Source organism: Oratosquilla oratoria, chromosome 37 (assembly GCF_046742065.1).
Source record: "Oratosquilla oratoria isolate Oo_2021 chromosome 37, ASM4674206v1, whole genome shotgun sequence".
Classification (NCBI taxonomy): domain Eukaryota; kingdom Metazoa; phylum Arthropoda; class Malacostraca; order Stomatopoda; family Squillidae; genus Oratosquilla; species Oratosquilla oratoria.
The window spans coordinates 19,485,378-19,629,556 of record NC_134813.1 but is presented as its reverse complement, the minus strand read 5'-3'; the positions used below and the strand labels follow the sequence as shown (position 1 = coordinate 19,629,556).

Sequence of the window (144,179 nt, the reverse complement as noted above, 5' to 3'; positions counted from 1 at the left end):
TGCCAATTCTCTGTGAAAGGAGTTAAGATGGAATGGGCAATAAATGGATTTTTAGATGGGTGTATGTTTTCAATCACCCACCACCCCCTTTATAAGGGGGAAAGGGCCTTTTGGAGTACATAAAAAGGAGAAGAAAAACAGGTGAAGTTGAGTATCTGTCTATATACCAAAGGCTTTTTCCGCCAAGTCAAAAGGAAAGTACCCACTTCCACTCATTTCATTCCCATCCACCACCCCTTCCTCCCTCTCATCTTGGCTCCTCATGTATGACAGTTCATCCCTGTATCCTACCCAGTGCCCTGAGTCAAAAGCAATGCAGCAAGGCTACTTCACTTAATCAGTGACCCCACCTCTATGTCACCTCATGCTGAAAAAAGAGAAGACAGGGAGAAATCCCTTTGGGCAGTATCAAAATATCATTTATACATAACCACTCCCTACCCCCGCCACTTTCTCCATCCCTTGCATCACAGTATCATCTATACACAGCCTTTCTCCACTCACCCCTATCTCCTGCCTTTTCCCTTCCATTCTTAAAGCCTTCTTCACCCCATCCATCCATCTCATCCTTGGTCGTCCTTTTAAGTTCATTCCATCCACCTCTGCCTTCCACTCCTCTTTTACTAATCTTTCTTCACTAATTCTTTCCATGTGTCAAAACAATACCAATACTTTTTCATCAGCCATATATACCGTCTCCTTTTCCATCCCTGTTCTCCTCCTCACCTCTTCATTTCTCACTCTATCCAACCTTGTAACCCCTGCCACAATTCTCAGGCATTTCATATCAAACTATTTGAAATTTTCCTCTCTGCCTCTCTTAAATTCATGCAGTGCCGTTGGCACAATCGCCCCTTCATAAAATCTACTCTTTTATTCCATTCCCAAATGCCTATTTTTCATTACATTTTTCATCCCCCAAGGCATTTACTTGCTTCTTTCAGTCTACAATTTACTTCCACCTCCCCTCTTCCCTTTCTTGCCACATGACCCCAAATACCTAAAGCTATCCAGTTCCTCAAACCTCTCTCCTTTAAGACTTCCAACTTGCTGCCATCCTTTCCCTTTGTACATCTCATCACCTTACTTTTACCCACATTTCCCTTCAACTTCTCCTGTCATATACCCTCACAATCTCCCTTAATCCTTCCTTTAATGAAGTTGAGACATTTTCAAGGTACCTTGAAAATGTCTTGAATAGACGAAAACGTTCTGTCACCTTTCATTTTATCTTCCAAGTGGTTTTATTACACATTTTGTGAATCACGTGTTTTTGTGTACTTTTCCATAAGCACACCTGCGAAACTAGTCAGGAATAAACTCAAGACTAAGACTCCTGTAAGGGTAGTAAGTGCTGGGATAATGAAGCAAAGAAGGTCGTAGAAGACAAGAAACAAACATTCACAGACTGGTTACAAAATAGGATGAACCATATGAGAGGTACAAAGAAAAGAGCATACATACATACATATACAAGGGAGGTAGCCAAAAAGAAAAAGGCATAAAAACCATTCCCACCCATTCCTTCCCTAAACACACTCCACTCCCCTCCTCCCTCCCTCTTATCTTGGCACCTCCTGGATGACAGGTCATCCCTGCATCTTGTTCACTGCCCTGGTTCAGAGGCAATGTCACAAGACACAGCACATCCACAGCAAGACCACTTCATAAAATCGGCAACCCTCCCTCCCCATCCCCTCATGCAGAAAAAGGGAAGATGGGGAGAAATCCCTTCGGGCTGCGTCAAATTTTTCTGACTATTTTGCTTATATGCTTGTCTAGTGACATGTCTTTGCTAATAATTACTCCTAAGTCCTTTTCCGAGCTAACTTTTTTACTTCTTTTATGCCAACCTTATACTGCCATGATGTTCTATTCTTACTTCAATCAGAGGGAACCCCTTCCTGCAAAGAACCCACAGATCCCAGCTCCAAGTATAAATAAGACATCCACAGACCCTTCACATCAGATCACCCAGAAGATGGAACCAGGACATTCCGAAACATTGGCAACAATCGGAGAATTATTAAGATACATCAAATTTGAAGATAGAAAGATTGCGCTGTATCGAAGTTACACAATATAATAATCAACAATGAATCCTCTTTAGCCTTCAACCCCATATGTCTACAAGATAATATACTACCTGGTTACACATATATATATATACAGGTAGTCGTCGACTTACGACCTATGCGACTTACGACTGATCGACTTTACGACCACGAGATGGTGCAATAATATCTATTTAATAGAGTAATAGAATTGCAATGTTATGTATTAAATATCATAGGTCAAAGATGATAGGATTTTATTCAATATGCTTAGGCCTAGGCTACGTTTTCCAAAGAAAATCAGATGAAATTATAAACATAGTTCAAAGATGCTAAGATTATTTCAGTATGGTAAATATACAATATCTATATATTATATAAAGGGTAATATATACGGTATATATATATAGACCGACTTGCGTCCAGATCGACTTACGACCTGTCTGTCGGAACCGAACTCAGTCGTAAGTCGACGACTACCTGTATATGTATATATATATATATATATATATATATATATACATGTATGTGTATATATATATATATATATATATATATATATATTTTTGTCTATATATATATATGTATATGTATTTGTATATATATGTATATATATATATATATATATGTGTATATATGTATATATATATATATATATATATATATATATATATATATATATATATATATATATATATCTATATCTATATATCTATATATATATTGGGCCCATTCTGGAAAGGGAATATCAGCATATTTCTTCAATCTTTTTAAGTTATAACCACATTTTTTTCTTACCTCAATTAAGTGACAATGCCACAACAGAAATTTGAATAATTTGCAAAAAATATTGAACTTGCACTACTATATGTGACAACTTTATATGCTCTTTTAACCATAGTACACAATTTAATAAAACCATGACAGAATAAAATTCTCAGTAAAGAGAACAAGACTTATTGTAAAACTACTTGTCATAAAATTAAAAGAATGATTTGCAAACAATTTACCCTTGGTTCTATCTTCCCTTATTGAGTACAGACCTAGAAGAACACTAAAGTGAAATGTCACTTAAGAAAAAAAATGTAATAATACCTCTTCTTTTTCTTCCTCTCCATAGCCCTTGCATCTTCCTTTTCATCCTTCCGTTGCGACTGTCCTTCACGAACTGAAGCAGTTCCTGGCGTGGTACTGGAAGCAGATTCCTTATGTGTTGTTGCCTGGGCACGAGGCGTCATCAAGAGTTTCCGGAAGTCTGCATTTGTGAGGCGCATGGGTCTGGAAAAATTGTGAAAACAGGAAAACATTAAAATTAAAAGTGAATAAATAAATGAAAATAACCAGTTACACAAAATTCCAGAATCATGCAAACACAGATTAACATGAAACTTACGTTGACCAATAGTTTCTAAGCTAATATAATGTAATATCATTTCATAGAAAAAAATTCAAACAAAATAAGAAGTAAGAGAAATGCGTTTGCATGATATTAGAGGAAAACCACTACTAGGTCTTCTATGAGTATAAAAATTACTAAAATTTTACACAAGTCAATCTCAGCAAGAATTAACAAGGAACCTAGTCCTAAGCACCCAAGTTCTCTGCTCCCTAAGCTGCTGAGGCTTACAACAAGCAGGTGTTTATACAGCTTAAACTGACACAAGAACAAAAGACTTACCTGTCATCTGCGCTGGTTTCCCCTGGAGGAGCCAGGGGATTGGAGAAACTTTCATCCCCTGTAAGGAAGAGAAAATCATTACTCAATCATCATAAACACTACACATACTGTTTATCAAGAAAATACATAAATACTTCCACAAAGTGGCTTAGTTTACATGACAATAAATTTCCTCACATAAACAAATATTTAACTTTTGTTGTTCAATAATCTTAACCTAACAATTCCATAGACAAAATAAATCTAGGTATTATTTTAGTTGGGCACATCTACGTGATATAGCATGGGACTGCTTGGACAGACAGTCTAGTTAACAACAACAACGTGATATAGCATTAGAAAATTAAATATTAATTTTGTAAATTATAATACATGAAAACAGTATGTAATTTTCTTTGCGGATATAAATATAAAAAACACATTGCTATAAGCTAATTTACTAATGAACGAAGCTGCTAAGATACAGTCCAGACGCCATGTTATCATCTGTCCAGTCCAGTGACTATCAATTAGATGATGGTTTTCATGTTGTGAACCGGGTGTTCAACGCCAGGTGACTTTAATAAGTACTATTACAAAAATAATAGGGTTCTGCTGTCATCTGTTAATTGCCCTTGATACAATAATAATCAGGCCGTCAGAATTCGTGACAACAATGACCCATATGATCTTCAGAAATTGAGGTACCAAATTACTAAATAAAGGTTAGGTTACGTGTATTAGTTAAGTTAGGTATGCTAGGTTAGGTTAGAATAAATTAATTTATCATCCTTTCATTTCTTCGACCTTGGTATCTACCAAAACAAACATGGCGTATCATTCAACCACCACAGCTTCATTCATTAGTAAATAGGTTTTAGCACCTTTTTTGTTATTGATTTCTGCCTAGAAAACTGCATATTATGTTGTATTATAATTTACTAAACTAATAATTATTTTTCTATTGCTATATTGCATAGGTGTGCACAACTAAAAATTTACCTAGATCTAATGAAAAAAAAAAGTAAAAATTGAATTTGTTTGATGCTGGAATATCTCTGCATATGAGTTACTTAATCTAAATCTAGAAGACAACGAAATGTTTATTGCGACTAACTGAGAACTATGAAGTTTAATTTTAAATTTCATAGCTTATCATTGGACATTGTCATTGAAACGACAAGCATTTGCACACCAGATGATCAGGAGAGCCAACTTATTTGTGGAAAGATGGATTTTTTCTACTTCGCAATTTCATACTCAAAGTGCTTTATGCAAGGTATCTTGCTATATTTATAATATTGATCGCTATGTTATTTGTATAATCATAAGTTTTACAGCAATGCAGATTGCAGGTGAAAAAGAAAGACGACTGATTATCACTACTTAATCATCTAAATTCCACAAGGTATACTTACATATCTATTAATACACAGCTCTACAGTTAAAAGCTGAAGCGACTTACCAACAGGCATTGTGATTGTACTCGTCCCTTAACACATAAATAAATACAAATGTAATTCACAAGGTCAATGTAAACAAACACACTGAGAGTGCGAGTACGTGGTGTGCTACAAATGGTCCTAGCTCCATTCCTGCCACGGGGGACCATCTAAATTCTGAATTCTGAATTCCTAGGAAAGACCACCCGCTTGTCGGGATCGGTTTTTGTGGGAGGGGAAGAATGTCTGTAAGAAAATGAAAATATTAGTGTATAAAAGAGGGCTATTGCCACCGGGCTGGGACCATAATGACAACTATAGGTGGCCCCTTCCTATATAAATATTTATCAACAATTGATTACTCAATAAAGACACATCAAGTACTATTTGAATATAAGTAGTATAATTTTATTTATTTATAGAAATACTAACATTCTCTAATTTATATTTGAAATTACGACTTGATAAATTGGAACTACTGTTGTTGATGAGGCTCTTGCTCCTATTTATATTTACTTAGTTGTATCTTACGAAAAGGGGAACTATGCTCGTGTTGTCTCATCTCTGTACATCACAGTGTTAAGTTTGCTCTTAAATTTGTGTATAGTTTATTTCGTCCAGTTTGTTCCAGACATGCACCACTCTGTGTGGAAAACTTTTTTTCATGTTTCTTCTATAACTGTCTTTTTTGAGTTTCTTTTCATGTCCCCTTGTAATTTTCCGGGTACGGACAGTTGCTCACCGGACAATTGCTCACCGAACAAGTGACAAATGGGACATTTGCTCACCAAAGGATTATTTTTTACTTTTCTTGAAATTAATAACAAATAGTATATAGGATTTTTATAGTTATATTAAAGTTTATCACCAATAATACACAAACAATATACAAACTTAATAACATAATATACAGGATTTTTTAGTTCTATTGAAGTTTATTACAGCAATAATACAGGATTTTTTTTAGTTATATTGAAGATTATTACAGTAGTAATACACAAACAATATACAAACTTTCATGTTTTAGTTTTTAATTAACTATAAAATTCAATACCAATTTCTTCCATCAATATATAGTGATTAAAGTTTTACAACTGGTGCAGTACTGAAGTGGGTTCGTTGTCCTTTGTGGATTACAAGTCCAGTCTAATGGTGTGGCCAACTGCATTTAGAAAGTCAGGAATACACTGACTTCCTGCAGCTGTAATAAACTTCAATATAACTAAAAAAAAAAATCCTGTATATTATTTGTTATTAAGTTCAAGAAAAGTAAAAAGAAATAATCCTTTGGTGAGCAAATGTCCTATTTGTCACTTGTCCGGTGAGCAACTGTCCTACACCCTAATTTTCTTATACCAATTTAGTAAGTCTTCTCTATCAAAGACTTCCACGCCTTTCATGATTCTTTAGATCATTAGCAAGTACTCTATTTCTCTTTGTTCCAGAGTCGATAATTTCGGTTTTGACAATCCTCACATTACAGTTTTGAAAGCGTTGGGGCTATCTTTGTAGTTGGTCTCTGGATTCTTTCAATTTTCTTTATATTCTTTTTGGTACTGGGTAACCATAATGTCGCAGCATAGTCCAGTCTAGGCCTTATCAGTGTGACTAGTATTTTCTTCACCATTTCTTCGGCCGAGTTGGTAAAAACTACTTTTATTTATCTTATTAAGTTGTAGGATTCTCCGATAATTTTGTTTATCTGTTTATTAGGAGACATGTCATTTGCGATGATTACTCCCATGTCTTTTCAGATCCCACTTTCTTTACTTCCTTTGTACCGATTTTATATTGCCCTGATATTCTTTTTTATTTTTTGTTTCCAAATTCCATTATACTACATTTCTTGATGTTGAACTCCACTTCCCACTTCTGACTCAATTTCCAAACCTTGTTCAGATCTCTCTGTAACGATTCACAATTCTTTTCAGTATTCACTTTCCTCAGTAATTTTGTGTCATCTGCAAAGAAGCTCATGGAACATTATACATCTTCATCCATGTCATTCACATTAATAGCATACATTATTTAGTTAGTTAAGGTTTATTCAACAAAATAACATACAATTTATACAAACATATATACATTTTTTGTTACAACATTACTTGTTGAAGAGGGAGAGCGTGAAGCAAAGCTTATGGGGAATTGCTCTCCCTTTAAGGAAAGAATTATTTTTATTTTATCTATTTATTTGTTACATGTTAGTATGATACATACACATATACACACATATATACATATATACATATATACATATATATATATATATATATATATATATATATATATATATATATATATATATTGCAATGAGATGCGACACGACGCCCGCTAACTCCGACCTCACGTAGGAATCGGGTCACGTGCGAGCATCGCATCTTGTGGGTGTTAGGTGAGAGGTGAGAGTTGCGTAAGTTGAGTAAAATTTCAATATGTTTTGATTCATTTGTTTATTGTAGATTTGGTGCATAACAATGGCAGTTTTGTACTTTATTAAGTCCATGAATTTCAGTAGATTTAGTTTATTTAAATATTTTTTTGGATGTTCTAAACGACCTACATTGCAGATTATACGCAGTGCCTTTTTTGTGAGGTAATTATGCGTTGAATATTAGTTTGATAAGTATTATCCCAAATTTCTGAACTGTAGTTTAGGTATGATAGTAGTAGACTACAGTAAATGGTACGTAGGGTATTTCCATTAAGGATATTTCTCATTTTATGCATTATTCCTAAAGTTTTGGACATCTTATTTATCACGTGATTTATATGATGTTTCCAATTAAGTTGATCGTCTAAATACACGCCTAGGAATTTACTGACGGACGCTTTTTCAATAATTTCGTTGTTTATTTTGATCGGCTTAGTGCTTTCATTATTTTTGTAGAAATCAGGTAGTTAGTTTTTGATACATTTAAGGATAATTTATTGGCTGAAAACCAATTAGATAGCTGACATAATCCTTCATTAATTGTCTTGATCAGTTTGTCGGAATTTATATCGGAGCATAGAATGGTGGTATCGTCGGCGAACAGTATAAATTTCATAAGGTTGGATACATTTGTAATGTCATTAATGTATAGTAAGAATAGTTTGGGTCCTAGAACTGAACCTTGAGATGCTCCGCATGTAACTGGTAGAATATGTGATCTTTCTTCCTCAATGGCTACATATTGTTCCCTGCTTTTTAGATAACTTTTTAACCAGTCATTAACCTTACCTCTTTGCCCAGGGTGTAGGACAGCTGCTCACCGGATAATTGTTCACCGGACAGTTGCTCACCGGAGAAGTGACAACTAGGACATTTGCTCACCAAAGGATTATTTTTTACTTTTCTTGAACTTAAGGGGGTACGCGACACCTGGAGGTCATTTTCTAAAATATTTAGAGTAAAGAGCTGAAACTTCTCAGGTAAATAGGTATACATATTGCCTACATTTTAGGTGAAGCAGAATGATGTATGTTCACATGTACGTATACCAGTAGCGACATTTAAAAGTGCACAGCACCATAATACGTGGACCAATTTGTTTTATATTTTGGCTATGATTAGTCAGTAGGCACACCTAGGGCCGGTCATTGAGTAATTGAACAATTTCCTTTATACTTTTGCATACAGGCATTTCAATTTTAATGTCTGACAAAAATCGTGAAAAATACCATTTTTTTGCTCTTGTTTCCATTATTACTCCAAACTCTTTCATCCTATTCAAAATATTCGAACGATCGGCCCTGGCAGTTACTAAAAGTAATATTCCCTGTAAGTTTCATCTAAATCTGATGTATATTAGATTTTTTATGATTAAGAAAAAGTAGAAAAATATCGAACGGAGATATGGCAACTTGAAATATGAATATATCTGTAACTTGCTTATAGTTTCACCAATTTGACTGATTTTTTCATGGCTTAATTCTTATTATATAATAAGTAAGTACAGTAAAAATTATCAACATATTTTAATTATAAGTACTTTAAATACTGAAAAACTAAAGTATAAGTATGTCACAGTAGTGACGACGCACAGACGACAACATCATATAATTTGCTTTTTTGCACCTTTGCCGGTTTCTTCATATGAAACCTCTCTGCTGGGGGTCTTCAGGGTATCTAAATCATTGGAAAGAGGTTTATTTTCCAGTAGTGGGCGCCTTCTCTTTCCTCATCAGATTCCCCTCGCCAATCTATGTTGGTAGGGCACCCCCTCCAGCATCATATGATGTCCCTTCTTCTTTCTTCTTCCTGTATAGCCTTGATCTTTTTCCTCTTGCTTTCTTCTTTGGATTTAATCTTCCTCTTTGAATTGTTTAGTCTAATGTTGTCCTTTACCTCTGTCACCGTCACAGAGGTGCAGGTGAGGGCGGTGGTGGAGTGAGAGGTGGTGAGATCTTTAGTCGTCTTTGACTGCTTGCCATCTTTAACTGCTGTTTTTGTCATTGTGATGTTCTTTTGTTCTTTTTGCTACCCATGATGACTGTACTAAAGAGTAATATGTACTAGCTAAAGTAATAGATTGCAATGAGAGCTCATGAGACATGCGTACTTCCCTTTTCAGAGCTAGCCGGTAACTAACGCTTAGTTTCGCACAAAGTTGGCGAAATATTCTCCCTCCACCTTCCTCCCTTCCCCTCCACAATCGTATTGGCCGTTGATACACTGGGCGAGTGTAAATTCAATCAAATTTCAACGTTATTTGCTGCGCCTGAAGGTCCTAAGTGGCACGCCTCCCTCTAGTGTGGGTTGCGCCTTTAAATCTGTCCCTTTAAACCTCACCCAGGACCTTTAAATTGCGCGCGGCTGGAAAATTATTTGTCGGGATTTATTTCTAAGTGGTATACGAACATTTTGAACACAGTTTTGAAAAATGCCATATCTTGACCAAATTCACCCCCCCAGGTGTCGCGTACCCCCTTAATAACAAACAATATACATGATTTTTCAGCTATATTGTATTATATATACAACAATAATACAGAAACAATATCCAAACTTTTAGTTTTTAATTAATTATAAAATTCAATACCAATTTCTTCCATCAATATGTAGTAATGATCTTTTACTGGTCCAGTCTAATGGTGTGGCTAACTGTTTGTATGTATCTCTGTCATTTAATAAGTCGAAAATTTTACTTTCATAGTCTGAATTGACTCCTAACCTTAACACTTCTAGTTCATGAACTAGAAGTGTTAGGGTAAGTAGTCAATGAAACCAACTAAAAACAATCTATTAGATTATATTGTAGAGTTTGATAAGTTACAAAGGATTACAAAGGCGGAGCATGCCGACAGGAGACCTTTTGATCCATATCTAGGTCGGATGCGAAAAAAAAATCATATTAATAATAAAATAATAAGTTAAAACTATAATAATGTAAATTAGAAATAAATGCAAAGGTACTGTATAGTTAAATAATAAACAAACAGGTAAATAGTAAATAATAATAAATTGACATAAAACTAATAATAAATTAAAATCAGACAGACAAATGATAACAAAACAAAAACAAATAATATAAGATAAATTATAATCATTACAGCATCTTACTTAGGTTCTTGGCCTCTAACAATTATGATAAAGATTTACTTTATCTGTGCTAGGGGTATGCTGCAGGAAGTCAGTGTCTTCCTGACTTTCTAAATGCAGTTGGCCACACCATTAGACTGGACTTGTAAACCACAAAGGACAATAAACCCACTTCAGTACTGCACCAGTTGTAAAACTGTAATCACTATATAATGATGGAAGAAATTGGTATTGAATTTTATAATTAATTAAAAACTAAAATATGAAAGTTTGTATATTGTTTGTGTATTATTGCTGTAATAAATTTCAATATAACAAAAAGATCCTGTATTATTGCTGTAATAAACTTCAATATAACTAAAAAATCCTGTATATTATGTTATTAGGTTTGTATATTGTTTGTATATTATTGCTGTAATAAACTTCAATATAACTAAAATAATCCTTTGGTGAGCAAATGTCCTATTTATCACTTGTTCGGTTAGCAACTGTCCGGTGAGCAACTGTCCGCACCGGCTTTGCCCATAGTATTCGGCTTTTCGAATTAGGATTTCATGATTTACTGTGTCAAATGCCTTTTTTAGATCAATAAATATGCCGGCTGTCTTTTCCTTTTGTTCTATATTGTTAGTTATCTCTTCAATTAATTCCATTACTGCTGTTGACGTTGAAAGATTTCGTTGAAATCCATATTGACTATGGTAAATGACGTAATTCTTTCTTTTTTTAGAAATGACTCAAGGCGAACTGTGAATAACTTCTCAAGAAATTTGGAAAACTGTGGTAATAGTGAAATTGGTCTATAATTATTATAACTTGATTTGTCGGCTGATTTGAATATCGGTATTACTTTTGCTATTTTCATTGCATCTGGAATTATTCCTTGTTCAAATGATTTATTGCATATTGTCAGAAAATTATTTTTGATGATATGCATAATTTGTTTTACGAGGTTCATATTGATTCCTGTGCAATCGAGTGATCTCTTGTTCTGCATTGATTTTACTGTGTTCATAAGTTCGTTTTCTGTGACGGGTTTTATAAACATAGCGTTATTTATTTAGTGTTTCAAAAAGGTCTCATGAGTTTGATGTGTTGTCTTTATTTGTTTCGCGAGGTTAAGTCCTACATGGGAGAAAAATTAATTAAATTAGTTTGCCACTTCTATTTTAGTTTTTCCGTTTTAAATAATCTATATATTAATACGTGTCACGCTTACGTCATCAATCGTGACGTCACATCTCTTCTTCTGATTGGCTGATCTTCAGTTGTTACGTCATGTCTCTTCTTTCTTCTGATTGGGTGGTCCTCAGTCGTGACGTCATGTCTCTTCTGATTGGCTGGTCTTCAGTTGTGACGTCAGTCGTGACGTCACATATCTTCTGATTGGCTGGTCTTCAGTTGTGACGTCATGTCTCTTCTCTCTTCTGATTGGCTGGTCCTCAGTCGTGACGTCATGTCTCTTTTTCTGATTGGCTGGTGTTCAGTTGTGACGTCACGCGCTCCGCGCTGGGACCCCACGATTGGGTTCCTCGGGACCCGGAGGGGACATGTCCCCTTGAATCATTTCTGTCGCCTTAGAATGCAGATTGTCTTGCAATCAATCGAGAAGTTCTGCAACACCTCCCTGGTCACAATCATATTTTAGTACTGACAAAGTGCTTTCTCATGACCCTGGAGATACTGACAGGTATTCCATGGAATTTTTGTTTGCTGAATTAATAGAAATAACAACAATAATAATAACAACAATCTACTCATACGATGCATAAAAACCAGAAAACCCTTGTCTTTTAATTAGGATGGTTTTTTTTTTCGTCTCTTAGAAGTTCTCCAGATTGTGAGAACCACTAGATCCTAAAATATTTCCTAGAGGAAGGCGAAGAATCAGAAAAAGAGAACAAATGGAAGTACGATTGCTGTATAGATACAAAGTTTGTGAGTCTTTAATCAATTTTGTTTGTTGAATTAATAAAAATAATAACATTTCCGTGCGACCGTTACGCTTAAGTACGATGCATGAATCCAAGGTCTAAATATACAGGTCAGACCGTTTACATTCTTCTGCGCAGCTTTTTACGTCATTTGGATGAGTCCATTTTCTCTTTGTGATACACTGAAGAAAACTGTGAAACGCCAAGGAAGACAGGAACTATAGTATTTTATATATTATATATATATATATATATATATATATATATATATATATATATTATATATCATATATATTATATATCATATATATTATATATCATATATATCGTATCATTATATATCATATTATATATCATATCATTATATATTATATATATATATATATATATCATATATATTATATATCATATATATTATATATCATATATATTATATATCATATATATTATATATTCATATATATAGACAGGAACTATAATATTTTATATATATATTTTATATAATATTTGTCAGAATATAACTAATTGCGTGGAGCTGTGCGAGCGAAGGCGACGTCATTTTCGAACGACGGACTAGCTTCAACTGACAGCTATAGGACCCGCTAACCCCACTTTGAACAGCCAGGTGACGTTCACGGGCCCGCTGCGCCAACTCCCTCGAAATTCGGTCGGAAGTGGTTAGACCTTATATTCTTAGATCTTGCATGAATCAGTGTCGACATGACGTCATCAGAACAAGAGAACTAAAGGAAGTACGATTTCTGCATAAATATAACAAAGTTTGTGAGTGTTTAATTAGTTTTGTTTGTTGAATTAATAAAAACAATAACAATAATAATAATGATAAAAACAATAATAATAACAATCTAATTAATAACAACAATCTAATTAATAACAACAATCTAATTAATAACAACAATCTAATTAATAACAACAATCTAATTAATAACAACAATCTAATTAATAACAACAATCTAATTAATAACAACAATCTAATTAATAACAACAATCTAATTAATAACAACAATCTAATTAATAACAACAATCTGATTAATAACAACAATCTGATTAATAACAACAATCTAATTAATAACAACAATCTAATTAATAACAACAATCTAATTAATAACAACAATCTAATTAATAACAACAATCTAATTAATAACAACAATCTAATTAATAACAACAATCTAATTAATAACAACAATCTAATTAATAACAACAATCTAATTAATAACAACAATCTAATTAATAACAACAATCTAATTAATAACAACAATCTAATTAATAACAACAATCTAATTAATAGCAACAATCTAATTAATAACAACAATCTAATTAATAACAACAATCTAATTAATAACAACAATCTAATTAATAACAACAATCTAATTAATAACAACAATCTAATTAATAACAACAATCTAATTAATAACAACAATCTAATTAATAACAACAATCTAATTAATAACAACAATCTAATTAATAACAACAATCTAATTAATAACAACAATCTAATTAATAACAACAATCTAATTAATAACAACAATCTAATTAATAACAACAATCTAATTAATAACAACAATCTAATTAATAACAACAATCTAATTAATAACAACAATCTAATTAATAACAACAATCTAATTAATAACAACAATCTAATTAATAACAACAATCTAATTAATAACAACAATCTAATTAATAACAACAATCTAATTATATGATGCTTAAAAACAAGAAAATCCTTGGCTTTGAAATAAGACGGTTGACTTTGTTTTCGTCTCTTATAAGTTCTACAGATGGTGAAAACCACTGGATGATCACGTGATTTTGTATGACGTCATATCGTCGTCCTGATCCCCGTCCCAGTTTCATTTCCCCGAAGATGTCCCAGCTTGTGTAATAAAGTTTATTCTTAGGTATGTATGTATATATGTTTGTCTATATATGTGTGTGTACATATATCAAACGTCTATAAAAGTTTATTGTGACATGACATAAACGATTAAAAAAAATATTTCCTTTTGAGTTTAGGGTCAGTGAAGACAATTCAATCGTCTATTCAAATTTATCCATAGGTTCTTTGACGATAATTCAAACATCTATACATGCCTCTCCTGCGCATTAGCAAGTATATTTTGGATGGATTCATTTTTATCACGGACAGTACAAACTATATAGTTCGTCGAGTTACAAGACTTAGTAGTTATTTTGACTTAAAATTACTGGTATTTCAACTAAAGCCCAAAACATGGAAGAACGAGTGAGAAAACAGAGAGGCAGCAAGAGAACGCCAGGGAAGAAGACGAGCAGACCGTAATAGAGAACGAATTCAAGCATTGAGGAACAATATGAACAATCAAGAGGGAGAATATCATCTTGAAAATTTGCGGAACAGAGATTTACAGAGAAGAAATTATATGGATGAAGAGGAAAGAAGGCAGGATCTTGAAAATATGAGGAACAGAATAAGACGGCGTAGAAATGATGTAAATGAAGGTAGACATTTGAGGTATTATATTGGTCAAATGAACATAGTTTGCCACCATTGTAAGGTTTTAAGATTTTCAAGTGAACCTCTGAATTGCTGCCACAAGGGGAAAGTGTCTTTTCCTCCATTAAGTGAATATCCAGCCATTCTCAGGCAACTATTTGACGAAGAAAATCATAATGCAATTAACTTTAGAAACAACATAAGGAACTATAATTCAGCATTCGCCCTTGCCTCTTTTGGTGCAAATATTAGGCCTCCACCAGGACGAGGTCCATACTGCTTCAGATTACAAGGACAAATCATTATGCCACAAATTTGCGCCCGAATTGTAAAGATAAAAGAAAATATGGACAACTATATATAATTGAAACAAATGAAGCAAATCGTGCAAGAGTAAATGCCAATCAAAATTCTAATTGTTGGTTATCTGTTTTCCAGCAAATATCCCTTACAAAAACATGAGAACTGTTGATATTCAAGAACAAAAAAGAGCTACAATTGAAAATGTTACTCCTAGAAAGGTAAATATGCACTTTATTGCTGGACCCGATGCAAGAAGGTACAACAATCCAACTAATGACGAGGTTGCAACCATATTTGTCGGTAATGACGGGGCGCCCCCAGCACATCGTGATATTGTGGTTTATCCAATAGGAGAAGCTGAGCACAGAATATATATCATACCTGTCATGCCATTTAGATCCAATGATTTATCCTATACTTTTCCCCAATGGCGAGCCTGGATGGCACATCATTATACCACATATAGAACATCTACAAACAAGGACTCGAAATAAAGTAACAATGCAGGAATTTTACGGATATCGGCTGGCTATTAGAAATTGTTTCAGTGCAATCCACAGAGCGGGAAAATTATTTCAGCAATACATTGTAGACGCCTATGTGAAGGTGGAAGGTTGTCGCTTTAATTACATTGCTAATAATCAAGCACAGTTAAGAGTAGCTATGTACTGCGGACTCATGGATCACCTAAAGAAATAACGAAAATGAAGAACCTGGTGTCCCTGTTGTTTTGCCTTCAACATTCACTGGAAGCCCTCGAAATATGCAACAAGCATACCAAGATGCAATGGCGATTGTATCAAAGTATGGAAAACCTGATCTATTTATTATACTTGTAATCCTTGATGTCAAGAAATAAATGAAAACCAGGGGCCTAATGAAACCGCACAAAACAGGCCAGATTTAATAGCTCGGGTTTACAAATTACACTTGAATGAATTCATGGTTGATATCAAAGAACGGCACGTGTTGGGAGTACCAATTGCACATATACATGTGATCGAATTTAAAAAAAAAAGAGGTCTCCCACACTGCCATATGCTCATCATGTTACGAGAGGAGGACAAAATTAGAACAAAAGAACAAATTGGTAACCTTGTCTCGGCCGAGATTCCGCCAATAGAGGACCCGGAATTACGAGAGGTAGTGCGGACGCTTATGATTCATGGACTTTATGGTGCAACAAATCCCAACTCTATCTGTATGGTAGATGGACAATGTCAGAAGAAATTTCCAAAACAATACCAGGATGAAACTATAACTAATTCTTCAGGATACCCTCTCTATGGAAGAAGAAATAATGGGGAAACTGTCCGAGGTGGAACATAAGAAGTAGACAACAAGTTTGTAGTGCCCAATAATAGATATCTGTTGAGGAAATATTGCGCGCACAAAAATGTTGAAATATACACTTCAGTAAAAAGTGTTAAATATATCTTAAATATATTTATAAGGGGCACGATTGTGCAATGATGGAGGTAAACATTCACAATGCAGCCAACAATGAACAAACTAATGGAAATGAGTACAACAATGCAGTCAACAATGAACAAGCTAATGGAAATGAGTACAATGAAATAAAGCAGTATCTTTCGTGCATGTATGTGTCTCCACCAGAAGCATTTTGGAGACTATCAGAATTCAAAATGCACGGACAGTCCCACACTGTACAGACTTGCGCTGCATTTACCTGATGAACAGCAAATGTACTACAGACCAGGAGAGCAACAACAGGCAGCTGCACGAGTAGAAGGCCGTGACACGCATCTGACTGCCTGGTTTAAGATTAACCAAACTGATGAACATGCTAGAAACTATTTGTATGTTAATATCCCTGAACATTACGTATTTAGCAAGCAGACTACAACATGGACTCGAAGAGTACGTTTTCAAAACATTGTCACAAGAATGTATTCAGCAAGTCCAGGAAATGGTGAGAAGTTTTACTTGAGGATTTTACTTCTGCACGTTCCAGGAGCTACTTCTTTCAGAGATCTGAGAGCTGTTGAAGGTGAAGTTTTTGGAACATTTAAAGAAGCATGTGTTCGATTACGTCTTCTTGATGATGATAACGAACTACAAGCAACATTGACAGAAGCAGCAGCATATCAAATGCCTAGACAACTGCTAAACATGTGTGTGTGCATGTTCAATGAACCAATCGATGCGCTTCAGCTGTGGAATGAAAACAAAAAGTTTATGATTGAAGATCTCTTACTAAGACATGACAATGCCACTGCAGAAAATATGGCTCTTCATTTTGTCAATAATATCTTGAAGGAAAATGGTATGAACTGCATCATGGTTGGTCTTCCTGAACCAGTGGGAGAGCCTTCAAGAAATGAGAATAACGAAGAAAATCTTGTGGTAAACGCTAAATTACTAAATGCTGAACAAAGGGATGTGTTTAATTGCGTTGTTCATGCAGCTGAAGCAATCGTTAGATGAGAAGAGCCCAATAATAGATTGTTTTATTTGGATGCACTTGGAGGTTCCGGGCAGCACTCACGTCAAACATGAGGCAAACCCGTGTGCGTTTCTCGCTGTGTACGTGTTACTGCCAGTCAACAGTTGCCAGATGTCGCTAGCCATTTATAGAATCGTCCTGTTTTCAAAAAAGGATGTGTTTGTTGGATAATCATTTCACTTTGTGTTAAATTAATAATTAACAATTAGACTCTATAGGTAACGTTTATTCTAGTTCTAGTTAGGTATATAATTTCAAATATGATAATGATGCCATAAGATAGCGCTGTGCAGGATTTTGCAAATAGAAGTACGTGTATCTGCAAACATATAGTCACGTGCTGGGAGGTTGGTACGATGCATTGCATGTAGCTAGATAATGTAGGCCCTTGTGGACACTTAGTTGTAAGCCGAGGTATTTGATATATACTATAATAAGGAGCAATGTGCCTCTGTGTATACTTCTTTCTGTGTGTGGTTGTGTACGTAATGTCTGACAAATAAGATACGCCGGAAAAACGATCTTCTAGAAAAAGTGAAGATGAAAATAGTGTGATTCAAAACTTAAACATTAAAAAAGACTAGGTAATAAAATCCTTATATGTCATTTGCAGCAACTCCACTTCACTACGGGACTTAAATCTCGTTGGCAGCATTAGCTGCCAGCCGTACGACGTGTCGTAATAATACTCGCATCATAAAATATAGTCACCGCTTATATCTATCGTTCTCTCTTTCACCCGTGAATTTTGAAAACCACAGAGAATGTGATTAAGAGCAGATTAGGGAGAATGTAAAAACACAGGGGCGACTATAATAAATATAATCAAGACTCCGATATGGTAGCGTCGCGAATCCACTTGCTCCTCATGACGCCTACGTGTGCGGCACCGTATGGTAGGGGTATACTTGATTTTAGATGTTTGATGTATGCAACCCACTTACTTTAGCCTTAGATTTGAGCGTAATTTTAATGTAAATCTTTAATAATAGGAATTCTTGTAATTAACAAATTCATAATTGTAATGATTATTTCCTAATTGTGTACAGGAACATGGCACACAACGGTGCTCTTCTGATGTTTGTAATTGCTGTCTTTTACAACAATTAACTTCGTCTACGGTTGTCAGATGTCCTCCTCAAAAAGGACAGTTCTTGCGAACCTTCCACCAGCACCATTCCAATGTGCGCTGTCACTCATGCTGGAGGAACAGTTTATACGGTTAAGTCAGCTTCACAAGAGGGCATTTGTTACAATGTGGACCTCTCAATCGCCATGTGCAGCTGCCTCTGTGGAAACACAGGAAGCGTTTGCAAACATCAATTAGCAGCGTCGCAGTACAGCGCAGTTCGCCTTCCACAACTATACGCCTGCACTGTTGCTGAAAAAGAATTCTTGTATAATGTGATATACGGCGACAAACCGATGCCGACATCGAATTTTTTAGATGGCTTATTTGCTGATACACCTGTTAATGCAGTATCTCATGGTAATAAAGAACCAGCTGCATGTGACGATGGGCAAGGAGATGTAGCTGTCGTTATCGAGACCTCCGCAGAGACAACAAATGAAAATCAATCAATTGACACCAGCATTGATGAGTTCACAAGCATGATCAATAGAGAATTAAAGAGAACTAAAAGCACCTGCATGCTCAGCTCCTTTGCGGTATTTGAACAGAGGCTGAAAGCCTGCAGAAATCCTGCGCAGGTTACTACTTTCCTTCTGACTGCAGGTTGCACTATTTTTAAGGCATCGGAGGCGGCAAAGAGAAAAATTCCTCGTCAGCCAACGACCATTGCTAGGCGTCAGTTTGGCCAACCAAGAGGCAAAGCTGCCTTACTGAAAGGCAAGATAACAAAAAGGAAAAGGAATTTAGCCTTAAACATATTAAAAATGTACCAAATGCTAAAATACATTGATGTTTCCATATTACTGTTTCATTTCCTATACCTAACTTATTTCAAATCAATCACAAATAAATACTAACTAATAATTAATGAAAACAATTTAGCATGAGGCATTCAAATAAATGTTCTCTAGGTAATTGCCTTTATTTTAGAATACAGTTACATTTTTATTTATTATTTAGGAAGATTATGAAATACTAGTGTAAACGCCCCTGAAAATCACGGGATTCTGATTTCTCTTAACTTCCAAATAATTCCATCATTTATAGCTTGCTATTACAGTAATTTCATTTGCGTGTTATTCGATTTCGATCTCCTTTAACTATTTATTAATAAATCAAAATGCACATTTTTTCGAAATAAATTTATTATTTCGTTGCTTAGGCGATTACTTTTGATATAACATTTTCAATTGTTATATTTTAAACCAAAAGCGCATCCTAGTCACTGTCAAATGACATATAAGGATTTTATTACCTAGTCTTTTTTAATGTTTAAGTTTTGAATCACACTATTTTCATCTTCACTTTTTCTAGAAGATCGTTTTTCCGGCGTATCTTATTTGTCAGACATTACGTACACAACCACACACAGAAAGAAGTATACACAGAGGCACATTGCTCCTTATTATAGTATATATTAAATACCTCGGCTTACAACTAAGTGTCCACAAGGGCCTACATTATCTAGCTACATGCAATGCATCGTACCAACCTCCCAGCACGTGACTATATGTTTGCAAAATCCTGCACAGCGCTATCTTATGGCATCATTATCATATTTGAAATTATATACCTAACTAGAACTAGAATAAACGTTACCTATAGAGTCTAATTGTTAATCATTAATTTAACACAAAGTGAAATGATTATCCAACAAACACATCCTTTTTTGAAAACAGGACGATTCTATAAATGGCTAGCGACATCTGGCAACTGTTGACTGGCAGTAACACGTACACAGCGAGAAACGCACACGGGTTTGCCTCATGTTTGACGTGAGTGCTACCTGGTGAAACCAAAACATACTAAAGTACAGATTCTGTAACATCTGAAAATGAAGCAGAAGCAATGAATTTATAAACTCTCTTTAAACTTGGAATTTATAAACTCTCTTTAAACTTGGAATTTATAAACTCTCTTTAAACTTGGAATTTATAAACTCTCTTTAAACTTGGAATTTATAAACTCTATTACACCTTCCGGCATGCCACCTCATCGCCTAATTTTTAAAGTTGGAGCCATTATTATGCTGCTAAGAAACCTCTCAATAACACAAGGCCTATGCAATGGAACACGCTTGGAGGTACTTCGGCTAAACGAGCATAGTATTGAAGCTGCAATAATAGGTGGATCTCATGCTCAAAAGCGAGTACTCATACCAAGAATCAGACTCAGGCCAAGCGATGCAAACATTCCTTTCATACTTCATAGGACCCAATTTCCAGTTCGTTTGTCCTATTCCATGACTATCAATAAAGCTCAGGGTCAAACATTCGACAAAGTTGGCATCAACTTACGACATCCATGCTTTACTCATGGGCAGCTCTATGCTGCATTTTCAAGAGCAAGGGCGATGGAAAGTGTAAAAGTTAAAGTAACTCATCAAAACCAGTCTAGCTAATCGGGTCTACGACAGAACGTCGAAAGACAGAATGTCGAATGGTCAAAATGTCGACACGACAGATGGTCGAATGCGACATAATGTCGGAATATGCATTTCACTGATTATTCAGTCATGTGTGCCTTTTATATTAGTGGCACTTGACCAATCATGACTAAAAGAGGTTGTTTGAAGATGGATATTGTTTTAAAGAAAATCTAACTCGGCAATAAAGATCGATATTTCTCAAATCACTCGATCCATTATGGCCGCCAGGCATGATTTTCTTCTTTAATTAACATAACAATGAAGATAAAACAACTTAAACAACAGTCACTTATGCCAGTTTTCTTTGTATTGTATTCGAATAAATGTAGTTCAAGAATTGATTTTGAAATTAGAATATATACTTAATGTACAGTCAAACTTTTTTCCTCCTTTTTGAGCAACGAAGACTCTGCCATGTTTTCTTTGTATTCTATTCGAATGAATGTAGTTCAAGAATTGATTTTGAAATTGAAATATTCACTTTATGTATAGTCAAGAAAGTTGATTAGGATTTCAGTATAGTTGTTGAGCGTGAACACAGGTTTGCTTTTTCGGTCATTTTATGTACATAATCACATCGATATCTGAATTTTCGACATTTTGTCGCAGTCGACATTCTGTCGTTTCGACATTCTGTCGTTTCGACGTTCTGTCTTTCGACACCGTAGCTAATCATGCCCAAAGAAGAGGGATAACCTTTACTAGAAATATTGTTTATAGAGATGTGTTGTAAATTTATACCAGTCTAATCATGGCCAAAGCAAAGGAATATTGCTTATAGAGAAGTGTTGTAAATTTATAATATATCTATTTCACTTTATTATTTTTTCACTGAATTAAATAAATGTAAATATTGTATATATATTTTTCTTGTTTTCCTTGTCAGAATTTTAGAACTGTGTTTTTCCTTTCACAGTGATGGTAAGGTTTTACAGAAATCATCCCTTGAGTTCAACATAACTTCACTCCAAAAAATATAATGTTAAGTCGAAGCAAAGCTAGAATAAGAAATAAAGTTGGAGTAGAGGTCGGATATAATACTATAATTGTACAAAAATAAGAAAATAGACATGGTTTTAGAATGCAAAAGTAGATTTAGCTTCAAGGAGCAGTAAAAGCGTCAAAGTGAGAATCAAATTATAGCATAAGCTTATAATCATGTTATATAATCACAAGACCCGTGAAATTTTTCACGGATTCTGCCAGTGTCTATGAATTCGTCGGTGTTATTATTTTTGGGCCTAGTTAAGTTGTTTATTACTTCCCATGTCTTTTTTATATCACCTTTATAATTTTCAAGCAGTGTGTCATAGTATTTTTTTTTCGCAGTTGCGTAAAATTGTTGTAAGTTTGTTTTTGTACGCTTTGTATTTGTTTTCGTCTGCCAAGGACTTGCTTTTAATAGATTTCTTGTAAAGTTAGTTTTTCTTTCGACACGCGTTCTTAAGATCGTTTGTAAACCATGGTTTTGAGTTAACGTTATATGGTTTTATGTCTACTTCTCTCTCTGGGCAGCATTTGTTTACATTACTCATGATAATGCTTACAAATTCGTTATATGATAGATTGGCATTTGCTGACTCGTAAACCTGATCCCCAATTTTCTTCTTTTAAGCATTGATTTAATTTTGCAATACCTTTTTCGTCTATTTTACGTTTTAGTGTAGTTCTGGGTTTTGTTATGCAGTGCACTTCTTTCGGATTGATAGTGAATACGGGTAGATGGTCACTTATGTCACTTAAGATACCACTATGAATCTCAGAGTTTACAATATTGGTGAAAATGTTATCTATCATTGTTTCACTTGTATTTGTTATTCAGGTTGGTTTATTTATCAAAGGATATATACCTAAAGAGAAAATCATATCTGGAAAGTGTCTTGTTTGTTCGTGAATCTTATACTTAAGTAAATCCTTGTTGAAGTCACCACAGAGATATAGGTTTTTATTTCTAAATAGTTATGATTTCTTCAAGCATATTTGTGAACTCATTGATGTTTGTGCCTGGCTTTCTGTAGATACTTGTTATGACGGTATTTTTTTTTTTACTGAAAATCTCAACGGCTACGCAATCAAATAGGTTTTCATGCGAATTAGTATTTTGATTTATTAGTTTGCATGAAATTTCTTTTTATGAAGATAGAGACTCCGCTGCCTTTTTGGATCTGTCTATTAACACTGTAGGGAGTATAGTCTTGTACGAAGTTTACTAGACATCCTGGGTCAATCCATGTTTCGCTTATCACTATAACGTCAAAGCTTTTATTGAGTAACTTGAGATAACAGTCAATTTTCTGATAATTAGCGTTTAGGCTCTTTGCATTAAACAATTATTTTAGCTCGGTATTCGTAAATGAAACACCTCAAAGTGAACTCCAAACTGAAACTTGTGAAAAGTCTAGGGTAAACTTACTCACCACGGTAAATATAACAAAAGATAACATTAAAAGGTGTATAGATAAACTCAAAGTTAATAAAACACCAGGGCCTGACGGTTGGCATCCAAGAATCTTACAGGAAATGAAAAATGAGATTGTTGTTCCATTAGAAATTATTTTCAAGAAATCCATCATATCCGGAGATGTCCCAAGGGAATGGAAGCTAGCTAACGTTACTCCCATATTCAAAAAAGGTGACAAAAAGAAGCCAAATAACTATAGGCCTATAAGTCTGACTTCAATCGTAGGAAAAATAATGGAAACTATCATCAGAGATGCTAACGAACATCATTTAGAAAGTAACCGTTTGATAAATGATAGCCAGCATGGTTTCAGACGGAAACGTTCTTGCGTGACTAACTTACTCGAATTCTACAACACAGTTATCTCGAATTATGACAAAAGAAACAATATAGATTTAATATATCTAGACTTTGCAAAAGCTTTTGATACCGTCCCACACGAAAGACTACTTACTAAATTAGCTTCACACGGAATAAATGGTAGCATATTAGGTTGGACTAGTAATTGGTTGAATGGTCGAAAACAGAGAGTTGTTTTAAATGGACAAACTTCTAGATGGAAAAATGTTACAAGTGGAGTTCCTCAGGGTTCCGTTCTTGGGCCACTTCTATTCATAGTATATATAAATGATATAGACAATGGACTAAAATCTACTGTTTCCAAATTTGCTGATGATACAAAACTGTGCAGAATGGCAAATGATCACTTAAACCAATTAGATATTCAAGAAGATTTAGATAAATTACAGCAATGGTCTGAAAAGTGGCTAATGAAATTTAACACAAGTAAATGCAAGGTAATGCACATAGGTAAAAATAACAATAAGTACGATTACAAGTTATTTGGAAATTCGTTAACAAAAGTGGATAGTGAAAAAGATCTCGGCGTAATTATCAGTAACGACCTCAAATCATCCAAGCAGTGTATTTCAGCCTCTGAGAAAGCAAATAAGATTCTAGGACTGATTGCGCGATCTTTTGATTTCAAAAGTCCATCACTCATTAACAAGCTATATAAATCGTTAGTTCGTCCACATTTGGAATATGCTGTTTCCGTATGGTCACCGAATCTCATTAAAGACATTGACAGACTGGAAAAAGTACAACGGCGAGCCACAAAACTGATTCCAAATATCAAAAATAAATCATACAAAAATCGACTAAAACACATGAATCTGTTTTCCCTAAAAAAGCGTAGACTCAGAGGTGACTTGATACAGGTCTTTAAAATTCTAAAGGGAATTGACAACATCAAAAGTGACCAAATTTTCACATTGAATGAGAATCAGACAAGAAACAATGGTCTCAAACTATCCGGAAATAGATTCAATTTGGAAGTGGGTAGAAACAACTTTGCCAACCGTGTGGTTAATGAATGGAATAAACTTCCTGCACAGGTAGTGCAATGAAGTTCAGTTCGAAGCTTTAAGAATCATTTAGATAAACACCTAAGCAAACGGTGGTGGTGTGTGGACGTCTGAAGAAGTAGCTCCGAGTGTATTTCAAGGTTTTACAGTTACATTTACAGATGTTACTTTTGCACCGTATTTTATAATATAAGAAGAGTTATTGATCATCTTGAATATAAACGTTGTGGTAGATTGATCGACATAATTACACAAATAGACGATTGATGGTAGTCCGTCGATTACGACGATGACAGCTTCTTCTCAGGTTTTCTGGCGGGGAGGTTCGTCAACGCCTGTTATGGGTTCGGAGGTGGCTTATGAGGCCAATTCTCGAACGGCAGACGCGGGGGCAGTGGGGGCAGGGGAAATGTTCATTGCTTGGAGGCTGTGATGACGTGGCCTTGCGCCTCGCTCTTGCCTTCCTGGCGTTTTCCCTGCGTTGGTCCTCAAAAACGGTCTGGGCCTGCAGGGTGATGGAACGCCACTGAGGTCTGTCCAAAGCTTCAGTTTCAAGCTTTTTTGGTGGAATGTTAGTATGGGTGAGGTGTGTCTTCACGCAGTCTTTAAAGCGCTTGCGTGGTCTACCTGTGTTTCTTTTGCCTGAGCTAAGTTCTCCATACCAGAGTTGTTTGGGGAGGCGGTGGTCATCCATTCGAATGACATGTCCCACCCATCGGAGCTGACTTTTGAGGATCATGGCCTCGATGCTGGTCATCTCTGCACGGTCGAGCACCTCCAGGTTTGTGACTCGGTTTTGCCATTTGATATTTAGAATTGATCTTAAGCTGCGCATGTGAAAGCGCTCTAGCTGCTTCAGGTGTCGTCTGTACAGGGTCCATGACTCACAGCCATAAAGAAGGCTGGTAAGGACCACAGCCCTGTAAACTTTCAGTTTGGTAGAAAGTCTGACGTTTCGCTGGTTCAGGACTCGTGTTCTGAGCCGGCCAAGTGCTTGACTGGCTTTGCAGATTCTGGCACTGATTTCTTTGTCCAGGCTACCGTCGTTGCTAATAGTGCTGCCGAGATATTTGAACTCCTTCGCATTTTTCAGTTGAGTTCCCTCGATGGAAATGGAGGGAGGCTGGGAGGTAGAGGTGGGTGCTGGTTGGAAAAGCACCTCTGTCTTTCCAAGGCTGATGGTAAGGCCAAAGAGGCGGGCACCCTCAGCAAACTTATCGACGATTAGCTGTAGGTCAGATTCCTTGTGGGCCATAAGGGCACAGTCATCAGCAAAAAGTGCCTCAAGAATGAGTTTCTCCGTGGTCTTAGTCTTTGCGTTCAGTCGACGAAGATCGAACACAGAACCTTCAGATCTGAATCGCAGATATACCCCAAGGTCCAGGTCCCTGAAAGCATGGTTGAGCACACAGGTGAAGAACAGATTAAAGAGGATCGGGGCCAGGACGCATCCCTGTTTGACGCCATTGCTGATGTTGAAGGGCTCCGACACCTCTCCGCCTGACAGCACCTGCCCGGTCATGTCGTCATGGAATTGTCTAATAAGATTGACGAATTTTTCTGGGCATCCGAGCTTGGACAGAATGACCCAGAGGGCCTCCCTGTTCACTGTGTCGAATGCCTTGGTGAGGTCAAGTCCATGTTTTGTTCGATGCATTTCTCTTGCACTTGGCGCATGACAAAGATCATGTCAGCCGTACTGCGGTTTGGTCGAAATCCGCATTGTGCTTCTGGCAGGTTGTCTTCAGAGACATGGATAACGAGACGGTTGACCATGACTCTTGCCAGAATTTTCCCCGCAATGGGGAGAAGAGAGATACCTCTATAATTTCCACAGTCTGTCTTACTGCCCTTGTTCTTGAAGAGAGAGATGACGGTGGCATTTCTGAGTTCTTTGGGTATCTCTTCATCTTCCCAGATGTTGGTAAGGAGGGAGAAGAAGGATTTCAGGGCAACGGGTCCAACTGACTTAAAGATTTCAGCTGGGATCCCATCCATGCCAGGGGCCTTGCCTGAATTGGTCTGGCTAATGGCCTTCATAACTTCTTCCATCGTTGGTGGAAGGTCGAGGCAGTGGACTGTGGATTTCTGGGTAATAAGGTCGAGGGCATGAGATTCTACTGTTGATGGCCGGTTAAGAAGAGCGCAGAAATGCTCCCTCCATCGCGCGTTGATGCTTCTCTTCTCTTTCAGTAGGGTGGAGCCGTCTGCTGTCAAGAGAGGAGCGGTACACGGCTTCATGGGTCCATAGACCTCCTTTATGGCACTGTAGAACATTTTGGAGTTCTGGGTGTCAGCGTATCCTTGGACCTCCTCTGCCTTGTCCTCCCACCACTTGTCCTGCATCTTTCGGAGCGTTGTCTGGGCCTGTCTCTGGAGATGCTTAAAGCGATCACGCTTGGAGGTGGAGGAAGGGTCGTTTTGCCATTCAATAAAGGCCTTCTGTTTGTTGTCGAGGAGTGACTTTATGGTCTCATCATTCTCATCAAACCAGTCTTGATGGATTCTCTTCCTGGGACCAATGGTGGCCCTGGCTGACTCCGTCACCAGAGACTTGAACTGCTCCCATTGTTGTGTAGGGCAGCCAGTCAAGTGTCCGTGAGCAATTAATCGGTCGTCCAGGTCATCCGCAAATTCATTACGTTGCTGGGGGTTCTTAAGTCGAGCGACGTCGTATGCTGGCTTGATGGTTTTCGGCATTTTACGGTGTGGTGGGATGATGTGCAGTGATAGGATGCATCTGACTAGACGATGGTCTGTCCAGCATTCTGCACCGCGCATTGCTCTCGTGATCTTCACATCGCGGATGTCTCTCTGGCGGCAGATGACGAAGTCAATCAAATGCCACTGCCTAGATCTGGGATGTAACCAGGTCGTCTTATACTTGTCTGCCTGTCTAAACATGGTGTTCGTAATAGCGAGTTGGTTTTCAGCGCACATGCTCAGGAGCATTAGGCCGTTGGAGTTTAACCTTCCTATGCCATGTAGTCCCAGCACACCATTCCAGTTGTTGTAATTCGCTCCAACTCTGGCGTTGAAGTCGCCCAGCAGAAAGAGTTTGTCGCTGGGGGGGACGTCTTTCACTAAGGTGTTGAGCTCTTCATAGAAGGCTTCTTTCGCTTCGTCGCTACTTGTAAGGGTGGGGGCGTAAGCGCTGATAATCGTGGCATATCGGGAACGGTCAAGAGGGAAGCGAATCTTCATCAGCCGTTCGTTAATAGATGTTGGAAGGTCGGGTAACTGTTTGAGGAGTGAGGATTTGATGGCAAGTCCTACTCCATGTATTCTGTCTTCGTCTTTGCTCTTGCCTTTCCAAAAGAAAGTGTAACCACCTTTCCGTTCTGCAACTGATCCCTCCTCAGGAAGTCTGGTTTCACTGAGGGCCGCCATATCGATGCGGTAGCGGGCCAGTTCTCTTGCAACGAGGGCTGTTCTCCTCTCAGGCCTTGAGGAGTTTTCTCTATCCATGAGGGTGCGCACGTTCCATGTGCCAAGTATTAGGTTCTTTCTTCTTTGTTTTCGACCGCTTAAAGGGCAAACTGCCAGTCGCGGTATACTGGCCAGTTTATAAGGACAAGTTTTGGTTGGGACACCTTTTCTAGTCCCTTCCCTCGTATGAGGGTGAGCAGTACTACCCTAAAAAGGCTGCTCAGTCGCCTGGGGGAACACCGAACTCCACTGTTGTCCCGGGGTCAGAAGAAGAGCGACTATTGCCGCCAGGCCGCCTACGTGCAGGGTTCTGACTACAACTTCCAGTGGTCGCCTCCACCTGTTGCTTCGCCCGTTCCCCATCGCCGCAGGGCTTTTGATGAAAGGATTGAGGGGGGGAGGGGGAGGAGAGGGTGCCACCTGAGAGGAAACACCTGTGCGGGAATGGTTTTAAGTGGGAATGTCGTTGCACGGGGGCAGTCCAACTCTCTCGGCCTCGGGAACCAGGGTCCGGTGGTACGGAGGCCGTCACAACCAGGGGCTCCTTTAGCTGCAGTGGATGACCACGACGCCTTCTGTGCCTTGCCGTGCTCTCAACGTTCCACGACGCCTGCAGTCGCCGCCTTAATGACCGTTGGGACAACAAATTGACCTCTTCCGCTCATTCTACCGACGGTGCGGTATCTGTCAATAACAATCATGGCTAACAGTGACAGTAAATTGACAACAAGGAACCGTCATAAGGATAGTAACCGTAGTTCATTACAAAGGATTACAAAGGCGGAGCATGCCGACAGGAGACCTTTTGGTCCATATCTAGGTCGGATGCGAAAAAAATCATAATAATAATAAAATAATAACAATAAAAAAAACTATAATAATGTATGCAACAAACAAAATACATAAATAAATGCATAGGTATAGTTGAAAAACAAACAAACAGGTAAACAGTAAATAATAATAAATTGACACATAACTAATAATAAATGAAAATCAAACAGACAAATGATAACAAAGCAAAAACAAATGATATAAAATAAATTATAATCATTACAGCATCTTGCTTAGGTGTTTATCTAAATGAGTCTTAAAGCTTCGAACTGAACTACATTGCACTACCTGTGCAGGAAGTTTATTCCATTCATTAACTACACGGTTGGCATATTCCAAATGTGGACGAACTAACGATTTGTATAGCTTATTAATGAGTGATGGACTTTTGAAATCAAAAGATCGCGCAATCAGTCCTAGAATCTTATTTGTTTTCTCAGAGGCTGAAATACACTGCTTGGATGATTTGAGGTCGTTACTGATAATTACGCCGAGATCTTTTTCACTATCCACTTTTGTTAACGAATTTCCAAATAACTTGTAATCGTACTTATTGTTGTTTTTACCTATGTGCATTACCTTGCATTTACTCGTGTTAAATTTCATTAGCCACTTTTCAGACCATTGCTGTAATTTATCTTTCCTCCAGCAAAGATGACAACAATGAAAGTAAGTGTGGGATATGTAAGAAAGTGGTGGCAGATAATCACAAGGCAATTTGTTGTGAGGTATGTGAACTTTGGTTTCATATTAAATGTGAAGATGTACCTGAGGGAGTTTACAATTTCATACATAATGAAGAGGCCGGTGAACAGTTTATATGGCACTGTAGCTTTTGTAAACGAGGATGTGTTAAACTAAAGAAACATACTGAGAGAATAGAAAAGCAACAGTTAGATATTTTAAACAAACGAACTGTATTTGAAGAACAAATAAAGGAAATACATGAAGCTGCTAACAATGACAGAAGAGAGCTTACGAACCTTACGGACAGAGTTGGTAATTTGGAGATCAAATCTGTAGAATCTTCTGAACATAGAGATAGTGTAAATGTAAAGCAACAGAATATGGAATCACGGTTAGCCGGTGTTGAAACTAAGTTTTTGAGCTTTGAGAAGTTGCTGCCTGGACCCAATGAAGAAAAGAAATTGGATGGAGGTCAGCATATGACGAATGAAATGCCATGGGAAAGTTTCGAAAACAAGTTTATTATTTAAATGAATGACAGAAAAAAGAGAAAATAACATAGTTATATGTAATGCCACAGAAAGTCATTCAACCGAATTCCAGGAAAGAATATCTCATGATAAAGAAATGTTTAGAACGTTAGTTAAGGCTTGCGGAATTGATAATGAGGTACCAGTAAAAGTGTCTAGACTTGGAAAACAGGTGGATGGTAAGATTAGACCCATGTTGGTCACACTGTCTAGCTATGATATAAAGAAAAATATCTTGAAAAAACATTAAGAAGATTACGGAATCAGAAGATCTGAAACATTTAAGAATTGCTAATGACCTTATAGAGAGAGAGAGATTGAAATGAAACTAGTAAAAGAAGCAAGAAACCTGACCAGCTCAGCAAAAGGGAAGCACAGAGTCAGAGGCCCACCATGGAATCGAAAAATTGTCAAAGTAGAGGAGCCACAAAAATAGTGGAAACATCTTTAAAACAGACACCACAAAACATTGGTGCAAATGCTAAAGGGAAGCTTACTGTAATGTTCAGTAACGTTGATGTTTATAGCATGGATAAAGCTCTGGAATTGAAGTCACAAGTTGAAATGATGGTGGACAAACCTAACGTTATTGGAGTGATAGAAGTTAAACCTAAACACTTTAGGTTTGTAAGAAACCTTGAAGAGTATAAGATCGAGGGATATGAAATGATTGAAAATAATGACACACATGAAAAACAATGCATTATTTAGTAACAAGCAATTTGGTTTCATTAATGGAAGATCTACAGTTCTGCAACTCATTAAAACATTGAACAGATGGACAGAATCTTTGGATGACGGCAATGCAGTTGATGTTATATATTGTGACTCCATGAAAGCTTTTGATAAAGTTGCCCACAGAAGACTTATTGAGAAAATTAGTAGTTACAGAATTGGGAAAAACTATCAAGAATGGATAACGGCATTTCTTTCTAACAGACAACAGAGAGTTATTGTGAATGGTAGCAGGTCAAGCTGGAAAAAGGTGACAAGTGGGGTACCTCAGGGGTCCGTATTGGGGCCTCTGTTATTTGTAATTTTTATCAATGACTTGCCTGAATGTGTCACACACAACAGCGAAATATTCCTATATGCAGACGACACGAAGATATTTCGAGAACTAAAAGATGAGGAGGATTGTGAGAAGTTGCAACAAGATATCAATGATGTGTTCTTATGGTCTGAAAAATGGTTCATGAGATTTCACCCAGATAAATGTAAATATATGAGGGTTGGAAGAACAAGTATCACGGATCAAGGTTACAAAATGGAGAAACATTTGAAGAGGACATCAGTAGAAAAGGATGTGGGTGTCATATTTGATGATAACCTGAATTTTGCTGACCATCTGGCTGAAAAGGTGAACAAGGCTAACATTGTTGGGTTAATAAGAAGAAATTTTGTTACTTTGGACGCTGAGATGTTGAGAGTGTTATTTGTAACACTAGTAAGACCACACATTGAGTATGCTAACCAGATATGGTGCCCTCACCTTGTGAAAGACATTGTAACTCTTGAAAATGTACAAAGGAGAGTTACTAGGCTGGTGCCACAACTAAAAGGTCTGACATATGAAGAACGTCTGAGAAAGCTGAGACTCCCGACTTTGGCTTACAGAAGAGTAAGGGGAGATATGATAGAAGTATTCAAGATCTTAAGCGGAAGATATGATGAAGAATGCAGTGAGGGAGTATTACAACGTCGACAGGAAAACACTACCAGGGGACACTCTATAAAACTGTTCAAGACAAGGTTAAGACTGGATATGAGGAAATACTCTTTCTCGTGTAGAGTGGTTAATAATTGGAATAGCTTGCCGGAGTCGGTGGTCTCGGAATCCTCAGTGCACCAATTTGAAGCTCGGCTGGACAAGTAGGTGAATCAGGAATTGCTATATAACTATAGAGCTCCAATAGTCCAATACACACCACCACCAAACGAGAGTATTATTTACGTAGATCTGGAGTCACAGGCGTAAGCCTCTTCCAGGGGATCATCTGTGAGTATTTGTGAGTATTATAATTTATTTTATATTATTTGTTTTTGTTTTGTTATCATTTGTCTGTTTGATTTTCATTTATCATTAGTTATATGTCAATTTATTATTATTTACTATTTACCTGTTTGTTTATTTAACTATACCTATGCATTTATTTATGTATCTTATTTGTTATTTACATTATTATAGTTTTTATCTATTATTTTATTATCATTATAATTTTTTCGCATCCGACCTAGTTATGGACCAAAAGGTCTCCTGTCGGCATGCTCTTCCTTATAAATCTTTGGGAATTGGGGGGGGGACGATTTACAGGACAGCTAGTAACAACCAATCCAAACTTAGATAGTTGTTTTTTAATTAAAGAAAGTTATCGTGTTGAGATATGCTAATCTGACTATCTGACCAGCTCTACTAAAATTTGTTAGAATTACGGTCCCGTAGAGCCCAAGCCCATAAGCGAAATGAAAACTACGGGTACGGGTTAAACGAACGAATAAGTTAAAACAGGTCTACAAATGTACCTTCCTGTATATTTTGATTAGGTAAATAATGTATATCAAGTAGAAATGTACTATGAAGACAAAATTCGTTTTCAACTAGTTATTTAATTTTTATTATTTATTCATTTATTCTTAATAAGCATCGATTAACCTACTATAAATGTTCACCGGAAGTGGCTTTTCTGTGTACATAGGCTTCTATTTCACGCAAAATGTTCTTAACCCGTTCGTATTTAGTAAGCAATTATTTTTCTTAGGTCTTTTCCTCTCATTATACAGAGAATTTCGAAGGGTAGAACATAGAACTTGAATATATATATATATTTTTTAAATCTTTCGGATATACAGATGCGATCGGTAGAACGTGGGCTCTGCTCTACAGTGTTTTCATTTAAATATATTTATGCTTGGTTAAGATTTACATAGTTTTTACATATCTGTAATTGGTAATATCATGTATAGTACACAATTTTATATAAAAGGAATTATGAATATTAAACAAAAATGTGTGTATGTATTTGAAACACTGGTTACTAGCGAGTTCCAAATATATTTCGCCTGAATGCGGCACTTGGGTTAGGCATGCATAACTTCGGTCGACGTTCGTGTAGCGTCATTGTCCGCGTGGTAGTGTTATTTACAAGTGTTCACTGTAGTTATAGCAAGTCCTTCGGAATCACTCGTTTAAGTTGTCCTGCGGCGGCGCGACTACAGCGTGTTGTGCAAGTTGGATAGAGTCATAGACAAAATAGATCGAATATACTAGTTTTCATTCAAATAGAAAGGTAAGTTGGTCAAAGTTTTAATAAATACTTGAACAATTGATATAAACAAAGGCCTCTAGCGCTTGGCCATCGAGCCAAAAACTCCATAAATCACAAAGGCCTCTAGGTAAATTTTTACCTGTTAAGAGAAGGGACTCCATAGGCCACACCGGTGATGTCAACTCAACATTTGTTATTTTGTAGTTCTCGATGGTTTTTACCCGCAAATCATAGCATCCAGCAAAGAGGTGTGTTTTCAATCTTTTTGAAAACACTGATATTATAATTATCACGCTGCTTGACACTGGTCGGTAGCTTGTTAAATAGTCGAGGGGCACCGTTTTTAAAGGCTCTCTATATCCGATTTCTTTATTAGGACTTTGTTCATAAGCCGACATTATTCAGTGTCGCAGAATAACTTGAGACATTGTCATTGTGCAATAATCTTCTAGGAGCTCATTTAAGTACATTGGTTTACCTTGTTTTTTGGCTTGGAATGCGAGTACACATTTTGTATTCTATTCTAGCATTTATTTATTGGGAGCCAGTGTCATTTGATTAATGTGGGAGTAATTCTTTCTCTACGAGGAATATTTTTTATCAAACGTGCAGCTCTATTCATTATCATTTGCAGTTTCTTCAGCAGGTAGTTTGGCAGGCTGTAATAAACAAAATTGCAGTAGTCTAACCTACTGATAACATGAATCATGATTGTGAATCTGTTTTTTCATTGAATCTATTTCAAAATATTTTCTAACAAAGGATAAGTTTTTCAAATGGTAGTTTGCAACTTTCATTACGTTATTTACTTGCTCACAGAAAGATAAGTTTTTATCAATGATAATCCCCAAGACTTTCACATTGTCTGTGTCAAGAACTTAGGGGACCCCCGCCCAAATTTATTTTTTTCTGAAGGATCTTGCTGATTTTTTCTGTGATATCTAGGTCTGAGGAAACCTTCACAGCTTGAGTTTTATTCAGATCTGACAAGTAGTTTTTTATTTTTTAATAAAAAACATAAAAAATACCATATTTTTGGGCTTTCAAATCCTATCTCCTCTTACAATTTTTATTCGATGTCTTCCATTTTGCAGCAAAAAAGTTTTTTTAATATCTTTGTTTAACGCCGAGGAAAAAAATATTGAAAAATTATTGAAAAAATGCAAAATTTTGACTTTAAAATTTTTCTATCTAACATATGCCAAAAAACTCTTTCATTTTTTGTCATTTATCTAGCTATTAATAGAGACCTCATATGCAAAAATTGGTTGAAAATTGAGGGAGGAGATAGACTGTGTATCAAAAACTTACATTTTTCAGAAACGAGTGTTAAAGGTTTTTTTTTCCTTAGTTTGACTAAATTTTACATTGGACCTCCTAAGACCCATTGAAAACAGGTTCCATTGTATTTTCATGATGATTTTGCATCTTTCAAGTAACTCGGGCACTTTGTACCCTCCTACAGTGTAGGATATTATTCACTCAAAGTGAGGGTCTCATAAGCTGCCACCTCACTCTTTGTCGCAAAGTTTGAGTTCTTGGTCTAGAATGACCCAGCAAGGTAGTCTGATTGCTGGGATTCAGCTCTTTCTTTTCTTGGGTTTCCTTTCTGGTGCTGGAACAGGCTCTTGCTGCATCAGGGACATCACTGTGAGGTTTGACTCTAAACCCAAGGTGTTGCAACAAGGAGGCATCCTTGTAGCCACTTGTTAGCAAACAGTTGTTTGTGTAGAGACAATGTGTCTGATATAGGTGTAGAGGACAGAGGATCAGGTGCTGAGGATGTGGATGTAGATGGCAGGGAGAGAGCTGCTGGAGGGAGTACTAGTGGTGGTGGCAGAGGTGGTGATAACAAAGTTGATGCTGGGGTTCTTTCTTTCTCCCCTTGAGTTGCTAATGTAGACATTCTTATCTTCTGGAAGTGTGCCTTTTGTTTGGATAGCTTAGGCAGCCTCTGTGCAAATAAGTCCTTTCTGGCATCTTCCAATACAAGTAAGGGGTAATTTCTTTAATTTTTGCATTTTCACCAACACTTAACCAAGTTTCAGTTAGCGCTAATATATCAAGGTCATTATCCTTCAATAAGTTATATATTTCAAATGTTTTATTGCCAACTAATTGTACGTTTAACAATCCACATTTAACACTACTATTCAGTCTAACAACAGCCATGATCTGTTAAATTACATATCTTACTTATTTCAGATTGGTAGACAGGGCAGTTAGGGCCATTAACACCGAGATATTTCAGTTTTCTTGTATCTGACTCAGTTAATCCATTTCTTAATGTTAGCTGTACAGTCTTTGGATGCATGATTACCTGTACAATTAAAGCAAATGGGATCATCATTATTATTCTTAGCCTGACATTTATCAATCTTATGGTTGAACCTTTGGCAATAGTAGCAAACCATTAGGCGATACCCATCTCGAACAATAAATTAGTTGTAACAGTGCTTATGAACATCACTTGGAGTTGGAGAACACCCATTCCACAATGTGAAAGTCGCCATCTGATAGTGACTGGACTGGCATGGCGTCCATTCCGTATCCTAGTGGCTTCGTTTGTTAGTAAATTTGCTTGCAGCAAGTTTTTTTTTTTTCGCCAAGAAAATAGCATTATTTTATGCATTATAATTTATAAAATTAATATTTAATTTTCTAATGCCATATCGCGTAGGTGTGCAAAACGAAAATGATACTGGCCTCTATTTTTTGGTGTGTTTTGTGACATTTTTGTAGGTTTAATGGCTATTTCTGGTTACTGGTGATTCTTGCAATGGTCAAAATCTGGTAGGGCAATCAATTGCACAGGGAGCCTTTGATTTAACGGCCTAATTTGAGATTAGAGCACACGTACAGAATATTAACAAGTTGGTTGTAAGGTTTGGCAGAGAAGGCTGGTAGGGAACCAAATGTGAACTTGTGTAACTTAATCCCCGCCATTATATGCATTATTAGGCTGTTAGGACTGGGGGTGGTGGAAGTGGGGAGATTGGACTTAGTTTGCTTTTGATATGCAACCTCTATTCACTGAAAAAAGTTATCTTGATATTTAATCTGGACTGCTGTATATTGGACTTACATGGACGAATTTCTGGAAGAGGCCCTAATGGGCCTGTGGCTCCAGTGCTGCAGCCTCAGCACATTCACTTTGGCTGCATGTGGTGGTTATTTGGGCTCGATAGTTATATCTTAGCTCTTGACTTTCCCAATATTTGTCTAATCTGGATTCAAAATGTGCTATTGAACCAACACTTACAACTGACTCTGGAGATCATTCCAAGCATCAACCACTCATTAGGAAAAAGAGTACTTCCTGGTGTTTAGCCGAGCTCTGGTTTTGAATATTTTTTTGGAGTTCCCGCGAGTGATGGCGTCTTCCCTCATCTTGAACAATCCCTTGGTGCATTCGCTGTCGTATTTCCCACTCAGTGTCTTATACGTTTCGATGAGGTCACCTTGGGATCTCCTATATGCCAGAGTTGGTAAGTCTAGTGTTCTCAATCTTTCTTGATAAGACATACCTTTTAGGCGAGGCACCAGCTTTGTGGCTCTGTGCTGAACATTCTCCACTGCCTCAATATCCTTCACCAGGTGCGGACACCACACCTGGTTAGCATACTCAAGATGTGGTCTCACCAAAGATGTAAAAAGTACCTTAAATGTGTCTGGATCTAGATGTATAAAAGTCCTTCTTATGAGTCCCATAATTTGATTAGCCTTGTTGATTTTTTCAGCTAGCTGGTCTGAGAATGCTAACTTGTTATCAATGACCACTCCAATATCCTTGTGTCAGATCTCAGTATCCTCATACATCCTATATCCTGTTTCCTCGACATTGGTTTTTCCCTATTCTCATGTATTTGCTCTTGTTAGAGTGAAAGCTGAGAAGCCACTTTTGTGTCCAACTCTTGAGCCATTCCAGGTCTTCTTGCAGCTTATCACAATCCTCAGTTCCATTTAGTACTTTATATATCTTGGTGTCATCTGCATAAAGAAATATGTGGCTTTCGTTCTTTACCACGTCAGGTAAGTCATTGATGAATATTACGAAAAGCAGAGGACCCAGCACAGAACCTTGAGGAACTCCGCTGCTTACATTTTTCCAGTCGGACGACTTGACATTTATCATGACCTTCTGCCTCCTGCCAGTAATTACCCTTTATATTGTAGCTGGATACTTTCTCAATCAGTTGTCTATGTGGTACTCTATCGAAGGCCTTCATAAAGTCCAGGTATACCACGTCCATAGCCAGTCCATTATTGAGAGCCTCAGTCCATGAATCATACATTGATAAGTGGAAGTCCTGTTGATCTCCAAGATATAAACCCAAACTGCTTATTACTAAAGAGCTTATTCTCTTTCATGTTGTGTGATTTCTTCCCTCAACAGTGTCTCCATCACCTTACACAAAATGCTGGTTAGACTGACTGACCTGTAGTTACCTGGGTTACCCTTACTCCCATTCTTAAAGATGGCAGTAGTATTAGCAATCTTCCAGTCATTGGGTACCACACCTTCATTCAGTGAGCAAGTATAAAGTATATACAAAGGCTCCAAGTTCTTCCCTCAATTCTTTAATTATCCTCATATGTATACCATCTGGTCCAGGTGACTTGTTTGTGTTCATCCTCTGCAACACCTTAATTTTATCCTTAGTTATACAGATATTATCCAATCTTGGGATTGCTCTTGGTGTAGCGAGTGGAGATTCACCTTCAGGTTCCTCTATAAACACACTAGCAAATTGCTCTGAAAGTGTGTCTGCCTTCTCCTTATTGGTTGTAGCCATTCTAGTTTTCTCAGCATCTTGATACAAGTCCCCAATCCATGATTTCACTTTTTTCTTCGATGCTGCATACTTCCAGAAAACCTTGGGATTCTTTTTAACATTCTTTATTACTTCTTTCTCCTTGGCTTTGACTGCATTTCTGGTCTCTTTTTCTAACTTTATTACTAAGTCGTTTGTATTCTGTCTCGACATCCCTGTAGGAATCTGGGGTGTTACCTTCATTCGTTACCTTTCTAAGTCTCTCCCATAAACGTTGCTTTTTCTTTATTTTTGACCATAACTTTCTGTTTATAGGTATACTTTCATTAGTTCTTTTCCTCATCTTTTCATTTCCAACCTGTCTCATGGGTATACACTCTTCAGTTAATTCGGGCATCTTGGTACAAAATTTTGTCCATTTATCCTCTGTTAGAAGCTTGTCCAAAAAACTGTTGCCAGTCAATATCGAGTTTTCTCTTCATCATGGTATAGTCTGCCTTCTCGTACATAAAAACGGGTTTAATATTACTGTCCTCCAGTTCCTGCACATTGATACACTGCGAGATACAATGGCGGGACACCACGAGCATAGCTCCCCTTCCTACAAAATACAACTAGGTAAATAAATACAGGCATGATCACTTTTTCCCAACGGACTGTCAACTTTGACTTCCTCCACAATTTCTTCGTCATTAGTAAACTTAAGGTCAAGAGTATTACCTATATTTTCTTCTCTAATCTGGGTTACATCATGAATGTGTTGGGTAAGAAAAAAATCTCGCCTTATCAATGAAGAGTGTGTTAGTCAGTTGGGCCGCCCTCTGATGTATAATTACTCCATTTGATGTGTGGAAGATTAAAGTCTCCCAGTAACACCTTGTATTTCACATTCATATCACTGACTTCCTGTATCAGAAGCATTAAATTATTGTTATCCATATCACTGTTTGGGCTTCTATAAATTGAAGTAGTCAATATATTTCCATCAGTACCACATATTTCAATACTTACAAAATTTTGCCTTCAATTCTACCAAGTGGAACTTGATACCCCTCTTTATATACACAATAATTCCTCTCCCTTTCTCAGTAAAGATTCTGTTCAACTAAATCATAACCATCAATGAAGTATTCAACTGTACTTCTGTCATATACAGTGAAAGCCCTTGTATCCGGCACCATTGGGACCATAGGCATACCGGATATTTGAAGGTTTAAGAAAATACACCTATATTCACTCACTTTATTCACTAACCTTATCAATTTACACCAACATCACAGCATCAACAGTCGCCACTGAGCTCGTCATCTGATAAAACAACATTGTTTACATGAATCAGTTGTACACTGGCATTCTGAATGGCCGTGTTCAGTGACTGTGGCTGTGAGTCTGAATTTCGTGTACATCTGCTAATTTCTTAGCCTTACATCCTACTTTCATAAACTCCCTTATGTCCATCTGCCTACAACTCTTGCCTCTTTGTAACAAAAACTCGTTCTGAATACAGTGAAGAGACATAACATCACGGGTGTTCATGTAAGTGCACTGTTCAGCAAACTTTACAAACACTGCTAGACCTTTTGCTGCATCTTTCCATGAAACTTTGGGCTCAGGGTCGTCCTCTTCTTCACTGTCTGCCTCTGTCATTTTCTCCTGCCTTTCCTGAACTACTGCATTGATAAGCTCCTCATCAGACAGTGTGAATGTTACTGCTTCACTTTGTCAACATCCACCCACTCTTGTAGCGCCGCATCAGTTACGTTAAGTTTAGCACACTCGCCCATCTCTTTTAACTCTGTCACCACAGCCTTTTTCCTGGCACATTGAAAACCTTCAAAGTCCTCATCCCCTTCCTCTTCGAACATTATCAGTGGATACAGTTTTTGCCAACATCGCATTAGAGTTTGTTGTTTGACATCCTGCCAAGCAAGGGAAGCCATAAAGATAGCATCTTTTATGTTGAATTGTTTCTGGAAATCAGGGATAGAGCCATCATCATAATTTATAAGTTTACGCATGAAACTTTTTCTATAATTCATTTTAAAGTTCTGGATTATGCCCTGATCCATGGGTTGGATCAGGCTTGTAACATTTGGTGGTAGGTACACAACAAAAATGTTACCCACCACCAGTTCCTCAGCTGGTGGATGTGCCTTGCAGTTATCAAGCAACAACACTTCTTTACTATCCTCTGGGAGTCCTTTCTTTTTCAAATTCTCTTTCACTGAGGGAACGAACACATGTTTAAACCAGTCTAAGAAAATATCTGAGTTCATCCAAGCGCTATGTTGTGCACGATAATCAACAGGCAAGTACGTGACGTTCTTAAAACACCTTGGCTTTCGGTACTTTCCTACCACACACAATTTAATTTTATGCGTTCCTGCCATATTTGCACAAACTAGCACAGTCAGCCGAACCTTGCTATTCTTGAATCCTGTGGCAGGCCCCTCTGCCTGCTTGCAAGTGTTGTTGTGGGAAGACAACGGTAGAAGAGGCCAGTCTCGTCCGCGTTGTAGATCGTGTCTGGCATCAGACCATGCTCGTTTACCAACTTGGCAAACCTATAAGAAAAATAAAGACAAGAATAGAGAATAAGAGTAACAAAAAGAGAAAGAAAAGATAAGAGTTGACAAGAATAAGAAAAGAGAAAAAAAGATAAGAATAGAGAAACACTCTAACATCTAACATCATCTTTTTTTCTAATAAAGGTAGACTATTAGAGAGAGAGAGAGAAAGAGAATGTATTTAGCCATCCTTACCTGTCGATAAACTCCTCAGCTGAAGGTAGATCAGCAGATTTTGCTTCACCAGAGATATCAAGCTGACGAATTCCATGGCGAGTCTTGAATCGGTGTAGCCAACCATCAGAGAACTGGCAGGATTCTGCTATCGACATCTTGCTAGCGAGTTCACGTCCCTTTTCTTGCAGCATGGGGCCTGTTAGAGATGCTCCTTCAGACCGTTTTAGGCAGAACCACTCATACAGCACTTTATCCAAGAGGTCCACACGCTTAAACTGCAGAGTGTGGCGTTGTTCAGCAGCTTTTGGGGTGTCTCTCTCTTTAATAAACTCGTAACTTCTTGGATTGGGCCTTAATGTCGTATATCGTAGAAGAACCTATCCTGTATTCTTCCATGATTATTTTCCTGTTCTCTCCTTTCTCCAGACGTCTGCATATGTCCACTTTCTGCTTAACTGTAAGCACTACACGTTTTCGCTTATCAACTTTGGGCATGATGAAATTTCACAGGCAAGTGGCGAACACGTGAGTAGGAATGTAGCAGCAGTCCAGCAATACAAATACATCCGTGGTGTGAACGAAGTGGCGGTTGGAGACAAAGTGAGCGCCAGCCACCATGCAGTATGGCTCACAGCACACTCCTCTGGCGGCAGCGGGAGCAACTACAAAAAATATGCCGGATATTTGAAGTTGCCGGTAACTAGGGTGTCGGATACAAGGGCTTTCACTGTATATAGTTCTCCATATTCTCTATTTTGTGCTTCAACTCCAATCTCTTATCAATGCTATACATGTCAACATTACTAGATAAAATAATCATATCCTTATTTACATAACTAGTATGTACAGTGTGCCTTGTCCAACTGTTGTCTACTTCTCCCCTTGGGTATTTTGGTCCTCTTGTAGTGTTTGTCCCCCAATTCCTGGTGTTATCCTGTTGTCTCCCTGTCTTCGAGTTCCGTTGTAATCCTGTCTTGTGATTCTTCTGTCGTTGTTGTTGTTCTTGGCACCCTTGATTTCACCACTCTGGGGTTCCATGGTGGTCCCACTAGTACATGTCTTCCCTTTCCTGCTTTTTCCAAGTTTTTTGCCTTCTCCCACAAAGCTTTTTCGTGTTCCTTCTCCTTTCATGTGAAATCATGGGCAATTCTTACATTCTTGAATGCATCTTTACCCGGCAATTTTTTAAAATTACTAAATATTTCCTTTTTCAAGTTATTATCCCTCTGTTTCACTAGCAAGGGTCTAGGTTTGTCACTATTTTCATTAACTTTGCCAAGTCTAAGCACATAGAATTTACCTTCCTCATAGTCTACCTCACACACTTGCATCAAACTCTTCACAAATCCTTTATTATGCTCCATCTCCTTCACAACTTGAAAGGCAGATTCAGATACTCCATATATCACAAAATTATTCTCCCTTTCCCGCATACTGCTTACTTCCTTGAAGAATGATTCATACACAATAGCATTACTGTTAACCTCCATGGGTATGGAGTTTCCATCACTTGTTACTGCTGAATATAAATTTTTTGACCTATCAAGCACATTATCTACCAGTTTTTCCATCATATCAAATTTAGCCTCTAGGGACCCAAGCCTATCTTCAACACTTTTGCTGTCATACACCTTTCTCTAGTATTTCCTTAGAGGCAATTTCCTTTGCCTCAAGCATACCCACTCATTTTTTCCAATGGTTTGTTACTCTCTCTCCCCTCTGACACTTCATCCTTAATACTATTTAACAAAACTTCAAATGCACTCTGTCGCTTCACAACTTCATTTTGTTCATTCTCAAATTTATTCATCCTTTCCTGCAACTTCGCACATCTTCTCTTACAGTGACTACAAAACCAGCTCACCTGTGCTCCAGTGTCTACATCCTGCATATATTCATAAACTTGATATGGAATTTTCTCACATACAATATGGTACCATGATTCACATATTTCACACTGTATTGCTTCATGGTCATCAGTAACCAGCCTTTCATATTTCCCACACAGATCCTCTCCCTGATTGTCGTCTGCTGTTGACTGTATTGTTGTTGCTCCTCCCGTTTTCTCCATCTTGACCAGCTGATCCAACTCAATTCTTGTGTCCCTATTTTTATACCTTTCAGTTGCTCCAAGCAGCTGATTTGGGTAAACCACACTGTTCCTTGGACCTTTGTGTCACTCTATACCACATATGACCACTCTGAAGTATTCAAAACCTTGCCAATACAATCAAAAACAAAGAGGCTATCTCAGCAAATCCACCACACGCCACCCCACATATAGATGTGATGGTGCATTTAATAGAACTTGTTTAATCTTTGGTACCTTGTCCCTTGGTATATAATTTGGGTAAAATTGCATATCCTTTCAATATAATTTATGACCTCCAGAAATATTTTTTCCTGTTGATCTTGATGTTTTCTACTTTTGTTACTGGATGCAGGCCTTTAGGCTTCTATATCCAGATCCTCCTCCATCATTTTTCTGGTGACATTGAGTTTTTTCAAAATTAAATTTAACCTGTCTATCCTAGTGCTTGTCTAGACAACATTTGAAGGAAACCGTTGTAGGAGCCTGTACAACCGGGCTAGGCAGACTGTTCCAGACATCCACAATCCTTTATGTAAAATAGTTCTTTCTCAGCATTTTGTTGGCTCTCCTTTTATAGTTTGTAACAATGTCCCCTGGTTGCTTGTCCCCTAGTCATCAAAAGTGGTATTGCACTTTCTTATTTGCCATGCATCATCTTTTATGTCTCAATCATATCTCCCCTAGCTCTTCTATAAATTAATGATGGAAAATCTTATTTTTTAGTCTTTCCTTGTATGTTGGGTCCTACACTTGTTTGTTTATGCCAAAAACTGTTCATTTCTAATGTAGCTCTTATCTTTTCAAAGAATAAAAATACAAAAGTAATTTCTAACAACTACACACCAGAATTGTTCAGAATTGTTGAAAACGTATGAAATTGACAACAAATATCTGGAGACCATTTAAACTCTTGTTTAACAACCTGTTTATCACTGAAGGTGCTACATAGCAAAAGAACTGCCATTTTTTATAAAAGTGCTATTAATCTAACCTGCAGTTTTTGATAGTGCAATTAACCTAACCCAATCCTCTTTCAACTAAGTGTTCCGAACTGGTGAGGTTCTCCCCCCAGACCCCCTCAGTTGGGGGGTTCCCTACTGTGAGATCTCTGGATCCCCCTTGCATGGGTGTTCCCTACCCAGGACCCATAAATCTAGTGAATTCTTAGCCGTTTCCTACTGGTACCTGTGTATTGCCATCTGGTGGGTGGGTATGGGGTATCATGTAATGAGCTTATCTTCTGATGAAGATTCTGGATTGTCATCTGAGGTATCAACATGGTGTTGTGGATGATCTTACTGTTGATTCCCATGACGTTTGTACAGATTACCATCAGCAACCAGAAATTGATGGTGAATTTCATAATCCTCAAAGGAATGGATGAACAAATACTTTGAAAAATACTATTCAAAGTATTCACTCGCCATATCAGGGTGTTTCATACACTTTTTGATATCCAGCCACAGCTGCTTGATGGTCTGGATATGAGTTGCATTATCTTCTGGGTCAACAAACTGCTGTGGAGGGGCTGGGGTTGGTGATGGAGTGATCCCATAATTTTCTAGGGGCTTGCTCCTCGATCAATAACCTGACAAATTTTCATCTGGCCTTTACAACTTTTACTTTAAATTTCCTTTTTTTTTCTCCTCCTCCTCCTCCTCCTCCTCCTCCTCCTCCTCCTCCTCCTCCTCCTCCTCCTCCTCCTCCTCCTCCTCCTCCTCCTCCTCCTCCTCCTCCTCCTCCTCCTCCTTAGCCATTCAGTTGATGACCTTAAAACTATCTTGGATTATAGAACTGTCAGAAATTACACCTCGGTAGGAGTTGACTAAATGTTAATTGCAATAGATACATGTATACAATTCAACTTACTCCGGCAGCTTCACTGGCCTGCGAGGGTTCTGCATAATTTACTTAATTTTGTGGGCACTTCCTTCTATATAGCGTTGTGTATGTTAAATGTTGGAGACCAAGGGCCAATTCAAACAAGTTTAGATTACAATCTAATAATTAGCAATCAGTCACACCAATAATTGATAATACAATTATATATATTCACACACACCAACAATTTACAGTACTACCTCTCATTAACGGACGTTAATTAGCTGTGTTTGCGGTGTTTTTGCTGTGTTTTTGGTGTTTTTGGTGCTGTTGTTTAGTGCGTGCAATCACTATGCCACCCTAAAACCACTCCAAATCAATGGGTTATTCACATCAACAGACACCGTTAACCCCCTTTTAGTTCGTTAATGAGAGGTAGTACTGTATAATACAATTATATATTCACACACAACTAACCATCAATCTTGCAAAGAGTTTAGACTTCGATGTCGCTTGACTGCTTAGGACAGTGAAATCTCACCAGCGGGGCGACAGCAACTGGCACTTCACAATGTCCATAATATTCAAATGTTCACAGCTATCACAACTGTTACAGAATACACTGTCTTAACTCTGGCAGATACAACTGTTGTGAGAGTCAATGTTCATAAACTTCTTCCAGCCGTGAGTATCCATCATATCCCGAATTAGCATCGATGACTCCTATCACTGGAGGGGGGGGGGAGATTCACTCGCCTGTTGAACGATGAAGCAAAGTGACTGGTCCAGCCTGCAACTCCTCGCCGACTGTACCTCTTCCACTGGTCCAAGCTAACCCAGACGATTCGATGCAGAATGAAGTGGCGTTCTATGGCGGCTAGGCTGTATTTTAGCTCCAGCAGTCCTGACTTCCACCAGCTGTCTGTCGACTCTCCCTAGTAGTGGTTCTCTCTTCCTCCACCCTCTGCACCTCGGAGTTTCGAAGTTTTGGAATCTAACTTTTTGGAGTTTGACGCTTCAGTTTCGAGCTTCAATCCAAAGCCGACAATACTCTTTCAAATCACTCCGTTCTCTCCAACTGTAATAAATTTATTAATCAGCTGTTTATATATATACACAATTCTGCCTAAAATTTTGTGATTTACAAGTGATGTATGACACTTGCCCACACAAAGATGTTGCTCCACACAATGTCTAACCAATTACCTCAATAATAATGCATACAGACACTGTATGTAATTGAATTTAAATCTAATTGCACAACTATAATATCACACAACAATAAGTACAATTATTACACTTGTAAGCATTTCTCGAGTAGTCAGGACATCAGGTCAGCTCCAACATTTGCACTTCCTTTGATGTACTGGATGACAATGTTGAACTGCTGGAGGTACAATGCCCACCTCATGATTCAAGCGTTGGCAATCTTGGAGGTCCTGAGGCTTGAAAGGGGCATATGATCAGTCTCTAAAATAAATTGATCTCTGTAGAGAAAGTAGTAATACTTTTTTGACGCCCTCTACAACTGCAAGCAACTCTTTCTCCACCATACTATAGTTCAACTCCGCTGGCTTCAGCTTCCTACTATGATAACTAACAGGAAAAATATCCCCATCCATTTCTTGTATCAGAATAGCTCCAATGCCTTACAAAGGATTACAAAGGTGGAGCATGCCGACAGGAGACCTTTTGATCCATATCAAGGTCAGATGTGAAAAAAATTATAATAAAATAGTAAATAAAAAACTAATGATGTAAATAACAAATAATATACATAAATAAATGCATAGGTATAGTTAAATAATAAACAGGTAAATAGTAATAATAAATTGACATATAACTACTGTAATAATAAATGAAAATCAAACAGACCAATGATAACAAAACAAAAACAAATAATATAAAATAAATTATAATACTCACAGATGATCCCCTGGAAGAGGCTTACGCCTGTGACTCTAGATCTACGTAAATAATACTCTCTTGGGATGCATTGGTCCGTAGGATGAAAGGCTGGCTGAAGTCCTGTAGTTGAAGTATCGGGTCCTTGCAGATGAGGTTATTAAGCATTGTAAATGCTTCCTCCTGTTCAGGCCTCCATGTCAACTTGTTAGGAGTACAACCGCTCCTCGTTTAACGACCTGCTCGGTTAGCGACAACGCGGAGTAACGATGGGCTTTATGACAGACCAATATTCGTTTAACATAAATCTCCCGAAGTTACGTCGTGTATGATAAGTTGGCTTAGGCAAATTTGTATGATGTTATAAATGAACTTGTACAGTGGATATTAGCTGTGAGGTAAAGTGTTCTGAAGCTTAGGTCTACATTACCATCCTGGAAGCTGCAAAAACTACCTGGGGTACAGTATATACCGGTATTGGTAAATTTTTAGTTTCGACCATGGGCGCAATATAGTAACAGAAAATTAATTATTAATTTTGTAAATTATAATGTATCAACGTAATATGCAATTTTGTGAGCAGAAATAAAAACACAAGGTGCTAAAACAGATTTCATAAAAAACAAAGTTGTGTCGGACGAATGGTACGCAATGTTTGTGATAGATGGAGACGTCGTCAATTGACAGACGACAAGATGGCGTCCTGATCCTATGCTACCGACTTCGTTCATTAGCATATTTGCTTGTAGCAAGGTATTTTTTATTTTCATTTCTGCCCACAAAATTGCATATTACATTGCTACATTTTAATTTACAAAATAATAAATTTTCTATTGCTATATTGCCCCCATGATCGAAACTAAAAAAAAAAATACCCCGGTATTTAATATGGAATGTCAGCATACGCGGATTTGGTCATACACAGTAATTTCAGGAACCTAACCACCGCTTTATTTGAGGGCTTTCTGTACTATCAAAACAGTAAATAAAGCTTTAATGTACTGTATAAAAGAGGGAAAATACTTGAAAATAAAGATACATGTATTGCTGTATACACTTTCGCTTAATGAACAATTTGGTTAACGATGGCGACGCTGGTCCCAATTGTCGTCGTTAAATGAGGAGTGGTTGTATTCTTCTTGAGAAGCTCTGCGAGTGGCAAGGCGAGGACAGCGAAATTTGGAATGAACCCGCTGTAGTAGCCTACAAGTCCTAAGAACAATTGGACTGGCTTCTTTGTGGTCGGCCAGGATGCATTCTTGATTTTTATTATCTTGCTATCCTGGCATCCACATTGTCCTTCACCTAAGGTATGTCCCAGGAACTGTACTTCCTGCTGGAAAAGTTTGCATTTGGATGGCTTGACTGTACTATTCACTGAACCAAGTCTCTTAAGTACCTTCTCGAGGATCTCCAGATGTTCCTCGAAGGTAGAAAAGTGGATGAGTTATTGTCGACAAAGGCTTTTACTCTATGGATGCCATGCAGCACTTGTCGCATGGCACGGTTAAAAGCTGCTGGGTAGTTGGCAAGTCCAAAAGGTAGTACCGTGAACTGGTAGAGTCTGTTGGGTGTTGCAACTGCCGTGACCTGTTTGCTTCTCTCCTCCAGCGGAATCTGGAAGAATCCTTTCGCCAAATCCATCTTGGAAAAGGTCTTGGAGTTGGCGATCTTTGCAAATATTTCCTGCTGGTCACTCATTGGCTCGGCATCCACCTTCGCGGTAAGCAAATAGTAGAGGGGCGATAAATTGTGGCCATTCCTTAGGTTGCTTTGCTGCCATCTGCTTCAGCATCTTCTTGAGTGCCATTGAAGCATTCGCGGAACCCATTGCACATGGGTTGGTAAGGAGTAGGCCTGAGGCCCTTTTACAGCCAGTAGCCTCAGCAACTCTTCCATCATGATGAAATAAACTGGCTTCCCTGGTTGGACAACACTTGCTTAGGAATGTCCACGCAACAAAAAATCTCAAACATGGCTTCAGCGACAGTTATGGTTTCAATATAATGAAGGGGTACTGCTTCAGGCCATCTCGTCACAAAGTCCACACAAGTAAGGTATTTGGCACCGTCGGCTTCCCTTGGGATGATAGGTCCAACGATGTCCACAGCCACTCACTGGAATGGCTCAGAGATCAAGGGCAGTGGTCTGAGTGGTGCAGGCTTCACTCGGCTGCGGTCGGTAGTCTTCTGACATACGTCGCATGATCTCACCATCCTCACTATCTCTCTGCCTATCCCAGGCCAGAAAAATTGAGACTGAACTCTATCCTGAGTTTTTTGTACTCCAATGTGTCCGCCTAGTGCAGCATGATGGTTCAGCTTAAACACTGCCAGGCAGTACTTCTCTGGAATGACAAACTGCAGTTTCAAGTCCCCATTTGGATACACCGTACTGCGATAAAGTTGTCTCCTTTTCTTAAGGAATCTGGTTTCCGTTCCCCAAGAAGTTCTGCAGTGTCCTTCCTGTACCGTCCTCTCCTATATATGGGGGGGACGGAGAGGGGGGGGTTGCGGAGTTAATGAAGCGGCCTTGCTGTGGATGTGCTGTGTCTTGCGACACTGCTGGTGACCCAGGGCAGTGGACAGGGTGCATGGATGACCCGTCATCTAGGTGGTGCTAAGCGGGGAGGGAGGGTGGAGGGGTGTGGAGTGTTTTCAGGGATGGAATGGGTGGGAATGATTTTATGCCTTTTCCTTTTTGGCTACCTCCCTAGTAAGGGGGAAAAAGCCTTAATAAAAAAAAAAAAAAAAAAAAAAAGAAGTAATGCCTTCTTCATACCTTTATAATCCTGCATTAAGGAGTCAAGATGGTGAATGTGAAGAGGCTTCCCATTGAAGCTCATAAACTCAACCTTTTTGATATCTTCACTCAGATTGTATGTGATTGCCACCATCTGGAACCTGTCAATAAAAGGCTCAAATGCTTGATCTACCTCGTACTTTGGGATGTTGAGCCGGTGTGTAGAGAACTGGGTGGGAGCAACAGGGTTGACACCTGGCAAGCTGGTACCATCGGCCCAAGGTTGAGAGAGTTTGAGCTGTATCATCTCCTTCTCATGCAGCCTTTGCTCCTTTTCATGTTCCAACTTGAGTTTCTCGAACTCTTGTTCCTGCGCTCTGTCGTCCCGAAGTTGCTGCTGCTGTTTACGGACATACTCTCGGATCTCCTCTGTATCCCTATACTCCAGGGTTGCAGCCTCACTCGTCAACTCCTGCACAAAATTCTGACAAACCTCACACAAAGAATTTTAGATGGCATCAATTCAGATAGGCCCCACCAAAGAACACTTCTTATAACATCAGACATAAGTAAAGCTTTTGATGCTATCCCCCGCCACAACCTAACAAATAAAATATATAACACAGACATGCACAATAACACCAAAAGATGGCTGGCCAATTATCTGGCAGGTAGGAATGCTTACGTGTCATATAATGGCCAATCATCGCACATCAGAAACATTAAGAACGGAGTACCACAGGGCTCGGTTCTATCCCCCACACTATTTAATCTACCGGTATACATGCATGACTTACTCACGCCAGACACCTCAGAAATACAAATCTCTTCCTACGCAGACGACATAACAATCACATGCACACATCGTAACACAGACAAAGCTGCAGAAATAATCCAGCCATACCTTGACACACTCAACACATGGTTCATCACAAACAGACTCAAAATAGCTCCAACCAAATCTACAGCAACACTTCTCACCAACTGGACAAAAGAACACAAATACATACCTCATCTCTACATCAACAACACTCTAATACCACACACAAACACACCGAAAATTCTTGGTGTAACATAAGATACATCCATGTCTTTCAAACAACACATCACAAACATAAAAAACAAATGCACACCCAGACTTAACGCACTTAAGTCAATCACTGGAACAACATTTGGACAAAACAAAGAAACTAATATAACAATATACAAACAATGCATACGCTCAGTGTTGAATTATGCGAGTCCTGCATGGGCTCCTAATCTCAGTGAGACACACCACAACACCCTTCAAATCATACAAAACAAAGCCCTAAAAACAATTACAGGCTGCACAAATACAACACCTACAGACCATTTACACCATGAAACAAAAGTCCTCAAAGTCAAGGACCACCTCGACATGAGAGGCACACAAACACTTGCTGCAGCCACCACAAACACATTACACCCGCTACACTACATAGCAGAACACCCACACACACCAAGAAACATTAAAACACCCAAAGACCTTTATCACGCACAGATACTCTCCTCTCTTCCTCCACAACCACCAAATACCAGCCTCCGGAAACATATTCATAATCATATCACTCACCGCTCCATTAACACACTGAAAGACAACACACTACTGCATGCCAGACCCCCTGATATCCACCCTTCTGAATCCTCTCTCCCACGAAAGGACAGAGTCCACTTGGCCAGACTGCGGTGCGGCCACCACCCAGCACTTCTAAGCTACCAGAAGAGGCTGGATGACCGCATTGTGAACAGCTGCCCAGGATGTAACACTTCACCCCATACCATACAACACATAATGGAAGACTGCATTATACACAATCATGCACGCAAACAACACAACATACGCTCTATAAAGGATTTGTGGGAAAACCCAGTTTCGGCTATGGCATTCCTTGGGGAGACGGGACTGCTCGGACAGACAGTCTAGGGAACGACAACAACAACAACTCCTGCACAGACATTGCTCTCACACTTCCATAACTAATTTTCAAGGTCACAACAATGAGTTTTACTGCCAGTGTGAATAATGCACAAGAAGGCCCCACGTTGAACGCCATTTTATGTCAGAACTTTACGCCTCGTTAGGAGTTGACTAAATGTTAATTGCAATAGATACATATATACAATTCAACTTACTCTGGCAGCTTCACTGGCCTACGAGGGTTCTGCATAATTTACTTAATTTTGTGTGGGTACTTCCTTCTATATAGCATTGTGTATGTTAACCCTATATGGACCACATATATTTTGGCCGGACAAAAAAAAATCATGCGTTTGTTTCTAGGTTATTATGGACCTGAGGAATGTTATAGATAAGTTTTCCTGGCAATTGCTACAGTCTATGCAATAATACAATACCATGACGAATTAGTCATGTTGGTCACGAGGGAAATGAAATTGGCTAATGATTGTGTTATCTAGATTTATTACATTATTAGAATATAGAAAGCAATTCTGTTGCTCATCTCACCAAAAATGAATATTTTATTGAAAAATTAAACTTAAATACAATTTCTTGTGATAACTTGATATTTTGTTAATGAAAATTAATTGTTTTTAAGCATATAAATAATTGAAATACCTTTATATGTAATATGGGTTATTACAGAAAATAATATACCTGTTCTTAGCAGTGAAAAACTTGCTGAAATTTGCAGAAATATCATCAATAACACCTTTATTCAAAATATTATACTTTAGAAAAAAAACATGAACTCCTCAGTGCGAAATTTGTTGGAAAGGAGGAAAATAATAATTATAATGAAAAAAATACAGTGCATGTATTTGTTTGTCTCACTCCTTACACTAGGAAATGAGAGGGAGGGATTCACACCATCTTAAGTATACATACATACATATACCAAGGCTTTTTCCCCCTTCCAAGGGAGGTAGCCAAAAAAGGGAAAGGCATAAAAACAATCCCACCCATTTCATCCCTAAATACACTCCACACCCCTCCCACCCTTCCTCTCATCTGAGCACCTCCTGGATGACGGGTCATCCCTGCACCCTGCCCACCGCCCTGGGTCAGAAGCAGCGTCGCAAGACACAGTACATCCATAGCAAGGCCGCTTCATTTAATCGGCGACCCCCCCTCTCCGTCCCCCTTTACATATAAGGCGAGGACGGGGAGAAATCCCTTCGGGCTGCGTCAAATTTACTCACACATACTACCCCCCCCCACCCCCCACCCCCCCGCACATTCCTCCTCATGCAGTCACAACATCATCCATATACAACCATTCTTCACTCACCTCTGTCTTCCGTCCTCTCCCTTCCTTCCTCAACAGACATTCCCCTCTTCCCCAAAGCCCCCTTCACCCCATCCATCCACCTCATCCTAGGACGTCCCCTCATGTTCACTCCCTCCACATCTGCCTTCCATACCTCTTTTACTAGTCTTTCTTCACTCATTCTTTCCATGTGTCCAAACCATCCTAATATTCTTTCATCAACCCTATCTCCCAGCTCCTTTTCCATCCCTGTTCTCCTCCTCACCTCATCATTTCTCACCCTATCCAGCCTAGTAACCCCCACCATACTTCTCAGACACCTCATCTCAAACACATTCAAACTCCTTCTCTCTTCTTCTCTTTTGTTCCACGTTTCTGCCCCATACAGTGCTGTTGGCACAATCACTCCTTCATACAGTCTCCTCTTCGCATCCATTCCCAAATGTCTATTCCTCATTACACTCTTTAAACCACCAAGGCATTTACTCGCTTCTCTCAATCTACATTCTACCTCCACCTTCACTCCACCTTTTCCTGCTACACTTGCACCCAAGTATCTAAAACTATCCACTTCCTCCAGTCGCTCTCCCTTAATGTTCACTTCCAGTCTACTGCCACTTTCACCCCTTGTACATCTCATCACCTTACTTTTACCCACATTTATCTTTAGCTTTCTTCTATCACATACTCTCCCAAACTCTGCCACCAGCTTCCTCAATCCCTCCTCTGACCCTGCCACAAGCGCAGTGTCGTCCGCAAACAACAGCTGGCTCACCTCCCACTTTTCTCCATTTTCTTTAACCATCTCCAATCCCTGACTCACTACCCTAGCATTCACCTCTCGCACCACCCCATCCATGTATAAGCTGAACAGCCAGGGCGACATAACGCATCCTTGACGAAGTCCCACCTTTACTTCAAACCACTCACTCTCTCCATTTCTAATCCTAACACATGCTCTACTACTCTCATAAAAACTCTTGACAGCTCCCAAAAGCTTTCCTCCTATCCCATAAATCTGCATAACCTCCCACAGTGCCTTTCTGTCTACCCTATCATAAGCCTTTTCCAGATCCATAAAAGCCCAAAAAACATCCTTCCCCTTTCCTATAGCTTTCTCACATATCTGTCTTACCACAAAGATCTGATCTACACAACCTCTACCCGTCCTAAATCCACACTGTTCCTCACCAATTACTCCTTCTGTTCCTCTCCTAATCCTCTCAATTAAGATCCTCCCATAAGCCTTCCCTACTACACTCAACAGGCTAATCCCTCTGAAATTACTACATTCACACTTGTCCCCTTTTCCCTTGTAAAGGCACCTCTGTAAAATACATATTTTGATTAAAATTTCAGAAATAATGAACAACTAGGTAAATAGACACACACACATTTTTGGACCTCTCTGTATTTCTCATGGGTGGGGATGCCAGCAGGCAAGGCAATTATTGGTTTTAGTCCTCACTTTGTCTTAGTGTAGGTAAAAAATACTCCCTACCTTGATCGAAATCACTGAAACTTGGGGTGTGAATGGAGTCTAACTACTTCCTCTTCCTCCTCTCCATCAGACTCGTCACTCAACCCATTATCTTGTTCAATTGGCATAATTTCTGTATTTTCCCTGCACATTTGCCTGCTTACAGCTCTTGAGTAAAATGAAGATACGTCAAACCCTGCAAACAAAGGCATACATACAAAAAATATTAGTATTAAACAAATGAATACACAGATACTGATAAGAAATATTGTATCCCCTATGTAGATGATGAATCCGTCATGTTGGTCATACGTTTCTTTGTGCGCCATATGACCAACATGACGGATTTGTCATTGACATAAAATGAGCTTGTAGTGTCTTTATTTGATCCAAAAAAGAAACAGTATGATGTTCTCAGATATCTATAACTATTTCCGTTTCAGAAAAAAATTATTTGCAGCATGTAACATACCTGGCAACTCCTCCATGATGAAATAAATAGCACCAGAAATACCGCGTTTCACACCACTGTTGATGTCATCAGCTGATGATGAACTGCCCAAGGGACTCTCGACCAATCAGCTTCAAGTGTTGTTCTCAGAGAGAGGAACCCTAGACGAATTCGTCAGGACAGACACACCGGTTATAACTGCTTTTCTATGCCAGTGAGACTCACCTGAAGCTTGACTGACGATTTCGTCAGGTTGGGATATATAGGGTTAAATGTCAGAGAGCAAGGGCCAATTCAAACAAGTTTAAACTACAATCTAATAGTTAGCAATCAGTCACACCAATAACTAATAATACAATTATATAGTTATGATTCATCACTTATAACTTTTCACTAATCCATAAGATACTAGGGAGAAAATGAAAAATACAAATTTTTCTATTATACCAATCAATTTTCGAGAATTTAAATAGATTTATAATGGCATTGGAACAAGATATATGTATATATTTCCTATGGTGAATTCAATAGTTCAAAACTAATTTTAAAGGGGTATTCCGGCCCTACCAAGACAACTCTGATATGTCTGTCTCCTTCCACTCTCCGGCCAACTCTTCCTTTGTGTCGCCCCTCCATCACAAACGACAACCATGAATGAAACTTGTTCAAAGCTGCCTTCGAATGAAACCAGATAACAATGGGATACGTAAAACAGAGAAAATGTATTCCTTCATAACTCCCCCACCTTTAAATTAAACAATAGTGTTTATACAATTAGGATAGTTCACTCAAATCTACACATTCAAACTGAGTCATTACTGCTTACCCCTTCACTGGGTAGACTACCAGTATCAACATTTGGCGATATATCAATATTATTATTGTCTACATCATACAGGATACCAATTCCAATGTCAGCCCCCTTTTCTGGAGTGTCTTCACTAGCCTTGGACAACCTTGCCTGGTTACAAGTGGCAGTACATACAGGAAAGATATAATCATTATCACCCTCCACACAGTCAATCACATCGGTATCTAATGGGTCAGGTACTACCAAATTCCAGCAACTTCATTTCCCAGGAGAAAGTCTACCCCTTTAACAGGCAGTGTCTCACCAACTGCAACCAGTACCGGTTGAGACAATAAACCAGATTCGAAGTATAGTTTGGCTAGGGGAACAGGAACCACTTACTTTCCATCTACAACATTTAACAGTACATGCTCACCAGTCAGAGCCTGCTCCACACCAGGGACAGCACTCCTTAACACCATACTGCATGTAGCCGCTGTGTCCCGTAACACCTTTACAGGGACCCCAGGTCTATCCTGTACAACTGACATTTTGCCTGGGAATATATAATGTTTACACAGATCATAGTTAGTAACTCTGTTTCCACCTGGGATAACCTCATGGCTTGCTGTAGTAGCCATAATCCGATATTGGTTTAGGACACAGACTCCCTGAATCAAGAGCATTTACTACAGCCAACAGAAATTGTTTTAATAACTTTTATGAAAATCATCCAAGATATCCTAGACCTTTTAGTTTTAGAATAAGAAAAATACTGGAGACTATAAATATCACAAATCAGATCTGCCCAGTTAAATTACCAGTTACCCCATGGAAGTTACCCATAATTGAATTTTGTAGATATTTTAAAGGTTTTAAAAAAGATAAATCAGATGTAGAAATTAAAGGACTGTTTTTAGAACATATTACTGAACATTTGGATTCCACATTTGTTTTCATGGATGGCTCAAAAACAGATGCTGGTGTTGGATATGGAGTTTTTAGCGATAATTTTAGCTGCAGAGGAGCACTACCAATTGCAGCATCAAATATTACAGCAGAGCTATATGGAATTTTAACTGCTTTAGAACTCATTATAACTTTACAGACATCCAACTTCACAATCTTTTGTGATTCAAAATGTGCATTACAGGAAATAGAAATCTTAACAATGAAAACCTCAGTGGGCGTTTCTACTACAATATAGAGGAATCGCTATATCTTTTTGCTGGGTTCCAGCACATGTACATAGGTATATATGGAAATGAAAAAGCTGACCAACTAGCAAAATCAGCAACAACCAGTCTGATCCCTAAATGGTGTGGAATACCATATAGAGACATCCTTCCTAGCATAATGAATATCATCCATAAGTTGTGGAAACAACAGTGGACTGGAGTGGGACTTACCCAAATGAAAGAAATCACCACAAATATACACCCTTGGAAATATGAAATTATGCCAAGGAAATGGGAAGTAATTATGTTGTCTCCACATAGGACATTCAAGGCTGACCCATGGATATCTCATGAGTGGTGAAAATCAATCTTGCTGTGAAGATTGCTTGTATGTTTTTGCACACCACATTTTCATCTAACTTGTTCCAAACATCTATCATCCTGTGGGGAAAGCTGTTCTTTTTCAAGTCTCATCTATAATTGTCTCTCTTGATTTTCTTTCCAGGACTTAATGTATCTCTACCATCCCATTTTATTTGATCCTCTCTATCAATAATTTCCATGCCTTTCATGATTCTATAAATAGTTATTGAATCTCCTCTCTTTGCTCCAATGTCTGTAGTTCAAGTTTTGCCAGCCTCTCCTCGTATGATAGTTCTGAGGGTGTTTGTGCCAATTTCGTAATTGCTCTTTGTATTCTTTCAAGTTTTGTTATACATTTTTTGTACTTGGTGACCACATCGTCGCTGCATGCTCCAATTTTGGTCTTATCAAAGTGACTAGTATTTTCACCATTTCTTCATCCAGGTATCTAAATGCCACTTTGATCTTATTAAATTAGGTTTGTCCAAAAAAATTTTTTTTTACGTTTCTCGGGATATATTATTCATAACAATGACTCCTAGGTCCTCTTTTTCCACTTTTTAATTTCTTCTCTCTCAATGGACATGATCCCACTATTCTTTTTATGCTTCTTCCAAATTCAATTATACTACTATTTTTATTGTTGAATTCAATCTCCCACTTCCCACTCCATTCCCATACTTTGAGATCACTCTGCAGCGACTCGCAATCTTCTTCGGGGCTCACTTTTTTCAACATTTTTGCATTGTCTGCGAAGAAGCTCGTATAACAATTCCTTCATATCATTGATATATATAGCAAACATTATTGGGGCCAAAACTGTTCCTTGTGGAACTCCACTTATCACCTCATCCCAATTGGAATGTTTCTTATCACCACTCTCATTTTCCTTTCATGCAAAAAGTCTTCCATCCACTTAAGTAGTTTGCCCTGTATTCCTCCTGCAGCTTCTAATTTCTTTAGCAATTTATGTGGCACCTTATCAAAAGCTTTTTTCAGGTCTAGAAAGGAACAATCAGACCATCCATCTTTCTTGTATTATATCTATTAGTCTTGAATAGAAACGCATCAAGTTTGACACATGATCCTACTTGTCTAAATCCAAACTGCCTCAAACTTAGTACATTTTTTCCAAATGCTTTACCCATCTAATTTTGATCATTCTTTCACAAATTTTAGCTACTGTACTTGCAAGATAGATCGGTCTATAGTTTGTAGGATCTTCTTTGTTTCCCCCTTTATATATTGGTACTATATTTGCTTTTTCCAATCTTCTGGAGCTTTTCCTTCCTTCAATGTAAGTTTGTTCCTGCATTCACTCAAAATCCAGTTTGCCATTTCATCTGGTCCATGTGATTTTCTAACATAGAGATTACTCAAGTGATTAATTATTTCATTCTTTGTTACTTCTCTTTCATAGGGGGGTTTCCCCTCCCACTCGACATCTCTAAGTTGTATGTTCTCTCTCGTAAACAATGATTTAAAATGCTTGTTCATAATTTCTGCCATTTCTGTTTCCTCAGTGTATTCTATTCCTCCTTGTCGTAGTTTCACTAATTCTTGATTTTCATTTTGTTTACGAATCTATGAAATAGTTTTGGTTGATCTTTACATTTTTCTATGACATCCTTTTCATATTTCCTCTTTTCTTCTTAGTGCACTTGTACATATTCATTTCTATAATCAGTATATATATATATCTATATTTTCATCCATTTTATCCAAGCTTTATCCTTTTAATCTTTTAACTCTCTACATCTTTTGTTGTACCAACATTTTACATATCCTTTTTCTTGTTTTTGTCTTGGAACATACTTTTTCACTCCTTATAAATTTTTGTCAAGATTTAATATTTCTCTTCTGTTGTTTCCTTTTTGTATATCCTTTCCCAGTCTCTTCGAAAAAAAATTCTAGTTTTATCAATTTGTTTTTCCATACATCATTCTTCCCTTTCTATATTGTTCATTTTATCCCTTATTTCTCTTCATTTAGTTCCAGTTCAACTAATATGTGGTCACTTTTACTTAGTGGTGTCATATATTCAATCTTGTCCACTATTTTCAGTTCTGATGTGATTATTAGGTCTAGGCTCAATGGGTCTTCCTTATTTCAATACCTAGTATTCTCTTATATCCATTGTCATTGTATGTTCTTTAATCATATCAAGTAGTACATTTCCCCATAGGTCGTCTCCACCCTTCACTGCCATCTCCTCCCAGCAGATTTCTTTACAATTAAGGGGATCGTCCATTAGAATATCGAACTTTTTTAGTTTGGGGTGAAAGTGGCTGACATATTTTCCTAGTAATTGTCTTGTCTCAGAACATACTACCGAGTTTTCAAGTCAGTTATGCTTATACTTTTTTTATTGAGATTTTTTATTTTTTTTATTTATTTTTTTTCCGAGGGATAATTTTTGAAAATTCTGAAATCGATTCAGAGGATAGACCTTTGACTTGATATTGATTATTTTTTGTCTTTATAATGGGCTAAGATAGGTGAAGAAACGGAGGCAGAATTATGATGTTCTGATCAGTCTGTTATGAGAAAAAAAATCCAAAGTTGATGAAAAAAGAAAACAAAAAAAAATTATATAAAAATCCTACTAGTCCTTCACAGGACATAAATCTGCCTCCATATGTTCTCCCAATTATGCTGAATCCGAAAAGGATTTGCAGTTGAAAATCAGTGAAGGCATTTTGGATATGAATCAAGTTAAATGTGCAAAAATCAAGTTTTTCAGGAATGAGCGTCATATTATATTTGTTCATGGTTACTAGTCCCTTTCATTATTTAGGATGTTATGGTGTTGAAAGGGTATCATAGGCACCACCCTACTCTTTGTTGCCAGCTTTTGATTAATTACAGGCTTATATGATGAATCCAGTTAGTATCCACCAGGGTTATATTGCTCAGGATCCAAGCGTGCACTTTTCCTTTTCTTGACACGATGAATCTTTGGCGACAGACAATCTTTATCTGCCATCCTAAGCTGTTTTATGGCATCACTGGTTGTTTTAGAGGAATTTTTTTTTTTTTTCCGTGATTTTCTGATGGACGATTCATACTGTATGGTATGCAGTCAGGTCCCTGTTGCCATATCGTATGCTATTATTTATCATTCAAAAGCATAGATATTGTGCAAAATACACAGCTTCTTTTGTTAGCAAATATATGTAACAACAGTAGGATGGGGGGGGGGTACTGTATATTTTTATTATATAGTTAAAATCAGGTTACAGCTTCCATACCCAGCCACGTGCTAGCTTAAGAGCAACACTTTTAGATGAAATATTTTAATTTTTTTTTTTTTTTTTTTTTTTTTTTTCGTGATTTTCTGATGGACGATCCCCTTAAAGTCGCCCATTATAACTATTCGTACTCCATCTTCCATTATCTTAGTGTTATCCATGTATCTTCTAACATATTCTTATGTTCTCTCTCTTCCCATGAAGCCATTTTAGGAGGCACATAATTTACCATAACTGCCTGTTCTTGTTCCTGTCCTCTATTTCCAACATAATCATCTCCACTCTATTCTTTACATATGTAACATTCCTCACATTTATATCCTTCTTAGGAACATAACTCCACCTTGATTTACTTCTGTTTCTAATCCAATAATTATATACACCATGTCCTACACTGTTGGGTGGTAATGGACCTTTCAATTTTGTCTCCACAATTCCCATTGTCGTGTTTTTTCCTTCCAGTAATCATTCAGTTCATTCAAGCCTGTTATTAATCCATCTATATTTGTGAAGGACACTTTTAATTTTGTTACCTCCACCCTGTTTTCTGTTTCCTTTCTGTTTTTCTCTTCTGTGAACCATTTCCTCACTTTCATATCCACTACTCTCCAATAGGATTTGTCTCTGATCTGTTCTCGTTTTTTTTCCCTTAGCTTTGATTCTTTTTGTTTTTTCTTCCTCTTTATTCATCTCTTTTTATCCATACCAGTTTGTACTGATCACTTTCTGCTAGTTTCCCTGTTTTTGATAAGACATTCTCTGCTGTCGTTTGTGACCTGAATTTAACCTGGTCTTGTCTATACTGTATTTCCGCAGCCTATATATTTCTTCAATATCTTATCATATTTCCTGTTCACCTTGAAATATTTTTTAATACCTTGTTTTACTTTCTCATCTCTTACTCTTGTAGTCCTTTTTTTGGATTATGCTTCTCTTCCATTCCTAATGTATACATTTCTTATCTACTAAGTCTCTTACTATATTCTCCTCTCTCATCACTTTAACTGTCATTAGTGTGTTCCTTCTGAACTTTTCTCCAACCCTTACTTCTTTTGCTATGGATTCTTTATTCTCTTTATTATTATTCTGTAATTCCTCATTCTCATCCTTTACTTCTTTTAACTGTATTTTTAATTCTTCTATTTATTTAGGTTTTGGTTCTCCTTCTTTAGTTCTTCCACTTTATCAACTGTGTAATTAGGGTGAGTTGGCTGAACCTAACCTCCCATGATTCATTAGTTTTTTCCTCTAGACTTGCTAATCGGGGGAGGTTGTCATCTCCCTCATTGAATCCATAGAAATAATCATCTCCACTTCCTATTGAGTTGCTGTTATCTATATTTCTACTTTTGATCCCTTTGCTGACTTCAACTTCACATGTGTCGTCTGTGCACCTTTTGTTTACCCCCTTCTGACTTCTGGGGCCTGTTCCTTCCCTTCCTCATTTTCTTCCATTTTTTTCAATAATTCCTCCCCTTCTCCCATTTCTTCACCTGCATACTACACCATGAGCTTTCCCCTTCCCTACCAATATGACACAGGTACTCCCTTGTCACTGAAATCCACGGAAATTGTGTTTTTTCTGGAGTTCCAATCTTCGCCATCTTAGATATCAATCTGTATTGAATACACAAATTTTATTTTACCCCAAGATCCGTACTGAATACACACTTTTCATTTATTAAACTAACGATAAGAGAATTATTGATACTTCAAAATTTCGGCCTAGCCTACCTAGGAGTGACAGGCCTATGTAGGCCCAGTATCTATATATTCATAGCTTATGGTACTGTTCCAGTTATCTTTATCATAGTGTTATCATTAAATAGTTTTACTTACTTTTTTTTTTTATATATTAAGTACTTACCACAGGAGATGGCTGTAGTATTATGTCCAGACAATATAATGTAGCCAGTAGGTACGTGGGTATAACACTTGACGGCCAGAAGTCATATTAACAGCAAGGTCTTTGTAAAGAGTTAAATTGAAGAGATAAATGCTCTAACTCCTGTTTTATATATGTGTATATATATACACACGCACGAAATTTTATAGTATTGAAATGAACACCCTGGGCTCCTTCGAACGGCTCCGGACAGTGTCGTTCAAATACAACTTCTAGGATTCGCCAAGCCCAGTAGCAACGACAAAGATGGTATGAGTGAACAAAAACACATGATCTTCCTTGGTCACTTATATTAATACAAGGTATTCATCTATACAATGAAAATATACACATTCACATAAATATAAATAGCACAGTTCGACTTTTCCAGTTTGTATGCAGGTAATGTAACAAATGATTATCAGTAGTGGGCAAAGGGGTGCAAGAATTCACCGGCTTGAGGTGATGTCTTTAACAGTCTAACGACACAGTTTGGTTAAGCTACAAGCTCAATCTGACTGTCCCACTACATTTTGGTTACGACATCGCCTCTTCTCCACCTCCTCCTCCTCGTCTGCCTGCATAACTACCTCTGCTAATCGTAAACCACCTGAACTATGTTGTTTACGAGAAGCACTTTTACGTGTTTGTAACACTGCCCCCTCCTTTCCAAAATGGACGACCTGTCCATCCCTAACTCACTAGTTCACAAAGTCTTCCAGATAACGAGGGGGGTGTCGGGATCTCGTTGGCCTGGCTTCTTGCTCGATGTCCCGAGGGTCTAGAGGCATGTCCAACTCCGCGTCGCTGCTCGCATCATTCGCCACGTCTTCTCCATCCCCGCTGGTATCCGGCAGTAGACCCGGTTGCTCCGAAGAGTCATCCCATGGGGGATAGCTGGGTTCATCTCTTCGTCCCAAGAAAAGTTCCCTCATCCATAGTATTTCCACATCCCATCACAGTGGACCACCTTAGGTCGGCTGTGGGTGTTCCGACGTATTCGAAAGGTGACGTTAGACGCCCATTCCTACACCAGATAGGGACCCTCCCATGGGTTTTGCAGCTTGGGAGAGATACCTTTACGCCGTCGAGGGTTGTGCAACCAGACCTGCATGCCTTCCTTGAACTCTGGTTCCTTCAAGCTACAGTCGTAACGGCGTTTCATCGCTTCTCCAGCAAGTTTCGGGTGTCCTCTTACTTGGTGGTGCACCTCGGTTAGGCGTTCCTGCAGCGCAATAGCATAGTATGTTATAGCAGTGGGCAGCTCCTCGTCTGGTGGTCGTCCCATGGCAAGATTGATGGGGAGATGAAGCTCTTTACCCAGCATCAGGCATGCGGGGGTGTATTGGGTGGCCTCGTGTTCAGTGGCCCGATAAGCCATCAGCAGCGCTGGCAGCTTCTTGTCCCAGCTGGTTTGGCTCTCCTGGCAGCACGTAGCTAACTCCTGCAGCAACGTCCGGTCGAAACGCTCTACCATACCATCACTTTGAGGGCGGAGCGGAGTGGTCCTCATCTTTCTTGATCCTGAATCAACGGTGAGTCGACAGGGCTCACCATCCACTGTGCCCTCCACCTGCACAGCCTGGGGAGCAGATTCTCGGCATCTCAGCGGGAGTGGGGCCTGTAGGATTCTGGCTGGGATCGGGCCCCTATCTCCAGCCTGGTGTCGTTTTCCGCAGAAGCAGTCTTGTTGCCGGTCCTCATCTGCGTGCACTTGTTAGAGTAATGGCCCAGCTGTCCACATCCCTAGCAGCATGGCTCATACACGTACTTCCCTCTCTCTAAGGAATGGGAGCGGGGCTGCTCGGTACACTTCCTCTTCTTGTGGCCCTTCTTACCACACTTCCAACACGTACCAGTTAATTTATGGGAACCATTTCCTATAGTCACCTTCCTTGTGATGCTCCTGGCATGTAACATTGGTGTCCCTGTACCCATGTCACATCTTGCATTACTCGAGCTTGAGCTAACGCCTCATGTAGATCCTTCATGTGGGCCTGCTTCACGTAGATCTGCAGCTGAGGGTTTCCCAGAGTGCCCAGAAACTGGTCTCTCAATAGCATGGTTGTCACATCCTCTGAGGCTCCTGGGTACACCCTCCTGATGTTCCAAGTCCTGGGCCAGCTGTTGCAGAGGTTCCCTATGCGCCCTCATCCTAGTCCGGAAACTAGCACGAAACGCCTCAGCTTGGTGCAGATGACCATACCTGCGTTCCAAAGCAGCAACAATACAGGGGTAGGAGGTGCGTTGTTGAGGATTCAGTTGGCTTAGCACCACGGTGGGGCCTTTCAATGAGGAAACGAGTTGTATAGCTCGTTTGTTCTGACTCCAATCCTGGGCCCCGGCCAGTAGCTCAAACTGAGCCAGGTAGGCGTCCCATTGTACCCATCCATCATACTCCTGTGGTTTTCGCCTATTCCAGGAACAGCATGGCAACAGGGGGCCTGAGATGAGTTTCACAGAAGAGGCATCTAGAGAAGCACAACAGCTTTCCTTCGAAGCACGTCGTCTCCGCCGAGCATTATTGCCCAGTTTGCTGTTGACGTCACCATCTGCGTTTTCTACCGGAGTTCCCATCCTCGAAGCCAGGTTGTCCGGCTTTGTAGACACCTATATTTCGCAGCCGTTCTTCCAACTTTGCCACTTTTTCTTTCATGTCCCGCTTCACCTCGGCCAATTCCTCTTTAACTTCATTTTTCTTATCAGTGCAACTAGCCACCGTGAACTGTTTCACCTTGCCTTTCCAGCCTAACAGCTGATTACGCAACCCCTGCACACAACTGTTCAAGGTTTCTTGTGTTGCCCGTATGTCCTGCATATCCCTTTGTACGCTAGTTTGTACTGCCTGCATATTTTCCTGCAGGGCTTGAAGCACCTCCAAAATGGACCAATTTACATCACCGGGACCTTCCGCCATTTTCGAAACTCACTAAAGGAATAGCACAACTTCCTTTTCCCATGGTCACTCAAACCACCTTTGCGGCAGCTACTAAGGCTTGGTATATCCCACTTCTGACACCAGTGAAACAAACACCCCGGGCTCCTTTGAACGGCTCTGGTCAGTGTTGTTCAAATACAACTTCTAGGATTCGCCAAACCCAGTAGCAACGACAAAGATGGTATGAGTGAACAAAAACACATGATCTTCCTTGGTCACTTATATTAATACAAGGCAAACAAATTGGGTATTCATCTATACAATGAAAATATACACATTCACGTAAATATAAATAGCACAGTTCGACTTTTCCAGTTCGTATGCAGGTAACGTAACAAAATATTATCAATAGTGGGCAAAGGGGTGCAAGAATTCACCGGCTTGAGGCGATGTCTTTAACAGTCTAACGACACAGTTTGGTTAAGCTACAAGCACAATCTGACTGTCCCACTACATTTTGGTTACGAGATCCCCTCTTCTCCACCTCCTCCTCCTCGTCTGCCTGCATAACTACCTCTGCTAATCGTAAACTACCCGAGCTATGTTGTTTACCAAGATCTATATACTGTACACCAGGTCTAACCATTTGAGCCGTTCTGCGCAGCTTCTGACGTCATCTGGATGGTTCCGTTTTCTCTTTGTGAAACACTCAAGAAAACTGTGAAACGCCAAGGAAGACTGGAACTATTACATTTTCCCCCCATTATCTCTCTAGCTCATTGTTATCAGTGTGTGTATTTACCTAGTTGTATTTTACGGGAAGGGGAGCTATGCTCGTGGGGTCCCGTCTTCATATCTCATTTTATCTAAACTATTTTTAAATTCATGTATTGTTTTTGCACACACCACTTTCTCATCTAACTTGTTCCAACTGTCTATTACTCTGTGAGGAAAGCTGTTCTTTTTCAAATCTCTTCTATAGCTGTCTTTTTTTATTTTCTTTCCGTGTCCTCTAGTATTTCTTTCATCCCATTTTATCAGATTCTCTCTATCAGTAATTTGTATGCCTTTCATGATTCTGTAAATAGCTATCAAATCTCCTCTCTCTTCTTTGCTCTAGTGTCTGTAGTTCAAGTTTTTCTAGTCTCTCTTCATATGATAGTTTTGAGTGTTGGTGCCAATTTTGTAATTGCTCTTTGTATTCTTTCAAGTTTTTTTATACATTTTTTTGTACTTGGTGACCATATCGTTGCTGCATATTCCAATCTTGGTCTTATCAGGGTGATTAGGATTTTCTTCACCATTTCTTCATCCAGGTATGTAAATGCAACTTTGATTGTTCTTATTAAATTATAAGTTTCTCCAAAAATCTTATTTATATGTTTCTCAGGTGACATATTATTCATAACAATGACTCCCAGGTCCTTCTCATTTTCTACTTTTTTTTATTCCTTCTCCCAATTTATATGCTCCTGTTATTCTGTTTTTGCTTTTTCCAAACTCCATTATACTACATTTTTTTGTATTGAACTCCATCTCCCACTTCCTACTCCATTCCTGTACTTTATTTAGATCTCTGTAGTGATTCACAATCTTCTTCAGTTTTCACTCTTTTCAGTAGTTTTGCATCATTTGCAAAGAAGCTCATATAGCTTTCAATTCCTTCATCCATATCATTAATATATGTAGCAAAAATCCAAAGTTGATGAAAAAAGAAAAAAAAAAAAAATATGAAAAATCCTACTAGTCCTTGACAGAAGGACATAACTCTGCCTCCAAATGTTCTCCCAATTATGCTGAATTCGAAAAGGATTTGCAGTTGAAAATAAGTGAAGGTGTTTTGGATATGAATCAAGTTAAATGCAAAAATCAAGTTTTTCAGGAATGAGCGTCAGTGTTTTTGTTTATGGTTACTGGTCCCCTTTCATTATTTAGGATGTTATGGTGTTGAAAGGGTATCATAGGCACCACCCTACTCTTTGTTGCCAGCTTTTGATTAATTACAGGTTTATATGATGAATCCAGTTAGTATCCACCAGGGTTATATTGCTCAGGTTCCAAGCGTGCACTTTTCCTTTTCTTGGCGCAATGCATCTTTGGCGACAGACAATCTTTATCTGCCATCCTAAGCTGTTTTATGGCATCACTGGTTGTTGTATAGGATTTTTTTTTTTTTTTCCCTCGTGATGTTTCTGATGGACGATTCATACTGTACGGTATGCAGTCAGGTCCCTGTTGCCATATCGTATGCTATTATTTATCATACAAAAGCATAAATATTGTGCAAAATACACAGCTTCTTTTGTTAGCAAATATATGTAACAACAGAAAATGTAATATGCAGTACGCAGCGCACACGACCCAGCCACAGTAGAGTGGGGGGGGTACTGTATTATATTTTTATTAGATAGTGAAAATCAGGATACAGCTTCCATACTCAGCCACGAGCTAGCTTAAGAGCAACACTTTTAGAGGAAATATTTTCAGATTTTTTTTTTTTTTTTTTTTTTTTTCGTGATTTTCTGATGGACGATCCCCTTAAAGTCGCCCATTATAACTATTCGTACTCCATCTTCCATTATCTTAGTGTTATCCATGTATCTTCTAACATATTCTTATGTTCTCTCTCTTCCCATGAAGCCATTTTAGGAGGCACATAATTTACCATAACTGCCTGTTCTTCTTGTTCCTGTCCTCTATTTCCAACATAATCATCTCCACTCTATTCTTTACATATGTAACATTCCTCACATTTATATCCTTCTTAGTTAGGAACATAACTCCACCTTGATTTACTTCTGTTTCTAATCCAATAATTATATACACCATGTCCTACACTGTTGGGTGGTAATGGACCTTTCAATTTTGTCTCCACAATTCCCATTATGTCGTGTTTTTCCTTCCAGTAATCATTCAGTTCATTCAAGCCTGTTATTAATCCATCTATATTTGTGAAGGACACTTTTAATTTTGTTACCTCCACCCTGTTTTCTGTTTCCTTTCTGTTTTTCTCTTCTATGAACCATTTCCTCACTTTCATATCCACTACTCTCCAATAGGATTTGTCTCTGATCTGTTCTCGTTTTTTTCCCAGAACTGTTCCTTGCAGAACACCGCTTATTACTTCATCCCATTTCGAGTGCTGGTCTCTTATCACTACTCTCATTTTTCTTTCTTGCAAAAAGTCTTCCATCCAATTTAGTAGTTTGCCCTGTATTCCTCCTTCAGTTTCTAATTTCTTAAGCAACTTCTTATGTGGTACCTTGTCAAAAGCTTTCTTTAGGTCTAGAAATGCACAGTCCGCCCATCCATCTCTTTCTTGTATTATATCTATTAGCCTTGAATAGAAACATATTAAATTGGTGACGCATGATCGTCCTTGTCTGAATCCAAATTGCCTTGGATTTAACAGTGTTTTTGTTTTTTTCTAAATATTTTACCCATCTACTTTTGATAATTCTTTCACAAATTTTTGCTATTGTACTTGTTAGAGAGACTGGTCTATAGTTGGTAGGTTCTTCTTTATTTCCTCCTTTATATATAGGTACTATATTTGCTTTTTTCCAATCTTCTAGAACTTTTCCTTCTTTCAAGGAACTATTTAGTATGCTATGTATTTTGTCTGCCAGTTCATTCCTGCATTCTTTCAGTATCCAGTTTGCTATTTCATCTGGTCCATGCAATTTTCTGACAAGATTACTCAAGTGTGTTAATATTTCATTCTTTGTTACTTCTATTTCTTCCATAGGGGGGACTTTCTCTTTCCATTCGTTCTCTTCAGGTTGTATGTTCTCCCTTGTAAACACTGATTTAAAATGTTTGTTCATAATTTCCGCCATTTCCATTTCCTCAGTGTATTCAACTCCCTCTTGTGTTAATTTCTCCAAGTCTTGTTTGTTTTTCAGTTTATTGTTTACAAATCTGTAGAATAGTTTTGGTTGATCTTTACACTTTTCTATGACATCTTTTTCATATTTTCTCTTTTCCTCTCTGCACGTTTGTACATATTCATTTCTATAACAGGTATATATTTTCCATTTTTCAGGTCTTCTGTCTTTTTTCCATCTGGTCCAGGCTTTGTCTCTCTTGTCTTTTAACAACCTACAACTTTTGTTGTACCAGCATTTTACATATTCTTTTCCTTGTTTTTGTCTTGGGACATACTTTTCCACTCCTTTTTTGTAAATTTTTGTCAAAATATTCCATTTCTCTTCTACTGTTGTTTCTTCTTTGTATATTTCTTCCCAGTTTTCCTTTTGAAAGAATTCTCTTATTTTATCAAAGTTTGTTTTTTCATACATCATTCTTCCTTTTCTATATTGTTCATTTCTTTTCATATATTTTTCTTCATTAAGTTCCAGTTCAATCAATATGTGGTCACTTTTACTTATTGGTGTTTTATATTCAATTTTGTCCACTATTCTAGGTTCAGATGTAATTATTAGGTCTAGTCTCGATGGCTCTTCTTCATTTATATACCTAGTGTTCTCCTGTATCCATTGTGTCATTGTATGGTCAGTAACCATCTCAAGTAGAGCGTTTCCCCATGAGCCGTCTCCACCCTTTACTGTCATTTCTTCCCAGCAGATTTCTTTGCAATTAAAGTCGCCCATCATAACTATTCTTCCTCCCTCTTCCATTATCTTATTTAATGCTATCTTTGTGTCCTCTAACATACTTTTATGTTCACTCTCTTCCCATGAGGCTGTTTTCGGAGGCACATAATTGATCACAAACTTTCTGCTCTTCTTATCTCTGTCTTCTACTTCCATCATTATCATCTCTACTGTATTCTTTCCATATGTGACACACTTCACGTTTATATCCTTCTTAGTCAGGAACATAACTCCACCCCCTTGCTTTTTCACTCTGTTTCTAATCCAATAATTATATGCATCATGTCCTACACTGTTGGGTGGTAGTGGACCTTTTAATTTTGTTTCTACAATTCCCATTATGTCTGGTTCTTTTTCCTTCAAATAATCATTCAGCTCATTCAATCCTGTAATTAATCCATCTATATTTGTGTAAGACACTCTTAGTTTTCTGCCACTTCCATTGTGTTCTGTTTCCCTTTTGTTTTTCTCTTGTATGTCGACATTTCTTTAGTTTCATATTCACTACTCTCCAATAGAATCTCTTTTTTTCTGACTCCGTTCTTTTCTCGTTTTTTTTCCTTGGCTTCAAGTCTTTTCTTTTTTTCTTCCTCTCTTTCCTCTTTATTCATTTCCCTTTTTATCCATACCTTTTTATATTGTTCACTTGTTGCTAGTTTCCCTGTTTTGGATAAGATATTCTCTGCCGTCGTTTGTGACTTGAATTTAATCTTAATTGGTCTGGTCTTATCTGTGCTATACTTTCCGAGTCTAAATTTCTCTTCGATTTGCTTCATAATTTCTGGTTCATCTTCCTGAACTGATTCTAGTAATTGGCTTACTTTTTCATTTTCCTCTTTGATTCTTGTGGTTCTATCTGGGTTGTTTTTCTTCCATTCCTAATATAATTATACATTTCTTCTTGTCTGCTAAATCTCTTACTATATTCTCCTTTTGTCTCATCACTTTAATAACCGAGTCTTCAGTATGTTCTTTCAGTTGCTGTTTGACAGTCAGTGAATGCAACTTTATTGTCTTCTTGGGTTGCTTTCCAATTCTTAGCTTCTTTAGTTATGGCCTCTGTTTTCTTTACTATTCCTCTTCAATTCCTCATTCTCCACCTTTACTTCTCTTAACTGTCTTTTTAGGTCTTCTATTTCATCAGTTAAGTTTTTGTGCGCCTTCTCTAGTTTTTCCAATTTTTCAAACCTCTCGGCAATTTTTGTCATCTTGCCAAACCTAACTTCCCAGTTGTCAGATATTTGTTGAAGTTTTTCCTCCAGTTTTGTCAGTCAGGGGAGGTTGGTACCCACCGCCCTTTCATTAAATCCTTTGAAATTATCATCCTCACCTTCCATTGTACTGCTCTTATCTATGTTTCTGATCTTTACATTTTTATTAGACATTTCGTCGTCACTCAGCTGGTCGGGGGGTCGTTTTTTGATGTTTACATTTCGTCTGTCTGCCTGGGCCAAGTCTTCTCCTTCCTCATTTCCTTCCATTTCCCTCAGCAATCCCTCCCCTTCTCCTCTTTCCCTACTTTCCCACTACCCCACGAGCAATTTCCCCCCCACAATAGGTACTTCCTTTGCTTTGGAATCCTCTATTTTTCACTTTTTCTTCAGAACGTCCTCTACGCCGTCCGTTCACTGAAGTGTGTGTGTATTTACCTAGTTGTATTTACCTAGTTGTATTTTACGGGAAGGGGAGCTATGCTCGTGGGGTCCCGTCTTCATATCTCATTTTATCTAAACTATTTTTAAATTCATGTATTGTTTTTGCACACACCACTTTCTCATCTAACTTGTTCCAACTGTCTATTACTCTGTGAGGAAAGCTGTTCTTTTTCAAATCTCTTCTATAGCTGTCTTTTTTTATTTTCTTTCCGTGTCCTCTTGTATTTCTGTCATCCCATTTTATCAGATTCTCTCTATCAGTAATTTCTATGCCTTTCATGATTCTGTAAATAGCTATCAAATCTCCTCTCTCTCTTCTTTGCTCTAGTGTCTGTAGTTTAAGTTTTTGTAGTCTCTCTTCATATGATAGTTTTGAGAGTGTTGGTGCCAGTTTTGTGATTGCTCTTTGTATTCTTTCAAGTTTTTTTATACATTTTTTTGTACTTGGTGACCATATCGTTGCTGCATATTCCAATCTTGGTCTTATCAGGGTGATTAGGATTTTCCTCACCATTTCTTCATCCAGGTATGTAAATGCCACTTTGATTGTTCTTATTAAATTATAAGTTTCTCCAAAAATCTTATTTATATGTTTCTCAGGTGACATATTATTCATAACAATGACTCCCAGGTCCTTCTCATTTTCTACTTTTTTTATTCCTTCCTCTCCCAAATTATATGATCCTGTTATTCTGTTTTTGCTTTTTCCAAATTCCATTATACTACACTTTTTTGTATTGAACTCCATCTCCCACTTCCTACTCCATTCTTGTACTTTATTTAGATCTCTCTGTAGTGATTCACAATCTTCTTCAGTTTTCACTCTTTTCAGTAGTTTTGCATCATCTGCAAAGAAGCTCATATAGCTTTCAATTCCTTCATCCATATCATTAATATATATAGCAAACATTATTGGGGCCAGAACTGTTCCCTGCGGGACACCGCTTATTACTTCATTCCATTTTGAGTGCTGATCTCTTATCACTACTCTCATTTTTCTTTCTTGCAAAAAGTCTTCCATCCAATTTAGCAATTTACCTTGTATTCCTCCTTCATATTCTAATTTCTTAAGCAACTTCTTATGTGGTACTTTGTCAAAAGCTTTTTTTAGGTCTAGAAATGCACAATCAGCCCATCCATCTCTTTCTTGTATTATATCTATTAGCCTTGAATAGAAACATATTAAATTGGTGACGCATGATCGTCCTTGTCTGAATCCAAATTGCCTTGGATTTAGTACGTTGTTTTTTTCCAAGTATTTTACCCATCTACTTTTGATAATTCTTTCACAAATTTTTGCTATTGTACTTGTTAGAGAGACTGGTCTATAGTTGGTAGGTTCTTCTTTATTTCCTCCTTTATATATAGGTACTATATTTGCTTTTTTCCAATCTTCTGGAACTTTTCCTTCTTTTAAGGAACTGCTTATTATGCTATGTATTTTGTCTGCCAGTTCATTCCTGCATTCTTTCAGAATCCAGTTTGCTATTTCATCTGGCCCATGCGATTTTCTGACATCAAAATTACCCAAGTGTGTCAATATTTCATTCTTTGTTACTTCTATTTCTTCCATAGGGGGGACTTTTTCTTTCCACTCAATCTCTTCAGGTTGTATATTTTCCCTTGTAAACACTGATTTAAAATGTTTGTTCATAATTTCTGCCATTTCCATTTCCTCAGTGTATTCAACTCCTCCTTGTCTTAATTTCTCCAAGTCTTGTTTGTTTTTCAGTTTATTGTTTACAAATCTGTAGAATAGTTTTGGTTGATCTTTACACTTTTCTATAACATCTTTTTCATATTTTCTTTTTTCCTCTCTGCGCTTTTGTACATATTCATTTCTATAACCAGTATATATTTTCCATTTTTCAGGTCTTCTGTCTTTTTTCCATCTGGTCCAGGCTTTGTCTCTTTTGTCTTTTAACTCCCTACAACTTTTGTTGTACCAGCATTTTACATATTCTTTTTCTTGTTTTTGTCTTGGGACATACTTTTCCACTCCTTTTTTGTAAATTTTTGTCAAAATATTCCATTTCTCTTCCACTGATGTTTCTTCTTTGTATATTTCTTCCCAGTTTTCTTGTTGGAAGAATTCTCTTATTTTATCAAAGTTTGTTTTTTCATACATCATTCTTCCTTTTCTATATTGTTCATTTCTTTTCATATATTTTTCTTCATTAAGTTCCAGTTCAATCAATATGTGGTCACTTTTACCTATTGGTGTTTTATATTCAATCTTGTCCACTATTCTAGGTTCAGATGTAATTATTAAGTCTAGCCTCGATGGTTCTTCTTCATTTCTATACCTAGTGTTCTCTTGTATCCATTGTGTCATTGAATGGTCAGTAATCATCTCAAGTTGAGCATTTCCCCATGAGTCATCACCACTCTTTACTGTCATTTCTTCCCAGCAGATTTCTTTGCAATTAAAGTCGCCCATCATAACTATTCTTCCTCCGTCTTCCATTATTTTAGTTAATGCTATCTTTGTGTTCTCTAACATACTTTTATATTCACTCTCCTCCCATGAGGCTGTTTTCGGAGGCACATAATTGATCATAAATTTTCTGCTCTTCTTATCTCTGTCTTCCACTTCTATCATAATCATCTCTACTGTATTCTTTCCATATATGACACCTTTCACGTTTATATCCTTCTTAGTCAGGAACATAACTCCACCCCCTTGCTTTTTCTCTCTGTTTCTAATCCAATAATTGTATGCATCATGTCCTACACTGTTGGGTGGTAGTGGGCCTTTTAATTTTGTTTCTACAATTCCCATTATGTCCGGTTCTTTTTCTTTCAAATAATCATTCAGCTCATTCAATCCTGTTATTAATCCATCTATATTTGTGTAAGACACTCTTAGTTTTCTGCCACTTCCATTGTGTTCTCTGTTTCCCTTATGTTTTTCTTTTGTATGTCGAACTTCCTTAGTTTCATGTTCACTACTCTCCAATAGAATCTTTCTTTCTCTGACTCCGTTCTGTTCTCGTTTTTTGCCTTAGCTTCCAGTCTTTTCTGCTTTTCTTCCTCTCTTTCCTCTTTATTCATTTCTCTTTTTATCCATATCTTTTTGTATTGTTCACTTGTTGCTAGTTTCCCTGTTTTGGATAAGATATTCTCTGCCGTTGTTTGTGACTTGAATTTAATCTTAATTGGTCTGGTCTTTTCTGTGCTATACTTTCCGAGTCTAAATTTCTCTTCGATTTGTTTCATAATTTCTGGTTCATCTTCTTGAACTGATTCTAGTAATTGGCTTACTTTTTCATTTTCCTCTTTGATTCTTGTGGTTCTATCTGTGTTGTGTTTCTCTTCCATTCCTAATATAATTATACATTTCTTCTTGTCTGCTAAATCCCTTACTATATTCTCCTTTTGTCTCATCACTTTAATAACTGAGTCTTCAGTATGTTCTTTCAATTGCTGTTTGACTATGTCAGTGAATGAAACCTTATTTCCTTCTTGGGTTTTCTTCCAATTTTTACTTTCTTTAGCTATCGTTTCTCTGTTTTCTTTACTATTCTTCTTCAATTCCTCATTCTCCACCTTTACCTCTCTTAACTGTCTTTTTAGGTCTTCTATTTCATCAGTTAAGTTTTTGTTCGCCTTCTCTAGTTCTTCCAATTTTTCAAACCTCTCGGCAATTTTTGACATCTTGCCAAACCTAACTTCCCAGTTGTCAGATATTTGTTGAAGTTTTTCCTCCAGTTTTGTCAGTCAGGGGAGGTTGGTACCCACCGCCCTTTCATTAAATCCTTTGAAATTATCATCCTCACCTTCCATTGTACTGCTCTTATCTATGTTTCTGATCTTTACATTTTTATTAGACATTTCGTCGTCACTCAGCTGGTCGGGGGGTCGTTTTTTGATGTTTACATTTCGTCTGTCTGCCTGGGCCAAGTCTTCTCCTTCCTCATTTCCTTCCATTTCCCTCAGCAATCCCTCCCCTTCTCCTCTTTCCCTACTTTCCCACTACCCCACGAGCAATTTCCCCCCCACAATAGGTACTTCCTTTGCTTTGGAATCCTCTATTTTTCACTTTTTCTTCAGAACGTCCTCTACGCCGTCCGTTCACTGAAGTGTGTGTGTGTGTGTGTGTATTTATATACTTGTATTTTACAGGAAGGGGACATATCGTTGTGTGTGCTTATGTGTACTTATGTGTACATGTTCACGTGTGTGTATGTGTGCGTATGTATGTGTGTGTGTATTTATATACTGTACTTGTATTTTACAGGAAGGGGAGTTATCGTCGTGTGTACTTATGTGTACACGTTCACATGTGTGTGTGTATTTATATACTTGTATTTTACGGGAAGGGGAGATATCGTCGTATGTGCTTACGTGTATACGTTCACATATGTGTGTGTGTGTGTGTTTATATACTTGTATTTTACGGGAAGGGGAGATATCGTCGTGTGCTTATATGTGTATACGTTCACGTGTGTGTGATTCACCATGCTCTTTTGGATCACGTGTTGGACTCGTGATCGACTGCTATTTCCCTCCTGGAAGCTCAGAGCTCGTATGTCCGATCTATAAACTTACACGCACACACATCCCAAACTCCCCGCCCACGAGAGTTGGAGTAATGATTCGAAGCGCAGCAATACTGAAAAAATTTCGAGCTTAAGCAGGATTCGAACCAGGTATCACCGATAATTACGTCTTCGACGTTAGTCTCTACCAACCGCTCCACCGAGTCTTTTACTCAATTGAACGTGTGTGTGTATTTATATACTTGTATTTTAAGGGAAGGGGAGATATTGTCGTGTGTGCTTATACAGTATGTGTTCACGTGTGTGTGCTTATACAGTGTGTACACTTGTGTGTGCTTATACAGTATGTGTACACTTGTGTGTGTGTATGTGTGTTTATTTGCAGGGAAACGATGAAAATTTTCATATTTGGGCGGGATACGAACTAGGTAATGCTGTTATTGTTGTCCCAGAAATCTGAGTCCCAACCTACCGTACCACCGAGTCGCTTATACTGTATATATGTGCGTGTGTGTATGTATATACTTGTATTTTACGGGAAGGGGAGATATTGCCGTGTGTGCTTGTACAGTATGTATTTACCTAGTTGTATTTTACGGGAAGGGGAGCTATGCTCGTGGTGTCCTGTCTTCATATCTCATTTTATCTAAACTATTTTTAGATTCATGTATTGTTTTTGCACACCACTTTTTCATCTAACTTGTTCCAACTGTCTATTACTCTGTGAGGAAAGCTGTTCTTTTTCAAATCTCTTCTATAGCTGTCTTTTTATTTTCTTTCCATGTCCTCTTGTATTTCTATCATCCCATTTTATCAGATTCTCTCTATCAGTAATTTGTATGCCTTTCATGATTCTGTAAATAGCTATCAAATCTCCTCTCTTCTTTGCTCTAGTGTCTGTAGCTCAAGTTTTTCTAGTCTCTCTTCATATGATAGTTTTGAGAGTGTTGGTGGCAATTTTGTAATTGCTTTTTGTATTTTCAATTTTTTATACATTTTTTTTGTACTTGGTGACCATATCGTTGCTGCATATTCCAATCTTGGTCTTATCAGGGTGATTAGAATTTTCTTCACCATTTCTTCATCCAGGTATGTAAATGCAACTTTGATTGTTCTTATTAAATTATAAGTTTCTCCAAAAATCTTGTATGTTTCTCAGGTGACACATTATTCATAACAATGACTCCCAGGTCCTTCTCATTTTCTACTTTTTTTTTATTCCTTCTCCCAATTTATATGATCCTGTTATTCTGTTTTTGCTTTTTCCAAATTCCATTATACTATACTTTTTTGTATTGAACTCCATCTCCCACTTCCTACTCCATTCCTGTACTTTATTTAGATTACTGTAGTGATTCACAATCTTCTTCCGTTTTCACTCTTTTCAGTAGTTTTGCATCATCTGCAAAGAAGCTCATATAGCTTTCAATTCCTTCGTCCATATCATTAATATATATAGCAAACATTATTGGGGCCAGAACTGTTCCTTGCAGAACACCGCTTATTACTTCATCCCATTTTGAGTGCTGGTCTCTTATCACTACTTTCATTTTTCTTTCTTGCAAAAAGTCTTCCATCCATTTAAGCAGTTTGCCCTGTATTCCTCCTTCAGTTTCTAATTTCTTAAGCAACTTCTTATGTGGTACTTTGTCAAAAGCTTTTTTTAGGTCTAGAAATGCACAATCAGCCCATCCATCTCTTTCTTGTATTATATCTATTAGCCTTGAATAGAAACATATTAAATTGGTGATGCATGATCGTCCTTGTCTGAATCCAAGTTGCCTTGGATTTAGCACGTTTTTTTTTTTTTTTCCCTCTAAATATTTTACCCATCTACTTTTGACAATTCTTTCACATATTTTTGCTATTGTACTTGTTAGAGAGACTGGTCTATCGTTGGTAGGTTCTTTATTTCCTCCTTTATATATAGGTACTATATTTGCTTTTTTCCAATCTTCTAGAACTTTTCCTTCTTTCAAGGAACTGCTTATTATGCTATGTATTTTGTCTGCCAGTTCATTCCTGCATTCTTTCAAAATCCAGTTTGCTATTTCATCTGGTCCATGCAATTTTCTGACATCAAGATTATTCAAGTGTGTCAATATTTCATTCTTTGTTACTTCTATTTCTTTCATAGGGGGGACTTTCTTTCCATTCGATCTCTTCCGGTTGTATGTTCTCCCTTGTAAACACTGATTTAAAATGTTTGTTCATAATTTCCGCCATTTCAATTTCCTCTGTGTATTCAACTCCTCGTCTTAATTTCTCCAAGTCTTGTTTGATTTTCAGTTTGTTGTTTACAAATCTGTAGAATAGATTTGGTTGATCTTTACAATTTTCTATGACATCTTTTTCATATTTTCTCTTTTCCTCTCTGCAAGTTTGTACATACAGACGCTCCTCTACTTACGTTCATTCGTTTTACATTTTTTCGATTTTACGTTTGAACTGACGGTAAAAAAAAAATTGTAATTTTTTATTTTTTTTTATTGAATTTTTTAGTTTACCGCGCTCTCCATAGTTCAAACGATACTTGCACACGACGCTGCGTCCATTGTTTACATTGCGCAGACGACAAACTGAAAATGCCTTGCCTTTCCTCCTCCTCCATCTCAATTTATGTTGCTTGAATTTAATCTATTTGAAATTAATGTTATTATTTTACAATGTTGTGTGTTTAATTAATGATTTAGGGGTGTTTTATAAGATACGGTAATAGAATTTACCAATGTATAGTGCAGTAACTTACGTTCATTTTCAACTTACGTTCGGCCGTTCGGAACGTAACTAAAACGTAAGTTGAGGAGCGTCTGTATTCATTTCTATAACAAGTATATATTTTCCATTTTTCAGGCCTTCTGTCTTTTCTCCATCTGGTCCAAGCTTTGTCTCTTTTTGTCTTTTAACTCCCTACAACTTTTGTTGTACCAGCATTTTACATATTCTTTTTCTTGTTTTTGTCTTGGGACATACTTTTCCACTCCTTTTTTGTAAATTTTTGTCAAAATATTCCATTTCTCTTCCACTGTTGTTTCTTCTTTGTATATTTCTTCCCAGTTTTCTTTTTGAAAGAATTCTCTTATTTTATCAAAGTTTGTTTTTTCATACATCATTCTTCCTTTTCTATATTGTTCATTTCTTTTCATGTATTTTTCTTCATTAAGTTCCAGTTCAATCAATATGTGATCACTTTTACTTATTGGTGTTTTATATTCAATCTTGTCCACTATTATATGTTCAGATGTAATTATTAGGTCTAGTCTCGATGGTTCTTCTTCATTTCTATACCTAGTGTTCTCCTGTATCCACTGTGTCATTGTATGGTCAGTAATCATCTCAAGTAGAGCGTTTCCCCATGAGCCGTCTCCACCCTTTACTGTCATCTCTTCCCAGCAGATTTCTTTGCAATTAAAGTCGCCCATCATAACTATTCTTCCTCCATCTTCCATTATCTTATTTAATGTTATCTTTGTGTCCTCTAACATACTTTTATGTTCACTCTCTTCCCACGAGGCTGTTTTCGGAGGCACATAATTTATCACAAACTTTCTGCTCTTCTTATCTGTCTTCCACTTCGATCATTATCATCTCTACTGTATTCTTTCCATATGTGACACACCTCATGTTTATATCCTTCTTAGTCAGGAACATAACTCCACCCCCTTGCTTTGTCTCTGTTTCTAATCCAATAATTATATGCATCATGTCCTACACTGTTGGGTGGTAGTGGACCTTTTAATTTTGTTTCTACAATTCCCATTATGTCTGGTTCTTTTTCCTTCCAATAATTATTCAGCTCATTCAATCCTGTTATTAATCCATCTATATTTGTGTAAGACACTTAGTTTTCTGCCACTTCCATTGTGTTCTCTGTTTCCCTTTTGTTTTTCTCCTATATGTCGAATTTCCTTAGTTTCATATTCACTACTATCCAATAGAATCTCACTTTTTCTGACTGTTCTGGTCTCGTTTTTTTCCTTAGCTTCAAGTATTTTCTTTTTTTCTTCCTCTCTTTCCTCTTTATTCATTTCCCTTTTTATCCATACCTTTTTATATTGTTCACTTGTTGCTAGTTTCCCTGTTTTGGATAAGATATTCTCTGCCGTCGTTTGTGACTTGAATTTAATCTTAATTGGTCTGGTCTTATCTGTACTATACTTTCCGAGTCTAAACTTCTCTTCAATTTGTTTCATAATTTCCGGTTCATCTTCCTGAACTGATTCTAGTAATCTGCTTACTTTTTCATTTTCCTCCTTGATTCTTGTGGTTCTATCTGGGTTGTTTATCTTCCATTCCTAATATAATTATACATTTCTTTTTATCTGCTAAATCTCTTACTATATTCTCCTTTTGTCTTATCACTTTAATAACCAAGTCTCCGGTTTGTTCTTTCATTTGCTGTTTAATTATGTCAGTGAATGCAACTTTATTGTCTTCTTGGGTTGTCTTCCAACTCTTAGCTTCTTTAGCTATGGCCTCTTTGTTTTCTTTATTATTCCTCTTTAATTCTTCATTCTCCTCTTTTACTTCTTTTAACTGTCTTTTTAGTTCTTCTATTTCCTTAGTTAAGTTTTTGTTTGCCTTCTCTAGTGCTTCTAATCTTTCAACCCTTTCAGCCATTTTTGAAATTCTATCAAACCTACTCTCCCAATGTTCTGTCATTTGTTCAAGTTTTTCTTCGAGTCTTGCCAGTTGGGGGAGGTTGGTATCTGGCCCCCCCCTCATTAAATCCATGGAAATTATTATTCTCACCTTCTATTGTGCTACTCATATCTATGTTTCTAATCTTTACATTTTTGTTAGACCTTTCGTTGTCACTCAGTTGGTCAGGACCCCTTTTGTTTACATGGCGCCTGCCTGCCTGGACCAAGTCCTCTCCTTCCTCATTTCCTTCCATTTCCCTCAGTTATCCTTCCCCTTCTCCTTTTCCTCTCTTTCCCCCTACATCACGAGCAATTTCCCCCCCCCCTGTAAATACAATATGTACTTCCTTTGCGTTGGGATCCACGAAAATTTCACTTTTTCTTCAGAACGTCCTCTACGCCGTCCATTCGGTGTGTGTGTGCGTTTATATACTTGTATTTTACGGGAAGGGGAGATATCGTGTATGCTTATATGTGTACACGTTCACATTTGTGTGTGTGTGTTCGCAGGGAAACGATGAAAATTAACATTTGGCTTACTTCCTCTTTGGTTTGAGCCACAATCCTTATTGTCACAATAAGCCATATTGTCAAGATCTATATATACCGGTATATACAGATCTTCATTGTCAGAATATGACTAATTGCGTGGAGCGGTGCAAGCGGAGGCAGCGACATACCCGAGCGACGCACCAGCTGCAACTGACAGCGATTGGATGCACGAACCCCACTTTGAACAGCCAGGTGACGTTCACTGGCCCGCTGCGCCAACACCCTCGAAATTCGGTCGGAAGCGGTTAGACCTGGTATATATAGATCTTGTTGTTTACGATAAGCACTTTTATGTGTTCGTAACAGTATTTTTTCTATTTGATACAATAAAAATATTGATGTTGGATCCAAAAGTATTACCAAGGAAATATTGAAGGGATGGGTTAGAAATTTTTCCTTTTCCAATAATGTATATCTAAGGATTCATTCAAGAGGAAAGAAATGTTTAAGAAATGAAAAATCCTCAAATTTCTTTCTCATGGTTTTCAAGGGAAAGTTTAAGAATACCAGCATAAGACTATTTTATTACATTTTGGCTTGGCAGCCTTCTATAGGGAATATCTTGCAGACTGTAATAAAATATATATCTGGAATTATGGAATGTCACTGCAGGGCCTGGTGTCACCTCCCCAGTGTAAAAGGTCACTCTTGCATTCATGTAGCTATTCCACGTCATTTGCCACAGTTTTTATGTAACGTCCCACTCTCAATGATGCCATTCTCTTTCGAAGTTAATTCCTCTATAGCAACAACCTCCTTCCACCATAATCCACTTTAGTAATGAATCTAGTAAATTGTAAACTGGTTTCCTTTTATGCTGGTTCTCCACTGTTCTTGTTTTAGATTATTCCCTCAGGTTGGTACTAAACTCAGTGCAGTCAGTATCCCTGAAGCCACAAGTTAATTTGAACAATTCAATAATGCCCCATCTTTAGTTCAATAAATGGTACAAGTTTAGTTACTGTATACTCGCTCCAGAAACTTTGTCTTTAGGATATGTTGACCAGTGCTGAGATGCATAGTTCAGTATTGGCCTTACTAATGCTGTATATAGTTTCAACTTAAGCTCATGGTACATATATGAAAAGTTAATTTTTTTATAATCCTTTACATACTATTGGCTTTGGCTACCAGCACTTCCATATGTGAGGAGGACTTAATTTTTTTAAATGTACATATAAATCTTTCTCGGTTCTGGCCTGCCCTTGTGCAAACAAGTTTTTCAGTCTTAACAAACCCTCAGGTATTTTCATTTCCATTGGTTTTGGTAATGCCAATGTGTGATTGGAAATAAAAATACATCCTAATGGCACATCTTGCAGTGTGCAATAGAATAATAGCAAACAAGGTTGCTCCATCTTAACATTTACTTCTATACCAAACATACACTGCTTATTTCGTCAAACTAATTACCAGATTTCCTCTCCCCCTTGCTATTCTTCCCAGTATTATAAGATCTGGTTCTCCCTAGTCTGTCCTGTTCTCCAGTTCTGCTCTGAGTGCCTGTTGTTTTTCTCAACATGGGTGAAAGATCTGGCTTGATGTGGTAGTCTCTAATTGGTATGTTCAAAATTTTTGGAACCCTTCCAACATGTTTTCTGTAAATCCAATATGACGACCTGAAGAGAACTGTGACCAGATGAACATGTTTTTAGTTGTAAATGGGGCTGGAGCTCATGGGAGCCCATTTCTTTGTCTCGTCAAATTTAGCCATAAATTTATGTTGAAACCCTTTCATGCTGTGCAGTGTGTTTAATTATAGCACCCACCAGTTGATTATTTCCATGCTTCCTTTGCAGTAAAGAATTGGGAATGAACACTTCAAGCTTTGACTGCATATATAACAAAGTGGGTTATTATTAATATCTGAAGAGTAAGCACTTTTGAATAGGAAAATAATGTGGAGTTTTTTTAGATACTTTATTTATTGCATTGTATAAAAGTAGTTTACAGTAAAATTGGTGACTGGAGAAAGTACCAGTCTGTGGAATAGTACAATTTTCTCACACATGGAAAGAGGAAGAGACAAGACAATTGTTGAAATCTAGATTTGTCAGGATTCATTGAAATGCTGTACAACAGCTTTTCATTAAATACAAGTACCAGTGTACAATAGTACTTTCATTAAAGAATGGAGAAATCTGGTAGATTAACAGAATGAAAACCAAACACTAATTATATTACTCGTAAAAACGTAATTATATTAAAGATGACCCAAGAAGGATGCATTCATAATGAACATATGTAGCAATTATTTAAAAATATGATAATTTTAGGTGGTGCAAGCGGTAAATGCAAGGGTAGTGGGTAGTTTGTAGGGGATTGGAGATGGTTAAAGAAAATTGAGATAAGCCAGTTGTTGTTTGCTGACAACACTGCACTTGTAGCAGGACCAGAGGAGGGATTGAGGAAGTTAGTGACAGTATGGGAAGGTGTGCGAAAGAAGGAAGTTCAAGATAAATGAGGGTAAAAGTAAGGTGATGAAATGTACAAGGGGAGAAAGTGGCAGCAGACTGAAAGTGAGTATTAAGGGAGAGACTGGATGAAGTGGATAGTTTTAGATGCTTGGGTGCAAAGGTGGTGGGAAAGGGAGGAGGAGAGGTGTAGGTAGAATGTAGATTGAGAGAAGCGAGAAATGCCTTGGTGTATTAAAAAGTGTAACGAGACATTTGGGAATGGATGCTAAGAGGAGATTGTATGAAGTGATTATGTTGACAGCACTATGATTTTGACTCGCATTGAAGAGGTTAAGCTGCACCAGGGAGAGGTGGGTGGGGGCAGTTAAGGGTTGTTTAGTCTTTACATGATTTTATCTAATGCACCATGGTGGGTTTGAAATAATTGCATTTTGGGAAGACCTGCGAGTTATTTTTATAGGATGTTAACACTGAATACAGAAGGTTGGTGATGGGAAGCAACCCTCCTCATGAAAACTTTTCCATAAGAAATGGGTTAAACCTCTAGGTTAACATCTTCCATATTGGGTTGTACTTAGCCTTGTACATTCTTTGCCATCAGCCCACATTAGTTTTGTGGCACCATTTAGGTACCCTGTACTAGGGTATTAATTGCACAGTAGCATGCAGCTGATGTTTCAGAGCACCCCTGTGGACTAGAGCCACACATTGTTGAAATAAAATCTTTACTGGAGGAATGCTAATTTTGTACCACAACTAGCCCTCTGTTATGCTATTCCCTTGAAATTGCCCTGTACTACTTCCTTGAATGTACTACAGTAAGTCCTCGTTATATGGTACATTTGCATTCCTGAAAACCTTACCGCTAATTGAAATTACCGTATACCAAATGTGGGAAGAGATTGATTGTGGTGGTGGTGCTACGGTACAGTGTAAACAAAACGAGAGCAGATACCGTATCTGTAAATTTTTCTTACCATAAATAGAATCGAGGGTAGTAATTACCAAATACCGCAACTATGAATTTACCGGATAAAGAATTACTGTATAAGGAGGACTCGCTGTATTTCTTTTTGCCATTGTCTCCTGTAGTATGGAGAGGAAAGAATTCTGCCAATGTTTCCCATGCAAATTATAAAAGGCAACAAAGTGGGATGGAATAATGAGACGAGGTATCTTGCTCTATAAAATTATCCCAAGAAAAGTCAAGGCATAAAAGGGTCTGGAAGTTTCCCAAACAGAACCCAAAGATTTGGATTATTAAATGTACATGATTGTAGTACAGATGGAAGTAAACAGGAGGAGGTAGGCAGTATCTTCATGTGAAGAAAGATGGACAAATTAGTATTAAGTGAAACATGTGGGAGGAGTGATTTTGAATTTGGGAGGGTGTCTGGAGTGAGGAGCGGGTGAGGAAGGGGTGTCTCTTGGTAAGTGATGAGATAGGAAAGTACTCGGTGGAGGAGAAGGAAGCAGCTTTAAGGTTAATGTGGATTAAAATATAACTGGGATGGGAAGTGTAGGTTTCTGTGAACTCTTGTGGGCCAGGTAGTGAGAATGTAGAGGAAAGTGAGGCTTTTTGGATAGATTTAATGTAGTATTAGATTTCAATACTAGAGTAGGGGATGAACCAATAGATGGAGTGGTTTGGAAGTTTGAAGTGCCAGGTAAAAATCATTGTGGAGAGTTGGAGATAGACCAGATGATTCTGTTTAAGTAGTAAATCAAACATAAGTACACATGGGAAAGGGAAGTGGAGGATGGTTGTGTGTGGATGATGTATTGACTTGGCCTGAAGGTAATTCTCCCAGTCTTCTATATTTTCTGCATGAGGGAATGGAGAGGAGGGGTTGCTGTGTAAGTGAAGTGGCCCTGCTGTGGATGTACTGTGACCTGCATTGCTTCTGACCTGGGCAGTGGGCAGGAGACAGGGATGACCCTTCACCCACAACAAGCTAAGCAAAGAGGGAAACAAAGGTTGTGGATGGGAGTGGGTGCATACCTTGACTACCTTCCTTAAGAGGGTGAAGAAGCCCTTCATATAGATGGACCATTTTGGTAAGGCGAGGGTTAATGAAGACTTGGCGGACAATTGCCTTGTGATGCCATAGAACTAAGCACTGTGAAACTTCAGAACAGTTTCAAAATACTGAGGTTGCTGCTACACATGTTCACTGTAAGTGCTCCTTTATAACACTGATCAGCATCTTCTGCTGTAAATATAAACAAATCTTATGTTAAACTATGTACATTGGTTTTGGTTAAGCTGTGTGAACTTATCAATGAAGAGGCAGTGGTATTGGTCAAAATCTAGTTGGGATAAGTTAGCATTAATTTAGTAGTGTAGGACTTTGGTTCTCAACCTTATTGGTTGTAGCCACCCTTAGGTTATGACAAAAATATCCCTAATGACAGGTTTTAAAAACTTTGACGTCTTTTGAAATTGTCAAAAGTAACGTTTCTACTGAAAAGTAGAAGCAATGCTCAAGTCTGCATCAGGTTGGACATGAAAGTTGTTGGCATACATCCTGAAAGCTGTATTTACCTAATAATTTGCAGGAAGAGGGCTGCACTAGTAGGACCCTGTCGTGTCTCCAACTGTAGACCTTTGTTTTAGATATCGGTTATCAGCTTTAACTAATTCAAAAATTATTTGCTTTTGTAGGGAAAGTTTTCAGTGTCCTATTGCAAAACAAGATTTTAATTTTGTCCACCTGGGCAGTACCCCTTCATATGCATAACAGTTCAAGAACTGGTGTAGGACATAGCTAAGATCTTTACATTCTTAGGGAAATACACACATTAAACTAGCCCCATGTCAACAAGTCTTAACATTAAAATATAAACGGTGATTAATAGCTGTACATGTGAGATTAAAGAATTGATCCTTTTAGTAACTGATGAGTTAGATTTAATTTCATCAGTACCACATTTGAAATATTAAGGAAAATTATATATATATTTTTTTAAATTGCGCAGCAAAGACAACTTGGTGCATTTACGATAGGTATCCTCAAATTTTTAGCAGATGAGGAAATGAATATATTGATTATTTGTGTAGAATGATTGGCAGGTATGAATGAGAGTTGATGAGATTTGTAATTTGAAGCTCTACTAAAAATTCAATATCATGAAAAATATAAACAATTTAAGGGATGTAGGATGCAAGTGAAGAGGGTTGTAACTGACTAGTAGATGTGTTGTATAAGCATATATGTTGTTACATAATTTGTAGGTTAATGCTTTAAAGACTAATCACGCTAATTAAATTAGTTATTACAGAATTGTTTGAAGTGAGATTGACTTATCTTTTTAACAATGTGCCCAAAATAGTCTATCCTAATGCTGATTCATTATTGTAATTATACAATGGAAATTATATTTTTGTCATTCTAATTGTAGAGTCCATATTTCCTTTTAAGAAACACTGCAGCCATCAGAAAACTGGCAACAGTTACTTGATCAAAATACTGGACAGTCCTGGGACAGTGCCAGCCCAGGGTTGCACTGTTGTGTAGAAAATTAATATGCCAGTAGGTGGGATAATTATTTGAAGTCCTCAAATCTGTGATGTTGGTGGAAACTGACCTAAGAATATTTTGGTTGCAACAGTTTTAAGACTATTCACAAGACTAATGATGGGAGCTTACATATATTGGTCTTGCAAGATGCTAGAATATTGGCATCATTGTTCATCTTCAAATAACATCAACTTGGTCTAGCCAAATATTCCCCTCTCCTTCTCTTCCTTCTATCAGGTCTGAGGAGGCCTGAGGACTATTGCTAACCACTGGAGCTGCAAATTACCAGGCATTGGATCTTGAGGCAACAATTGTTAGGACTCTATCTTATAGTAGTAAAAGAAAAGGGCATATACATGACTAAGTTGCATAATGTCTAGCTCTCATCCAATGGCGTGTAGTCTTGCCTTCAACCTGGTGTCATGCAACACTGAATTTTAGCCGTTATTTTAATTAGCTTGCAAGGGAAGATGGACAGAATTGCACATTCATAAGTTGCCACCTTGAGCAATTCAAAGTAGGATAGCCATGAATCTGCAATTAAATCCAGGAGACCTCCCGGCATACAGAGGTCAGATAAATAATAGTATATTACGAATTTTAGCGTCTGAAGATTGTCCAACCTTCTGAAGTGTTCAGCCCCCTCTTGTACCCTCGCCCACCTGGCCCCACCCAGGGGACCACCATATCTCCAGGGCCTGGGTGAGGGAAGTCCCTGGAATTTACAATTGGTCCGACTGAAGCTGTGACCCGCTGTATGGAAGATTTGCTGGGAGCCTGGAGGCGGTCAGGTCTTGGAATCTGCGTTTCTTTATTTGTAACCTGTTGGGAGATCAAAATGGATTAGTAGTAAAGTGTGCATTTGTAAATTTAGTAATGTATAGGAGCTTAAGATTTTCATCCTACAGGACACTATAAGAAACTAACTCCCACTGCATGATACTATCACACAAAAGATGTAGCCCAAGATGGAACCATACACTAATTTAAGATGAAGTTTTGTAATTGGACTATAAGAAACATCCCAAGAGTAGCTCCTTTACTCTGTACTACAATTAGGTAAATAAATCATACATAACCTATCCCTTGCATCCCACACCATACAGAAACGTATATGCCTGAAACAATGGTGTTGGGAAGATGCATTGACATGGCAGAATACTGTTAAACCAGGTATTCCAGAAAAGGAATTGTAATGGGGTCCCAGTCATGGTCTACAACTATAGCAAAAGATATAGAAATAATGGTGTAGGGAAGAATGGTACTTGAAAGTGATGGTGCACCTGTGAGATGAGCATGAGATAATGATTACACTACTCCCTTTGTGCAAAAAAGTAATTTCAGAGGCCTTGGGGTCCAAAAACTGTGCACTAGACCCACAGGTCTGCATTTTAAGGTAGTGAGGATGTTGACAGGTTTTGAAGAAGTTAGGGAGATGACTGAACACTATCTTGTAGGACCACCTTGTGCAGGTACCTGTCTTTGGACCATTCAAGAGCACACCACCTTTATATCTTGAAAGAATCCTGCCTCAGAGCTTGTGAATTAACTATCACACATGTGATCATTGAAACCAATTCCAGACTTGGGTAAAGTGCAAACTACTATGAATGTCGAGCCTTCCATTATACCCACAGTCCTTGGTATACTAGAATTTGATTCTTTAGTCTATGCCTCAGCATGCTGCTAGAAAGCATGTATGCACCACACTTTCGAAACTTCTACAACCTAACAATGAATTTGAAAAATACATGTGTAATGCCCATCCTTATGGCCAAAGAATAGCAGACTTGTTAAGTCTACGTAGCCGTAAGTTACATACTACCTCTATCAGTTATTGAATGTACATTCAGTATGTATGTGTTAATGCATATTGTAATGTGTATATTACATTTTATTTCATTGGTCTGGTATAAATACCCCATCTGGGGTATTGGCTGCTTGTTATTGTGGCAAAGTAGCATGCAGTTGATACTTTAGGGTCTATATGGGGCACCCCTACAGACCAGAGCCACACATCATTTTGTCTATGATGAGGAAAACTCTGTTCATAGAGAAATGATGACACTTTTATAGTACGACTGTCCCTCCATTATGCTGTCCCCCAACCCCTTGTTGCTGTCCTGTACCATTTCTCTGAGTATTCTTTTTTTGTGGTGGGGGGAAAAGAATACTGCCACCAATTATTCCCACTTGGATCGTAAGAGGCGAGAAGAAAGGGATGTGGATTGGGACTAGGCATCCTTCTCCTTGTAGCCCCACAGGGGACATTCCTAAACAAAAAAGAGAAGGCATAAAAGGGTCTGGGAGTTTTCGGACCAGCAACCTAAGGTTTGGGTCTTTTAATGTGCGTGGATGTGGTACAGATGAGAGTAAAAGGGAAGAGATAGGTAATATGTTTGTGAGAAGAAAGATGGATGTGTTGGCTTTGAGTGAAACTAAGTTGAAAGGGTAGGGTGAGTGTAAGTGGGAGGTTATCAGGAGTGAAGAGAGGGCGAGGGAGGGAAGGGGTGGCTATTCTAGTAAGTGAAGAGATAGGTAAATGGGTAGTGGAGTGGAAGGAGGTTTCCTCAAGGATAATGTGGATGAAGGTGAAACTGGGAAAGGAGATGTGGGTCTTTGTAAGTGCATATGGGCCTGGCAGTGAGAAGAGTGTAGAAGAAAGGGAGGCCTTTTGGACAGATCTAAATGAGTGCATAGAGGATTTAGGAAGAATGTAAATGTAATAGTACTGGGAGACCTTAATGCTAGGGTAGGAAATAGTCCAGTCGATGGAGTGGTTGGGAAATGTGGAGTTCCAGGAAAGAATCGTAGTGGAGAGTTAATGGTGGAAATGTGTCTTAGAGAGTTGATGATAGCAAATACAGTGTTTCGGAAGAAAGTCAAGCATAAGTACACATGGGAGAGGGTGGTGGATGGAAGGGTGGTAGATAGAGCACTAATGGATTATGTAGTGGTAAATAGGATTATGATAGGAAGAGTTAAGGATGTACATGTGCTAAGGGGAGAGGGTGGGGGAATATCAGATCATTTTTTGGTGGAAGGTAAGTTGAGAGTGGAGGATAGATGGAGAAAGAGGAAAGGGACAAAAGGTAGGGAGGTTCTTAGAGTGAACTCTTTGAATGAAAAGGGAAAGGAGGAGTACGAAAAGAAGCTGAAGGAGGAGTGGGAGGGAGTAAAGGATAGAGTGGAGCTGGGTGTGGAGGAGGAATGGGGATGGTTCAAGGAGGGAGTCATAAAGTGTGCAAGGATGGTGTGTGGAACAAGAAGGACAGGGGGAAATAGAAGAAAGGGTAGTGAATGGTGGGATGAGGAAAGAAAGAAGGTTGTAGAAGAAAAGAAGCGAGCTTTCACAGTTTGGTTACAAAATAGGATGAGGGAGTTATTGAGAGGTACAAAGAAAAGAAAAGAGAAGTAAAGCAAAAGGTAAAGGAGGCAAAGAGGAGAGCAGATGTGAAATAGGGTAAGAGTATGACTGAAAATTTTGAAAGTAATAAAAAGATGTTTTGGAAAGAAATTAAGAGGAAGAGGAGGTGAATCAAGTAGAGAAGAAAAGGTAAAAGGTGCAGATGGAGAGATGATAATGGAAGAGAAGGCAGTAAGGGGAAGATGGGCAGAATATTTTAGGGAGTTGCTAAATGTGAAGGAGGATAGGGAGGGAAAGATAGCTGCAGTGGGAAATGCAAAGAAAATGAGTGAGTGAGGAGAATGGAGGAGAAATAAGGAAGGATGAGGTGAAGGCAGTTGTTAAGATGATGAGAGCAGGTAAGGCACCTGGTCTGGATGGATGCCATGCAGAATGTCTGAAAAAGGGAGGTACAGTGATGGTGGACTGGCTGGTGAGGTTATTTAATGTTTGCTGGAGAGAGGGTAGAGTGCCGGAGGACTGGAGGAGTGCCTGTATAGTTCCTCTTTACAAGGGAAAAGGAGACAAGTGTGAATGTAGTAGTTTCAGAGGGATTAGCCTGTTAAGTGTAATTGGGAAGGCTTATGGGAGGATCTTGATTGAGAGGATTATGAGAGGAACAGAAGGAGTAATTGGTGAGGAACAGTGTGGATTTAGGGCAGGTAGAGGTTGTGTAGATCAGATCTTTGTGGTAAGACAGATAATGTGGGAAAGCTATAGGAAAGGGGAAGGATGTTTTTTGGGCCTTTATGGATCTGGAAAAGGCTTATGATAGGGTAGACAGAAAGGCACTGTGGGAGGTTATGCAGATATACGGGAAAGGAGGAAAGCTTTTGGGAGCTGTCAAGAGTTTTTATGAGAGTAGTAGAGCTTGTCAGGATTAGAAATGGAGAGAGTGAGTGGTTCAAGGTAAAGATGGGACTTTGTCAAGGATGCGTTATGTCGCCCTGGCTGTTCAACTTGTACATGGATGGGGTGGTGCAAGAGGTAAATGCAAGGGTAGTGGGTCAGGGATTGGAGATGGTTAAAGAAAATGGAGAAAAGTGGGAGGTGAGCCAGCTGTTGTTTGCAGACGACACTGCACTTGTGGCAGGATCGGAGGAGGGATTGAGGAAGTTGGTGGCAGAGTTTGGGAGAGTATGTGATAGAAGAAAGCTAAAGATAAATGTGGATAAAAGTAAGGTGATGAGATGTACAAGGGGCAAAAGTGGCAGTAGACTGGAAGTGAGCATTAAGGGAGAGCGACTGGAGGAAGTGGATAGTTTTAGATACTTGGGTGCAAATGTGGCAGGAAAAGGTGGAGTGAAGGTGGAGGTAGAATGTAGATTGAGAGAAGCGAGTAAATGTCTTGGTGGATTAAAAAGTGTAATGAGGAATAGGCATTTGGGAATGGATGCTAAGAGGAGACTGTATGAAGGAGTGATTGTGCCAACAGCACTGTATGGGGCAGAAACATGGAACAAAAGAGAAGAAGAGAGGAGTTTGAATGTGTTTGAGATGAGGTGTCTGAGAAAATATGATGGGGGTTACTAGGCTGGATAGTGAGAAATGAGGTGAGGAGGAGAACAGGGGTGGAAAAGGAGCTGGGAGATAGGGTTGATGAAAGAGTATTAGGATGGTTTGGACACATGGAAAGAATAAGTGAAGAAAGACTAGTAAAAGAGGTATGGAAGGCAGATGTGGAGGGAGTGAACATGAAGGGACGTCCTAGGATGAGATGGATGGATGGGGTGAAGGGGGCTTTGGGGAGGAGGGGAATGTCTGTTGAGGAAGGACAGGAGAGGACAGAAGACAGGGGTGAATGGAGAATGGTTGTATATGGATGATGATGTGATTGAATGAGGTGGAATGGACGGGGGGATGGGGGGTGAGGTAGTATGTGTGAGCAAAATTTGACGCAGCCCGAAGGGATTTCTCCCCGTCCTCTCCTTTTATGCATGGGGGGACGGAGAGGGGGGGTCGCCGATTTAATGAAGCGACCTTGCTGTGGATGTGCAGTGTCTTGCGACACTGCTTCTGACCCAGGACAGTGGAGAAGGTGCAGGGACGACCCGTCATCCAGGTGGTGCTCAGATAAGAGGGAGGATGGAGGGGTGTGGAGTGTATTCAGGGATGGAATGGGTGGAAATAATTTTATGCCTTTCCCTTTTTGGCTACCTCCCTTGTAAGGGGGAAAAAGCCTTGGTATATGTATGTATGTGGTATAAATATGTTCATGAGCAATGGAATTTTTCAAGTAGTGGACCAGCCTGCCTCCCATTTCATCTGTTGTAGTGAGCAGTGCGTGTGCTTTTGCACAATCATCATTGAGTGACATACAAGCTGAACTGATGACTGGCAGACTTCCTTCCCTGGAGGATATAGATCCCCTTGAATTGATTAAATTTTCACATTATGGGTTCAAATGACAAATTTCCTGTCCAGATGATGCACATTCACTTTAGCTGTATGCTTAATGTTTCAAGTGCCCAGGAAAAGATGAGTCTGCATATTTTTCATTCTCCCATTGAGGTCCGAGAATGGTATACTGAAACACTGTCGGACTTGTCCTCTCCTTAGCTTCTCCAGTATGTAATTTGGACCTGGTGGTCATATTTCCTTCAGCTGCTGGCTCCTTCCTTTCCTTTTGAGTACACGTAAACTAGCTAGTCTTACCTTCTCTGGAAAACGTAGAGGTGCAGAAGATGGTGATGGGGTTGGGCAGGGGACCTGTGTTCCCACCAGGAGGAATCCCATCCCACTTGAGAACTGTGCCGACTTGAACTCCAGGATGATGGGTGAGTTCTGAGTGAAGGGTACCAATCCTGGCAGGGAAGGTGGGTGAGAATGAAAATTTAAGACCAGTAACCCTTGACTATTGATGTATTCTCAACTGAATAAAGTTGTGCAGTATTGGCAAGGAAAATGTGTAGTCTGAAGTGAGATAAGCTTAAGGATGCTAGTGTTCTTTGAGGAAAAAAAGATTGTTGATTACCAAAATGAATTGTCATTGTGTTAATAGGATTAAGTAGTGGTAGAATAATTTGTCATTGTCATACACTTTTATTCAGGAGGCAGGATATGAGACTGGCTAAATTTTGCAAAAGATAACTAAAGTGAACACTCCTGACCACCCCTTCTTTTTTTCTCTTTATCTCAGATCACTTGCATTTTCTCTCACTCCCTTTTTGTATATATTTTCTAACCCATTCAAAATTGCGAATGCTAACAGAACACCTGGTGTCATTGCAATACCATAAGCTCCTGGTAGAATCTGGCCACAGTAGCGCCGGCTGCCCATGGCTAGGTAGGATTCCTGGCAGTCTTGGGACTTCTGCAGGTCAAACTGACGAAATTCAAATCGGGCACCACAGATGTTTTCGTGGAGTCTGTCAAGAGTGAGGGCTCTTAGGATAGTAGTTTTTCAATTACCCTAATGCCTGCTTGCATTTAGGAAAAAGTAGTGGAGAAAATTGTACTGTATAAGATTGACTTGAGGCACATGACACTACAGGTAGCACAAGATCCTCAGGATGGAAGTAGGGTATTTATGGACTTGGAAGGTGTGATGGGAGATTACAAAAGGTGTCAGTGGCTAAACATGGTGACAGGAGACCCTTCAGTTCATAATGAGGGTGGATGGAAAAAGAGTGGGAGGGTAAGCAAGTAAACCATAAATTTAGGAAATTATTTGCAATTTCACTGCACAGGTAGCCCCTCCCCAAATGAGGAAGCATTCACCAAAAGGCCATATCCCACAGTTAAATTGGTTGACCAACTAAATGTTGCCTCTAGTCTCAATGACAGAAAACCCACATCCCTACAATGGCTGATAATGATTCTTGGGTCCTCCCATAGATCTCTCTGAAAAGAAATGTTAGGTCTATTTATTTATTTATTTTTATTTTATCTTTTCCATCTAATTGTAGTATTTATGAATGGAGCTATATATTCATGGGGTAGTCTTTTATTCTCCATTTATTGTACCTAGTTTTAAATTTGTATAGTTCTAACATTGGCTTGTCTGCTTTTCCAGTTTATGCATCTGTATAGAATATTGTATTTCACATCCTTCAGACATGGTCTTGTTCAATTTCCCATGACATTTTGGTGTACTTCTACCCCAAACAGATCTGTTCACTCCTTTCAGTGACCTGAACATAAGTCTTCTTTCTCTTTTAATGATAGGCCCAGTGTTTCTAATCTCATATTGAGGGCATTGTGAATTATTGCTTGCATTTATATATTTATGGAAAAACATGTGCATAACATATCTACTCTCTTCATTTAACTGTTTATGGATTATGGTTGCTAAACTGTAGGTAACTAGATCTTAGTAGATTATTTAATCATGCTATGGGGTACAAATTCATTAGCCTCACCTGTGGACAGTGTAGGTGCACCTCATGTGTGCATAGGAAGGTCCAGGGTAACCAGGACTTGTGATCTGGAAGACCCGAGATTGATACTCCATGTCACAGGATGTGATTGAAGCGTTCTTGATGTCTAAGACACCTTTTGCATTAAAGTCTGGTGATGTGAACTTGAACTTTGGCGATACCACTGGTGTGAATCCGGACTCAAGTGATCTTCCTGGTGGTGGTGTAGGCTCTTTGATTTTGATGGGCTTAGGTGTTGGTAGGAGCTCTGCAGTGGGTGAAGCAAGTAACTCTGGTGGGGGTGTGGGTGGAAGAGTGAAAGGTGGGGTAGTTGGGGACACTGTAGGATGTGGAGTTGTTGGAGGAAAGGTTGGGTGTGGAGTGATGGGAACATAAGGACAATAATTATAATGGTAGTAGCCACCACCATGGCCTGGTTTCCGGTAAGTGTATGACCTTCGGGTCGTACTAGGTGGTCCGTAACTACTTGGACGAGTATGGCTAGTAGTGCTAGGTGGTCCATAATGACTGGGCTGGGTATTGGTACTAATGCTTCTGGCTGTAGTAGTAGTGTAGTGTGAGTTGTAGCCATGATTAGTACGACTACCCCATTTCCATGCCCAGGGCTTGAGCCACCGGAATCCATTAGGACGATGAGGACGGTTTGCGTGTGGTTTGTGATTGTGGCCATGGTGTGGGTATGATGGGTAGAAGACTCCACAGGGCACCTGGGCCACTTCTATTCTAAAGCCTCGAGCTGATCCAGCTTCGTCAGACCGGAAGATGAGATCCATCTGATTGCCAATAAAGTGGTAGTATCCTGGAGGAGTAAAGGTGGATGAAAATTCACTGAAAATTTAAATTGTGTGGTATGAAATATAATGCTTTCAGTATGACTGTGGTCCTAAGCTGAATGATTTTTTTTAGCATAAGCCAAAACTATATGAGAATGCAGTTTACTCAAAGTTGAGGTAGCCTTTTCCTTGACACCATCAGCTTGATCTTGTTTGTAACAAGCCAGAACAGTTTGTAAATGTGTCGTTGTAGCAAAGGAGTTAATCCCTTGGTAAATGTTTTTAGGACATTTGACTCCAAATACTAGACAAATTTCACTAGGTGAGACTAGCTTTTGAAGTAAAATTGTTTTAGGCAAGATGACCTTCAGATGTGTTGCGGGAACCCTGAACAATATTTTTCAGCTGGGGGGGGGAGGTTCAACTTACGAGCCTCTCCTGGGTACCTCTGTCCACAGAGGCGTTCACAGGTGTCCACTTGCAGGTAATCAAAAGAGCAGTCATTACTGTCCTCCACATCAAAGTCTAATAGCTGAAATGGGAATGCAGTAACATTGTAACAGTTGAAGAGTCAAAACTTGGTTTGGTAGACTTTAGTTGTGCATATTTTATACTTTGAAATTGGTTTGTATGTGTATTTTTCTAGGTTCCTACTGTATGAATTTGAGGAAAGGTAAATTGAACTCAAACCCTGGTATTGGACAAAAGAAAGTGTTGTATTTTTATCGGTGTTGGTGGGCCTCTTCAGCAGGTTAGTACAGAAGTAGAGAATTTATACACAACAAAAATTCGGATCAGGTATAAGAGTGACGCTCAATGTCTGCAGTCAGGTTGTATATCTGATGGTGGTTGAATGGGGTCATCAGACAAGCTTGTTTATTGATGGCAAGGCAGGTAATAACATTTGGGGACCATTGTCCTTTGAAAGCATTGAAATTAGGAAAGTGTTTGAAGACCCCTTTTCTTAAGGTCCTGTGAGATCCAAAGGTAATGGCGCTTTTCACAATGTGCTAGCATCCTTCCACCTTCTCAGGTCATTCTCTCTCTCTCTCTCTCTCACTCTCTCCTCTCTCTCTCTCTCTCACTCTCTCCTCTCTCTCTCTCTCTCTCTCTCTCTCTCTCTCTCTCTCTCTCTTCTCCGTTCTCTCACTCTTTTCTCTCTCTCTCCCCTCTCTCCCACATTTCAGTTACAGGATTATACTTCTCATGGGTTATCTTGTATCACAGTACCTTGAGTCTTAACTGGCAGATCCCACTAGTTGCCTTGTTAAACCTGTAGGTACACTGTACTTGGTTGGGATACTGTGATGGGTACAGAGGGGATGAAATGGTGACTGTTGGTGAGACGTAGACACCCCCACATGTGCCTAATGGAGGCCGGGGTGTTGTGGGATTGGCAGAGGAAACCTGTCCAACCTTGATGCGATAACCACGTCCCTTTCCGTCACCATCCGAGTGGAAGAACATGTCCAAAGTTGAACCGGGGAATGGTAGTGTTCCTGCAAGTGTTATCAAGATGTTGAAACTGTTTACAGATGTGCTGCTTGGAAATTCTTACAATAATTTGCATTGATGGGTGATTGGCAAAGGCAGTGAAAAGTGTATAAATTATTAATTAATTTTGAAAAATAATTGTCCACTATATGACAAACATCTTGGTTTAAAAACTGATGTAAAGTTAAGTTGTTCAAACATGTTTTGTGATGTTTTGAAAATGAAATGTAAAATATCCCATTACTCTCAGAACTTACTTGTGCGTCCACTCTGAGTGCCACAGAATTTTATTCCAGCCACTTGGAGGTAATCCTTGGAACACTGCGGGCTATTTTCCATTTCGAAGTCGGTGAACTCAAGAATGATGCTGGAAGAGGGAAAGAAATACCATTGGAAAAGAGTAAAGTTGAACAGCATCAGCCCCACGTGTATCTATAGTTGTGTAATTGGTAAACTAAAAAACAAACGGGAAATAGTGAAACTATGCCAAAGGAATATGGAATACATAGGAGATACAGAAATGGCTGAAATCATGAGCAAACACTTTGTACATCAGGGTGAAGGGAGAAAAGTGACCCCCCCTCCCAGGGAATAATAGTAACACGGAAAGAAATAATGGTCCATATAATGAACCTTGATGTCAGGAAATTGCACAGCACAGATGGAATAACAAACAGAATATTAAAAGAATGTAAGGAAGAACTAAGACAAAATATATAACATAATAAGTAGCTCACTCAAAGAAGGCAGAAGACTGGAAAAATGCTGAAATCGTACCAATTTATAAAGGAGGAAATGAGGACCCAACAAATTACAGATCAGTTTCCTTTACAAGCACAGCCAAAATTTGTGAAAAAGGTGTAAAAAGTAGATGGATAAAATATCTGGAGGAGAACAATATACTAAATCAGAGACAATTTGGATTTAGACAGGGAAGATCATGTACCACAAATTTTATCTGTTTCTACTCAAGACTACTAGATATCATACAGGAAATGGACAGATGGGCTGATTGTGCTTTCCTAGATTTACAAAAAGCTTTTGATAAAGTCCTTCGTAAAAAAAACTATTAAGAACTGGAAATCATAGGGATACATGGTAACTACTGAAATGGATGGAGGACTCTTTGTATGGAAGAAAAATGAGGGTAGTGCTCAGATGAGTTCTACTTGGGAAGAGGTGATTAGTGGAGTTCCACAAGGATCAGTATTGGCACCAATAATGTATGCTATTTATGTGACATGGACAAGGGTATGGAATGTTACATGAACTTCTTTGCAGGTGATACAAAACTGTTAAAGTGAGTACTGAAACCGACTGTGATTCACTGCAGAGAGATCTGAACAGGGTTTGGGAACACAGTCAGAAGTGGGAAGTGGACTTCAACATTAAGAATAGCAGGCCAATATAGAATTGGTGAAAAGGAAGTAAAAAAAAAAAAAAAGTGGGATCTGAAAAAGACCTGGGAGTAACCATCACAAAGGATATGTCCCCTGACAAAAGTATAAACAAAATTGTCAGCAAAACCTATCACCGAGATCAATAAAAGTTGCTTTTACTCACTTGGATGAAGAAATGGTAAAAAAAAAAGGTAAATAGATTAATAAATAAATAAAATAAAATACTAGTCACACTAAGTCCAAAATTGGAGTACACAGTGACACTATGGTCACCCAGTACTAAAAAGAATACAAGGAAATTTGAAAGAATCCAGAGAGCACTTATGAAAATGGCCATAACATTAAACTGTCATATGAAGACCATGTCAAAACTAGAATTACAGATATTGGAACAAAGAAGAGGTGTGACTTGTTGACCATCTATAGAATTAAGAGAGGTATAGAAGTCCTTGATTGAGAAGACTTACTAAATTGGGATAAGAGAAACATGAGGGCATGAAAGCTCAAAAAGGACAATTATAGAAGAGACTGAAAAAGAATGGCTTTTCCCCACAGAGTGGTGGATGTATAGAACATATTAAACAAAACAATAGTGTGTGCAAAAACAATACAAGAATTTAAGAATGAATTAGATGTAGCGAAATACAGAGATGGGATACCACAAGCATAGCTTCCCTTCCCATAAGATATAACTAGGTAAATACATGTTCAGTATTTACAATTATTAAGGCTGGTGCTTTGCTTAACCCCTTCAGAATATTAACTGTGTACAGACTGTTGAGGCAAACTCCAAATAATTTTCAGCCAAGATAAACAATCTATCTAAACTGGGTATTGACCTTTCAGATAAGTTGTCTTTGTCCCAACTTGATAAATTAGATTGGTGTATGCCACAACATAATTTTTAGTATCTCTATAAAAGGTATAGTTAGTATCACTGTAACAGGGATGAGTAGGAAAAAAAATCTAACCAATAACACCACTGTACATCAATCATTCATTTCCACTGTTATATGTATTCAAAATGAATGCTTAAAGTTTATTCCACTTTGGGATTGAATTCAACCCATTGCCACCTTAATCATTGCACATTATTGTAAGTTCTGCCCAGCTATTTTTTCCCAGCCAAAGTAATCTTGGTAGGGTTAGAAGGGTGGTCCTTTTAGCATGGTGACTCTATGGTGATTGAAATAGTCTGACATCAGCTAAAACAAATTGTGATTTTAGGAACTGGTCTGTTGATGTAGCCTTTATGCCCTTTTATCATGAGGTCTTATTCCCTGCTGAAAGAAATAATTTTACATTAAATTTTACATTAAACTTATCAAAGGTGTCATTGTAGTAACACTTCAGAATGCTCATTACTATTGAATATCTGGTCCAGCCTTCTTGATAGTTGTGTGGCAGTTTGAGGAAGGTGGATACTGGGTAGGGTATCCAGGACTGAAGAGGGTGAAGCCTTTCTGTGATATCTCAGTGTCGCACAAGCCTGGCGAAATAGGTGGCAGCACTGGACCCACAAAACACTCTGTCGTCAGCTGCTCTACATGTAGCTGGAAATGGGTGTTGTAAACATTCATTAATTCTTTATTTTCTTACTATTTCTTTTTCATCTATACCTTGTCAGTTTTGTTGGCCTGGTGGATGCCATGCATGTAGGACTAGATTAAGCTTAATATGTGCCATAGTACAGATCTTTGGGGGGCAGTGTTCACCTAAAGGTATACTAAGAACTATAAATTGAACAGTACTAAATGTTTACTAAAAGTAAAGAATACCATAGTTAACCACTTCAGTATAACTCAAATTTTCATGAAAGTGGCAGTTGCCGAAAAGATTGACAAGTTAAACACCATATAAGGACGGAGACTTTATTTGTACGACGTTTCGCTTATTACAGCTTTTTCAAGTACAAGTTGAGATACAAATGCTTTAGATTAAATAAGGGGAAAGGAGGGAACAAAGAGAGAAAAGAAGGGGGGGAAGGAAGAGGAGGAGGAGGAGGAGAAGGGGTGGGGATTGAACACTGGGAAAGGATGAGAATGCTGGCCCAAACCTCCGAAGGCAAAATGTCCACAAAGGGTGGTTTAAATATTTAAAATTTTGCTGGCCATGGGTATTAGGGGAATTATGTGAGGCGAGATGTTAAACATGCCCCTGTTTTGTTCAATAGTGTTCGTTCCTTGAATGATTGCTGCTTCTAAACACTTCCTGCGGATTTTGTCTGGTTCTCGTATCAGCAGCTCTGCATTCTTCCAGTCCATAAGATGGTTTTCCTTGTTTCTATGTGTCACACATGCATTGGTGGTGACATCATGCCTGATGTTGTAATGGTGTTCACGTATTCGTGTATTCAGGTCGCGTGACGTTTCTCCGATGTGATAAAGTTTACATCGGAGAAACGTCACGCGACCTGAATACATGAATACGTGAACACAGTTACGACATCAGGCATGATGTCACCACCAATGCATGTGTGACACATAGAAACAAGGAAAACCATCTTATAGACTGGAAGAATGCAGAGCTGCTGATACGAGAACCAGACAAAATCCGCAGGAAGTGTTTAGAAGCAGCAATCATTCAAGGAACGAACACTATTGAACAAAACAGGGGCATGTTTAACATCTCGCCTCACATAATTCCCCTAATACCCATGGCCAGCAAATTTTAAATATTTAAACCACCCTTTGTGGACATTTCGCCCACAGACGTTTGGGCCAGCATTCTCATCCTTTCCCAGTGTTCAATCCCACCCCTTCTCCTCCTCCTCTCCTCCTCCTCCTCTTCCTTCCCCCCCCTTCTTCTTTTCTCTCCCCATTCCCTCCTTTCCCCTTATTTAATCTCAAGCATTTGTATCTCAACTTGTACTTGAAAAAGCTGTAATAAGCGAAACGTCGTACAAATAAAGTCTCCGTCCTCATATGGTGTTTAACTCGTCAATAACTCAAATTCTTGCATGCAGCATCAGCTGCCAAGTGTAAATGACATCACATTACTCTCATAAAATATAGTCAATGCTGTATTACTTGTTCTCTTCTATGCTGAGTAATAATAAACACAGAAAACATGGCCAAACCAGTTCACAGAATCCAGGGGTAACTCGTGCACAACTACAAAAAAAAAAGAATTAATAAAGACACTGACGGCGGCATCCTTATGTACCCACTCGCGCCTCATGGTGCCTGCATAGGCATCATCGTATCGAAGTAATTAATGGCTTATAAATGACCATTTAATGGCTTATATCTAAATATTCTTGTCCTTTGAGTGGGAGGGGAGGGATGTTCAGGTCAGGTGTTTCATGATTAATCTTGTTATGATTTGCAATATGTGAAAATGCAGAACTAATACATGTTGCAAAGAAATCAACCTTGTTCCCTATAGTATTTGAATTTTACCCATAGTTAGGTTACTATGTCACACTTTTGTTGCTGGTTCCCATAGAGCATCATTAAGTTAAAATGCCAGAGGAAGAAGAAATAAATTATCCTCATGGGCAATTGCCAGTGGTCTACTGCACATACATTGTTCCTGTCTTGTATGTACCCAATGGTGTGGAGTCTGAAGCTGTAAAATTTCATGTTGGGTATCCTAGTAGTGTGGGAGTGTCATCTGTTGTTGCTTAACCTGTATTTGTACATCCCAAGTTTTATTTGCCTAGTTATAATTGTGATATGTGGAAAGAGCTGCACTTGTGGGGTTCTTGCATCTCAATTTCCAGCGGTCAGATTTGGCTGTAAATTTATTATTGGGCTTTTTCCTATTTTAGGCAGTTCAAGTTGATGTATCTGTTTAGAAAACTGTTCTTTGATGATAACCTTCAGGCATTCATGTCTCTTAGGTTTCTCCATAACTGTGTTACTCTGAACACACTGAAATCTGTTGAAATTACTGTATTCTGTATAGTTAGGATGTGGATTTATGGTTGGAGTGTGGCCAAGGATCCTATTTAGGCCCATATCATACATTGTATGCAATGGTGTGGAACAAGCAGGTTAGATGATATTCTGCAGATTTTATGATCAATGCCAGAAAACTGTGCTGTTGGGGCAGATTCAGGAGAAAATATATAAACTCGTGTTTTCCAAGTGTATTCTGCTAAAAAAAAAAAATAGGTGCAGTGCCCCAAGCAAAATCAGCAAAAAAAGTTTGGTTTGAATGCGATGCTCAGGTATGTTCTCAGAGTACCTAGAGAATTTAGGCTGAGAGGCAGTCAGAATTTAAAAAAAAAGAAAAAGAAAAAAAAAAAAATGACTCGGGTATTTTCTCAGACTGGGTTCATTGCCACCATAGTTTTGAATAAGATATTGGAACCTGTAATGTCACTTCAGTAACATTAGTGTTTGTACAATTAGAACACTTAAACGTCTCCTTTCATGAGTCTACTGTGGGCTGTTTCCCAATAGTATTAGCTTTAATAATATTTTCTTAAAATAGCCTGCCAAAGGAGGAGAAAAAAATTAGAAATGTGTAGTAAGATTTCTGTATGCATAATTTTTGACAATTTGTACAGTAATGAGTAATGTGAATTTTTTATGGCTGTTGGTTACAGACTGATCGAGGCTGAAGATTTTGAAGAGCCCAGTGATTTGAATATTGCACCACTATCTGTAATATCACTTGGAGCTGGAAGTGAGGAGGACATTGGCATGATGCGGGACTACGTGGGAGTAGTACAGGAAGAAGTGCAAATAATGCAAGAGGATGTGAATGCTATGCTGGAAGTTGTGAGAGAGTTTCAGAATGGTGCGAGGATGATACAGCAGGATGTGGCTGCAATGCACATGAATGTGGGCTTGATGCATGAGCATGTGAGTGTAATGCACGAGAATGAAGGTATGATAGATGAGGAAATAAATGTGATGCTAGAGGAAATGAATGAGATGCATGTGAACATGAGCACGAGGCACATGAACATGAGCCAAGTACATGAGAACATGAGCATTATGGATGAGGACATAAGCATAATAAATGAGGGCATCGGTGCAAAGCACGATGCCATGAGTGCTATGCACAATGCCATTAGCACGACATATGAGATCATTGGCACATTGCTGCAGAACAGGAGTGCAATACACAAGGTCCTGAGTGAGACGCACAAGGACATAGGTGCAATGCACGAGGACATGAGTGAGATGCATGAGGACATTTGTACAGTGCATGGCGACATGAGTGCAATGCATGGGGACATGAAAATTATGCACTGGGACATGAGTGCTATCCATGAGGATATGAGTGTGATGAATAATGGCACACTTGAGCATTAGGACATGGACATGAAGCACAAGGTAAGTACAAAGAGAATCTTTCACAGGAACAAGTGTGGTGATTTGTTGGGGTGGGGTGAAGGCCTCATGATCATAACTTTCATTCACAACTTCAGGCTCTCCATTGTAGGAAATGTACAGGAACACAAGTGTGGCAGCAGCCACTGACTACACTCGAAGAGATGCTCCATTTGGGATGGTGAAAGGTGGGATCTTAATTTCTTTCAGAGATGGCTGTCTCTGCCCCCTAAGTGAATAGTTGGTGCCAGTTGCAAGCAATTCCATTTAACACACATACATACACCAAAGGCTTTTTCTCCGTTACACGGGGAGTAGCCAAAAAGAAAAAGGCATAGAAACCACTCCCACCCATTCCATTCCCTACATATTCCACTCCCCTCCACCCTCCTCCCTCCCTCTTTCTTGGCACCACCTGGATGATGGGTCATCCCTGCATCCTGTCCACTGCCCTGACCATTTAACACGAAATAGATCAATCGGTCTGTTTCCCAGGATATTTTCCTGGAGATGCATGGTCCTTAGGAGACTGGCATGGGCCACCAGTTTGGCCTGTAGGTCACTCTTGTAAAACGTAAGCACAGAAAAAGTAGGGTAGAAATAGGTACAAAATATTAAGGTGTTCTATATGTGAAAACGTGTTTATGGAAAAGTTACGAGATAAGGGTAAATGTGCAAAAAACATTCATGTTCCTTAGAGCTTTTTTCGTATAAAATATTTACAGAAAGTTTGAGATTTAAACATCAATTTTAATTGGTTCAGGTGGTCACGTAGGTAGGGCTACTTGGGCACACTGGAAACCATATACAAAATGAAGTTGAGCAAGAATGGTGAACAGAAACTTCAGTTATAAAATTGTAAACCTACCTGAAAGCCTCTGCCTGATACAGATGAATCAGAGTGGAAATACATGTTGAAGAGCTGATCCTTGAAGGGAAACACACCTGGAAATGGTGTGAAGTCAATTGTCAAAGTTTTACTAACTGGAAAGTCACAGCCCAACAACAACTGGCATTGGTCCACAGGTTCTCCTGCAGATTACTCAAGGAAGAAACCTTGGACTTGTTTCTGCACTGTGGGTGACTATTTACAAGTCACCAGTTGTTAGCTCTGTTCAAAAGTTGTTTCAAATGCAAGTGAAAAATTGGTGTTCAAAAGTGGGAGGCAAGGAAATGACATTGTGGACCACCTTGTGTAGTTGTCAGTCATTGTCTCAAACTAAGGACTCCAATCAAATTCTTTGCTTTGTGTGTACTTAAATTTTACATGTGTATTGTGTGCTGTTGTGATTAATGTGGTTGAGGGCTCTTGCCGAGAACTGCCCATCTTTTTCTTGTTCTCTGTAGAGATCATTTGTTTTCAAATTGTGAATGTTCTGTTGTTAGTTATATTTATTAGTTTTTTATCCTGTTTTGATCCTTTACATCTTTATTCTCCATATAATTGTGTAGGAAACTTGCTTCTTGCCAATGTATGAGATGATCATATTCCTATGTGTGTAACTCTTTAGAATTTAAAGTCCTGTTGGCAGAGATGTTAGTTTTGTGCTAGTTTATTTTCCACTCGCTGCCCACTATCCAAAATAGGAGCAGGAGTACTTTTAAACCTTATCTTAGTCTGCAATATTATTTCTTTAATTCACTGCTTTAAATCATTAATGTGGGCATCTTCCACTTGGGTAAAGAACCTTAGGGTTGAAGGAATTTTCCTGCCATACATGTATGGCCTGCCTTCACTCGGCATACTGACATTTCTGAATGGATACACAAGACTAGTTTTGGTTGTAACCATATATGCTTCATGGTAGCTGACATCAAGGTTGTCATAGTAAAGTGGGTTAAAAAGGCGGTTTGTTCCTTTACTTACGTATTCCTTGCTGAGGGCCACATAAGGATTCTCCACCAATTTTGAGGTAGTCACCAAGGCAGTTTGTTGGGTCTCTGAAAGGGTTGTCCAGGTCGAAGTCCAAGAAGGTGATCCTGATCTGGAGGAGATAAGCCATTGGGGTTTATACCAGTCACCCTTTGTCACCCTTTGTCACTTGCTTAATCCATCTATTTATTGTTATAAAAGGTCAGTGGGGATGGGGTGGGGTGAGGTGGGGACAACTGTCCAGCAAGATGAATTGTGAATTTGAATATTCTCTTTGGACTATTGGCAACATTGTATTATCAACATATATGAAAAGATGAAAAATGTTGAGGTCTTGGGCCTGTTCTGGAGACAGTTGGCTCTTTGAGGTCTCACCTCCAGGTGGAGGGAGGTAAAGGTGTTGATGGGGTTTGAAGATGGGCAGTGGGGAGAATTTCTTAGTTTTGCTGAACCACCTCTGGAAAGACTTACCCTGGCCCTCCCCAAAGACTGAGGAGAATACTTTCATCTGTTAATATTATTTATTTATATAATTTTTTTTCTATATTCTATTTTCAAACAATTTTTATAGCTAAGGTTCTTCCCTTCAGGCTGACCAACTATTATTATGCAAATATGTAGCACCCTCTACTCTAGGGATTGGCCAACATAACCCTTCAACTTGAAGTGCTACATTTTGAATATTATTTGTATACTGGCTAATGCCAGATTGTTTTATTCAGCTGAGTGGAGGACTAGATGTAAAGTGTCTTGATCAAGAGCCTTCATTCTTCTTGTTCCAATTTTTTCAGATCCTATCCCTCAGCTGAATAAAATTGCCTCGGTTATAACAACTGAATAAGGCTATTCCCATTAAAGGGGGAATGAGCCATTGGTCTTGACATGCTGTCAAAGGTGTTAGGTTCTCATCCATTCCCTAGAGTGCTAACAAACAATCATGGACTTACTGCACAGACAGTACCAGAGTATCTCCTGGTGGTGTATTTGCAGTCGAGGTTGCCAGGGTACCTGTTGGGATATCCTGGGCTGGTCAGTGTGTAGGATTGCATCACATGGAGCTGGTTGCATCCTGTCACCTGGTTGGGTGCGATAGGGAGTGGGAATCCAGGACTGACTGAACTTGTTGTGGGTGTTATGGAAGAAGGTGGTAGTCCAGGAATTGTTGGATATGTAGGTACTCCGGGAATGGTGGGTGTTGCAGGAGCTGTTGATGTACCAGGGAAGATAGGAAACACTGGAGGAGGGATTCCGGGGTCAGTTGAGGAAGGAATGTGTCCAGGAATGGAAGGATTGGTGGGTCTAGGTGGAGGGTAAGGTTGGAATGTTGTGGGAGGAAAGAGGTCTAGGTCATCTGGATTTGTGGGAGTGCCTGGAAAGGATTGTGATGTGGTTGTAGGATCAAGTTCTGGAAACTCTCCTGGAATCTTCTGATTCAAATTTGAATCTGTTGTCAGCAACCCTGGATCAAGGGAGGTCTTAAAATCGTCATCATCCCCTGCACCAATGCCTTCCTTGGGAAAATCTAATGTAGTTGTATCCACTGAAGGAAATGTGCTGATGACAGAGGTCAGTTCAGTTTGATCAGTTGAGGTGGGGATACTCAAGATGTCACTGTCTGGTGACCTACCCTCTGTGTCATTGAGGGTCACTGGTTGGATTGGTAGAGGAGGGAATGTTGGAAAATTTAGGAAGAATTCTGTGGCACTGTCATTGGGAAGTCCGAGATCGGTTGTGGAAATGGACTCCTCTGTGCCCTCTAGGTTGTCTTCACACTCGAGCTGCTCTCCTTGGATGGAGAAGCCTTGCCTTGTTGTGGTTTCATCTGTTCTGAAGCGGAGAAGCAGCTCTTCACTAGGAAACTCAAAGGTTTCTGAAAAAAAAGGAAACGTCATGGAATGTAAGACTATGGACATGGAGTAATTGCTGTGTGCATATATATATGTATGTAAATGTGCATGTGTGTGTGTGGTATATATATATATATATATATATATATATATATTTACTTGTATATACAATAAGGTAAATATATATGTACATATACACATGTGTATGTTTACTTAGTTGTATTGTACAGGAAGTGGAGCTATACTCGTGGTGATCAGTTTTTGTATCAAAGGATTACGAAGGCTGAGCATGCAACACATAAGACCTTTTGGTCCATAACTGTCGGATGTGAAAAAATTATAATAATAAATAGAAATAAATAAAAAATAAAAATTATCTATATATCAATACGCTTGTAACTATCTGTCACACGGTGACGTCATGGCAACGAAGCCTTTCAAAATTGCTGACAACTGATTGGCTGCGAGCGAAGTGAGAGTGGTGACATCATGGCAACAGAGACGATTTATTGGCAGAGAGTGGTGACGTCATGGCAAAAAGGAGATGACTGATTGGCTGCCAGCTAAGTGACAGTGGTGATGTCATGGCAACGGAGACTACAGTACTTATTGGCCGAGAGCGGTGATGTCATGTCGCTTCAGCGCGTCCAACACGACATCACGGTGCAAAGGAATCAAATTAGTTTTATTCTGGCTAAAGACAGATTATTTTATTCATCTATTTATCACATTCTTTTGATAAATTAAATGTTAAAAAAGGCATTTATTCAAAGCTTAACGTGTGACATCATGTCGCGTTGCTTTCTGAGCTCCTGACAGAACCTCACGAAAGTAAGTAGATAAATAAATAAATAAACAGTATTCAAATGTCTATACAAGTTTAATCATAGGTTACATGAAGATCATCAAACGTCTATAAATGTTTGTGACATGACATAAACGATTCAATTTTTTTTATTGCCTTTATAATTGACCTAATGAGAGAGAGAGAAAGAAAGAGACGACGGGAGAATTAGCCGACAATGTTGGGAGACTTTGGCGACTCCTTTTGGAGACTGAAGACTCCTTTGTAATACTTCAAAGTTGAATAACCGTGGAATTTCCGCAGGTCCTATGTGACATGACATAAACGATTAAATTTTTTTTATTGCCTTTATGATTGACCTAACGAGAAAGAGAGAGAGAGGATGGGAGAATTTGACGACAACGTCAGGAGACTTTGACGACTCCTTTGGGAGATTTTGAAGAGTCCTTCGTAAATCCCGTGGAATTTCCATGAGTCCTGCTAGTAATATAATAAATAAAATAAATGCATAGGTATACTTAATAAACAAACGGGTAAATAGTAAATAATCAATTGACAGATGCATTATATGAAAAACAAGCAAATAATAAACACAAATAGCAAACACAGAATATAAAATAAATGGCAGTTATTACGGCATCTTGCTTAGGTGTTCATCAAAACGAATCTTAAAGCTTCAAACTGAACTACATTGCACTGCCTCTGCAAGAAGTTTATTCCATTCATTAACCACATGGTTGGCAAAGTTATTTTTTACCCACTTCCAAATGAAATCCATTTCCTGACCGTTTCAGACCATTATTTCTTGTTGGATTCTCATTCAGTGTAAAAATAATTCACTTTTGATGTCAATTCCCTTTAGAATTTTAAACTTGTATCAAATCACCTGAGTCTACACTTGTTTAGGGAAAATAGATTCATATGTTTTAGTAGATTTTCATATTTATTTTTTATATTTGAAATCGGTTTTGTGGCTCACTGTTGTACTTTTTCCAATCTGTCAATGTCTTTAATGAGATTCGGTGACCATTCAGAAAGAGCAATTCCAAATGTGGATGAACTATTGATTTGTATAGCTTGTTAATGAGAGATGGACTCATGAAGTCAAAAGAATGTGCAGTCAGTCCTAGAATCTTGTTTGCTTCCTCAGAGGCTGAAAAACACTGCTTAGACAATTTGAGATCATTACTGATAATAATGCAAAGATCCTTTTCACTATCCACTTATGTTATGAATTTCCAAATAATTTGTAATCATACTTACTGTTATTTTTACCAATGTGCATAACCTTGCATTTACTTGGGCTAAATTTCATTAGCCACTTTCCAGACCATTGCTGTAATTTATCCAAATCTTCTTGAATATCTAATTGGTTTAAGTGATCATTTGCCATTCTGCACAGTTTTGTATCATCAGCAAATTTGGAGATGGTAGATTTCAGTCCGTGGTCAATATTATTTATATATACTATGAATAGAAGTGGCCCAAGAATGGAACCGTGAGAAACTCCACTTGTAACATTTTCCCATATAGAAGTTTTTCCATTTAAAACAACTTTTCAATCATTCAACAATTACTAGTCCAACTTAATAGGCTACAAGTTACTCCGTGTGAAGCTAGTTTAGTGAGTAGCCATTCATGGGGGAAGGCATTAGGTGTACCCGAGCACTTGTATTTTTGTGGTTGCTCCTTGAATTTTTTTGGTACTGGGTGACCATAGTGTCGCAGCATACTCCAGTCTAGGCCTTGTTAGTATGACTAATATTTTTTTTGCCATATCTTCATCTGAATAGGTAAAAGCCACCTTTATTGATCTTAGCAAGTTGTTTTTGTGTACCAGGGGACAAGTCATTTGAGATAATTGCTCCCAGGTCTTTTTCAGATCCCACTTCCTTCTTTTGTTCAAATTTTATATTTTTTCTGAACTCCATTATGTTACATTTCTTAATGTCATAGTCTACTTCCCACTTTTGACTCTGTTTCCAAACCTTGTTTAACCCCTTCCATACGGTGCCACCTGCGTAGGCGGCATGGGGAGCAAGTGGATACGCGAGGCTGCCATATCGGCGTCTTGATTATATTTATTATAGTTGTCCCTGCGTAGCTGACATACTCTCTAAACTGGCTTCATCACATTTTCTATGGTTATCAAAATTCACGGGTGAAAGAGAGAATGATCGATATAAGCAGTGACTATTTTTTATGTGATTATTATGACGCAACATCATACGGCTGGCAGCTAATGCTGCCCGCGAGATTTTGGCCCGGAGTGAAGTGGTTAAATCTCTATAGTGATTCACACTGTTTTGGTTCTCACTTTCCTCAGCAATTTAGCATAATCTGCAAAGAAGCTCGTGTAACATTCCAAATCTTCATCCATGTCATTCACATAAATAGCAAACATTATTGGAGCCAATACTGATCCCTGTGGAACTCCACTAATCACCTCCAAACCTGAACACATTCTCTGAGTACTACTCTCATTTTTCTACCATGCAAGAAATCCTCCATTCAGTTTAGTAGGTTACTTTGTATCCCTCCTATCTTTTCCAATTTTTTAAATAGTTTTTTCCGGTATTTTGTTGAAGGCTTTTTGTAGTACATGATCTTCCCTGTCTGAATCCAGATAATAAGTTTATTGTATTGTTTTCTTCTAGGTGTTTTATCAGTCTAGATAATTTTTTCACAATTTTTGGCTGTAGTGTTTGTAAGGGAGACCAGTGTGTAATTAGTTGGTTCTTTGTTTCCTCCTTTGTATATTGGTACAATGTTGGAATTTTCCCAGTCTTGGTATTTTCCTTTGAGTGAGTAACTTGTGTTGTATATTTTGTCCATTAGTTCTTTACATTCTTTTAGTATCCAATTTGTAATTCCGTTTGGGCCATGTGATTTCCTAACGTCAAGGTTTGTTAATTGATCCATTATTTTTTTGTTATTTAACACATGGGGGAGATTGCACTTCACTTCCTTCGTCCCAATGCTGTACTTTTTCTCTAGTGAAAACAGACTTGAAGTGATAGTTTGATTTAAGCCATTTCTAGATCTGTGTATTTATTTCCATGGCATAGTTTCCCCATTACCTGTTTGTTTTTAAGTTCACCATTTACATACGTATAGAATAGTTTGGGTTACTCTTTACATTTTTCTATGATGTCTTTTTTGTAGTTTTTTTCTTTGCGCACTTTTACATTAATTTCTATGGTTCATGTATATATGTCATTTTCCAGGTTTATCTTTTCTCCAATTCCAAGCTTTATATCTCGTATCTTACGCCTTGCTGCATCTTCTGTTGAACCACCATTTAATGTACACCTCTTGTTTGTCTTGTTTCTTGTTTTGGATTCAGTATCTTGTTTTCTTCCAGATGTTTAATCCATCTACTTTTCATAACTTTTTCACATTTTTTATATAGTGCTTGTAAGGGAGACTGGTCAATAGTTTGTATTGGGTCTTGATCTCCCCCTTTATATATTGGTACAATATTTGTATTTTTCCAATCTTGCGGTACCTTAACTTCTTTGAGCGAGCAATCTGTTATTTTCTATATTTTGTTCGGTAGTTATCTATACATTCTTTGTGTCCAGTTGGTAATTCATTTGGGGCTGTGGGATTTTCTGACATCAAGGTTTATTATTTGGTCCCTCGTTTCTTTGTCACAATTATTTCTTTCATGGGGGGGAGGGGGAATCTTTCTCCTTTTCCTTCATCCCAATTGTGTGTATTTTCATTTGTGAATACAGATTTAAAATGTTGATAATTTCAGACATTTTCTACATTTATATATTCTGCATTCCCTTGACACCGTTTCACCAATTTCTTTTTGTTGTTTAATTTACCATTTACATATTTGTAGGATAGTTTGTGTTGATCCTTACATTTGTCTAATGTCTCATTTTTTTCCATCCCTGGATATTTTTGCATATTTCTTAGTTTGATATATATATATATGCCACACATATATATATATATATATATATATATATATATATATATATATATATATATATATATATGCCACACATATATATATATATATATATATATATATATATATTATTTTTTTTTATCTCCCCATCTTTTCCAAGCTTTCTCTATCTTTTACCTCGCTACATTTTTTTGTTGCACCAGAATTTAATGTACACCTTTTCCTTTTTTATGTATTTATCAGTTCCTTCATTATAGATTTTTTAACATCATTTCTCTCCCATCTTTGTTTCTTTGTTAAAGATCTCCCAATTCACTTTTTGAAAGAATTGTTAGTTTCTCAAATAAATTTCCACTTTTAGCTTGAACTTGATTAGTATTTGGTCACTCTCCCCAGTTGGTGTCTTGTATTCCATTTTATCCACAATATCAGGCTGACGTAAATATTAAGTCTAATTTTGATGGTTCATTATTTCTATATCTGGTATTTTCTTTTACTCGTTGAGTCATTGTGTATTCATTGGTCATGCCCAGTAAATGTGTGTGTATATATATGTTTATAATGTATATATGTACAGTAGAACCTCTACTTACGATTGCCTAAACATATGAATTTTCCAACATACGATGTGCAATTCAATCTAATATTTGACTCTACACCCGAAGTAATTTCCAACATATGAAGTCATTGAAGTTTCACATATATAAGCTAAGTTAGTTTAAAGTTCACCTAGTGTAAGTTAGAGTAGCCTAAGTTACGATACGTATCTGTCACCACCTCTACCCACACCTACAGTCTCCTGCATCGCCAAGCCTACATCTCCGGTTGCCTGTTTCTAAGGTAAAGTGACAAAAACCCCTTTTTATTGATTATTTCCTTATCTATCATTTTTTTTTTTTTTACATCTCTTATAAACAATAATGAATTTGTTTTATTGCTATGTGTAATTATCTGCAGTACAGTATTTATTAAGGAGTTATCATAGGTTTATGGGCTGTGGGACGAATTAAACGAATTAGTGTATTCTTATGGGAATATTTGATTTAACATACGACCATTTCAACATACGAAGTAGGTCCTGGAACAAATTAAATTTGTATGTAGAGGTTCTACTGTATATGTATTTGTTTATGTATTTACCTAGTTGTATTATAGAGGAAGGGAGCTATGCTTGTAGTGAAGTCTTTGTATCTCTCATCATCTAGTTTGTTCTTAAATTCTTGTATGGTTTTTGCACATACTATTTTTTCATCCAATTTGTTCTAGACATATATCACTGTGTGGAAAACATTAATAAATCTCTGTCAAGGATTTCCATACCTTTCATAATTTTGTAAATGGCCAGTAGATCTCCTCTTTCTATTTGTTCCAGGGTTGTTGGTTCCAGTTTGGACAACCTTTGTTCGAATGTCAATTTTGAAAGTGTTGGTGCCATTTTTGTCACTGCTCTTTGTATTCTAATTTCTTTATATTCTTTGTGTTGAGTGTCCATAGTGTTGCAGAATTCAATCTTGATCTTATCAGTGAGTCTTTACCATTTCCTCATCCTTGTAGTTAAAGGGCACCTTTATTGATCTTAGTAAATTGTAGGTTTCTCCAACTATTTTGTTCATATGCTTGTCTGGTGACATGTCTTTGTTAGTAATTACTCCTAGGTCCTTTTCAGAGCTCACTTTTTTTTTACTTCCTTTGCACCAATTTATATTGCCTTGATATTTTATTTTTACTTTTTCCATACTCCATCATACTGCATTTCTTGATGAAGTCCACCTCCCACTTTTGGCTCCATTTCCAGACTTTGTCCAGACCCCTCTGAAGTGATTCAGTCTTTCTCTGTACTTATTTTTATTTAATAGTTTTGCACTGGAGATGTTCTAATAATACAGGTTAATCACTTTGAAGGGAAATGACTGTAGTAGAGCATGTTTGTGTATGATAGTGTAAAATTACACAAGGTACACATGGAACGTGAGGAAGAGTGTGAATGTGTTAGGTGAAATGCCTGAGAAGTATGGTAAAGTTTACTAGACTGGATAGAGTGAGAAACGAGATGAGGAGAACGGGGATGGAAAGAGTTGGGAGATGGGGTTGATGAAAGTATTAGGACACATGGAAAGTTAGTAAAGAGAGTAGTAAGAGGTGTAGAAGGCAAAAGTGGAAGGAGTGAACATGAGGGAACGACCGAGGATAAGATGGATGGGGTAAAAGGGGCATTGGTTAAGAGGGGAATGACTGTAGAGGAAGGAAGGGAGAAGACAGAAGATAGGGGTGAGTGGAGAATGGTTGTGTATGGATGATGCTGTGATGCATGAAAGGAAGTGGGTGGGGGATGGGGGGGTGAGATAGTATATGTGAATATTTTGACGCAGTATGTGTGAATATTTTGTCGTCTCCCTTCCTTAGCAGAACGAACTCTTACAAATAAACTCGCACTCGGCCGACCTGTTAGTGCATGTGTCAGACACACCGTTCATACAAGTCACCAAAGATTAACAAATCTAATCATTAAAGGTAGATTCGCCAACAATAGAGAAATTAACTTATGAAATTGTCTTGCAAACAAATTGTGCAAGGTTTGCTTTAGGCATAATCAAATTAAGTTTTCGAAAAACTTTGATCCAAGTAAACAATCTCAGTAATGGGAAGAGCTAATAACTTGTAGTTCGAAATTAATCATAATCCGTATATTTAAACAATGATCACACTTGAAATCTCATTGGTACACTCCCAGATTAACTCCCGCCAAGGGGCTTAATCAACTGAATAGTCTTTTCGTAATATATGTACTTGGACTAAGATGAGAACTTGAAATAATTGAACTTCACCTGTGAACGGGTCTCTGGTGCCGCAGAAGCGTTGCTCCTCAACCTCGAGGTAGTCGAATATGCAGCGGCCCTCCTCGAGGGAGAAGTTCCTGAAGGAGAGACTAATCTTGCAGATGGTGGGCGTGGCCTTCCGGATGCGGTACATGCACTCCAAATTGTTGGGGTAGTTGTTGGGGAACCCGGGAGACCTCAAGTTGAATGACCACGCGTTGATGGCTCTGTAGTGTCAGGAAATTTAATCAAGACGTTTTATTCTATTGGTTTTATTTATTATTATTATTATTATTATTATGGCAGAGAGGTGGTCTTGGCTTGGAAGATTTGAAATTGTGAATAATTGATAATCTATAGCAACGTTTGCCACGTCCCTTCATCGAGGATGGGGCCAAAACGAGACAAACCCGTGCGGAGTCTTGATTCTTTTAGAAGTTTCGGATTTTTTCTTTTGAAAGTCTTAACAACATGACGAGTGAACGATGTCTTCGTGATTTTAAACGTGGAATCCCCATATTAAATTGGTGCGCTGCCAAGATAAGTAGGACAGAGAATATCGTATTTTTGCTAGTATAAATTGCGATTTAAGTTAAACTCGTTCCGTTAGTGTGTGTGTGTGTGTATATATATATAAATATATATATATATATATATATATATAATATATAATATGTATATATATATGTATATATATATGTATATATATATATATATATATATATATATGATATTCATTCTAGGGGTGGGGCTCTTACTAACATTGCCATCACCAGTGCGTCCGTGTTGGCGCCACTAGCCTGTTACATGGCACAACCGAAGAGAGCTCCTTCGCCAGCCTGTTACCCGTCTCCCGTGTTGGCACCACTCACCTGTTACAGGGCACAGCCGAAGAGAGCTCCTTCGCCAGCCTGTTGCCCGTGTTCCCTGTAGCTCTTCGCCCGCAGTCCTTAACCTGCTTCCCCTGGATGAGGAACCCGGAGGCGCCGTGTCCAAAGCCGGAGTGGAACCGCACCGTCAGGACGGAATGAGTGAAGGGGAAGACTGCTGCGGGAGGAGGAGGAGGAAGGAACAGAGAAGGGAGTTATGTGTGTATGAAGGGGCTTCGGGAGGGGAATGGTGAGGGTACCTCGGCTCCTCTGGATGTGTGAAGTGCCACAGGGTTGGGTGACGTAGCCTCACGGCAGAGAAGATTAAGGGAAAAGTGTCGCACCGTATGGAAGGGATTCAGCGAGAAGGGATGTAATCTCTTGGTAACTAAGGGATGCCAAAGGGGTGATTTGGCTTGGCTTGGCGGTAGCAGCAGCAGCCGCCGCCATGTTAGGAGAAAAAGTACCACCCTTAGAATGGGGTTAAATTTGTGTCCAAACACGGTTGTTGGGGTTTAGGGGCGAAGAGTTTGGATCGGGGAATTGTAAGGGATTTGAGAGATGGATGAAGGGCTGGAGGAAGAATTACAATGGGTCAGGGATAGGGGCAATGGATAGAGAGAATAGGGGCAATGGAGGGGGGAATGAAAGAAGTGGAAGTGGGTTTGTAGGAACTAAAAATGGCCCATGCATTGTTAGGATCATGTTTGAGAGAGCTGCACAAGGAATTGAGAGTGTGATAGTACCTGTCTCTCCGCGCAGATATCTGCCGCAGAGTGGCTTGCCTCCGATGGTGAGCGTGTCCTCGCCACAGTCGTCCCCGCCATTGTGGGTAATTTCGATGACGTCACGAGGTCTGGCGATGTCGAAACGGTACACCAGAATCTGGACGCCACAGATGTCCGGGGATCTTCTGACGATGTCGTACATGCACGTCACGCTGGAGGGAGGAGGAGGAGGAGGCGAAGATCATGTTGGAAGGCCAGGTTGAGTTCGTGGGTGGACATGGAAGTCTCGTAAGGCTCTTTTCTCACGTATCGACTTTTCGCCGTGCGCCATCCATGACACGACGTCGTGCTCCCGAATAATCATGTGTGTTTGGATGCTTTCATATTTGGTTATGATGTGTGAAAGAGTCCATAGCCAACCAAGGTTATATGAGAGCACGGCGTCGTGTCGTGGACGGCGCATGGCGAAAAGTAGATACGTGTCAAACGAGCCCAAGTTATTTTCTGTTCACATAGATCATTGTTTGACAGGACACAACTCGAAGTTGTCATGTGATTTTATAAGATAACTTGAGCATGAGTAATGTGGCCAACCACCGATAATATTTGTGTAAAATTTTTTTTTTTGCACATTCAGAATTTTCTCCTTCAACTAATGAATAATCATAATCGTCTGGCGTTTACTAAAATAGACATGGAATGTGCAAGAACACGATATGCAGATATATATATTATACGCGCGCGACTGTGTGCAAGTTCTCCCATACTGACTGAGCGGAAACTAAAAATGTGGATGAAAAGAGAAGACGTAAAAGTTTTACAGTAAGATATCAATAAAACAAGAATCTTTAAGGAGCTGTCGATTTAAAGACCATAGCTCAGCATCTACATCTACACTTACTTGTTAGGGTAGTTCCTTGGGTACTTCGGCGAGCGGAGGTAGAAGACGGAGCTCGTTAGGACCTCGTCGCAGTCGACGTCGTCGTCGCCTTCGGCTGAAGAATGGCGGAAGACAATTTATGTATATATACTCGATAGTTCTTTTTCTGAACTCGGAACCCCCCTGTAGTCAGGTTAACCAGTTGAGCATTCCTAAGTTTTATTCGAGTACCCTTGGTACAGAAACTCTGATATAGAATTTGCATGGGTGTATGAGGGCATTTGTTTTTGCTTTATCATTTGTCTGTTTGATTTTCATTTATCATTAGTTGTGTCAATTATTATTATTTACCGTTTACCTGTTTGTTATTCAACTATACCTATGCATTTATTTATGTATTTTGTTTGTTGCATACATTATTATAGTTTTTTTATAATTATTATTTTTTTTTCTCCGCATCCGACCTAGATATGGACCAAAAGGTCTCCTATCGGCATGCTCCGCCTTTGTAATCCTTTGTAAGTGGGGGAGGGAAAGAGGTGCAGGGAGATGGGTCGTGATTCATGGAAGAATGAAGCCAGTGACACTTAAACACAAAATAAATGTTGCACCAAAGAGCCATTTCACCATAAATTAAGTGCCTTTGATTTTGGCGATTGTAACGCTATCCCAGAGAAATGTATCGATAGGATTGGGACGAGGTCATCAGTAGGCGGCACCCACCGTGGAAGAGTGTGATTGGCTACGTCAGAGATCAGGTGTCATGATGCGAACCATAGGGATTATTTTAATATGATTTTTGTATAATCTATATTTCGTTAAATTTTCGAATCGGCCATACCAAGGGCAAGCATGAGCGAGCGACGGTTACGAGTATGAATTTTCAAATTCCACCCGATGTGGACGGTCGTTAATGACGGTTGATCACAAACCTGTGAAGTGCGTGTGCGTCAACGTAGTGGATATGCCTGGTGTCTTCCTGTTCAGTCCCGTGGGGACAATCCTCGTGTCGTGTACTGAAGAATACTGCAGGATCGTAATTTGTTTTATTATTATTATCTTTTTTTAGTGGGAGGGGGGTGCTGATCCGGTTTGTATGTTTTAACACTACAAACAAGTTTGCTCGCACGACGGTACTGTGGTTCTGAGTCATTGTCATTTTAGAGTAATACAGTCCTGAGTTGTCAATAAACCGAGAGAGCCGATGGACGGTCGTTCCCAATTACACGTACACCTACGGGGTACACAGGGGTACTTCCACTTCTGTACTCGTACAGGAGCTTTAGTTTAACAGTGCGATGCTTTTGACGTACGAGTGTTTGTCGCAGTATTCTTGCACAACTTCATCTTTGTAGAAGAGTCCGCAGGTGAGACGGTGGCTGGGAAAGTGATCTCGAGATCAGCTGTCACCGGGGAGTGCTCAAGAATGTCTAGTATTAAGATGTTGTAATTATTTCATATTGGAGGGAGGGTTGGTTCCCTGTAGGGTGTGCTCTGCCATTGTAAGACGAGGCTCTTGCTGATTAGTTTAATTCTTTTGTTGGCACCCCGCGCGGCACGCAAGACGGCGGGACCGTCAAAAACGTTGTCACGGTGAACGTGCTGTTGCCAACAATGCCTTCTGTTGTTGAAGTGTGGAAAAAGTTTCCAAAATTTCCTCTTCACTATAACAGTGTTATTCTTGTACGATTTTTTTCTTTCATTCTTTTTCGGTATTTATGTAACTTGTTTTCGCCTTGCCTTGGACGGAAAGGTCTTCAGCCAGCGTGCTTTCGTAGCGTATTCTATTGCCAAGGAGTAGTAAATCTCATTCTGTCACGATTATTCCTCTTGGCACAAAGAGTTAACAAGCAGTAATAACTGCTATTAACCTCGACCCAACTGAGGAACATTGTCTGGTTTCTATTCAGTTGCTGGGGTAGAGGGCTTGGCGCGGGATATGTATGATTATGGGTATTATTAATGGTCAACAAGTCAAGTTGTCTGCAAATCGAACCCCTCAGTCCATGCTAGTGTTGTTGACATACCAGGCCGACAACTTGGCGTTGAAGTCACCATCTAGGATAAGGTGCTATGTGAACCTTGTTCGGCCGCCGCATGGCCACCATCATGTTGCACTGTCCGGTCATGACGCACTGTATCCTCCCCCAGCAGTCGCCGAGGACAGCCATGTTGTCGAAGCTGAAGTATTTTGTGCACTTGAAGCAAACTGATTACTATGACTCCACACGTCGGAGACGTGAGTTTATCCTTTCAGTTCAGAGATAAACTAGTAAAAATGTCAACAGTAAAAGGAGGATTACCATTAAGGCGACGAACAACGTCTTGGGTTTTATTTTTGTAACGTATCTGCAATCAGTGTTGTCATCTTCAGTGAGTCTACATATGTGCAAAACTACAATTCAAGCTACAAGAATCTGAGGCACCTCTGGCACCTTACAACGCTTAAAATTTTATTCAACCCCCCCCCCCCCCGGAGACAAGTATTGGAAAGTGCTGATCCATTAATGGCATGTCATGAATTAGGTAGTGTATAATTGACGAGGTTTGAGAACGTGGGAGAAAGTTCAAGGACCTAAGTTGGTTTCTGTCGTCGGGGAATTGACCTTGTTTATCCGGTGGTACTAGGGTCACGTGACCCATTACCGCTTTCACTACAGCTCTGCTGACCTGTCCCTAACAACTTCCTGCCATTGTTATTAGTACCTAAAATGTCTTCAAAATTATTCCTCGTATCGTTGCTTCTACCTTAGGCGACCAATGGTCGCCTTCCACTTCCTTCTTGTTTGAGAACATTTTGGGTTTTCTTCCGTTCTCGCTTAGTTTTGCCTTCTGCTCCTCGCAATCTCCTAATCTCAACTTCCTCGTGATTGTTCTCTCTATTTCTTGGTTGTCTTTAGGTTCCCTCTTCACTGTCACACAGAGGACTTGTGATTTTCCTTTTTTTTTTCGGATCTCTCGTTTTATTTTGGTAGAGTCCATTCCTTCCATCCATATAAGTCGAATTAAAATATCCTAACCCCTAAATTTAGACATGAATTTTCAAAATGGCGAAGATTTTTACCTAAATCCCTATGTCGGCGACCTAAGTCTTTGTCTAGAATGTCTAGACATAAGCATTTAGGTCGCCGACATAGGGATTTTGGTCAAATTCTCCCCCATTGTGAAGATTTGTCTAGATTTAGTGGTTAGGATATTTTATAAATTCGGCACCAGGTGCCAGCCCCCAGGGACCGCACCCTTCATTTGGAGGTGGGAGCGTTTTATCCATTTGAAGTTAGAAGCGGTGAATGGTCATTTCTATTTCGTTTTGATGCAATTCACGAACATGTCATTAAAATGGCGGACACGTGTTACACGTTATGGTGTACGTGTATATCTCAAAAACGCTATACAACAGTTGCCACCGTCACATACGCAACTCAAGTGAGTTCGTTTGATAAGAAACGACTTGGGTTACAACCTTTTATTTTACGACTCTCCAAAGGATTACAAAGGAGGAGCATGCTGACAGGAGACCTTTTGGTCCATAACAAGGTCGGATACGAAAAAATATGATAGAAAAATAAAAATTATAGTAATAAATAAATGCATAGGTATAGTTAAATAATACAGGTAAAAAGTTAATAATAATCAGTTGACATAATAATAAATGATAAGCAAATAGTAAACAGACAAATAATAAACAAATAATATAGAATAAATGGCAGGCAATACAGCATCTTGCTTAGGTGTTTATCTAAACGAATCTTGAAGCTTCGAACTGAACTACATTGCAATGCCTCTGCAGGAAGTTTATTCTATTCATTAACTACACGGTTGGCGAAGTTGTTTCTACCCACTTACAAATTAAATATATTTCCTGACAGTTTCAGACCATTTTCTTGTCGGATTCAAATCGTATGAATTTTGTCATTTTTGATGTCAGTTCCCTGTAGAATCTTAAAGACGTGTATCATGTCACCCGAGTCTACGCTTTTTTAGGGAAAACTAATTCATATGTTTTGTTGATTTTCGTATGATTTATTTTTTATATTCGTAATGAATTTTGTGGCTCGCCGTTGTACTTTTCCAATCGGTCAATGTCTTTAATGAGATTCGGTGACCATACGGAAAAAGCATATTCCAAATGTGGACGAACTAACGATTTATATAGCTTGTTAATGAGAGATGGACTTTTGAAGTCGGAAGCTGGCGCAATAAGCCCTAGTCTTGTTTACTTAGAGACTGAAATATACTGCTTAGATGATTTGAGATCGTTACTGATAATTACGCTGAGATCCTATTCACAATCCACTTTTGTTAACGAATTTGCAAATAATTTCTAATCGTATTTGCTGTTATTTTGACCTATGTGCATAACCTTGCATTTGTGTTAAATTTCATTAGCCACTTTCCAGACCATTGCTGTAGTTTATCTAAATCTTCTTGAACATCTAATTCGTTTAAGTGATCATTTGCCATTCCGCACAGTATTGTATCATAAAATTTCGTGATCATTATAGTTTATTCTATGAATAGAAGTGGTCCAAGAACGGAACCCTGAGGAATTCCACTCGTAACATTTTCCATCTAAAAGTTTTGCCATTTAGAACAATTGTTTTCGATTATTCAAGCAATTACTAGTCCAACATAATAGGCTACCACTTATTCCGTGTGAAGCTAATTTAGTAAGTAGTCTTTCGTGGGGGACTTTATCGAAAGATTTTGCAAAGTCTTGATATATTAAATCTATTGTTTATTTCGTCATAATTCGAGATGACTGTTGTAGAATTTGAGCAAGTCACGCAAGAAAGTTTCTATCTGAATCCATGCTGGCTATCATTTATTAAACAGTTACTTTCTAAATGATGTTCGATAGCACCACATTTCCTACGATTGAAGTCAAGCTTATAGGCCTGTAGTTATTTGGTTTCTTTTTGTCACCTTTTTTGAATATGGGAGTAACGTTAGCAAGCTTCCATTCTTTTGGGACATCTCCGTATGATGGATTTCTTGAAAATAATTTTAATGGAACAACAATCTTATTTTTCATTTCCTTTAAGATTCTTAACTTTGATTTTTTTTCTATACTTAAATATATATATATATATATATATATATATTTACCGTAGTAAGTTCACCCTAGTTTGTAGTTCACTTTAAGGTGTTTCGTTTACGAATACCGAGCTAAAAGAGTTGTTTAAAATATCACATTCCTTTGCGTCATATTGAAGTTGAATTGCGAGCAAAGAGGAATTAAACCTGCACGAATATTAGACATTGTTGAACTATCCTTGGGAAGTCTAGAATACTGTAAGCAAGTCATCCAGTTTTTCAAATTAATAACATTTAACGAGAATCTTGAATGACGAAGGTTTTAATTGTTCCCGGGAACCCCACCAAAAAACACTTGTGATCTCTAATTTCACTTGAGCATAGGGTTACGTGTACATTTCCAAAAATTTAAACGTTTAAGAATACAGCAGAAACCCTAGCGACACGTCACTCAAGAAGGCGAAAGTCAAGAGCCGGGGTGGGAGGGTGGGCATCCGGGAGGGGCGGGGCAAGGTGACGTCATCCCAATTAGAGAATAATTAGTGACAAATGTTAGTTGTTACAATACCCGGAGGTTTGAAGGCGAAGTGTTGTTACGAGTGTCTGGGCCGTGGACGACGATAAAGACGCCATCCCTTCAATACTGTAACAGGTCGTTTGTTCCGACACGAGCGATTCTACCCAGTGGGGCTATCACACCGGGTTAGTTTTCCTTCAACATCCAAACTTCAACCTTTATTTGGATAACTGGAATAAGACCTCGGTTACAGAAATCTAGACTTCTCTAAGAACATTTCGACAGTGTCTAATATTCGTTTAGATTTACAATTTTGGATCATTATTTAGCTTTGCTTTAGTGGTGGTTGGGGACGAATTTAGCGGTCCGAAAGGGGGTCCTGGTCACTTGTATATACCCCCCGGCCCTACTCCCTATGCCCTTAGGGTATAACAAACCCCTCCCCAGCCCCGTTTATTTATGTATTTATTTATTTATTTATTTTTATATATTTTTTCTATTTTTTTTTTTTTACTTGTTTATTATTTTTTTTGCGTAATATCGCCCGTTCTTGAACGAGAACGAAATCCGTAGCGCGTCGCAGTATTGAATGAAAGGCCAACGGTGTCGCTATAATAGCGGCGGCGACGCCGAAAGAACGGAGGCGTTGAGTGCAAGAATGGACTATGCGCAGTTGGAGTGATGACTTCATGTGGTGTTCAAGGGACAATGCCAGCTGGAGACCTTGTGGTGGTTCAGAAATAGGACCATCTCCATACAAAGGAGTAGAAATTTGTAGCGGTTTTCTTGTTGTAGATATATAGAAATTATTTTATTGTACTGGCAGTGACGATGGTGATTATTACATTATTTATGGGAGGGGGTTGTCAAAGGTAGAGGGCTACCATTTCCTCTTCTCGTTCTTCTCTTCTGTTCCGGACTAATAAAATGTGTGTGTGTGTGTGTATATATATATATATATAATATATATATATATATATATATATATATATATATAAAATGTCCTTGGCCGTACCGCGCTTCAATTTCTGCATGTTGGCCTCCACGGGACTACCGATGTTGATGGCTTAGAATTAAAGTGCATTGTGGTTGGTAAAAATGTGTGTGTGTGTGTGTGTGTATATATATATATATATATATATATATATATATATATATGTATATATATATACAGTATGTATGTATATATATAATTGTGTGACGACACTCCTTTACCGCTCAAACTTCACCTTGTTAGTGCGATGCTGACCCCCAAAGGATAGAAGTTATGGTTATCAGCATCAAAATACAATACTCTCTTTAATGGGGCGGATTACCATGTTCAATTTCTCGTTTCGTTTGTATTGTCAAACACTTTCTCTAAAGTATGATTAATAGACGCTGAAGTCGATGTGAAGTTGTCGGTAACTGCCAGGAGTGTGTACATCCGCTTACTGTCGCGCGCGATTCATCATGGTCTTGGATCACGTGTTGGACTCGTGATCGACAGTTACTAAATTCCCGGATGAGAGCTCAGAGCTCGTATGACCGATCTATGGGTAATACTGTGACGTTACACGCACACACACCCAACTCCCCGCCCACGAGAGTTGGAGTAACAACCCACAGCGCAGCAATACTGAAATTATTTCAGCCCTGGGCGGGATTACAACCCGGACCGCCGTAGTGGCAGGTGAGAACTCTAACCACTGCGCCACGAGGTTGTGTGTGTGTACACACTGTCTTCATTGTAAACGTGTCTGCTGTTCACCACGCCTGGAATCACGTGCTGGACTAGTGATCGGAAATTGCTACATACCGGCTAAGAGCCCCAATAGTCCAAATAGTACGTGATCTGTTGAGGTCATTGGGCTGTTTTCCCTCCTGCCTCCAACCGCCATTTGACTAACTAGAATATAACTTAGCTTGCAGAAGTCAAAACTTCTGAGAACATTTCTAGTGTTTAATATTCTTATAGGTTTACAGTCTTGGTCAGTCATTGAGCTTTGCTATGACAGAAATTTGATATTTGAAAAAATTTAATACTGTAACCGAAGTCGGTCTTACTCGAACGAACACTTAATTGTCGACGCTGGTGAAGTCCGTGGAACCTCAGTTTGGTAATTCCTTTAGTGTACACAAGTCTAGGTTACACGATTTCACATTGCACGCACACTCTCGCGTTCGCGTGAGCACGCATACGCACACCCACAGGAGAATAGACGTTTGGAACAGGTTAGATGAGAATGTGGTGTGCAAAAACGATACACCAATTTAAAAACGGTGTAGATAAAACGAGATGTGGAGACGGGATACTACGAGCATAGCTCCCCTTCCTGTGAAATACAACTAGGTAAATACACAAACAAGGTGTCAGGAAGTATAGCATTCCTCGTGGAAGAATGGACTTGTGAAACAAATTGGATGAACATGTAACCCAAACCAACACAAACATTCGAGGCAAGAAGGTTCGACATGTAGGAAAGGAGACGGGACGGGATCTCTTGAGCATTGTTCGAACCCTGTAAATACTCTCCCAACTCGTTGCCCAGTAGAACGGGGTGCCGACTTGTAATGCTTTGATGCCTTTTCAGCCTAGGGCGGGAGACTTCGAGACCGCTGAGTTAGCAGTTGAGCGCGGTACTTTTACAGACTTGTGTTGCGAAGTGTCGGGACGTTACCGTTTGGCCGGAAGCACGTCACGTGCCGCGCCCAAAGCCCGAGACGCCAATGTCCTTCCCGACCTCCCTCCCTCCATAAATACCTTAGTCCTTCCTAAATAGTCGCTCGACAATTGACAGAACTCTGACGGGTAGACGGGTTGAAATGGTCAAGCGAGATTTGAAAATGGAAAATGTGCGTGTGTGTGTGTGCGTGTGTGTGCGTGTGTGTGTGTGTGTGTGTGTGTACATGTATATACAAGGGTATACATATACATACACACACAAACACACATGTATATATATGATATATATAATATATGTATATATATACACACACGTATATTATATATATATATATATATATATGTGTATATATATAATTATATATATATATATATATATATATAATGTATGTATACAGTAAGTTTGTGAATTTCACCGACAAACTTTAGGAATTTATACCCTTCATCGGTAAACGCTCATAATCTAGAGACGCAAATTTGCTTTGCAAAGAGTGTGATGGCCCAACCGAACACAATACTCCGCCCTTTCCCCGTTCCCCGGGAAGGAATGAGGCACCGGTGTTAGGTTGGCAGCAAAGTGTACTGACTTGGGCTCCCACATAGTTTGCAAATAAAGTGTTGCATTTCATTGTAGATTATTGTGGATTTGTTTTTCGAAGGAGGATATATTCCTAAAGTTTGTCGGGGAAGTTCACGACTTTTGATGTATATTTAATACACATCTTCCCTCGAGGACAAGGGTAGGATCCCAACCTAGAATGAATTATTGTAAGCTCCATAAGGCGGTATCACACTGGGGTACTTTCGCTCCAACTGTAGAAGCAGATTTGCAGCCCGTAACTTTCGGGGAGGAATCTGATATGCTGGAGATTTTTTAAGGAAAAAGAATGGTTTGCTATGGTGATTTTACGGCCTTTTTTCCGAGGTGGGCGGTAACGCCAGTCGAAGGTTGGAGGGAAAATAGCCCAGTGTGATAACACATTTACACGTCTTGAAAGCTGTTTGTTTATTATTTTACTATACCTATGCATTTATTTATGTATTTTATTTATTTACATTATTATAGTTTTTATTTATTATTTTATTATTTCTTTTTTTCGCATCCGACCTAGATATGGACCAAAAGGTCTCCTGTCGGCATGCTCCGCCTTTGTAATCCTTATATAGTTTACCCTTTATTGCCCACTGCAGGATCGGCCTATCCTCTGCGTGAACAATAGATATTGTACCTCAGCCGAGGTGACAACTTATAGTTAATATTTTGGATAAAAATTATTGGTTGATGCTAGAAGTCGCATCTTAAGTCTTGCGGGATCGAGAACTCCCTCCCCCCCCCCTCTCTCTCTCTCTCTCTCTCTCTCTCTCTCTCTCTAAATTATTCTTGCTTATTTTTAGTTTGTTTCGGGTAGGAAAATATAGATGTACCAGAACTTTTTCTCAATTGTATCATATACAAACTCGCTGATACAGATCTAAACCTTTCTTATCTACTTTCCTCAGTCTTCATAACTCTTATCCTATTTGCACGCGCGATGTGTGGTTGTAACGTTTGAATTGTTTATATCTACGCGTGCGCACACACACACACACACACACACACACACACACACACACACACACACACACACACACACACACACACACACACTAAAATATGTTTTGGATATAATTTCGGCTCTAAACTAAAGGAAAGTTCTGCTTACCTGCAAGAATGAAGTCTTCGTCCACGACGCCGTCGAGCATGAGAACCTCCTTGAGGGTCATGCTCGGGTACTGCGGTACGGTGATGTGGTCGATAGCGTCCGTGCCCTTTCCCGGATAGAAGAGCAGGTCTGAGTCGGGGTTGAGGGACACCTGAGCAGGAGGAGGAGATGGACGTCGAGGAGGGAAAGAAGGGAGACTTGTAGGAGGGACAGGGGGGAAAGTAGGAGTGGGAGAAGGTGGAGGACTAGGAAGATGTGAAGTAAATGGAGTTGGAGGAAGAGTTATCTCACGTGGGTCGTGTCGAGATCCTCCATCGAAGTGAGGTTCCCTCGTGAGTTCGAGTCTTGGGTCGAAGACAAAGAGCGGTGGTTCCGTGTTCTTGGTCGCTGGGGCTTCGATGATGGGCTCGGGCGAGAGGCGCATCTCTGCCTCGGGGGGATTCTCAACCTCGTCCCTCTGGAAGGCCTTGGAGTTGAAATCTCCCCCCAGAAAGTCCTCGGGGTTGACATCCCCCCCCTGGAAGTCTTCTGGGTTCACCTGAAGGTGCGGGAAGTCGAGGAACTGAGCGGGTTGGTTGCTGGGCAAGGCGCTGCCGGCGACGTCGTCCCGGCCGGAAGACCTACCGCCGGCGCCGCGTGCTGCAGGAAGGGCGGGTCTGCTTTGGTCTTCGGGCATGGAGGGGGAGGGAGACTGGGAACTGGAGGACGAAGACGAGGGGGAGAGAAGTAGGGGTACCTCGTCCTCGTTGGAGGAGGGCCTGGGAGGGTCCACGTGGGTTGGGGCATCAAGGACCTTCGCAGGGATGAAGTGGCTCCCATCGAGGAAGAAGTCGCTGCGGGCGATGCTTTGGTCTCGAGATGACGTCGGTTTCGGCGACATGACGTAGTAGAGTAGCGTCAGGATCGATAACTGTTGTCGTATCCGGAGTCTCATTTTTGTACGTTTGACCTTCAAAATGTTCTTATACGTATGTTTTATTTTAGTTTTAGTTTCATGTACACATGCGCATCAGGTTTCTGCAAACGATTGGAAAAAGTTACAAGTTTGCTCAGCATTGGACATGCGCTGATTATTCACTGTTGGATTTCTGAAGACGTGTCATTAGTTTTGTTCCTTGTCACGCCGTGTAATTTTCAGTTAGATTGACTAGTTTTCTCAAGACGCCGGATTTAACAATTGTGTAATGTTAAAGACCACCTGTAATGCAAGAAAAATCGCTTGTACAGTTTCCCATTATAGTTGATTGAATAATTGTGCTAATTTAACATTTATTTATATACTTCTATATGCAACAGTGCCCGTACTATTAGGAAAAGTTTTTAAACTAACGTAATAATGTGACCATACGTTTCATAGTTTTCATACGCCGTGGTCGGGTCATGTTCTTAGGAATATTATGGCTCGTACAAGCGTCAATGCACAGGGTGACCGATGCTTTGCGGAAACATTCGATCACCCCTTTTGAGGTTCGGTACCCTTTGTACTGGGATGTTGTACTGTTTTACATGTTGCCCACCGGTACATACGGATGCATATGTTCATGCATATTTCATAGGCAAGGTGTTTGCTCCCTGCCTTGGGTATTTGTACTATGAAAAAAACAAACAAGTTATGGATAGGACCATTGCCTTTGCTACGTGTTTTAACGCTTCCTAAAGGAATCTGGACCCCCGCCCTCCACCCAATGGTTAGGAGGTCGGCAACCTTCTAGGTGGAAAAGAAACAAAGAACGCACGTGTACGTGTGCGTTCGTTTTATGTGAAGTGCCTTACCACCGGAATTTTGAGAGGCAGGATCTACTACATATCACTTGGTGTGACCATACTTGCGAAACCTATCTGTCATCGCACAGAAACGAGTTCTGTCGTTTCGACACTTCCTTGTGTCCCTGTCGAGACCAAGCGGTCGCCGAGGATTGTGGCCAGAACACTTCTACGAGAGGATGGGTAGGGACTCTATTAAAGGGTCCGTTAGGGAAAGAAGATATACATAGTTATATGGTCTTGGAGTACGTATTGGGCTTGTGATCACCTTAGAAGCAAACCTCCCAGACAAGAAACTGGAGATTAAATATTGTCCAGTCTGTCGATTTGTATTTGTTAGATATGCGTGTAGTTTTGTAGGAGGGGTACGTGTCTTTTGTGGACGTGTGAAGATGTTTGGCGAAGTGACTCATGTAAAATGTTTGGCGAAGTGACTCATTGGTGGATGGGCGGACAATAGTAGGACGACCGAAAGATGAGGACAAAATGTAAGGCGTGAGGAAGCGATAAAAGTGACGCAGGGCCGAAAGAGATGTCGAATGCTATACAAAGGAGATCAGGAAACATTAAGGGAAGGACAAGGAGGGAGGAAATGAGGTGAGAAGAGGGAGATGACTCGTCGTTCTGCTTCATGTAATAGGCGAGTTGGGTGTTAGGGAGGGAGATGCTGTTTTCGTATGAAGAGAGTATTTCAGGTCGTGGGTGCAAAGAAAATTGGTCCATTAAGCCATAGTCTATTAGTTTAAGAAAATAACGCATGCGCACGTAGGGTACGCGTACCAATGGAACTTGCCCTATGCAGACTCATTTGACATAAAAAAAAAAACTTCTACCTGCCGATGGTGAATAGATAGGAACATAATTATAGGCTCAAAAAATCACTTGACAATCCCCTCATAGTGACATAGTCTTACCTTCCTAATCCAAATAGGTATGTGACTGCAGGAGATGAAATAAAAAGTACTGTTTTTTAATCTTTTCATCTCCTGCAGTCACGTACCTATTTGGATTAGGAAGGTAAGACTGTCACATTATGAGGGGATAGTTAAGTGATTTTTTGATTCTATTATTATGCTCCTATCTATTCATCATCGGCAGGTAGAAGTTTTTTTTGTCAAATGCGTCTCCATTGGTACGCGTACCCTATGCGCGCGCACACACACACACACACACACACACACACACACACACACACACACACACACACACACACACACACACACACACACACCTTTTAATGATTATTACATTAGAAATATAAAATCCTGTGTTGCACATATCCCGTGATCACTTCATAGCTAACTCCGGCACTGTAAGGTTCTGTTGCATGATGAATAGAATCGTCTGGTATGGATTTGAACAATGCAAAATGGGTCATCGCGGGCGAAGGGGCTAGCCTAAATTCGGTAGAGGCATTGGTCTTGTCTGAATAATAAAATCATCTTGCGTCAGCCGTAATAAAGAATATAAAGATGGTCCTTGCTAGTGGAGTTAAACGATCGCTGTTAATGCCTTGAACTGGATAAATTGTTTGGTTTCTGGGCCCTTAGGTAGGAAAAGGGATGATCTGATTCTGTGCCCGTTAGGTTTTAGTAACGAATTCCCGCTGTGGCGCATCGGTTCAAGTTTTCGTGGTCCAGACCCAGGTTAGAATAGTGTGCTACCGGAAGCGCGTGCTCGACTTGGCAGTCTTTGTTTACAGGACCAAGGCGACTTTCTGATTAACTAAAATATATGTAAAGCGTCCAGTAAAGTTCAGTGCACATAGGGTGTCCCTCAGTTAAAAAAAAAAAATCCTGACGGCAGCCAGAATTAGCTATTGATTATTAATAGGGGGGAAATCAAGAATAATTAATCCAACAATAAACCTTATGTAGAATGGCTATCCTGACTTGTATTTAGGTAGTTTGTCTACTTCGGGTTGTTCACTGTTAATGTTTTTTCACCACAATAAATTTGTCGACACCCCGCGGTCGTTTTCTTCTTACCAGAGAGTGGGTGGCGACCACTTCACACGCGCGCTAAGGACAGACTCCAGCGATGTTCGTCGAAGAAAGCCACAAGTCCTACTCAAGTGTAGGGTGGAGTGTTTTTTCACTTAATTGCTTATATACCGGCATTGTGTCGAGAAGCGGATGGAGTGAAGGGAGGGGAGGAAGGAGGTAGACGTAGAGGGAGTGGGAGGAGGAGAGGATAAGGGGTTGAGAGGATACGAGAGTTGGCACTTTCTCTCAATGATAAACGTTTGTTTGTGGAATTGGGTGGACAGCGTTTTGAATGTTTAACCCACAATATTGACTCGGGTTCCTATGCTGAATAAAAGCGTGTGAAAAGGGTTGCCGTGTTGAAGGGGCCACATGAGTGAGCTCACGTCCAGGAGGGGAAAATATGTCGATCACAAGTCCAACACGTGGTCTAAGTTAAGAATCTCGCCCATGTACAAACACACACACACACACACACACACACACACACACACACACACACACACACACACACACACACACACAGACACACACACACAGACACACACACACAGACACACACACACACACACACACACACACACACACACACACACACACACACACACAGACACACACACACACACACAGACACACACACACACACACACACACACACACACACACACACACACACACACACACACACACACACACACGAGAGAGAGAGAGGGGAAAGATTAATTTGGTCTAATGGGTAGATGGTATAGACATGTTGGAAGTATAGGTTGTATGAATGTTTGTGTAAATAGGTAAATAGTTGTAAGGTTAAACCTGCTGTTTTGTGTGATTGGAGTTCTTTTGAAGATGTGAAGTTCGCCAGGAGGCTTTACCTGCAAGCAAGGTCACCTTTGCCCGAGGTTCTCGGATAATGCGAAGGATGACGTATTCATCATTATGTTCCCCCGTATAGGATATTGACTGTCCTAATGCTGTCAATATTTAATGACACCCTTACGGACCAGAGCCACTTGGGGTTCTTCTGTGATTGGAAACTGGTTTCCACTCAGGAATTCTGATCAATTTTGCCTTTTGTTATCTCTTAAGGGGATTATTGCGCTGCGCTCTTTTACCTCCCTCATCCTACCTCCAACTGTGAATAACTAGAATATAACTTCGCTTACATAAATCTAGATTTCTCTAAGAATATTTCAACAGCGTGTCAAACGTGCGTATGGGTTTACAATCTTAGTTCATCGTTTAGCTTTGCTATAAATGGCGGAATGGTAATTTGATGTATGGAGATTTGAAGAACAAAACACTAACGGAAGTCGTTTTTACTCAAACTCGAATGTCGGAGCTGGTGTATCCCGTGGAAACCCTTAAAGCTTTCCTTTGCCACCTTCAGAACATTTTCGGTGTGATCTTGCCCCCCAAGGATTGAAGCGCTGGCTATTTCCAATAAAATCCTGTTACACGGGTAGGCGTTGAATTCTAACGTGGGCCCGACGATACGATATAACACACATTCAGCGAATCCAGTTAGTCCCACTCAGGGCTGAAAATTTCGTCACTACATTGCCAGCCGGGATTCCAACTCTGCTGGGCAAGGAATAATGTTTGTGTGCGCGTAACGTCACAATATTATCCATAGATCGGGCCACATGAGTGTGCTCTCGTCAAGGAAGGGAAAATATGTCGATCACAAATCCAGCACGTGATCTAAGTTAAGAATCTCACGCGCATGTACACACACACACACACACACACGATTCGGTGGCGTGGTTGGTAGAGTCCCAGACTGTCAGTACGGTGTTGCCGGCGGTACCTGGTTCGAATCCTGCCCAGGGCTGAAATTATTTCAGTATCGCTGCACTTTGAGTCGTTACTCCAACTCTCGTGGGCGGGGAGTTGTGTGTGTGTGCGCGTGTAAGGTCATAGCATTACCCATAGATCGGTCATATGAGCTCTGAGCTCTCTTCCGGGAGGGAAATAGCTGTCGATCACGAGTCCAACACGTGATCCAAAAGATCAAGTGAATCACACTCGCACAAGAGAGAGAGAAGAAAGATTATTTTTGTCTAATGGGTAGATGATATAGGCATGTTGGAAGTATAGTTTGGATTACAAAGGCGGAGCGTGCAGACAGGAGACCTTTTGGCCCATAACTAGGTCGGATGCGAAAAAATATATAAATGATAAAAAATATAAAATAAAATAAAGATTATAATATAAATAATAATAGATAAAATAAATCATGCATATAGTTAAATGATAATCAAACAGGTATATAGTAAATAATAATAAACTGACAAATGATGATAAATGGAAATCAAGCAAATAATTGATAGACAAATAATAACGAACAGATAATCAAATAATATAAAACAAAGGAGTCATTACAGCATCTTGCTTAATTGTTTATCTAAACGAATCTTAAAACTTCGAACTGAACTACATTGCACTGCCTCTGCAGGAAGTTTATTCCATTCATTAACTACACGGTTCCAAATTAAATCTGTTTCCTGACAGTTTGAGACCATTATTTCTTGTCGGATTCTCATTCAATGTAAGAATTGTCACTTTTGATGTTGTCCATCCCCTTTAGAATCTGATGTACCTGTATCAAGTCACCTCTGAGTCTATGCTTTTTTAGGGAAAACAGATTAATGTTTTAGTCTATTTTCGTATGATTTATTTTTGATATTTGGAATTAGTTTTGTGGCCCTCCTTTGTACTTTCTCCAATCAGTCAATGTCTTTTATGAGATTCGGTGGCCATATGGAAACAGCATATCCCAAATGTGGATGAACTAACGATTTATATAGCTTGATAATGAGAGATGAGCTTTTGAAGTCGAAAGATCGCGCGATCAGTCCTAGAATCTTATTTGCTTTCTCAGAGGCTGAAATACACTTCTTATATGATTTGAGATCGTTAGTGATAATTACCCCTAGATCATTCTCGCTATCCACTTTTAACGAATTTCCAAAACTTTAAATCGTACTTACTGTTATTTTTACCTATGTGCATAACCTTGCATTTACTTGTGTTAAATTTCATTAACCACTTTTCAGACCATTGCTGTCATTTATCTAAAACTTCATGTGCCATCCCGCACAATTTTGTATCAGCAAATTTGGAGACATTGGATTTTAGTCCATGGCCTATATCATTTATATATACTATGAATAGTAGTGGCCCAAGAACGGAACCCTGAGGAACTCCCCTCGTAATATTTTTCCATGTAGAAGTTTTGCCATTTAAAACAACGGTTTTCGATCATTCAACCAATTTCTAATCCAACTTAATAGGCTGCCACTTACTCCGTGTGAAGCTAATTTAGTAAGTAGTCTTTCATGGGAGAAGGTATCAAAAGCTTTTGCAAATTCTAAATATATTAAATCTATATTGTTTCTTTTGTCATAACTCGATGACTGTTGTAGAATTCAAGTAAATTAGTCAAGCAAGAACGTTTCCGTCTGAATCCATGCTGGCTATCATTTACCAAACAGTAACTTTCTAAATGATGTTCGATAGCATCTTTGATAGTTTCCATAATTTTTCCTACGATTGAAGTCAAGCTTATAGGCCTGTAGTCATTTGGTTTTTTTTTTTGTCACTTTTTTGAATATTGGAGTGACGTTAGCTAGCTTCCATTCTCTTGGGACATCTCCGGATATGATGGAATTTTTGAAAATAATTTCTAATGGAAACAGTCATTTTTCATATACTTTTAAGATTCTTGGATGTCAACCGTCAGGCCCTGGTGTTTTATTAATTTTGAGTATCTCATAGACCTTTTAAGTTTTTCTTTTGTATTTACCGTAGTAAGTTTACCCTAGATTTTTCAGACTTCAGTTTGGAGTTCACTTTGAGGTGTTTCATTTACGAATACCGAGCTAAAATAGTTTAGAATATTACACATTCCTTCGTTTGAATACTCAAGTTGACTGTCAGCAGATGATAGTGGGCCAATGTGATTCCTAATAACCTTTGTATCTCTAATGTAACTACAATTCTTTGGGATTATCTTTGGATTTATCAACGATATTCATTTCGTATTGTCGTTATCGTTTTTTTTTTTTTTTTTTTTTTTTTAATCTCTGTATTATTACATACTTTTGGTAGTCGTTAGGTGCATCCGAGCACTTGCATTTCGTACAAGCCAGTCTCTTTTTAGCAATACTTTTTTCGCCATTTTGGGCGAGCCTGATTTGGGGGGCTTCTGTCCTTAAACGGGATGTAAGTATGAATCATTTTAGTAAGCGTATTTTGAAATATTTCCCACGTCTGATCTACAGGTCTTTCGCTTAAAATTGCCTCCCAATCTGTAAACTGAAGCTCCTGACGTAGTCCTATGAACTGAGTTGTGGTCGCTATTTGCAATAGTTTCACCAACCTCCACATCGGGTATCATGCTTTCACGGCTAGTGATCAATAAATCGAGTAAGTTTCCATGTGTTTTTTTACGTGCTGAACTAAGTAATTGTCACCGAGAAAATCTATCAAGCTACTACCTATATGACCATGTTCAAGGGTCATCCAATCAATGTTAGTAAATTTGAAGTCACCCATTATCAATAAGTCCCGGTTACAGAAACTAGACAGTTTTTGAAACAACAGTTTGTCGTCTGCTAATGATAATGTCTTTGGCCTATACATTACACCTACATTAATTTTTTGTCCATTTGTTTGGGTTGATTCTATCCACAAACTATCATATGCATCCAGTTTTACCTTTTCTAAACCACAGCTTTTAGCGTATAACAGAACACCCCCACCTTTCTTGTGGTTTCTATCCTGATGAAAGTGTTTAAATCCCGCAATATTAAATTCAGCTTCAAACTCTTTACCATTTAACCATGTCTCTGTTATTACTATCATATCGATATTTTCACTTTTGACACATGCCTGTTTTTCTTGAAATTCATTCCTAATACTTCGAGCATTAAAGTACACTATTAAGAAACTCATGATTATTTCTTTTCTACACGTTTTGTATTTCAACATGATGCCTTGCATTATAATTTTGTTCTTTATTGACATCTTGTTCTGTGACATTTGGTACTTCACTGATATTCAATGCCTCATGGACATTTGCCCCATCACGGATATCTGGTCCCTCTCGGTCATTGCCCCACTACGTCATCGCGTTCCACACCGGCCACCCGTCGTTCGTTGACATTCTGTACGGCATTCCTTCCTAAAATGATTGTCTTCCACTGACATTATATCCTACCGTGATATTTTGTCTATCATTGTATACCATCGTGATATTTTTTCCTCTATCATTAACTCCCATCGTGATATTTAGTCCTCCACTATTAATATATCCCATAGTGATATTTTGTCCTTTGACATTACATCCTAATATTTCGCCCTCTACAGACATATCCTAAAATGATATTTTGTCCTACATTGACATATTGCTCTACATTATTACTGGTGCTGTTCTTCCCAATACACTCTATTTCCCCTTCCCTTAACATTTCTACCCCCAAAAAGGAACTAGTTCATTACAAACTCCCACAATGAGGTTTGTAAGAACATCTTTGCCTCTGCGAGTAAGGTGGATCCCATCAGAAGCATAAAGGTCATGACGCCTGGAAAAGAGATACCAAGGATAAAAAAAGTGGTATCCCAGTTGTGCACAATCGTGATATCCTCTCATTGAACCCTATGACTCTACTGTCCCAACACGTGCCAGCGTAGATTCCCAGAAGGATCCCAGAGAGTACGTGACGGCTCCACGCTCCCTCAACTCCTGAAGAAGGACCTTGTAATTCCGAACAAGTTCCTCTGATCTCACCCTTCCCACATCGTTACTTCCTTGGGATTTTTTTAAATTATGTTCCATCTAATAAGAATGTTATTTTTACATACTCTGTGCATTCTATCCTCTGTAAGTAAATTATTGCCTCTTCACTATTTAGTCCAAGAAATACAGGACTGGTTGATTCTTGTTAACCGGAAGAAAATAAAAGTTAACTTTTGCTGGGTGCCGTCCCATATGGATATCACTGAAAATGAGCAGGCCGATGTTGCAGCCAAAGCCGCTACTAGGCTCAGCCATATAACAGACACAAAAATCCCACATACAGACTTCAAACAAGTAATTCATTGTTACGCAACGGAGAAGTGGCAGGAACAATGGACAAGGCTGGACGGTAGTTACAAGATCTTGGAAGTCTCATTCCTTGGACAGAAGATCAAGCATTGTTTTAACAAGGTTAAGAATTGGCCATTCCAACGTTACCCATAATTTTTTTTTTATGGCAAGTGGAGCAGAATGGCTGGCTCCCCAATGCCCCACTTGCCAAGTTGTTTTTACAACTAAACCCATTTTAATTCAATGCCCTGTATACTCTAATAAGCGCAGGGCAATTTTTTTTTAACAAATTTATCTCGAAGTTTTCGGGGAGGAAGCTCATGTGGAGAACGTTTTAAAGTTTTTAAAAGACGTCAATTTATTTTATGAAATTTAAAATTGTGTATATGATTGCTTGTATGTGTATCTTGTTTCGATGTGTTTTTGCAAATGCTTATTGTCTTTACTGTTTTACTTGAATTTTATTTTTATTTTATTTGTATATGATAGATATGCGCTGAATAGCCTACCGGCTCCGGCACTTGGCCTCCAAGCCAAAAAATTCTTAAATCAATCAACCTGATGGTCTGGGTACAATCAGCGATCCCACGGCCCGGTTGACGTACAAGCTTGCATCGTCGTTTTGTCTTCCGCTGCAGGATGTCATAGACTCGCACCATGGAGTCCCCCACCACCAAGAACTCCTGATTTTCAGCCACATCATTCTCCAGCAGAGCAAAACGATTGGCTAGAGCCAGCGGTTGCTCCCAAGGGGGACCCGCTTACCTAACGCGGGCTCGACAAACGGGACCCCACGGAGCGCCAATGTCAGAAGTAGAAGAGGTGGAACGATCTTTGGACGGCTCGTACTAATTAACGCTCGTCGGATGGCGTGTTGGAATCTTCGGTGATGCTGGTGCTGATGACCGCTGGCTCATCGGATGGCGTGTCGGGATCTTCGGTGATGCTGAGGATCGCTGGCTCGTCGGATGACGTGTCGGAATCTTTGGTGATGTTGGTGCTGAGGATCTCTGGCTTGTCGGCGATGATGCAGTCTGGCTGTCCGGCGAAGTCTTCGAATTCCATGTCTGTAGTTTTCTGCTTCTTTCTTGGCTTTAGCTCTCGTAAAAGTTCTCCTTGGCGCTTGCGGACTGGTTTCTTGGCTATTGTTGCGTAGCTGGTCTCGGGTATCTGGTTGATTTCTGCAGCTGGAATCAATGGCACGAAGTGGCTGGGCGTCTAAATATTTCGTCTTCCTGGCTTTGACGTCCTGGTGCTGGTCCACATGACAACAACACTGGCGCGCTTCTTCGTCGACAACGGTAGTCTTGGGCTCCATTCACCGGTGGATACACCGACTCCACCTTGCGGTACAGGGCACTGGCTGCGGCGGCAATTCTCCAGAAAGACGAGTAGGCTCCTGGCGTCGCGGCGGCTATACAGGCTTCACTTGGCGTCGGTGAAAACAGGGGGATGTCTTCGTCGTCGTCTCTCAACTGGTACCAGTCGCTGTGAAGGGCCAACTCTAAACAGGTCCGTACTCTCAACTCGGCGGCTGCCACATCTTCATCTCCGTATGCAGCTAAGGACAGTGCATGGAATAGGCAATTTCCATCCCCCTTCACTTGGATCGGTCTTCGTCGTTCGTGGGCCCGCGGAGTCTGGAATAAGCTGAGTAACTCTTCGGCTATTGGATCGGGCGTCATAAGCTGGCATCTCTCAGGCTTCGGGATCCCGGAATATCTCGGGTAGATCTCTTCCACTTTGGCGGCTGCCCAGAATTTCTCTATTCCATGTTTGGCGGCTTTGGACAGTCTCTTTAAGGCATCTTCGAACTTGTAGCGGTCATCGCTACAAGTGCAGCGGATACAGAGGTAACCAACATCGCTGGCCTAAAGTATCCTCATATGGACAACCGCTCACATTTTCGGTGTAACCATCTTTCGCATCCTTTGCAATATATGGTCTGGTCCTCGCACTCTTGGCTGCAAGATCCGCATGGGAACTCTGGTGCTGTCTTCATCTTCATGGTGTAGATCTAGTTTTTTGTCTGGAGGCAGTGTCGTGCGTTGCAGCTGGGCTGGAAGTGACCAGACCGAAGAAAACGCCAGCTTTTATAGTGAAGTCCACGATTGTGTTTGGGATACATCCATGATCATGTAGTCACTTCTAATTGGCGCTTATTACAGCAAGACAAAGGCATGGCAGCAATTTTAGTGTTATGAAGAAAATTCGCCAAGGTGGCAACCATAGTTAGGCCTAACTAGGCCTACTCGGACTGACCATCTCACTTGGTTGATTACCGTGACGCCCTTTAATCAGAGTGACCATCATCTCGCTTAGCTGATTACCGTGACGACGCCCTTTGATCAATGACCATCATCTCACTTAGTTGATTACCGTGACGCCCTTTCTTCAGTGACCATCATCTCACTTGGATTACAGTGACGCCCTTTGAAGATAGAAAAACTGAGAAGATTAGACGCCACCCAACCCATCCCAACCATAATGCATCATTGTCATCCCCTCGCCCCGGTTCCCGCCTTGTATTCACGTTCCAACCGCTGGTAAGTTAGCCATTCCACATTTTCCAACGACCGGACATAAACAAAGATGGCCACGCCACGGTCCGTGCGCTAAATTCAGCAAAGGATTTTCCGCTCTGTGTGTCGTTTCTCCTGCTAAATTAAACGATTTTTACACAACGCCCGGGCACCATAAGAAATCGCCGGTCGCTACCGGGCGTTGCCGGGCGGTATTTAGTAGGACCGCTTTGGGCTGCGGGGAAGATTCACTCTTCTCACAGAGCGCACTCTTGAAGATGAATTTCCTTCTCATACTTCCTGAGACGGTCCTCCAGGTTCACACAGCTTTCACGAGCCATTTCGCTCCTACTTCGGCAATACAAACGACAGAGAAAATATAAAACAACAAAAGAAAACAAAAGCAGTCACTAAAACTAAATACACGAAGCTTGCCTTGTACTATTACTCTAAACTTTGAGTACTGTTACTAGAACACTACACTTTATCGTATACCTGTTACTGTATAGCACTGTACATATACAATTACAAAAACACAATACAATCACTATTCACTATTTGAAGATATAAACTTCACAAGAAGTAATAAAAAAAAAACACTAGGTATCCGCTAGCTGGTGTCTCAACAGAAGACGTTCTCAAGCTGAGGTCACGGAACAGACTTTTTTTCTCGGTAAATTTTATTTGCAAAAATAATTGTACATCACTGGACAAACACTGGTTAAAAGTAAACATTAAATTAAACGCCGGGTAAAACGCATTGTCAGCATGACAAGCAAACTTGTCGCAAAATAGTTCACCGGAAAAGACGTACACTATATAAACATAGCCGGTACATCACCTGGTAAAACATAAAACTGTATGAAGAACATTATGTAAAAGGCAAGTGGATTAAAACACTGATATCTGCAAAAGCACGAGACAATCAATATTGAGACTAGCCACATAGTCTGGATGAGTGCTCCTCACATGCTTGACAATAGCATGGCCTTTCGTGCCGTTGAATGGTATGGCACACAATGGACAAGAAACGCCAAGGCCCCTGTTGTGCTGTCGAACGTGATGCAAGAGTGTTACGATCCTTAAACCGTAAGGAACACGTTAACCAGAAGAACTCCTTTGGAGAGTCAAGGATGTGTCTGGTCCACCGGGTACAAGTGGAGGAAATCACATGGATGTCACTATCGTTCTTGTGACGGAAGGACATACTACATCGCGGACAAGAGAACTGGCTGTTAGGGTCGTGGACTTTCATACGAGCTGTCAGGTTGTTTGCGAAGGAACTCCTGTTCGCAAATACCACACGTGAACAGACGCGCTCCCGTGTGCGAGCGCATGTGAATGGACTGGGCGGACATAGACCGAAAGGCCTTGTCGCACATGGGGCACTGGTAAATAAATTTAGTTTTGTAGTACCTCTTCACCTCTTCGTACGCGCAGATTTTGAGGGCGCAGAAGATACTGGAGCAGGTGCTGTAACAGTGAAAGTTCTACCGTAGGCGATGTGATTGTAAGACCCGGAAGCCGCCTGAGCGGGAGGAGGTGCAGTTTCCACTGGACCAGGAAGACCATCCCTGTCACTGGAATTGTGCAGGTACACTTCATCATTCCGACCGATTTTCTGTCACATTTGACACCAGGACAGCAATTGTGTCCTTTGTCGGAAGATCTAGTTGAGCAATCTGGGAACCTATTCAGAGTGCATGAGGAAGAGGAGACCTAGTGTCCACAGGACAAGGGAAATCATCCTCCATAGTAGAATTATCCAAACTCCAGAAGTTATCATTTCGAACGAATGGTGGGTTAATGGATGCTTGACTTTTTGTCACATTAGACACTGATAGAGCACCGTTGGTAACATAGTCCTCTGTTGGAAGCTCCGGCGAAGGATTCACAAATGCAGGATGGGGAAAACTCAGAACGAGACAAGATAATCAATGCCTTCTGTGTTGGACGGGACCCAGAGTAATCCAACAACGACTCGTCACTCCACGGATAAAACCATGCTGGTAACATGTAGTAATCCATGTTATTCTTCCTGTCATCTTTACAAAGAACCTCAAAGGCACCTGAAGGCTCCTGCATTTCTTCGAGAGAGTAAACTTTCGCCATTGTAGGGTGTAACTGTGTTTAACTGTAAGATGTATGAGTGTTTGTGAATCGGTAAATAGTTGTAAGGTTAAACCTATTGTATTGTGTGATTGGAGTCGTTTGAAGATGTGTAGCTTCAGTTGTAGACTGTGCGTGCGAGCTATTACGGAAAGTTTTGCGAATATTTTCTTTGAACATGTAAAGTTTGATTAATATAGATTTAATGGGCAACCTGGATGGTTATGTTCGCAGACCCCACAGAATTTCTGTAGAAATTTCGATCAGACAATACTTTGTCATAAAAAACTCCCGATGACGTAGTGTCCCAGAATTGTATCCACTAGCTCCGAGACCTTAGCTAATGAACTCTGTCTGCACCGAGACCTCAGCTAGTGAACTAGTTTACTGCTTAGACACCATCTAGCGAATACCTCTTAAGTTTGTAACTTCCTGTGAAGTGTACAGTATATCTTCAAAAAGTGACAACCAATTGTTTTTTTAATTGTATACGTGTAATGTATAGTTACAGGTATAAGTGTAGTGTTCTAGTAATTTAAAAAAAAAATTGTAGTCTGTTACTGTACTCCAAAGATAGGAGTAAGAGTATGAGGTAAGCAGAGTAAGCTTTGTATACTTAGTTTATTTAGGGACCGGTTTTGTTTCTTTTGACTTATATTTTCTCTATGCCGTTTGTATTGCCGAAGAAGTGAAATGGCTTGTGAAGATTGTGTGAACCTGGAGGACCATCTCGGGATGTGTGAGGAGGAAATGAGTCTTCTAGAGTGCGCTCTGTGAGAAGAGTGAATCCTTCCCACAACCTCTTCCACTTTTGCCACTGCCGTAAGCGAGTGGCGCTCCGTTGGGCATTTGTCGAGCCCGCGTTCGGTAAGCGGGGTCCTGCGGAGCAACCACTAGCCCCAGCCAATAGTTTTGCTCTGGAAGATGAGGTGGCTGGAAATCAGGCGTTCTTGGTGGTGGGGAACTCCATGTTGCGAGGGTATGACGACATCCTGCAGCGGAAGACTAAACGACGTTGCAAGCTTGTATGTCAACATGTCAACCGGGCCGTGGGATCGCAGATTGTACCCATATCATCAGGGAGCAAAGGCGGACGAACACCGTTACGATTGTTCACACGGGAAGTAACAATGTGGGTAGGGTGAGATCAGAGGAACTTGTTCAGAATTACAAGGTCCTCCTTCAGGTGATGGAGCGTGGGAGCAGTCACGTAGTCTGTGGGATCCTTCAGAGGATCTATGCTGGCTCGTGTTGAAACGGTAAAGCCTTAGGGATCAATGAGAGGATATCACAATTGTGTACGCAACTGGGATACCACTTTCTTGATCCTTGGTATCTTTTCCAGGCGTCATAACCTTTATGCTTCTGATGGATTCACCTTAAGGGGATCGTCCATTAGAAAATCGAACTTTTATTGTTTGGGGTGAAAGTGACTGACATTTTTCCTAGTAACTGTCTTGTCTCAGGGAAGGTACCACCGATTTTTCAAGTCATTTAATCTTATACTTTTTTATTGTGATTTTTTTTCCATTTTCGAGGGGTAATTTTTGAAAATTTTGAAATTGATTCAGAGGATAGACCTTTGACTGGATGTTGATTATTTTTGTCTTTATAATGGGCTAAGATGAAGAAATAGAGGCAAAATTATGATGTTCTGATCAGTCTGTTATGAGAAAAAAATCCAAATAAAAAAAAAAATCCTACTAGTCCTTGACAGGACATAAATCTGCCTCCAAATGTTTTCCCAATTATGCTGAATCCGAAAAGCATTTGCAGTTGAAAATCAGA

The 144,179-nt window shown here is 39.1% G+C and overlaps 6 protein-coding genes across 7 annotated transcripts in view; 2 read left to right on the top strand and 4 right to left on the bottom strand.

Annotated features, from left to right (window-relative positions):
- beag (IC cytokine homolog beag) overlaps positions 1-5,328 on the bottom strand; it is a 28,979-nt gene extending 23,651 nt beyond the window's left edge. Inside the window, exons 1-3 of the mRNA XM_076175298.1 lie at positions 5,177-5,328; positions 3,733-3,790; positions 3,150-3,332 (exon numbers count right to left, since the gene is read on the bottom strand). Coding sequence (XP_076031413.1) covers positions 3,150-3,332; positions 3,733-3,790; positions 5,177-5,186 — 251 coding nt within the window. The 5' untranslated portion in view covers positions 5,187-5,328. The remainder of the gene's footprint in view (positions 1-3,149; positions 3,333-3,732; positions 3,791-5,176) is intronic.
- Positions 5,329-20,988: 15,660 nt separating this feature from the next.
- LOC143019368 (ATP-dependent DNA helicase PIF1-like) lies at positions 20,989-21,405 on the top strand. Its single transcript, XM_076175006.1, has one exon. The coding sequence runs from the start codon at positions 20,989-20,991 to the stop codon at positions 21,403-21,405; it is 417 nt and encodes a 138-aa protein (XP_076031121.1).
- Positions 21,406-26,865: 5,460 nt separating this feature from the next.
- On the bottom strand, positions 26,866-28,728 carry LOC143019367 (uncharacterized). Its single transcript, XM_076175005.1, has one exon. It carries the CDS (start codon positions 28,726-28,728, stop codon positions 26,866-26,868), a length of 1,863 nt encoding a protein of 620 aa, XP_076031120.1.
- Positions 28,729-33,829: 5,101 nt separating this feature from the next.
- Positions 33,830-105,091, top strand: LOC143019558 (uncharacterized). 2 transcript variants are annotated; one of them, XM_076175296.1, is made up of 3 exons: positions 33,830-34,024; positions 103,523-104,258; positions 104,354-105,091. In XM_076175296.1, exon 2 carries the CDS (start codon positions 103,620-103,622, stop codon positions 104,235-104,237), a length of 618 nt encoding a protein of 205 aa, XP_076031411.1. In that variant the 5' UTR covers positions 33,830-34,024; positions 103,523-103,619; the 3' UTR covers positions 104,238-104,258; positions 104,354-105,091. The 2 variants fall into 2 exon arrangements, with proteins under 2 accessions (XP_076031411.1, XP_076031410.1); XM_076175295.1 differs by having other exon boundaries at positions 103,523-105,091.
- Positions 83,558-93,683, bottom strand: LOC143019559 (uncharacterized). The gene is made up of 2 exons (XM_076175297.1): positions 93,577-93,683; positions 83,558-88,337 (listed from the first exon to the last, which is right to left on the bottom strand). Exons 1-2 carry the CDS (start codon positions 93,655-93,657, stop codon positions 88,116-88,118), a joined length of 303 nt encoding a protein of 100 aa, XP_076031412.1. The 5' UTR covers positions 93,658-93,683; the 3' UTR covers positions 83,558-88,115.
- On the bottom strand, positions 93,756-131,720 carry LOC143019366 (cubilin-like). Its single transcript, XM_076175004.1, has 16 exons — positions 131,673-131,720; positions 127,921-129,118; positions 118,020-118,113; positions 117,137-117,330; positions 116,394-116,568; positions 115,531-115,748; positions 107,076-107,998; positions 106,123-106,240; positions 105,124-105,200; positions 100,333-100,520; positions 97,825-97,934; positions 97,304-97,572; positions 96,503-96,605; positions 95,283-96,099; positions 94,131-94,289; positions 93,756-93,867 (listed from the first exon to the last, which is right to left on the bottom strand). Exons 2-16 carry the CDS (start codon positions 128,852-128,854, stop codon positions 93,756-93,758), a joined length of 4,491 nt encoding a protein of 1,496 aa, XP_076031119.1. The 5' UTR covers positions 128,855-129,118; positions 131,673-131,720.
- Between the last annotated feature and the right edge of the window lie 12,459 nt (positions 131,721-144,179).

Coding starts and splice junctions, on each gene's coding strand:
- LOC143019368 (XM_076175006.1), top strand. CDS start 20,989: ATGCCACCTCATCGCCTAATTTTTAAAGTTGGAGCCATTATTATGCTG.
- LOC143019367 (XM_076175005.1), bottom strand. CDS start 28,728: ATGGATAGAGAAAACTCCTCAAGGCCTGAGAGGAGAACAGCCCTCGTT.
- LOC143019559 (XM_076175297.1), bottom strand. CDS start 93,657: ATGGGATTCCTCCTGGTGGGAACACAGGTCCCCTGCCCAACCCCATCA. Junction 88,338..93,576: donor CTCTACGTTTTCCAGAGAAG/GTAAGACTAGCT, acceptor ATCTCCCAACAG/GTTACAAATAAAGAAACGCA.
- LOC143019558 (XM_076175296.1), top strand. CDS start 103,620: ATGATGCGGGACTACGTGGGAGTAGTACAGGAAGAAGTGCAAATAATG.
- LOC143019366 (XM_076175004.1), bottom strand. CDS start 128,854: ATGAGACTCCGGATACGACAACAGTTATCGATCCTGACGCTACTCTAC. Junction 106,241..107,075: donor ACTCTGGTACTGTCTGTGCA/GTAAGTCCATGA, acceptor TATCTCCTCCAG/ATCAGGATCACCTTCTTGGA. Junction 94,290..95,282: donor TGCACCTACACTGTCCACAG/GTGAGGCTAATG, acceptor CACTCTTGACAG/ACTCCACGAAAACATCTGTG.